The following is a 115,543-nucleotide window of genomic DNA, read 5'->3' on the forward strand; positions in this document are numbered from 1 at the left end:
GAGTCGCCTGGACCTTACTATATCATACGCACCTGTAATGCCAAGGAAAAGTCCTGGAGACCTGCAGACACAATAAGACCACCTATTCTACCTGCCAACGGGAGAGTCAGTACACTTGCTTTGACCCACAATACTCCCCTAGTGAAGATTGGTTGGAAGTCCGATCCTCCTAAGGTGGGGGGAGGGTGGGCTTTGGTCAGTCAGACACAAATTATTAACCCCAAATGACTGGTATCAATACTGTTTGATGTATGTGCGGTTATAGGTATTGGCCCAGAGGCATCTGTCGTATGAAAAAAGTGGGCACTTTTCATAGAGGGCCCAAGGACTCTTGATATACCATGCAGAGGCTTAGACTGGGAGTGGGAATACCCACTCAATGACAAATACATGTGTGAGGAAAACGGTTTATGTGCCAATACACCTGAGTTTTTATGCCCCAGCTGAAGCTGTGTTTCATGGGCTACTTGGGAAAAAGAAGGCACAACAGTGCTCCTTAAGAAGGGGACCACTATATCAGGTTGTCAATCAAAAGCCTGTAATCCTGTTAATTTTACCATCATTAACCCAGGAGACTAAAAATGGCAAAGGGGCACCCGAACTGGCATCTGGATTCATGGGCAAGGGAGAAACCCAGGGACTGTGCTATATTTCAAGAGAGTCATTACCACCCATCCAACCATGTCCCATCAAGGTTTCTACTCCTTCTATAAAGGAATAAGAAGTAGCCCCCTCCCATTTCAGTCACAGCAAGGAAATTGTTTCTAGCCCTAGCAGAGACTATAGCCCAGATTCTGAAGATCTCTTCTTGCTATGTATGCGGGGGAACCAACATGGGAGGTCAATGGCCATGGAAGGCTAGAGAATTATATCCTTGCAAACCATATAAGGGAACAGAATACCCCAGTCCTACTACCAGGGCTTAGCTCCTCAAAACCTCAATTATTGGGAAAAACTGCCTTGCCCAATGGGGAAGAAAGTTCACCATTTATGTTGGAAGCTTAACATGCCTAGGCCAAAGATTTTATAACTCAACTGCCTGGGAAACCCAATGGTGGGGCTCCCCAGATCTCCTTGAGCCAGATCCCCACCCCTTGTCTAACTTCTCTGATCTCTAAAGGCTTGGGACAATTTCAATGCAGCCATCAAGTGGTGGGCCCCAGGTGGACTATACTGGATATGTGGAAGGATAGCCCATACAGTACGTCCCTCAGGTCAGGGTCATGTGTGCTGAGAACTATTCGTCTATCTTTCTTCCTGTTCCCACTTGCCAGAGGGGAACAATTGGGAGTCCAAGTGTATGGGGACAGGGAGACTCAATGGAAATGACATGCCCTACAAACTGGCGATTGGAAAGATGATGAATGGCCTCCCGAGCATATAATCCAATATTATGTCCCTGCCACCTGGGCAGAGGATTGCTCCTGGGGCTACTGCACTCCCATTTACACGCTAAACCACATAATCAGACTGCAAGCAGTTGCAGAAATTATAACCGATGAAACTGCCAGAGCTCTTAACTTACTAGCCAAGCATCAGACCAAAATGCACAATGCTATCTATCAAAATTGCTGGGCCTTAGATTGCTTGCTTGCTTCTGAGGGAGGAGTTTGTGGAAAATTTAATCTGAGCAACTGCTGCCTACAGATAGATGATGAAGGAAAAGTCTTAGAGGAGATCACAGATGGAATGAGAACGGTTGCTCATGTCCTAGTCCAGACCTGGAAAGGTTGGAACCCCGGGGAGGTATTTGGAGGATGGTTTTCAACACTCAGGGGATTCAAAACCATCACAGGTATTATGCTCTTGATTTGGGGGCCTTGCTTAATCTTACCTTGCCTAGCTCCCCTGGTTATATGGTCTGTCTCCAGCCTTATTGAGGTAATTGTCAAAAAGAAAACTGCCACGCATGTGATGATGTTATGGAAATATAAACCTCTAAACTAAGACGATGCTCTTTGACCCAAGATAGGGGATCTGAGCATCAAAGGGGGGAATGTGATAGAGCCCCTCCCTAAGGAATGTGGTGAAAACCTCAAGACAAGGGAAAGTAACCTGGCTATGTGTGCATGCATGGCATTCCTCATGACTCTGTAACATAGACTGCCCATTCAGACTGATTGGGAGACAAAGGAGTAAAAATTGTATGAAAGACAACACCCCACTGCACTCGGGGCTCAGCCTTTTGGGGTCTTAGCCCGATGAGCCTGTGCTGGCACAAATAAAGCTGCTTCCTGGAAAGAAAAGTCTCAGTGTCCCGACTCCGTGTGTGACTGGCCTCTACAATCTTAGGGCTTGTGAGTTTGAACCCCATGTCAGGCTCTGTGCTGACAGGTCAGAGTCTGGAGCCTGCTTCGGATTCTGTGTCTCCCTCTCTCTGCCCCTCCCCTACTCGTGCTCTGTCTCTCAAAAATACATAAACATTAAAAAAAAAAAAAGAAAAAGACTATCATCATACTTTAAATCTATATTTAGGTTATGACAAGAATGGAAATATGGTCAAAATATTAAATATTCTACAAGAGGGGCGCCTGGGTGGCGCAGTCGGTTAAGCGTCCGACTTCAGCCAGGTCGTGATCTCGCGGTCCGTGAGTTCGAGCCCCGTGTCGGGCTCTGGGCTGATGGCTCAGAGCCTGGAGCCTGTTTCCGATTCTGTGTCTCCCTCTCTCTCTGCCCCTCCCCCGTTCATGCTGTGTCTCTCTCTGTCCCAAAAAAAATAAATAAAACGTTGAAAAAAAAAATTTAAATATTCTACAAGAAATTATAGGCCAAAAATATGGTCACATCTGGAGATACTAGGATAATGTGTGACCTCAATATCAAGGCAGCCTCTCTTATTGTGTTATAGAGTCCATAATCACTGCTTTTAAAAGAATTGATTTACAAAGCAAATAAAAAAATGTCATGTATTTATAATTTTCTTCTGGGAACTCCGATTATGAAAGCTTGTCATTCATGATGTGGAACTAAAGTCATCTCTCCAATTTTGTACACTTTCAACAAACTATTTTTCACTTTTGAGGTCCAATTATTTCAGACAGGAGTAGGTATTAGCTTTCAGAAAACAAACACTAAAGCATGGGTGTTGATAGGGAAAAAAAATCACATAAAGAACTAGAAAAGTTCAGAATTTAAAGTGCAGGAGGAAGATATTAAAGCATGATTTGTTTTCAGTTATGTAGTAGCTACTGCCCCCCTGAGGTTAAAAAGTGTTAGTGACTCCAAGCAATATTCCCCTCGATTGAAATTTATTATTAGCACTTTCTTTTTTTCTTTAATTTTTTAAAGTTTTTACTTATTTTTGAGAGACAGAGATAGAGCATAAGCAGAGGACGGACAGAGACAGAGGGAGACACAGAATCTGAATTTGGCTCCAGGCTTTAAGCTGTCAGCACAGAGCCAAACACAGGGCTTGAACCCACAAACCATGAGATCCTGACCTGAGCCAAAGTCGGACACTTAACCAACTAAGCCACACAGGCTCCCCTATCCTTAGCATTTTCTAACATGTTTCTCTGAAATGCTTCCCTTTGCTGTTTTTATTATGTTATTATTTATTTTCTTCCTTTAGTGATTCTCTCCTTTGTTCACTGAAGGCTTAATAATATAAAAAATCTGAGTCAATTAAAGTGTTCCCTGAATTCAAGAACTAGTTCAGCAATTCCACAAATAATAGAAAGTGAAAATAATACAGAGAAACGTAATGACACATTCCTCAACAGAAAAAAAGAACACAGAATCATTTTTGTCTCTTGACAAGTTTTGTCTCACATCCTTCTAAAAATTTAATAGTAAAGAATTTGCTAGAAATAAAAGTTTATTAATTTTATGAAATCACAGGATTCAGAAATAAATGACAATTATACTCTATTGTATGAGTCCTCTAACACATAAAAAATCTTCCACTGATAGGCAAATATTAAATATGCCTTCCTCCCTACAGATATCTGACTGGTAGGTTACTTCTATAACTTTCTAGAATCATCAGCAACTGATATTTTTAGCACAAAGCACTGCTGTATAAATCATTTTTATCTCTAATCTCTGAGGGTTTATGTAACCTACATACTATTACATATAATATAGTGATTGAATGGTAATATCTCTGAGTTACTTTTTAGCTACAACTTCCAAGAAACATTTATGCTACATATGGTGTCATTGAGTTGTGAAAAGAAGTGTCCATTTTTAACCCAGACTCCAAGCAGGGAGGGACTTCCTGTGGTTATAGCCCACAAGGAATCCCCACCCGGTAGAGTAGACCCAGCAGGCAGAAAAGACCATAACCACACAACATTGTGCAGAGACCTGCTGCCTCGTGTCACCTTCCTCATTAACAAGAAAAGCAGGCAGATGGCTTTGTCCAGCATTTTAAAGGCAAGCATAACCTTTCATTAGAATTGGCTGATGAATGGGAACCTGGGTGGCTCAGTCAGTTAAGCATCCGACTTCAGCTCAGGTCATGAGTTCTGCATCGGGCTCTCTGCTGACAGCTCAGAGCCTGGAGCCTGCTTCAGATTCTGTGTTTCCCTCTCTCTCTGCCCCTCCCACACTTACACGCTGTTCCTCTCTCTCAAAAATAAATAAACATTTTAAAAAATGTAAAAAAGAATTGGTTGATGAAGGTTCAGCTGTTAAGGTTTACTTTGAGCAATTTATAAGCAAATCCTGTAACTAGGAATAACAGTAAGAACTGTATATCACGAAATAGAGTGTGGAGGAAGAGTCAAGAGGGTGGGACTCAGGAGAAAAATCTGGGCAAAGAATGTATCAGAAAACAGACCCATTCCCAAGACATACTGATTAAGAACTATCTGTGAGAGAGGCATCTGGGTGGCTTAGTTGGTTAAGTGTCCGACTTCTGCTCAGGTCATGATCTCACAGTTCATGGGTTTGAGCCCCACAGCAGGCTCTGTGCTGACAGCTTGGAGCCTGGAGCCTGCTCCAGATTCTGTGTCTCCCCTTCTTTCTGCCCCTCCCCCGCTCACGTTCGTGCGTTTTCTCTCCCTCAAAAATAAATAAACATTTAAAAAATAATAATAATAAAAAAAAGAAGTATCTGTGAGAGAAGAACCAGAGGCTGACAGTGGGATTCTCTTTATGCATACCATTCATACTCTTCTTGTGGGTGCGTAACAAAGGGCTTGGACGAAGATGTCCAGATAACATAGATAGCAGATCCCAGAGTGAGCTGTAAGATAGGCCATCAAGCAGAAATATAAATGGGGTGATGCACGCTTCCCACCTAGCACAGGACCTAGCCATTGTTAAATGGGACTATGTCTATGACTTAGAGTGATCTTTAAGTCTATTTGGTGGGAGTAACCTAAAAGTGATCAGCCAGCTACAGTCTCCATTAGGTGGCTCAGGGGTGGGAAACTACACATGCTGAACAAGTTTAAAGGGACAGGCAGACACAAATTACAGTAGCTTTCATAATTATGGCTCATGATCCTACTCATTCAATATACTAGTTACAAAGATGTGGAGTGAATCATATATAACTCCTGTTACTCATTGACATTAAGGCTTTTGTTGTCTTCAGAAAGCTGTAAATTAGTAATCCTGCTGGATAGTGTTAGAAAGACCCCTAAACCAGATGGGCAGATAAAACACTACGACTCCTGGGACTATATCCAAATGTGCCACACTCTCAGTTCCTCTGATTAGTTTCATGAATACCAAATCCCTATTCTTTGCAATATCAGGTCAAAAGGTAAATTTATCATGGCCACTGTGATCTTCGTTTCACCAATAAGTTTAATTCTTCTCACATAATGGGGATTTGTTGTAAGGGCACATTTGGGAATCAGGATGAAAGGATTCCAGAAATAGCAATTCTGCAAGTTTCAAGGCAATCTAGGAACCATTCCCCAGCTGGACTTCATGGATCTTAACCTTAATGTTCCACACATTTTGTTTCTTTTCTATCATTTTTCCTCTCATTACAGAATGGCTACTGTTCTCTGGATTTTTCTATTCAACTTTTAGGAGTTCCTTTAGAAAATTTGATCCCATCCCTTTGTTTAGGAATGAGACTGAGGTTGGCTGCTTAACTCAGCAGAGGGCTGTAAGAGGGAGGACATCTCGGGTGTAGCAGGCATGGTGACTGACATGTCTCATACACTATGTAAAAGATTTGGTTTTCTTCCTCTGTAGTGGTAACCTTAGGTTTTAAGTTATAAGTGGGTTTTAACTATGACAGAAACTGAGCCATATATAACATATATCATAGCTACATCATTATTAAACACATTTTGTGATTATATTCTTAATAAATAAAAGTCTTCTCTGGACAAATTTAAATGTATCTCTGACAATCACAGCTTCATAATCTATTTAATCAAAAGAAATCCCCACATCATTCCACAGAAATATGATTTTATGGAAGGTCTTGCAGAAAGGTGTAGAGTTTTTTCAATACAGTTAGTCTCCTTCATTAGATACAGTCAGATTCTTAAGTTTTACAGACAACAAATGCTATTAACTTAAAACTGTAGGGGCGCCTGGGTGGCTCAGTCGGTTGAACGTCTGACTTCGGCTCAGGTCATGATCTCGCAGTTTGTGAGTTCGAGCCCTGCGTTGGGCTCTGTGCTGACAGCCCAGAGCCTAGAACCTGCTTCAGATTCTGTGTCTCCCTCTCTCTCTCTGCCCCTCCCCTGCTCATGCTCTGTCTCTCTCTGTCTCAAAAATGAATAAAAAACATTAAAAAAAAATTTTTTTTAAATAAATAAATAAATAAAACTGTAAGGTGCAAGTGGAGAAGCAGATGTAGCTGTCACCGGTATAGGCTGAGTTCGCACAGTGCTATGAGTGGGTGCTGATTGTTCCTGCCAGAGAACCTGCAATAACAAAACATTAGTTCCCTGAAACCATGCTGGACTTTGGACTCCAAATGGAAACTAATCATTAGAGTCATTTACAACAAGCCATGTCAAATGTGTGTATGACGTTCAATAAGTAAATCGAAAAGGTTCACTGTAAATAGATGAGAAGATGAGAAGACAAGAACATACACAAAACTGTAGTCTGTTGGTCTAAAGTCTGCTCAGACTATCAAATTTATTTTTCTAACTTTGGCAAGATCCATGTCTACCCTCATTCATAATAAACATACCTAATTAAGAACACTTCATAACATGTCTTAGCAATCTATCTCATGGTCCTAAAAAATGGAACATATCATCCTTAAAATGATTAAAGGCAATTGTTAATTAAGCCATTTCACAGATTATTACTTAGGATCTTATTTTCTCAAAACCCCTGTTAAAATACAGAACCTAATTCTGGGTATTATCAAAACCCGGGATTCAATGAAAACATTCTCTTTGGTCACATGATATTGTACTACCATTAATATTTCAGTAACTTGATAGCTTTTCTAATAGAAATACTTCCTTGCTGAAAAAGATATATTTGATAAATCAGTTGGCTTAATGTTCTCATTAAAAATAGAATTTTAGAATTAAACGTTGCAAGAGACCATACATGATGGCATAATCCATGCTCAACAGAGGAAGACTGCCTGACTGTGCTCCCTACATACCTTGTTAGCACTTAGTAAATAATTAATAAAAGAACTTCATCTAATGTCATAGCTTCAGCTATCAAACTCTATGCTTATGGTTCCAAAACCTGAGTCTCCTGATTCCAGAAAGCACATTTCCAACTGACTGTTGGACTTCTTTGTATGGAAGTCCCAAAACATGCTGAAAATGTTGCTTTTAGCAGAACTTGCTATTTAAATTGTGGTCCAGAAAGCAACACTGGTATCACCTGGGAACTTGTTACAAGTGCCAAACCTCAGACTCAGTTTCAGACCTACTTCAAAATCTGCATTTTGATTATCTGTAGGTGATTCCTATGCATGTTCAAGTTTGGGAAGTACTGCTGTAGGATACATCTCTGTTGAATTTTACTTCTTCACAAATGTTTTCAAACATGCAAAGTATTTGACCTATCAGCATCTCACAAGGATTTTATGAAGATTAATGTTTAAGCCTTTGCAGATTAAGTTATTTTTAAATTGCCTTGAAGACAGGAACTATCTGCTCTAATGCACTAAATAAAGTGAAATGTAATCCTTCATTTCTAGAGGTTCTTTTATCAGTATACTTATCACAGTTCAAAATGACATCCTTACTGTAACTCAAAAGCAATCTCCAAATTTGTTATTCTTAAAAAAATCTCTAACCTCTATAAAAATTGTTGATTCTATGGATCTCCCTACTTTGTCAAAACAAACAGTGCAGTTCCCAGAATAGGTTAAACATATACAGAAGGATCATTCTGGGACTGCTCTGCCCTGTTAAGGCAGCTGAGCATTATCTGGACCCAGGGCAGGAAACAGCATTTTCCCCAGGAGAGCAAGCCACATTTCCTATGGAAAATAGATTCACACCACTTGGCTCTACAATGCACGTTTCTTTACATAAATACTCTGGTTATTGCAGCTGGAAAACACACAGTGCTCTGTTAGAAAGTGGGTGCACGATGTCCTGCTTGGAAGCGGTTTTTCTAAATTGGCAAACACCTCCTGCATTATAGGCCACCCTGCTCTCTTTTAATGACAATATCAGAGAATGCCTGCCGGATGGCTTTGTAGGTCAATGATCACAGTTCCTCAGAATGTGTTGTATAAAACAGATTTAAATATTCTCCATCAAATTCTGGTCAAGGTTTATTTTGGTATGTGACATGTTATTCGTTCCCAATTCACTAACACTATATTTAAACGTGTTAAGTCATTTGCAGGATTCAACAATTTACAGCTATCATGTTTTGTCACTGAAAGTACTTTACAGAGGTCAGATGACCAACAATCTGGGGCTTTGACAGGGAATTCTTGAATTGGATAAAGAGGTAGGACTTGACTTCAGTGGAGCTTTGAACTCCAAAATTCCACAATTTCTCAAGTTTGAAACTACTTCTACATTCCTGGGTAGTTAGTAAATGTATGATTATAACATCTAATCTTCCCTGAAATTCATGAGAGGAAAAATTTTAGATGGCTTGATCATTAAACAACTAAACAATTATGCTTCTTGGGGTGCCTGGGTGGCTCAGTCACTTAAGCATGTGACTCTTGATTTCTGCTCAGGTCATGATCTCACGGTTCATGGGTTCAAGACCTGCATCGGGCTCTGTGCTGACAACATGGAGCCTGCTTGCAATTCTGTCTCCCTCTTTGCCCTTCACCCCACTCTCTCTCAAAATAAATAAATAAACATGAAAAAAATGTTTTAATAAAATAAACCATTACCTCAGTGGAACAATTTAGAAATTTTTCTTGGTGTAAAGTTTTAGATGACATTAATCAAAACTCAAAATAGTTGCAGTCTAAACCAGGCTTAAACAATTTACAGTAAAATGCTAAGTTTTAGGGGTGCCTGGGTGGCTCAGTTGGATTAAGTGCCTGACTTCTACTTAGGTCATGATCTCATGGTTCATGAGTTTGAGCCCCACATCGGGCTCTCTGTTGTCAGCACAGAGCCTGCTTTGAATCCTGTCCCCTCTCTCTCTCTCTCTGCCCCTCCCCTGCTTGTTCTCTCTCTCTCTCTCTCTCTCTCTCTCTGTCTCTCCCTTGAAAATAAATAAAAATTAAAAAAACAAACACTAAGCTTTAGATCAGCACAAAGAAACTGTAGAGAAGACAATTAAATATGCAGTAACAAAATATAAGAAAATAAACATTTATACTGAAGAATCAAATTTCAAAGAACACCATGAAAGTAACAGATGTTTGTCCTACATGGTCAAAAGAAGTAAGCAATATTCAAATGCCTTGATCTATAACTAACTGGACATTTCTTCGAAACCAAAGGATCAAATGTCAATATGCACCATCACTCAGCCACTTGCTCTCATTTTTGTGAAAGAAGAAAAACTTCAGAGGGTTTTACCAAATGTAATAGGAATTTATCTTCAATTTTCTAGTTTATATACTATAGTGGAAATTGTTCTACCAAGAAGCTTTTTGAAAGTCGCTAGCATCAATCCCGAAGAAAGTTTTAAGAATTTAGGAATCTATGAAATTTGTGAAAATATCAAATTTACTTAGAAAGTTTTGCTATTTATATCTGTTGCTTCAAATGAAAAAAAAAAACTTGAAATTAATAAAAAGTGTTCTTCAAATAGTACATGATTTTGCTCATTACAGTGAAAAACCATTAAATGTTTTTCAATTTTAATAAAATACACTAAAAAGTATTAATCCAGTATTTTTTCCTTTGTCTTTTACCATGCTTTCCCTTTGCTACCTTCATTTTTCTTGCCTTTTTTTTTTTTTTTTACCACATTGCTTTAACTTTTTTAAATGTTTATTTATTCTTGACAGAGAGAGAGCACAAGCAGGGGAGGGGCAGAGAGAGGGAGACAGAGAATCTGAAGCAGGCTCCAGGCCCTGAGCTGTCCGCACAGAGCCTGACATGGAGCTCGAACCCACAAACTGTTAGATCATGACCTGAGCCGAAACCAAGAGTTGGACACTTAATCAACTGACTGAGCGACCCAGGTACCCCATGATCAGATTGCTTTTATTGCTTTTTTTCTTCCACTGGTTTGGAAGCTACATGATCTGGTTTGAAAGTTTCATTGGTTTGATCTGTGTTATCCTTAACTTTTAAAAATACATAGCTAATTTTATGTTGATTAAGCCTAAAATTGACATCTCCATCCATCTTCCAAATGCTTGAGACATTTTAATATTTTTGGGTTTGTTTTTTTTTTTTTAATATTTCCTTAGGAGGGAAAAAACCCCCAACTTCCCAGTATCACATCCTCAACCCAAATTATTGGACTTTATGTCGGTATAATCCATAGATGGGAAAGGAAAAAAAATCTGAATTTCTTTAGTAATGTAACTTCATTATTCCATATCTAGTATTGTATACTGATTATTATATTCATCAGATAATAATACATTAAATCTAGATCAGCTTTTGTTTTTCTATTAAAGAAAGGAAGGATGAAGTGTTTTAATTTCACTACATAAACTATTAAAAAGCAAGCAAAAGAAACCATCTGAATTACTTGATAAAATGCTCAAGATGAATACAAATCAAGCATGTGGGAGTATAAACAGTATGCATGCATGTATATCGGAAACATGGAAAATGAAAATAAAATGGAAAGATGCGCATTAGAAAGCAAATAATCCTAATTTGTTGGTGTTTGAAAAATAACTGAAAAATTATTTTCATTTAAAATAAGTGCATTTAAAAAGTGCAATAAGCCACAGCACTTAATTTGTAACAGTTAATGAAAAATGCATTCGCTTTTGTCACTATATAATTCCCAAACACTACACCTAAGACTAATGCTTAGGTAGAACTAGAGACCTCTCTCCAATACTGCACATCTTTTCATCTGCGCCCTTGTGCTATTTTTCTAAAGGAGATCTAGGAACAAATTGATATGTAGTATGCAATGTTACTGGATCAAAGTATTTGGATTTTATTATTAGGGCAAAGGGAATGACATCATCAGATTTGTATTTCAGTGAATTGAAGAGAGGGGTGGAGGAGACTGGGGAAAGTAGACTGGTTAGGGGGCTGCTGCCCCAACCACATAAGATACGATGAAGGTAGAACAGCAGTCAAACGGAGCGTAGCAAATAGATTAGGGGGATTATTAGAGAGGCTGAACTGGTGAATATAGTTACTAACGATGTGGAGAGTAAGAATGGAAAATGATTCATTGGTTTCTGGCCTGGACAAGCACATTCTCAGATGCAGTCTGTGGAGGTAGGGAATATAAGACGCAAGTTTATCAATCCAGTGGGGAACTGGATAGAGAAAATGTCAGCTCACTTTTGGAATCAGCCAACAAATGAATAAATTTATGTTGTTACAACAAAATAAAACTACACAGATGAGGTCTAAAGTTGTTTTTTAATTTTTTTTAATGTTTATTTATTACTGGGAGACAGACACAGATCGTGATCAGGGGAGGGGTAGAGAGAGGGGGAGACACAGAATCTGAAGCAGGCTCCAGGCTCTCAGCTGTCAGCACAGAGCCCGACGCGGGGCTCGAACTCACAAACTGCGAGATCATGACCTGAGCCAAAGTCGGTCACCTAACCAACTGAGCCACCCAGGTGCCCCTAAAGTTGTTCTTAGAGGTAAGGCCACTAGGGGGCAGTAGGCTCAACAGTGAATACAAAATAGTTCTGGACCTACTGGAGCTTCTCAGTGCTGCTGCTGAGTTCACAAATGCTCTTTATTCACTCTAAATTTCGTTAAAAGGGTTAAACATTTCGTTCTTCAACAATCAAATTAAATAGCTAATAATTTAGTAATATCTAAATTAGACACAAACAGATCCCAGGTTATTTCTTTTAAATGTCAAGTTAAAAGGGCATGATACATTTGCTCCTCCTTATCCCTTCAATACAAAGGTGCTTCAGCTTGTGTAATTGAGTTAGAAGTAAAGGGTAAGTACTGACTTCTATCATTCGAGAGTAACAATGCATTCTTAAAGAGCTTAAGTTAAGGGGCCACACAAATAAACATGTATCATCATCACAGGGGCTTTCAAAAGTGTGTTTAACTCCAAAACACAATTTCCTTATAGCCAAAACAACTACTTTGGGGAGGATGAAAATACTCTAAAACTGATGGTGGTTGGGATACTTGAGTGGTTCTGTTGGTTAAGCATCTGTCTTAGGCTCAGGTCATGATCTCACAGCTTGTGAGTTTGACTCCCACATCAGGCTCTCTGCTGTCACTGCAGAGTCTGCTTCACACCCCCGTCTCCCTCTTTCTCTGCCCCTCCCCTGTTTGTGCTCTTCCTCTCTTCCCCAAAAATACATAAAAACATTTAAAATAACTGTGGTCGATGATTACACAACTCTGAATATTCTAAGAACCTCTGAGCTGTACACTTTAAATGGGTGAATTGTGTGGGTGTGTGAATTATACCCCATTAAAGCTGTTATTCTTAAAAAATGAATACTTTTTAATCTACTCATAGCAGATTTTATAATTGCTCTAATTTTACATCAGGCTTCTCAGGCTTTATTAGACTTTGAAATAAGCGGGAAAACACAGAAAAAGTATATTTTATTGGTATTTAGGCCTAGCACAGTTCAATTCAAATAAAATGGAACAGAGCAATTTATTTAATTGAATACAACATATAAACATTTTTTTTTAAGTTTCTGTTTTATCATACGATTGTGTTCATGCAAGTACAATCATCAAACTGTCCTTCCAAGCATTTATCATAGCACCACCTTTTATTTGCAGTACTTGATATAAATTTCATTGTCAAACATATCTGGCTTTAGCAATGTAAACATTTGCTACAAGTAAACTTTAAAAGGTAAAAGTGAATTATACTAATGAATAAATCAAAATAAAACTGAGCATCACCACATGATATAATTCAACAAAATATTATATAATACTGTTTGAGTAAGAACTTAATACATTTCACAATGTGGAAGCAGAAATAAGAAATAATATGTAAACTCCCAAAATAGTGTTAAAATACTGAAGGATATAATGTAAAATTTACCTCAGAAAAACAAGGGGAAACAACATAACCATGCAGTAAAAACCAAATTTGCTTTAGTAGTGATGACAGTTATTTTACTGCAAAGCCTTCCTAAAACGCATTCTGACAAAATTATTTTCTATCTCCCTTTTTAAAAAACTTATCACGTCTCATTACATAGGTTGGGTACTTTATGGGAATTTCACATTTGTCAGTTGTGGGATTGTTACCCCAAAAAACTTTCCATCTCTAAACTATTTTTCCAAATGACCAAAAACATTAAATTATCTTCATGAAAATTACCATATATAAAGTCAAATAATTCCTAAACAAATCATCATAAAAATAAATCTGCCTTAACAGAATAAGTACAGAAAAAGGTGTATACATAAGTGCTTGAAAATCACAGATATATTTCAATGAATAGGCAAAAATGTTCACATTTATCATTACTGTCAATGATTTTGCTTACTTGGTTAAAATCAAGAAACAAGTTTTCAAAAAGTCAGCAAGGACATTCAGTGCCACTTTGTATTTTTCTGCAATATACAAATGAGTTATGTCTCTGTAGTGCAAGGCCAACTCTATTTCAACTCTTTAACATAATTAAGTTATAAAGACCTCAGATTTCTAAAACCAGCCATAATACTGTGGCAAGCAAACTAAATTTGTTCTTATTGCTCTTATATTCCAGCTTATTCTGAAATGTGAACATTTTTCCACATGTCTCAAACCATACTAATACAAAGAGTCTAGAGAGATACCTGTATTGGTTTCCACAGATAAACTGAAAAAGGAAATTGAAGTATTATTTCATCTTAAGTGTCCTTAATATGTTTAGCACTTCAAGCAGCACTTGACACAGCAAGTTTCTTCAAGTGATCCATAAACACTTGTAAACTAACATCATCTGTGAGAATAGGTGCTCCAGACTCCTGGAAGAAAAGAAAGATATTTGCTATGATTAAAACATAGCAGTTTTAACATAGAGTGTGCTGACAGCACAGAGCCTGCTTTGGATCCCGTCTCCCTCTCTCTCTCTCTACCCCTCCCCGGCTTGTGCACATGTGTGCTCATACTCTCTCTACTCTCTCTCTTTCTCTCTCTCTCTCAAAAATAAAGGAATAAACATTTTTTAAAATGTAAATAAGTAAATAAATAAATAAATCACAAGAAAATCACTCTAAGCAGAATAATGCCTATGCTCCAGTTGTATAATACAGAATCTGACTGGCCTTACTTAGTCCCAGGTTCCTGAGAGGGAAATTCCTTGGAATTTCCTAACATAGTGTCTTTGAAAACATAGTGTCTTTGTTATTCATAAGCCCTCAGATCACACTTGAGTGATTTATGATTTGAGATGAGATAACTCAGGATGAGGGCCAATCACCAGAAAGATCAATATGATTAGAGGGTGGGGTGGGGGGATTTAAGACAGCCTGACCTCTAGGGAAGGGAAGTGAGGTGAAGGGAGGGAAAAGAGGAAGGGAGCTGGAGATTCAATCAATCCTGGCTGGTAGTAAAGAAACAAACAAGTAACTCTGGATACCAAAGCTCAGTGGAGCTTCCTGTTTAACAAATTTATCAATGCTAGGAGGGTGACACATCCTGATTCTACAGAGAAAGAGCACAAAAGCTCTATCTAGAACCCTTCCAGACCTCACTCTGTGGGTATCTTCGCTAATCCTTATTTGTAATCTTTAAAATAAAACTGTGATCATAAGTAACAGTGCTCTCCTGAGTTCTGTGAGTTGTTCTAGGTAATTATCAAACCTGAAGGGGGGGCTTGTGGGGAAGCCACCCCCTACAACCACACACACATACACGTGCACGCGCGCGCACACACACACACGCACGCACACACAGATCTGTAGCTAGTTGGTCAGAAGTACAGGGAACCTGGGATCCCACCTGCAGCTGGCATCTGAAGTTGGGGGCAGTCTTGTTCTGAACCATGTCCTTTCACTTGCAGAATCTGCATTACCAGTAAGTGGTCAGCATCAGATTTGCACCGCAGAATCAGAATAGCTCCAGACCCAACTTAATCTTTATAGTACTAAAGTAAGTGCTCATTTGTCTTGACTGTATTGCCGCTTTTATCACTACTAAGGAATAAATCTCTCTTGGTGAGATTATTGCTGCCTACTAAAATACACTTGAGAGGCACCTGGGTGGCTTAGTCGGTTGAGCTTCTGACTCTTGATTTTGGGCTTCTGATTCTTGATTTTGGCCAAGGTCATGGGATAGAGCCCTGCACTGGACTCCACACTCAGCATGGAGCCTTTTTAAGATTCTCTCTCCCTCTCTCTCTCTCTCCCCCCCCTCCCTCTCCCTCTCTCTCTCCCCTCCCTCTCTTCTCTCCTTCCCCCTCTCTCCCTCTCTCCTGCTTGTGCTCCCTCGGTTTCTCTCTAAAATAAAAATAAAAAAATAAAATTGCACATATTTCGGGGCACCAGGGTGGCTCAGCTGGTTGAGTATCCACTCTTGCTTTCAGCTCAGGTCATAATTCCAGGGTCATGGGATAGAGCCCCATGTCAGGCTCTGTGCTGAACATGGAGCCTACTTGAGGTTCTCTTGTTCTCCCTCTCCCTCTGCCCCTCGCCCCTGCTCACAAGCTCTCTCTCAAATAAAAAAAAAGAAAAATAAGGAAAATAATGTTGCACATATTTGGGGGCACCTGGGTGGCTCAGTCAGTTGAGCATCTGACTCTTGATTTTGGCTCAGGTCATGATCCCAGAATCCCGGGATCAAGCCCCACGTTGGGCTCTGCACTGAGCATGGAGTCTGCTTGAAATTCTCTCTCCCTTTCTCTCTGGCCCTCTCTCCCCCACTTTAAAAAAAAAAAAACTACACATATTTTAACAGAAATGCCAGTTGGAAGGAAGAATATTTACAGTATTTTTATTTATTTTTAAATTTTTGTTTTTTTGAGAGAGAGGGAAAGAGAGAACAAGTGCGGGAGGGGCAGACAGAGAAGGGGACAGAGAATCTGAAGCAGGCTCTGTGCTGACAGCAGAGCCCAATGCAAGGCTCAAACTCATGAACTGTGAGATCATGACCAGATCCAAAGTCAGACACTTAACTGACTGAGCCACCCAGGCATCCACACAGCATTTTTAAAATAAACTATTCCTGTAACTTTTCATTCAAGTCACTTTAATTGATCTCTGTGGGTTCTAAGTAACAAGAGTTAGGGAAAATTCCTATCCTTTATTTTAATAAAAACTGTGTTGACAGAATGACCCTGGTAATCCAATCCACTAATAATGAAAAAGGTTTTCTAGGGGTGCTTGGGTGGCTCAGTCAGTTGAGAATCTATCTGACTCTTGATTTCGGCCCAAGTCATGATCTCACAGTTCCTGGGATTGAACCCTAGGATTCTTGCTTGGGATTCTCGCTTTCTGCCCCTCCCCCACTTACTCTTTCTTTCTCTGTCTCTCTCAAAATAAATAAATAAAAACTTTTTTAAAAAAGGTTTTCTAGATTTTATATCTGGATTTTAAAATTTTTCACCTAATACTCAAGTTCTCATTTATAAGTAAATATAAAAAATCTAAAACAAAGTAGTTAGGTAATTTTCAGAGATCAGCAAGTGAGGATCAACTGTAAGATGGAAATTTATAGCTCTTGTAAATTCTAGTCTGGCATAGCCACAGACCTGCCATAACTTCTGCTGAATAAAGAAAAGTCCATTTTATTATGTATTTTCATGAGCTAATTATAAGAATTTTAAAAACTTGTTAAGGAAGGGAGACAATAGCACTGGAATTAACAGCTTGGAGTTTGGAGCCAGACTGCATGGGCTCAATTCCTTGCTCAGCCACTTACTGCCTGTATGACTTTGAGGAAGTTACTTAACCCCTCTGTGTCTTAGTTTCCTCATCTTTAAAATAAGGATAATAACAGGACCTATTTCACATGGTTGTTATAATGATTAAATAAGTTCAACTGTATAAAGAAACGGAATACCTGACACACACAACAGGAATACATGTTTCAACTATTATCATTATTACCTTTTCTGAAAAACCTATTATTTTATAACACTGAAATATCTTTCCTTATTCAACATTCACAGTTAACACAGAGAAGCAAAGGTCTCAAAAATATGACTTAGACTAGTAATAACTGGTAGCTCTTGGATTTTTTCTTTCTGCAACTATTCCTGATTTTTCTTCAATTTACACATTTTCCACCTCAATTCACCCAATCTCAGATCTATTTCTCCTGGTCAAGGCAAAATATATATCAATTTTCTAATTTATATACTGTAGAGATCTTATTTGAAATTATAAATAGTAACGGTCACCTCAAACTTATCAAAAACTTGCAGCTGATTGATCTTAATTTTTCAACTGTGCCTTTTTCCTCCTTAAAATATATCCAGGTTCAGGCAGAAAGATCTAAACTTTATATCATTTAGTATATGAAGCACTACAAGCAATGGGGAAACAGTGTTGCTGTGGTGCCCTCTTCAGGCCATCCATAGATAAAACTCACTGGGGACTCGATTTCTGACAAAAAGAAAACTAAAGTGTAAGAATGTATAATTTTTAGTAAAATGCCTGGCTACCAAGTTAACTTCCTAAATAGCAATCATCAATTTAATTTAATGATTAAAAATTCAGATTCTCCAGTCATAAAGGCCTAGAGTCAAATCCAGACCTGCCATAATTTGCCTATGTGATCCTGGATAAGTTACTTAAGCTATATAAGCCTCAATTTCCTCTTCTGAAAAATACTGTTAATAGTACTCCCTCATAAGAGTGTTTTGATGATTAAATAGGACTGCATAAAAATCTTAGCACAGTAACTAAAACAGCATAGATTCAATTTATTAGTTATGATATCTATGAAAATATTAGCATAATTTACAAAAATCGTAGGTCAAGAAAGACCTTAGGGCTCTCATTTATGCCTCTAATGCCTTTGCTTCCAGGCTATAATAATTAAACTTCAAAGTTTAAAACAGATTTTCTTTCCTATTTAAAATATCTTTAGGGAGAGACTTAATTTTTTTCCCCATTGATAACAAGAAAAACTAATATTTACCAAGTCTTACCGTGCATATCAAGCACGTATTAAACTCTGTAATATACAAGGAAGAAAAGGCAAAGAGAAGACTTTGAAAACTTATAGAGGTTTCAACTACCAGCCCAGAATGATGTTTCTCCATGTTTAACGGCTCAACAAGTTCTTTATAAGTCTACCAACTACATCTCCATGTTGTAATTTTTTTTTAAGTAGGCTCCATGCCCAATGTGGGGCTTGAACTCACGACCCCGAGGTCGAGAGTCGCATGCTCTACCGAGTCAACCAGGTGCCCCCATGTTGTAATTTAAACCCAGAAAAGCAAGAAGCAAGTTATTATTTACATGATCTAAACTACATTAAAAAAAATTTTTTTTTAAATGTTTGTTTATTTTTGAGAGAGGGAGACAGAGCGTGAGCAGGGGAGGGGCAGAGAGAGAGGGAGACACAGAATCCGAAGCAGGCTCCAGACTCTGAGCTGTCAGCACAGAGCCAGACACGGGGCTCAAACCCATGAACTGTGAGATCATGACCTCAGCCGAAGTTGGACGCTTAACTGACTGAGCCACCCAGGTGCCCCTAAACTATATTTTTTAATGTAGAACTTAAGCTACAAAGATATATTTTATTTGGTCTGCATTAATGTGGGCTCACAACATTTTGTTAACTAAATTATGTGAATGGCAACAATCAGCTGGAGTGGAGGAACAGTTACCCCCTTTGGAAAAGGATTTCTGTATCCTTCCCATAAGCCCTCTGACCCCAGGTATTGCCTCTTCACAATGAGAGTTTCAGATTTTCTTATATTCATCCAGCTTCACTCATCTGTTAGTCACCTGGCCCCTCAGAGCATTTGATAGGGGACCCGACAAATACTATTTTAAAGTATCCTTCAACCTCCCCTTCTCCATATTGACGATTAATCACCATTTCCATGAACTTTATTAACTGGTGCTACTTTCCTGTTTTCTTGCAACTTTTTTCCCTAAACAAGTTTCTCTTTAGTTGTGAGATCCAGAACTAAAACCAGTATTCAGATAACTAAAGTATAATGGAAAGGTTGACTTATGGTACATTCTGTATTCCAAAATTCCACGTCATAGTTGGCTTTTTGTTCTACAGCAAGTGGAATGGGGTAGAGGGTGATACTGATGATGTATATGTATATCCATTATATGGGCATACATTTTTTACTCTCATGTGCTATATACTCTTTCTACATCTTCCCAGAGTGAGCTCCTGTCCTCACTATAAAAACCTTACCTTTCAGAACTTTTAGACCATGTATTCAACTTATTTATCTATATCATAAATGCTCCTTAACTCCTGAACACCTCCACAAAGCTCCCATACTCTAATCTCTGTTCTCCTGCCCAGATCTGTAATACTCAATACATGCTACGTTTAAGTACTGTGGAAAGTCAAAAATTAAAAGGACATAGCTATTACTCCCAAGTAACTTATAATCTAACAGGAGGGATAAGACCCATCAGAAATGGATGAGGGGCACCTGGGTGGCTCAGTAGGTTGAGCGTCTGACTTCGGCTCAGGTCATGATCTCGCAGTCCATGAGTCCGAGCCCCGCATCGGGCCCTGTGCCGACAGCTTGGAGCCTGGAGCCTGCTTCTGATTCTGTGTCTCCCTCTCTCTCTGCCCCTCCCCCGCTCATGCTCTGTCTCTCTCACTCTCAAAAATGAATAAATGTTAAAAAAAATTTTTTTTTAATGGATGAAAATAAGGAATGAAGGGGCAGAGATAGTATACAAATCAAGTCATGCAATGACAGAAAAAATTTCAAGGAGTAAGTGAACTTTGAACTCAGCCTTGATGGACGGCTACCAAGTGTACAAGTGGTGATAGGAACAAGTCACACAGATGGTAACATGCTTAGTATATTCAAAGTGGAATAAGACTAAACAGTAGCTAAAAGTGGGAAAACTTATTTGGATTATGCCATAAATGACCCTCAAAAGAAGGTCTTATAAAGAGTTTATATGTAATTCCATAAGGGGTTATTTAAGATTAAAGATTTCTAGGAAGTACTCTGACCAAGAACTGCATTACAGAGACTACTCTGGCCAGTACCAAAATGGAAAGAAAAGGGCTGAAGCACTGACAGTTTATGTGAATAGTAACAGGGCTTGACCTCAGTGAGTGACCGGGAAAGGAGGGAACAGATAAGGGAAATAGATCCAACCATTTGTGAATAGTCAGAGACAGAAGGGAGAAAATAAAATGCAAATGACTACAGTTCCAAGCCTTGGGAAATGAGATATGGTGGGGCCCTCTGTAAAAATGAGAAAGTCAGGCAGAACAAGATGGTATGAAAGACAAGTTCAAGTTGGCACACACAGCTTATGAAATGTCTACAGGAAACTCAAGTGATGTGTAACAGTCTATAGCTCAATGTGAGGCCAAACCAAAGGGAGAGGTTTGTAAGTTAGCCTCAGATGAAAGCTGAAGACACAGGATGTATGCAATTGCGCAGAAGAAGAGTGTATGCAGAGAGAGAAATGAGGGCAAAATATTGAGGCACCTCTATATTCAAACGGAAGGCATCTTCATCCTAATCACTGCTTCATTTATTTTCTACCCAGCCTGAACTTCATAGTCATTTAACATTGCTTTAAATTATTGCACTCCCTTTAATGTGTCCATCTTTCTTATCTGAAGTGCTAAATCACCCCCCAAAGTCTATCATCTTTGATGCAATGCCTGAACTATAAAGCATGGCTAAAGAACATAATGGAAGCAAGCTACAGAAATTAATAGTAAATAAAGTGGCCCCTCACTGCTGTAAAAGCTTCTTATTTACCTGCTGTTGCTTTCTTATATTCCGTATAGCTGTTTGTTTTTTTAACGTTTATTTATTTTTTTTGAGACAGAGAGAGACAGAGCATGAACGGGGGAGGGTCAGAGAGAGAGGGAGACACAGAATCTGAAACTGGCTCCAGGCTCTGAGCTGTCAGCACAGAGCCCGACACGGGGCTCGAACTCACGGACCGCGAAATTATGACCTGAGCCAAAGTCTGATGCTTAACCGACTGAGACACCCAGGCGCCCCTCCTTATAGCTGTTTTAACATCTTTTCTATTTTCTAGTCCTTTACCCCTAGCATTTCTCACTCTTAGCAAATAATTCACCATTACTGAAAAGAAATAGGCAATTACCCAATGTGAGCTTTCTCTCCTCAATGTCCTCTGTCATCACCCTTCATACCATTTGCTTTTGCAGAAATAAATGTCCTGCCTCCTTACCAATGCTGAAACTCCATATCGTGCTTGTGATCACATGATCTGCTTTTGAGGATCTTAAATCTCTATAAGCTGTTATAAGCTGTTATTTTGTCAGCATCTTATACTTGGTCTACAAATAAACTCCGTGCCTTTACCCTAATAACAATCAACCTTCTATCCTATTACTTGAAATCAGGCTAAATTTGCAAAAGAACCATTTACAATTACAACCTCCACTTCTTTAGCACCCACTAATTCCTTACAATCTATCTTCTACTCAACCACTATTTAAAACTGCCTACCAGAGGGGTGCCTGGGTGGCTTGGTCGGTTAAGCGTCCGACTTCGGCTCAGGTCACGATCTCGCGGTCGGTGGGTTCGAGCCCCGTGTCGGGCTCTGTGCTGACAGCTCAGAGCCTGGAGCCTGTTTCAGATTATGTGCCTCCCTCTCTCTGTGACCCTCCCCCATTCATGCTCTGTCTCTCTCTGTCTCAAAAATAAATAAACATTAAAAAAAAAAAATTTTTTTTTAAATAAAATAAAACTGCCTACCAGAGGGGTGCCTGGGTGGCTCAGTCAGTTAAATGTCCGACTTGGGCTGAGGTCATGAACTCACAGTTCATGAGTTTGAGCCCCACGTTTGGTTCTGTGCTGACAGCTCAGAGCCTAGAGCCTGCTTCAGATTCTATGCCTCCCTCTGTCTCTGCCCCTCCCCTGCTCACACTCTGTCTCTCTCTCAAAAATAAATAAACATTAAAAAAATAAATAAAATAAAATAAAATAAAATAAAATAAAATAAAATAAAATAAAATAAAATAAAATAACTGCTTACCAGGGCCACAAATGACCCTTGAAATCCATCTACCCTCACCCTCCTTCAAACATCTGCAGCATCTCAGAATCTGTTAACTCTCTTGCTTCTTTTTTCTATAAAGTCCTCCCTCACCTATTATGCCATCGTATAGTATTCTTTTCATTTTCCTCCCACCTCTGTGATTATTTATAAAATACTCCTACCACTTGTACTTCCTCAAGGTTTTATCTCATCCTTCCTCTGCCTCTCTGCACTTTCCTTGGACAAGTAACACTGATGACTTTAAATATAACTTGTCCATGATCAACTTTCACATCCTTGCCTCATCACCAAACCCAAATTTCTAACAGCCTGCTCAATTTGGCCATCTAGATGTTACCTCAAACTCAACGTGCCTAAAATCAAACGTTTTCTCTCTACCTTCCCACTTACTGGCACATGTTCTCCTAGTTACCCAGGCTCAAAACCCTACATATTTACCTCGTACTCCCTCAATTATTTTTTACATTTATTTATTTTTGATAGAGAGAGACAGAGCACAAGTGGGGGAAGGGAAGGAGAGAAGGAGGAGAGAGAAGGAGAGAGAAGGAGAGAGAAGGAGAGAAGGAGAGAAGGAGAATCTGAAGCAGGCTCCAGGCTCTGAGCTGCCAGCACAGAGCCCGACACAGGACTCGAACTCACAAACTGCGAAATCATGACCTGAGCCGAAGTTGGACACCTAACTGACTGTGCCATCCAGGCACCCCTCCCTCAACTATTTTTTAAAAATTCAAACCTACAGAACAGTTGAGAAAAAAGTACAATGAACACCCACATACTCTACCTAAATTCACTGATTAACATTTTATTTTGCCACATTTGCTTTGTTTCTATATATTCTTCCTCTCTTTTTTTTTTTGTTGAACCATTTCTGTAAGTTGAACACTTCATGTTATTTTACCCCCAAACAGTTTTTTTTTAATGTTTATTTATTTTTAAAGATACACAGAGTATGAGCAGGGGAGAAGCAGAGAGAGAGGGAAACAGAATCTGAAGCAGGCTCCAGGCTCCAAGCTGTCAGCACAGACCCCAACACGGGACTCAAATGCATGAACTGCAAGATCATGACCTGAGCCAAAGTCGGATGCTTAACCTACTGAGCCAGTCAGGTGCCCCACCCCCAAACACTTCAGGATATATCTCCCAAGGTCAAGGACACCCTCCTATATAACCACAACAGCAGAATCACACTCCAGAAATTTAATATTATACCTGTATCTGATATATGGTCCATATTCAAATGGGATACAAATCATCCCATTTATGTTCTTTATAGCTGTTTTCTCTAATCTAGAATCCAATCAGAATTCAGATTTTGCATTTAGCGATCTTGCCTTAGAGTAACTTTTACTTTCCTACAACTTCTAGCAAATCTCACTGGTTCCACTTTTAAAATATCACCAAAATCTATTCCTTTTCACTATCTTGCCTTCAATCCCCCTCATTTGGATTACTTCAAAATATAGTTTCAACCTACAGACTGTTCTCAATTAATCTTAAGATTCAACTATATTTTCTAAGACTCAAATTTGCTCCTCTGCCCAAAAGCCTTTAGTAATGTTTTATTACTTACCAATAGATTCAGCTCCTCAGCACTCAATCTGGCATTCAAAATCGTCTACAATTTAACTGCACAACACATTTCCAGTTTATTGTTCTATTCATCCCTATATGTCCCTGTACCTTACTGTCCTCTACCTGGAATTCCCTTCCTCATACAATTTCTACTTCTTCAAATAGTAACCATTCTATAAGGAAATGTCCCCTCTCCTGAGCTCTTTTCTTATCACACACGGTCTCCTGCTGCCACCATGTGCTCTCTTCCTCTCTTCCTTCTCTAAACCCTCTAAATTTTATATCTTTCTAAAAGAACATATCTTATAATGACTCATGTATTTTAATTACTCAGATATGTATCTTTCCTAATACTAGACTACAAACTCTTTAAAAGCAGGGATGATCAAGGGGCACCTGGGTGGTTCAGTTGGTTAAGTGTCTGACTTGGGCTCAGGTCATGATCTCATGGCTCGTGAGTTCAAGCCCCGTGTCAGGCTCTGTGCTGACAGTCGGAGCCTGGAGCCTGCTTCAGATTCTGCGTCTCCCTCTCTCTCTGCCCCTCCCCGGCTCATGCTCTCTGTCTCTCTCAAAATATAAATAAACATTTAAAAAAATAAAAAAATAAAAAAAGCAGGGATGATAAAAACGATGAATCACTAAATTCTACTCCTGAAACAAATACTACACTGTATGTTAACTAACTAGAATTTAAATAAGAACCTGAAACATTAAAAAAAAAAAAAAAAGGATGATCACTATGTACTCTAAAGTACCAATACAGAATCCTGTACATTGGACACTCAATAAATGTTGATATACTGTATCAAGAGGTAGGACATTTAAAAAAAATTAAAATATATTAACAATGATTTCCAGGCTTCCTGCCACTCTTATTCAACTACAATCCCTGACCTCTCCAACTTACTATGTGTGGCCCTTTTGTAGTTCATGTCCTAGTATTAGCTTAAATCATCACTTCCTATCTTATACACTATATTTTTGTCTCAAGGGTGTAGTACTAAACTTGGGATATGAAGGAATTCTATTTGACATAATTACTTTTTATTTTCTATGGTGCCACCAAATGCTTAATTCGATTTTCTACTCATTTTTTTCATTACTTTTGCAACAGAAATCATTAGCAAATATGTAGGAAAATGTGTAGTTCTCATTAAAATGACAAACTATAAATACATAAAGAAATAATTTCCGAAATCCACTATTTACACTTACCTGTCCCCAGGCATACATATTATTATGAGTCTGGGAAGGGTTGACTTTTGAAAGCAGGAAACGGGCCTTAAAAGCAAAGAAGAAATAACATTCATCAAAAATAGATTTAGTTAATATGAGCCAAACAAATACATTATGTGATCTAAAATTTAATTAAAAGGCAACTTTCTAAAAATGAACTCATTTTGGAAATATGTAGGCCACTACATGTTACAAATAAACATACCCTCTTCTCTCTAAATCATACATTCATAACAACAAATAATAAATTAGTCAAAAATTCAGTATATAAAAATTATGTGTGCAACAAGTAGGACAAGATTAGTGTGAATTTTACTAAACACTTGGTCTGAAACATCATCAGAGGTTTGAAGTTCCAAAAAGTGACCTACACATTCTTTAAACAATGACTCTCAAACTTTTTTAAACTGCAGGCTATTCCATAAGACAAGTTACCTAACATTTTAACCATCTATCCATTAAGTCATATCATTGTAAAAATAATAACCAAAATAAAAGCAGAAAATAGCACTATACATGGTAAGATGGTAAGACATTGATGAGAGAACCAGGCATGAATATAATTTCATATTGGAAGAACACAAGCAGTCCTATCTTTTGAAATTTAGTACCACACACAATCATTTTCTACTCTATGAGTAAGCAGCTTAACACAAGAAAATTGGCTCCAGAGTCAGAACACCTAGATTCAAATCCCAGTTTCTCCATTTACTGTGTTTCCTTGGCGACAAGTAACCTAAGTCTTGGTTTTATTATCTGTAAAATGGAGGTAACAACAGAATTGTTAGGAGGGTCCAATGAGATAAGGTGTGTAAAGTACTATCAGCTTTGCAAATTCTCAATACGTGGTAGCTCCTATTATAAATATAATAAAATCCTAAAAATAACTGCTATCATTTCTGAATAATAGTTACTGATATTTACCACCTACTTTATAATACTGCACTAGGCACTACGGATACAACAATAAATGAAGCAAGATCCCTGCCTTTAAGGAGAAGAGAAACAAACTTATAATAATCTATAACTACTTTATTATAATTCTAATAAAATTACAAGGGAGAAGTAAAAAGTGTTTTCAGAGTGTACAGAGGCACCTGAGGCACCTGGGTGACACAGTCGGTTAAGTGTCCAACTCTTGATTTCTACTCAGGTCGTGATCTCATGGTTTATGAGACTGAGCCCCACATCGGACTCTATGCTGACAGCACAGAGCTTGCTTGGGATTCTGTTTCTCTCTCTCTCTGTCCCTCCCCTGCTTGCTCTCTCTCTCAAAATAAATAAAAACAAAGTTAAAAAACAAAAAAAACAAGTGTATGGGGGTGTCTGGGTGGCTCAGTAGGTTGAGCATCCAACTCTTGATTTTGGCTCAGGTCATGATCCTAGGCTCTTGGGACTGAGCTCCACATCAGGCTCCATGCTGAGCATGAAGCCTGCTTGAGATTCTCTGTCTTTCCCTCTGCCCCTTTCCCCCACTTACTCTCAACCTCAAATTAAATTAAAAAAGGCGGAGGGGAGGAGGCTCTTGAGTGGCTCAGTCAGTTGGGTGTCCAGCTTTGACTCATGTCATGATCTCGCAGTTCATGAGTTTGAGCCCCACGTTGGGCTCTGTGCTGACAGTTCAGAGCCTGTTGCCTGCTTTGGATTCTGTATCTTCCTCTCTCTCTGTCCCTTCCCTGCTTGCACTTTCTCTCTCTCAGAAATAAATAAACATTTAAAAAAAAAAAAGAGCGTATGTTAAGGGGTCTTCAACTTAGCCTTCTGAAAGGCTATATGCACACATATATGTACATGTGTATATGTACATGTATCTTATTTAATCCTAATAATTCTAAAAACCACAAAGCCTTTTGTAATATCAGAATGTTTTCCTATTACATGACATTTTCTAGAAAACTGAAATGATAGAATGAAGAAAACAAAAAAATTGTTACCATAAAGTTCATATTCATAGACTTTTTCATTAAATACACAGATTAAAGAAAATTACACTGAAAAAGGTACACTAAATTATTTTCCATCTTGCTCTTCTTGCTCAGCTAAAGCAGACAAACCACCATAACACCATCCTGGCTCTGTTATTCAATCTGGGCTGGTAGCAGAAGATGGGAGAAACTGCTAGCTTTAGGTAACGAGTCAATAACCACTGCTTTGCACTCAAAGCTAAGGCAAAAAGCAAGCATATTTTCCCTTGTAAACCTCCTCCTATCCATCTCCTCCCTCTTTTACTTGCTTTGGGAAGCAGTCTATTCAAATTAAAGTCAGAAGGCAAATAGCAACAACTCATTACAAAACTAGCAACAAGCAAATTAACTGTACTTACCTGGCTACCTCCATGTTCAGTATCAATGTATCTTGGCATTGGAAATCTGGAGTGAAGAATCTCCTGGGCATCATCCACTGGGGCTTGTAGAAGATGGCGGAAATTTTCATATTCTGGCATGTCTTGGTATCCTGACTTGCGCCACTGTGCAATGGTCTAATTTTAAAACAGTTAAAGGAATTATTACTTTTAATTTCTTACCTATTCAAAATCTTTAAGAGATTTTTACAAAGGAATTAATCTTCAGAAAATAAGAAAACTATAGATCATTATTTCATTTATCTCAGGTTTTAAATTAATACTACGTATTTTTAAGTAAATACATGAAAAATGAGGTTACTTCTCCTTTAAAAGTAAAAAGAAGTAATAAACCAGAAAATTTGCTAACAGAAGACTTCCCAGATACTTCAAAATTAATCACCAACTATTATAAAATCTTTATCAATGGAGTTACATTCTAGCAAGACATGAAAACATAAAAACTTTAATAATAATAGCAATAACACTATAAATATGCCTGGAAAGAGCATCTGAGTCAATTCTTTTATTAAGGTAATGGCTCCAAAAGGCATGGGATTAAATCAACCAAAAATTTAAATTTGGTTTGGTTTCTAACTTAACTGCATCAGTCAATACATACTCTGCATCACTTTATATCTTTGTAGTTAACAGAGGAACAGTCATGTGCATTTCAGACTTCTCCTTTAATTACATTAACAAGCTACTTAAAATTACACACACACACACACACACACACACACACACAAAAGCAAAATATTTCACTCTGTCATGTAATAGGCATTACTCTTAAAAATTAAAGGACATTAGTACTGATATCAATTAAAAACAATAATCAGTAAATCTTTTAAAAGGTCTAGATAATATTACTCAAAAGGATATTTTGAGTAACACCTCTACTCTTACAGTGCAAATCTAAAATCACAACTAAAACAATTGGAAAAGTAAATCTGCACAAGTTACTATAATTCTAGACTAGAAGTTTGAGTGTGGGTCTACGAAAAACGAATCTCTATCTTTCAAGGCATCCAGAAAACAGTACTTTCTTATACAGAGAAAGCATTTAATTATTGCTGAGTAAGTGCAGGAATGAACAGACCTCTGCTAAAGAACTGAATTAAAGTTTACTGACTACTCAAATATTCTTCTCTTTTCAATAACTTACCATTCCAATTAAGAGAAGGTATAAATTTTAATTCACTTATGCTTTAAATGAGTTTTTAGATCATGTGGAATATTTTTAAGAATAAAGTGCTTTATACACATCATACAGAATACTTTTTAAATGATTACGTGAAATAATTAAAGGGAAAGCCTGCCTACTGACAAAGGCAGACTTTTCTCCTCTTGAGGTCTTCAGGTAAAATCAAAAGTATTATACTCCTATGTTTACATCAATGTCCTTACTTTCACAATACTATGCTTTGTGTAAAATCCACTTGTTGAATCGTATGTAGACAAATGGACAAAATAACCACAGGTGGGTAAACTGCAAATGAAGTCTAAAAACCTGTAGTAGGAAAAATCATATTTAAACCTACTTTATAAAAATGGAAATAAAAGTTTATCATAGAGGAAACAGTAGCCATTTAGTGAAGAGGGGAAAGTTTCCATAAATAAAAAGACTTTATTGCACATACATGCATAGCTTTAAATGCTATGGAATCTTACCTCACCATGGTAAATCAAAATCTGGAAGAACGTGTCCATGAGAAGAATGCGATCTGCAAGAATACTGCTGCTATCAAGAAGAACCGGCTAATGGAAGAAAACAATGAGAGAAGAGGAAGATGGAAAAATAAATTATTTAAAGATACAAAATAGATCTTTCCAAGATATTTTTAAAACTTTAAATTTCTACCTTATAAGTTAAGACATCTTGCTTTCATGAATTCTTACAGTATATTTTAATTTTCTGAGAAATCACAACAACTAAGGTAACAATAGAAAACCAGAGTAAAGCCAAGAGAAAATCAGGGATAACTCCTAAGTCTGGTGATGACCCCACTGAGTGACAGACAAAAAGCTTGGGAAAGGGGAAATTTGGAGACAGAAAAATAGTTCTAAATAGAAAATGAAAGGGAGTGGCCAGAATTAATGACATATATTTGGGTATCACATGCATAAAGATGGTAATTAAAGCTATGTGATTATACTGTATCACTCAGAGAAAGGAAGACAGAGAAGAATCCAGAGATAGAGCCCTAGAGCATGCCAACACTTAAGAGATCTGAAAGGAAGAAGTCAGCAAAAGGAGACGGAGAAGGAACAGGCAGTGATTAGGAGGAAAACTAGTAGGTGCTGCAGGTGTCAGAGAAGCCTAGGACAAAAGGTTTCTAAGGACAATCCTCATTAGGTAAATGCTGTTGAGAGTTCTGGCAAGATGTGGGACATTGGTAGCCGCTTGGTAAGAGTTGTTTCAGTGTAATGTTAGGGACAAGAATCTGAATAATCTAGGTTGAGAAGAGAATGTGAGGTGAGATCATACAGTTACTCAGGTAACTTACTGAGTTTAGCTGCAACTGAGACCAAAGAAATGAGGTGGCAATTAGAAAAAATGTGAAGCCAAAGGTGGTTCTGTTTGTTGGTTTTTAACGTGGGTGCTATTTAGGGTTCTATGTTAATGAGAATGATCCAGAGGAACAGCAGGTGATGATGCAGGAAGGAGTAAAACTCCAAAAGCAAAGCCTTAAGTAAATGAAGCTAATGGCGTTCATGGATTAAATGGCAAGGTTAGAATTTAACAGCAGCAGGTAATAGGGATGGTGGGATTCCAAATTTCTTCTAAACAGTAATCTACATTTTACAGGTATCTAAATTTACATATATTACTCTGAAATTAGAAACAAAATCTCGAAAACTTTCTTTCCTGATTCAAAGAACTACAAGACCAAATAAATAACTAGACCATCACATTAACACCTTATATTTTCTAGAAAAGTAGAAACTATGACAAACTGCTAAAAAAAAAATTATAGTAACAAAATAGAATGTTTTATAAACTATTTTTTACAAAACAGTATATAAAGGCATCACGAGAGATCATGAATCAAGAGATATTATAAATACCCTCTTTATACTGACCATTCTTCAATATTATTTTCACATATAGTCATTATATACTTTTAAGTGGTAAAACAGACAACATTAGCTACAAAATAGAAAAAACTGTTTATTTGATAATAGGTTAAAATAAGTGGGACAGTTTGCTAGGAATGGCATAGCTTTATCACGGATAACTTTATCATCACCTAAGCATACATCTTTATAATCAACTGTATCTCATGTTCAAGAGAGGCTACAAGAAAATGACATTTGAAGCAAGAAGCTTTGTTCAGACAGAATGTCCTGTCAGACACTAAACCCTGGAATAAGCTACAGGTTCTAGAATCATTACCTCTGGGCACTGTTAAAGATATGAGAACAATCATAAACCCTACAGAATTTGATCAACCAAATAACTGCATAAATTGATCTTAAAAGTTTCTTCCACCTCAATTTTTCTATTTTTTAAATGATTTCCTAGTGCAATCTAGCATATAATAAGCACTCATAAATATCTGCAAATATATGAATAATGTAACATAACTTCTTAAACTAAATTCTTGTATGTAGTAACTATATTCCAAGAAAAACTTAATTGTTTTCACTTTTTGATGACACATCACAGCAACAACCAATTTTTGTTTTCTGTTTCTCTTACCTCTGGTGGTCCACTAAAAGAATATGCATACAGAATAGGCTGAATCATGATTAGAGACTGAGTCAAATCTTGACGCATAAAATGATGACGATAATATGAACTCTCATCAGGACTATTGTTAAAAACTTGCAAGAAAGGAGATCTTCTTAAATGAAACATAAACTACAAGAAAAAAACATGTGAGATAGGTTTTACTGATTTTATTGCAACAGTTTACTATTACAAAAGCACCTGATTATAACTATTAACACAATAAAACAAGTTATAATAAGAACATTCTAAACTGTACTCCTCAGAATCTTACTATGATCTTTATCAGTTATTTAAAAATATAATTCAACAACAAGACACTCGGTTGAGTGCCCAACTTTTTAAATTTTTTTTTACATTTTATTTTTGATATATATATATATAGAGAGAGAAACAGAGCACAAGCGGGGGAGGGGCAGAGAGAGAGGGAGACACAGAATCCGAAACAGGCTCCAGGCTCTGAGCTGTCAGCACAGAGCCCGACGCGGGGCTCGAACTGACGAACCGCGAGATCATGACCTGAGCAGAAGTAAGACGCTTAACCGACTGAGCCACCCAGGTGCCCCATTGAGTGTCCAACTCTTGATTTTGACTCAGGTCATACTTTCAGGGTCATGGTGTCCTACACGCAGCATGGAGCCTGCTTGGGATTCTCTCTTTCTCTCCCTCTGCCCCTCTCCCCAGCTCACATGTGCACTCTCTCCCCCTCAAAAAATAAGTTAATTAAAAATATGTGTGTAGGTGTATGTGTATGTATATACAAAACAATAAAAAAATTAAAGTAAAAGAGGTGACTCAAAAGGAAAACAAAAATAGGAACAAAAAACTCCTTGCTCTGGTCTAAGTTATACTACATGGTGCATTATCAGCATCCTTTGTTTTTATTCCTCATGTCTTTGGCCACAACTCTGAACTTTGTTATTACTATTCCTTACCACCATCAAAAGACTCCAAGAGTAAAAGTAGATTAACAGATTTTCTACTTTTTGTAGGGCTCCCAAAAGTTGTACTGGGAAGGGTCAGCGATGACAAAAAAAAAAAAGAAAAGAAAAGGACTTACATATATTCACATTTTTAAGTTCTTCCTCATCCCTAAGAAACATTCTCTAGACTTTTTTTCATTACTTCTTTCTCCTTTCACTTTCCTTCTACCCACTCCTCATATTAAAGAGCTCAAAAGGGGAAGAGTTAGGCCTGAATAAGAGTCTCAGATACAATCAACAGAATCAGCTCTCCAAAGAACTCTCATTTGTCTTGGAGTTTCCTCCCAACTTCCTTCAGCCCTCAGGGCCCAAGTGCTTGTGTGTTGCTCCTGCCTGGGACTCAGTCCACGCTTCTCTCCCAGCAAAGGCAGCTCAGTGACATTCTCATTCCTTTTCTGTTTTCAGTGATCAGAACTCACTGAGAGGCTCTCTCATCCCTCACCACTTTAGCCATTCCTTACTAACAGAAATGTGTAATTGGTAAATTTGGGGGTAAATATTTTAGAAATAAAGACCTTCTTTAAATGTAAGCTATGCCACCTTTTGGAAGACCATCAGGCTGTGAAACCCCCCAAAAAAAATTATTTCTGGGCCCTCTGCTATTTCCAATAGAGGGGAAAAGATGGGATGTCCAGATCTCTTGGGAGATGTATCAACTATCAAAAGCCTAAAGAGAAGGTTTGGAGTTAGGAGAGAAGAAAAAGGAAAGTGTATGGCTTTCAGTCAAATACTTATTAGGCTAATGCCTTCATTCTCTTTCCTATTAGTTTCTGCTACTAATGGGCCTAAGGATTCCCAAATCAGAAACGGTTCTGTCTGCTTTAAAACAAATAGACTCTGCCGTTTGCTAGTTCTCCAAACCTGCAACCAGAGGTTTAGGGAAGTCTCCCTGCATAAACAACAAGTTTCTACACCAGAGATCAGTAAAAAATGTTCAAAAAAAATATTAGTAAGAGTAGTTCAGAAAAGAAAGCTGAAGGTTTAAGCAAAGTTTTCATGGGCAAAATTTAAATTTCCACATCTCAATATAATCATTATTCCAGACTGAGCTAAAATGCTCCTTCTTCTATAAAGGTGTATCACAACATTCACTTGGAAGGATTCCTCTAAATTTCCTTTAAGTTTTGCATATCTCTGATAGCATTTCTCTCTTTCTGTTCTGCATTAGGTATATTTCAAATGACACCCTTCAAACTGAAAGATCCTTGAAAGGAGGATCCATGTCAGCCATCTTTATTCTCCTAAAGTTCCCTTCACACAGAACTCAGGTGAATAAATGTTATCTATGCTATTCATCATATAAATAAGCAACCTAGACTTTTTTAAATATCGATCAAAATAAGACAGGTAGATTCAACTACCCAAGTGGAAAAACTTCCCTAAGATACATAAAATCAGCTCTTTCTATTTAGCTGGTATATCAGATTGTTCTGTAAGACTAGCTGACCAGTAAAGTTACTTCCTTTTGGTACTACTGTAATTAGATCCTTTATATTAGATGGAAAGTTGAAAGTTAATCTGCCTGACATCTGATTCTACTCCACACTAGGACTCCAGTGTAAATTTCTACTCACCACAAACAGAAGAATACTTTCAAGGCCATCATAAAAATACTATACATTTAGGGGTGGGTGTAAAAAAAAAAAATACTATATACTTTTCACTGACTACTCAAGCACAATAGTGATTTCTTAGCTATCCCAAACTTACAACATTACCAAAAGAATAACCCAATACAACAGGTCCTATAAGATGAGTAATAAAATACAACAGGAAAAATGAGACCCAATGCTACTGTCAACACTAAGAAAAGAACATGGACCTTTTATCTACTCACCTGAGGGTAAAGGGAGAAAGTTTCTGAAAATCTGAAGGAGCTTGGATCATCTTTGTGATATTCTCCAAATTTCTGACACTAAATAAAATAAAATGTGTTAGCAATATTTTCCCTGGCACACAGCTAAACAACCCTCTTGCCTATATGTTTTCTATTTTTAAAAAGCTATTACTCTTTAGAAGGCAGATAATTGATATAGGATACAATTTGAATATTACTTATAGACTTACCAAGAGAATAATTACAACTAAAGAAATACATTTGAATTTGAGAAGCAAACAACATATTGCTCCAATGAAGTAACCACTCATCTTCAAATGTTTGGATTTTTTTTTTTTTTTTTTTTTTTGAGAGAGAGAGAGGGCACAAGTGAGAGAGAGGGAGAGAGGGAGAGACAGATAAGTGGGGCTCACCAAAAGCAGGGCTCGAGCTCACCTGATGTGGGACTTGAACTCACAAACCATGAAATTATGATCTGAGCCAAAGTCAGATGCTTACTGACTGAGCTACCCCAGCTGCCCTAAGAAATCTTTTTTTTTCTTTTAAGTAAGCTCTATGCCCAACATGGAGCTCGAACTCATAACCCGAGATCAAGAGTCACATGCTCTACCAAATGAGCCAGCCAGGAGCCCATTGTTGTTATACTTGGGTAACCAGTGATATCCACAAGGCTAATTTTCAGAGTAGGGCATGTTTGAGACTTATGTCCAAAATTTTCCTTGCATTATTAACATTTTGTATATCACTAAATATAATCTATTATTCCATTGAACATTTTTCATATCACTAAATATAATCTATTATTTCATTTTTAAAAGCTGACTAGCATTCCACTACATTAAAATATACACCATAACAATCTTATCTAATCCCTCACTATTAGCATATATATTTATCCTGTTATATCTTTAGGATAAATTCTTAGTGGTAGAATTTCTAGGTAAGAAGAAGTTTTTAAGTTTTTGATATATGTCACCAGCTACCTTCTACATATAAGGTTATACAAATGTTTATAAAAGTTGTACAATTCAAACCTACAAGCTATGATGCTGTTTCCCTGAATACTAACCAATTCTTAAGCGTTACTGTGTTTTTCTAATTCTTACCAGTTTGACAAATATTGTTGTCTTTTTCTATTTTCTAACTTTGATTATAAATAAGATTGATAATTTTTTCATATGTTTACTGGTCACTTGCATTCCCTCTTTTGCTAATTCCTTGCTCATGACCTTTGCTCTTTTTGCCCAAATCTTATTGATTTATAAGAGCACATATACACGAATATTTCCACATTCTGCCAAATGTAAAGAATATGTCCTACATACAAATCATACCTAAAAGATGGCATTAAATTCTGCTAATGGTATTTTTACTACACAGATTTTGTTTCATTTTAATACATCTCTTAATATTCTTATTTAATGCTCCTGCTTTTCATTTCATGTTAAAAGTCCTTCTGCCTCCAGGTTAAATGCATATTAACCTATTTCCTGATAAATATAGCCTAAAGTATAAACTATATATACAACCCAAATAAAGTATGTATCGGGTATAAATATATATGTATAGGTTAAAGTTGTATAGGTTATACTACAGATAACAATATAAAACTTGCATAATATATATATATATATATATATATATACACATTTCTAATCTTTGCATTACTTCTTAAAAAAATTTTTTTTTATTTTTTTAATGTTTATTTATTTTTGACAGAGAGAGAGACAGGGCATGAGTAGGGGAGGGGCAGAGAGAGAGAGAGACACAGAATCTGAAACAGGCTCCAGATTCCGAGCTGTCAGCACAGAGCCTGACGCGGGGCTCGAACTCACAGACCGCAAGATCATGACCGGACGCTCAACCGACTGAGCCACCCAGGTGCCCCACTTCTTAAAAATTTTTTGAACATTTATCAAGTGCCCTAGCATTAATTACTGGAATCATGAGGAGCAGTCCTATACAACCTAACCAAAATACAAATATAGATGGGAAAAAAAAAAAAGATTGAAGCATAAAGGAAGTGTATCAAAGATTCATGGTCTGACTTATTCAAGAGTTAATAAAACCAGGCAGATAAAGCAACAGTAATATAATTTTCTTGAGGAAAATAACACTTGCAAGATATCTAGTTCTGTCTTTAATTCAGTAATTATTTATGCATAAAGGCATACAAATAAAAGGACCCTAATGGTCAAAGTCTAACCTCTATAAGAAAATGGTACTGGGGCACCGGGTGGCTCAGTCGGTTAAGTGTCCGACTTCAGCTCAGGTCGTGATCGCACAGTTCGTGGGTTTGAGGCCCATGTCGGGCTCCGTGCTGACAGCTCAGAGCCTGGAGCCTGTTTCGGATTCTATGTCTCCTTCTCTCTCTGCCCCTCCCCCGTTCATGCTCTGTCTCTCTGTCTCAAAAATAAATAAACGTTTAAAAAAAAAATTAAGAAAAAAGAAAAAGAAAATGGTACTGACAAATGTGGTCATCTTTTCTTTTTTTATTTATTTTTTAATGTTTATTTATTTTTGACACAGAGAGAGACAGAGCATGAACGGAGGAGGGGCAAAGAGAGGGAGACACAGAATCCGAAGCAGGCTCTAGGCTCTGAGCTATCAGCACAGAGCCTGACGCGGGGCTCAAACCCACAGACCGTGAGATCACGACCTGAGCTGAAGTCGGACGCTCAACTGACTGGGCCACCCAGGCACCCCAGAAATGTGGTCATCTTTAAAAACAACACATCTAGGGGTGCCTGGGTGGCTCAGTCGGTTAAGCGGCCAACTTCGGCTCAGGGCATGATCTCGTGGTGAGTTCGAGTCCCGCGTCAGGCTCTGTGCTGACAGCTCAGAGCCTGGAGCCTGTTTCAGATTCTGTGTCTCCCTCTCTCTGACCCTCCCCCATTCATGCTCTGTCTCTCTCTGTCTCAAAAATAAATAAACGTTAAAAAAAAAAATTTTTTTTAAAACACATCTAAAGTGCCTTGTCACACTAATGTTAAGAAAAAATTTGGCTGGGGTAGCATTTAGTAGGAAAGTCCCAAGAGTCTTAAACAAGAGACATTTCCTAGGCCAAATCTAATCAGATGAACTGAACAGGGAAAATACAATTATTTTCAAAATAACTAACAAAACACTTGTTAGTGGTAAACCAAAAGTCTAAAATGGAAAAAAAAAAAAAAGTCAAATATCAAGTTTAAGTTGTAAAAGGATGTCACTCAGTAGAAAAGGTCAGGAGTCAAAAATGTAAGGAACAACAACAAAAAAGGTAAGAAACAAATCCATGAAGCTGGGCATAAATAAGATGGACTCAAAAAGAGACTGAGGATGGATGCAACAAATCATATGTTGATACCAGTGTCTTAAGTGATGCCGACAAAGGGAAGCAAAGACTTACAGTAAAAGTGTCAGAAGCAATTGTGGTACAGCACCGATCTGGCCATACATTGCCCCATTATCCACAAAACAGTCTTTTTTAAAAAGATGTTGGCTTTCGGGGCACCTGGGTGGCTTAGTCAATTAAGCATCCAACTTTGGCTCAGGTCATGACCTCACGGTTCACAGGTTCAAGCTCCATGTCAGGCTCTGTGCTGATAGCTTGGAGCCTGAAGCCTGCTTTGGATTCTGTGTCTCCCTCTCTCTCTGCCCCTCCCCCCCACACACTCTGTCTCTCTCAAAAATAAACATTAAAAAAAATTTTTTTTTAAGATGTTTGTTTTGTTTTTTGGGTTTTTTTTAATTTTTTTGAGAGAGAATGCATGCACACAGGCTTGCATGCAGGAAAGAGACAGGACATAGGGAGAGAATCTTAAGCAGGCTCCGTGCCTAGCTCAGAGCCTCAGATGTCACTACCGTGAGAGCAATGACCTGAGCAGAAATTAAGTCAAACACTTAACTGATAGAGCCAACCAGGTGCCCCAAAAGATGTTTATGTTTAACAAAAATTAGAGTCATGAAGAAAAAAAGAAAATTATATTTGCTATGCCAAATTAAGGCAAGAAGTTTAATATAATTTCATAGATTTTTTTTCATTAGCAAAAATTTACAAAAGTATAGTACCTAAAAGGTATTACTAACCCCTTCTCTATTTGTTATAATTGCTACAGCTAAAATTTCAGCAGTGCGAAATCAGTACAAAAGTGTTTAGCTTCCATAACTAAGGTTCATTGGTCATCACCTGAAGCTTCACTTCAACTGTATGCTAATATTCAATCAAAGAAAAATGTAAAGATCACCTTCTCACCACATTTACCACATATGAGGGTCTCTTAGTCACTAGGGGTTCATAAGAGACTGTGATTTTGTCAAAAATTGGTGTTTGAACTCTGCATACCATAAAATGCCAGCCACGATGATGGACAGTTTTCTAAATCCTATTAGCAATTTCTTCTAGCCATCTTACAGTCCTGTGTGGCACTATGCAGTAGGACTATGCTCACTTGGAGAACTCCATTTCCAGTTTTTGATGTAAGACAAGGGAGGCCACCAATAACTGGTGAAAGCTATTTTGCCCAGAAAGCAGGGTGATAGTCTGATAATGCCAGCCTCTCCTTCCCAAATTACCTCTACCAATTTTCTCTTACACACATTTGCCAACTGAATTATAGGAAGAGACAAGCTAGGGGTGCCTAGGTGGCTCAATCATTTAAGCGTCTGACTCTTGATTTCGGCTCTAGTCATGCTCTCACGATTGAGATGAAACCTTGCATAAAACTTCACATGGAGTCTCCTTGGAATTCTCTCTCTCCCTCTCTCTCTGCCCCTCCCCTGCTTACATGCATGCTCTCTCTCTCAAAATAAATATGTTTTTAAAAAATGGAAGATATGGGGCACCTGAGTGCCTCAGTTGGTTGAGAGTCTGACTTTGACTCAGGTCATGATCTCAGGTTCACGAATTCAAGCCCCGCATCAGGCTCTGTTGCCGACAGCTCAGAGCCTGGAGCCTGCTTCGGATTCTGTCTCTTCCCTTCCCCTGCCTGCACTCTGTCTCTCTCTCTTAAAAAATGAATAAATGTTAAAAAAAAATTTTTTTTTAAATGGAAGAGACAAGCTATACTGGTGTGACAGAAGAGTAAAATTTTCAGCATGCCATGACTTATCTATTCTCTATCTCCAAAAGCCCTGCACTGCCATTGTAATGCTATAAAACTGCAGAATGTGCAGACATGAATTATAATTTTAGGTTTTTATAATTTTGTACTTTTTGTTTAACTGTCTCATTTAGTTCTTTACAAGGCCATTTTGTTTTGTATTTTAATAGTATTTCTGTTTTACAAGTATGTCAAACAAGGCAGCAAATTTTGAAGTTCAGGTATAAGATAGAAGAAAAAGATTCTAGACATAAGCCCACAAAGAATTTTAAAGAATTATAATCTTCTGAGTCATTTCACTACACTCATGCAGCAAAGGACACAGAAAAGGTCTATATTTACAATGAAAGCTACTTATCAGTGGGTTTTATGTGGACTGATAACCAAGTTGCACTATTAAATTTTATGTCATATTTGATAACCTACAAATTCAGAAATAGTTCTGGTAAAATGCAAAAGCACTTTCCTACAAATCACAGCCATTTAGCAAATAAAGGTGCTGATTACTTCAAATACCTTCTTCTCAAAACAATAAAGTGTTTATTAAAACAAAGTCACCTTCATTGAAAAGGCTCAGGAAAGGGGGTGCCTAGCTGGCTCAGGAGGTAGAGCATGAGACTCCCAACCTCAGGGTCGTGAGTTAAAGCCCAACATCGGGTATGAAGCCCACTTAAAAATATAACAGCTTCTCTATTCAGTTTGATGAGTCAACTGATTTCACTAATGTCATGTCTAACTGCTAAATGATAGTGAAATTCAAGAAAATGTTTCTGCTGTCCTAAACTAGCAAAAGTCAAAATATATTTAATATTTTATCTTCCTATCTAGAAACAATGGTTCATCTTAGAGGAACTGTGTTGGTATTTGTACTGATGGTGTCCAATTGATGGTTGACTCTATGAGAGGTTTTACCTCTTTTAAAAAGACATGCTGAGGGGCGCCTGGGTGGCGCAGTCGGTTAAGCGTCCGACTTCAGCCAGGTCACGATCTCGCGGTCCGTGAGTTCGAGCCCCGCGTCAGGCTCTGGGCTGATGGCTCAGAGCCTGGAGCCTGTTTCCGATTCTGTGTCTCCCTCTCTCTCTGCCCCTCCCCCGTTCATGCTCTGTCTCTCTCTGTCCCAAAAATAAAATAAACGTTGAAAAAAAAAAAATTAAAAAAAAAAAAAAAAGACATGCTGATGTTGTAACACTGTTTTCTTCACAGAGAGGTGCTAGTATAAAAACACTCTTGAAGTTAAAATGAAAAAAAAAGTTCTGGATGACGCTACTTAACGACAAATTTTATTTTATTTTTTTAATTTTTTTTATTTTTGAGAGAGAGAGACAGACAGAGCACAAGAGGGGGAGGGGGCAGAGCGAGAGGGAGACAGAATCTGAAGCAGACTCTAGGCTCCAAGCTGTCAGCACAGAACCTGATGCGGGACTCGAACTCACGGACCACGAGATCATGACCTGAGCCAAAGTCAGACGCTTAACTGACTGAGCCACCCAGGCACCCCTCTGATCTTATTAAACAAAGACTAATTCACTCAAGAATGTGTTAAAAACTACACAAAAATCTAAACAAAGAGCACAAAAAACTCCTGCTAGAAACAGAAATCTGATAGCTTAGGGGCACCTGGGTGGCTCAGTCAGTTAAGCGTCCAACTTCAGCTCAGGTCATGATCTTGTGGTTTGTGAGTTCGAGCCCTGCGTCAGGCTCTGTGCTGACAGCTCAGAGCCTGGAACCTAATTCAGATTCTGGGTCTCCCTCTCTCTCTGCCCCTCCCCTGCTCATGCTTTGTCTCTCTCTGTCTCTCAATAACAAATGTTAAAAAAAAAAAAAGAAATCTGATAGCTTAGCAGAGAGAGTTCTCAACAGGGTGTCTGACTAAAAAGATAGGCCAGAGTTTGCTGAGTAAAAACGGGGTATTAAGAACAGAACTTAATTGGGGTGCCTAGGTGGCTCAGGCAGTTAAACATCTGACTGTTGATCTCAGCTCAGGTCATGATCTCATGGTTCATGGGATCAAGGCTCACATTAGGCTTTGTGCTGACAGCACAGAGCCTGCTTGGGATTCTCTCACCCTCTCTCTCTGCGCTTCCCCTGCTTGCTCTCTATCCCTCTCTGTCTCAAAAAAAAAAAACAATACAACTTAATTGGGGCACCTGGATGGTTCAGTCAGTTGCACGTCCACCTTCAGTCATAATCTCATGGTCTGTGAGCTCAAGCCCTATGTTGGGCTCGCTGCTGTCAGCACAGAGCCTGCTACAGATCCTGTGTACCCCTCTGTCTGCCCCTCCCCTGCTTATGCTTTCTCTCTCAAAATTAAATATTTTTTTTTTTAAACTTTAAAAAAAACCAGAACTTAATTAAGCATTCTAGGTCATACTGTAAATAATGGGTTCCTGCCGTGTCAAAAACCCAAATATACCATCATTATCAATAACTTTACTAACACATACTTTAGTAACATAGATCCAGATAATCAAAACTTACCCATATTTTTGTATGTTAAAGTGTATAATTTTTATATCCCAATTAACTTCTCTTAAATAAACACAGAAAACTAAAACCATAGCAATGAAGAAAAAATATGCAAATAAGCACTAAAAAACAGTCACAATAATTTAGGATCAAATTTGGAACAAATGTGATACCAGCACCCCCCCACCAAAAAAAAAAAAAAAAAAGAAAAAGAATAGGTTACATAATTGTCACTCTTTCATTTTAAAGAAAAAGGTATTTTAGCTCAGTTGGAGACATAAAGGTACTTACTATTCATTCAAGCTGCCTTTCTCAGCAAGTTGAATAGGTATCTCTCATACAGTCTTGCAGTTAAAGTGTTAAGTATGTTGAAAGAGATTATCAGCAACAAACACTTATGACAAACAAAAACATACAGATTGAATGAAGCACCATGTTTCCATCTTACCAGTCGAATGAGCTGTCTGTCTAGCCATCTAAGTACATCTGGTCCTTCCTCTGTTTCCGCCCTGTAGATTGCCAGCCGGGCCATAAGAATGGCAGCTGCCTCCTGGTCAAAAGATGCAGCAATGTTTTGGATTTGAGTTTGAGCATCCGCCCAGCTAAAGCCAAGAAGAAAGCATAGAAATGCACTGCATTATTATATTCACAATATCATAGTTGACTATGACACAGATTTAAATTAAAATGATGCAGAAAATTACTCCAATATTTCAAAATTCCAACATCATCTGGAAAATTAACATTTTAAAAATCACTAACAGCAGTTTCAGTATAGCATTATTTTTCAGAAAAATATATCCAAACCTAATAAAGTCCTCTAAAGTAATTATTTTATTTATGTTTTTATTTTATTTTTGAGAGAGAGAAACAGAGTGTGAGTGGAGGAGAGGTAGAAGGAGAGGGAGACAGAATCTGAAGTAGGCTCCAGGCTCTGAGCTGTCAGTGCAGAGCCCGACATGGGGCTCGAACTCACAGACTGCGAGATCATGACCTGAGCCGAAGGGATGCCCAATTGACGCAGTCACCCAGGCACCCCAAGTCCTCTAAAGTAATTATAAAGACAAATCTCCAAACACACTCCTTAAGACATTAAGATTTTTACAACTAAGAAAATAGCACAGGTATGTGTGTGAATGTGCACATGTGCACATAGATACTCAAGTCTCTATATCAGACTTTAAATTGTATTTCTTCAAGGGCATCTGGGTGGCTCAATAAGTTAAGCCTCCGACTTTGGCTCGGGTCATGATCTCCTGGTTTGTGGGTTTAAGGCCTGCATTGGGCTCTGCACTGGCAGTACAGAGACCATTTGGGATTCTCTCTCTTTCTCCCTCTCTCTCTGCCCCTCTCCCACTTGCTTTCTCTATCTTATTTTAAAAAAAAAAGAGAGAGAGGGGGAGACTGAGTGGCTCAGTTGACTGAGCGCCCAACTTCGGCTCAGGTCATGATCTCACGGTTTGTGAGTTCGAGCCCCGCATCGAGCTCTGTGCTGACAGCTCGGAGCCTGAAGCCTGCTTCAGATTCTATCTCCTTCTCTCTCTGCCCCTCCCCACTTGTGCTCTGTCTCTGAAAAATAAATAAATGTAAAAAAATTTAAAAATAAAAAAATAAAATAAAATAAATTTTTAAAAAGGAAAAAAAAGAAAATTTATTTCTTCAATTTTTTAAAGGCAGAAACATGGAAATATAACAAAAATAAGTAACTCATTTACTAAACTATAAACTAAAAATTATCAAAAGTTATTTTCTCATTGGTATTTAATTCAATTAATGGAAAAAATGATACAATTATAGTTTCTATGTATTCTTTTCCTTCCATGCTAAATGTTAGTAAAAATTTTAGTCTAAGGGATTAATTTGCCATTACACAAAAAATAGCAGTAATCTATTAAATTCACATATTCTATAAATACAATCCAGTCAAACTAATCCTGGGGAGACCCAGCAACAGTTTTTGTCTAATGTTTCACAGAGTTCTGTAATACTTCAGCTGATTCTAATTCCAAAGTACCTCACTTTAAGCAAGTCTAGAAAAATTTAAAGATTTTTGAAAAGCTAGACCACTTTTGCATGACTCAAAGATGCAAGAAGTCATCCCCCCAAGATTTAGGCAGTAACATATTCAAAATTCTTCCTTCTTTCTCTATTTTTAATTTTTTTCAAGTAGACAAATAATTTTTTAATATTTTCCAGGTGACTGGTAACTGTTAAGTATGAGAAATAGCAAGAGGCAAAAAAGAATGAGAATCAGTAAAAGAATATGAACCAGCAATTTTGAAATTATTTTTAAAGTAATTTAAACTTGGTGGTTATACTAATGGTTTACATTATTTTTTAAATTTCAATTTAAAAAACTTTAATTTTAATTTAAAAAATTAATTTAAAAAATTTTTAATTTAAAAAATTAAATTTTAATTTAAAAAATTTTTTAAATTTTAAATTTTAATTTAAAAAATTAAAAAATTTTAATTTAAAGAACTAAAACCAAAATTATCTAAATCAGCATTTTCCCAACTAAGATGACCATGATATTCTCTTGCTGCAATCTGAAACATAAAGGTGACATTTTAACTACATTGACACGTAAGCGCATGCAAATTCACGAATTAAATCTTATTTAGCTATAAATTAAAAATTATGCTCTTAAAATAAAGTTTAAAGACTTTGTTCACATTGTAAAAATCTATCTTATTTCCAATATCCCCTCCTCACTGTAATTCTTACAAGTAGTTTTAAACCAAACTTTCCAGGTCAAAGTTGTTTTCTATATGAAAAATAGGGTAACTTTTGACTGTATCTCAGGAACCTGAGTTCTTTACTTTCACATGGCTCACTTAAACAAGTACACTCGCCTAGGCCCCTAAAATCATATTACTAATAAATAAAGAAAAAATAAGTGCTGATTATTGAAAATAGGATAAGTTAATTTGAAAAGATGGGTGTTTGGGTGAGACATAATGACATAAATAGCACCAAAACATACATGATATATAGCTCTACAATGGCCTCATAAATTCTGTGCAAACTGAAAATATATAGGGGCACCTGGATGGCTCAGTGGTTAAGTGTACGACTCTTGGTTTCAGCTCAGGTCATGATCTCGCAGTTTCATGGGTTCAGGCCCTACAGCGGGCTCTGTGCTACCAGTGCAGAGCCTGCTTGGGATTCTCTCTCTCCCTCTCTCTGACCTCCCCCACTCATGCTGTCTCTGTCTCTTCTCAAAATTAATAATAAAATAAAAACTTAAAAATATATAAACCCATGAAATTTCTCCAAGAAACTCCCTTTCTCTTAAAAGACTACCTATTCTTGTTTGTTTCACGTTTTTATTTAAATTCCAGTTTGGGGCGCCTGGGTGGCGCAGTCGGTTAAGCGCCCGACTTCAGCCAGGTCACGATCTCGCGGTCCGTGAGTTCGAGCCCCGCGTCAGGCTCTGGGCTGATGGCTCAGAGCCTGGAGCCTGTTTCCGATTCTGTGTCTCCCTCTCTCTCTGCCCCTCCCCCGTTCATGCTCTGTCTCTCTCTCTGTCCCAAAAATAAATAAACGTTGAAAAAAAAAAATTAAAAAAAAAATAAATTCCAGTTAGTTAACATATAGTGTCATATTAGTTTCAGGAGTAGGATTTAGTGATTCATCACTTACATATAACACCCAGTGCTTATCTCAACAAGTGCCTGCCTTAATGCCTATCACCCGCTTAGCCCATCCCCCACCCATCTCCCTTCCACCAACCCTCAGTTTGTTCTCTATAGTTAAGTCTGTTTTATGATTTGTCTTTCTTTTTCCCCCCTCTATGTTCATCTGTTTTGTTCCTTAAATTCACATGAGTGAAATCATATGGTATTTGTCTTTCTCTGATTTATTTCACTTAGCATAATACATTCTAACTCCATCCATGTTGTTGCAAATGGAAAGATTTCATTCTTTTTGATGGCTAATATTCCACTGTATGTATACATACCACATCTGTATCCATTTGTCAGTCAATAGATATTTGGGTTCTTTCCATAATTTGACTATTGTAGATACTGCTGCTATAAACATCGGGGTGCATGTGTCCCTTCGAATCAGTATTTTTGTATCCTCATGGTAAGTACCTCGTAGAGCAATTTCTCAACTGTAGGGTAGTTCTATTTTTAACTTTTTGAGGAACCTCCATACTGTTTTCCACAGGGTCTGACCAGTTTGCATTTCCACAAACAGTGTAAGAGGGTTCCCCTTTCTCCACATCCTCACCAACATCTGTTGTTTCCTATGTTAATTTTAGCCATCTGACAGGTGTAAAGTGATATCTCATTATAGTTTTGATTTGTATTTCCTGATAATGAATGATGTTGAGCATCTTTTCATGTCTCTATTGGCCATCAGCATGTCTTCTTTGGAAAAATGTCTATTCATATCTTTTGCCTTTTTTTTTTTTTTCCAGAAAGAGAGTGAGAGCACGAGTGGAGGAGAGATGCAGGGAAGGAGAAAGAATCTTAAGCAGCCTCTACACTCAGTGTGGATCAGTCGTGGATCCCATGACCCTAGGATCATGACCTGAGCCAAAATCAAGAGTCAGAGATATTCAACCAACTGAGCCACCCAGGAACTCCTCTGCCCACCCCCCCCTACCCCCCCGCTTTTTAAGTTTATTTATTTTGAGAGAGAGAAATGAAAGAGATAAAGTGTGAGCAGGAGGAGGGGCACAAAGGACAGAGAGAATCCCTATCAGGCCCCATGCTGCCAGCACACAGCCTGACACAGGGCTTGAACCCAAGAACCATGAGATCATGACCTGAGCGGAAACCAGGAGTTGGACACTCAACCGATGGAGCCACCCAGGCTCCTGCCTGGGTCCCCTGCCCATTTCTTCACTGGGTTGTTATCTAACTTTTTAAAACTTTTCATTTTAAAAATATTTTACACATAAAAGCTATGAGTAGAATAAATTCCTATATATCCATCATCTAGATTTATCAATTGATAGCATTTTAACATATTTGCCCCATCATTCTCTCTTCCTTTATACATAAACATACTTTTTCATTTGCCAAACTTTTTGAGATTAAGTTAGAGACATTATGACCCTGTCCCGTGAACACTTCAGTATATATCTCTTAAGAACAAGAGTATCTTATAGTCTTATATAGCCTTAATTATCAATTCATGAAATTACACATGGATTTAATATTATCATCCTATACATAAACCATATTCAAATGTCTCCAATTGTCTCAATGGCATCCTCTATAGCAAATATTTTCCTGACACAGGATTTTATCCAGAATCACATATTGGCTTTAGTTGTAACATCTCTTTAGTCTCCTTTAATCTGGACTGGTTACTAATGCTCTTCTTGCCTTCCAAGACATTTTTGACAATTCTAAGCCAGTAACTTTGTAAAATATCCCTCAACTTGGTATGTCCAGTTGTTTCCTTAAGTAAATGTTCTGAATGTCCAATTTAAGTTGCACGTGTGTGTGCATGTGGGTGTGTGTGTCTGTGTGTGTGTGTTGAGGGGCATAAATAAATTGACATGTTTGCCAAGAATCAAACTTCCAAGTTCCTGATATGAAGTATTAACAAATCTAAGTGAATGCTTAGTCAGCTGGGATATTTAGCTCAAATGAATAATATATTCCCCTGACACTGATGCAGGATTTTAAGTCAAAGCAAGGTAACAGAGGAGGACAATAAATAAATCTACGTATAATCCTGTGATAAGTAACAGACCATACAACCAATACTCAGTTCAAACATAAAGCTAATGTCCATCACTCACCAAAACAATCTCATGATTTTCAGGAATGAAGCTAGAGTATAAATACAGTTCAATAAAATGAGAGCTTCAGATGTCTCTGTGTTCATTTTCTAGCCCATGCTTAAATCAGGTAAGTTTATACTGATCAACACTTTCCCTACCCAGACAATCAAGTTCAAGACAAACAGAAATAGACCAAAAACTGGTTTGCTTCTAGACGCACCTCATCTAAGAATCCTTTCCTGACTAATTTTATTCCAAAATGATCTTCCCTTTGTTTTACATGTCACAAATATATACAGACGGGTTATCAAAGGAGCTGAGAAATAATTTATTTGTAAGAAAACAGAGGGGCTATAAGTTCAGTTCAACCTGTTCTCTGTGCAAATGCTGTGCAAGAACACGTCACCAAATATATGTCTTATTCAGAGAATACATCATATAGGTAGGAACAAGAAAAGGCATCTGTCATGCCTAATCACTTCCTTTTGGAAACTGTTAACTACATTAATAAATGTAGGACATGGCTTTGTTACACAAAATACTACCCTATAATATTAACTGTTAAGAGACTTCACCTTTTGTGGTCTCAACCAGTGCTACTCAAAGTGTGGTATACAAACCTAGTATCAGTTCACCATGTGGTAAGAACAGAAACTGAGACTATATGTTTACTAATATTTAAGCAATTTAACAAAATAATTTTTTGTCTAATAAGTCTAATAATAAAAATAGGGACCTGCATTGTGAATTTTTTAAATTTCATTTTCTAGTAATGCATTTTTAGTGTATTTACAAGTATCAGTCTCCAAAAAATTGGAAGGAAAAAAACACTGTCCCCTCACTACAGATAGGTTGAGGACTGGACTCTTCCATATCATACAGCAGACCAAGTATGTTCAAGTCCTTTGCATTCCACACCCTGCCCCAAAATTACCTATGCCACAAAGGAGACACTGAATGAAGATTTGGTAAATGAATTAAATGACATTATAATAAGAGTTGAAAAAACATACAATGATAATAGTAGCTAAGAACTTTATCATCAACTGAAAAGTAATGCTATTAATTATTGTTATATGAGGTATGTATATACACATTATTATTGCCTATAATAGGATAATGTTTATTAGCATTTCTCCTCCTCTCAAGAGAAATATGGTAAATAAAGGAAATTTTTTTTTTTTTTAATTTTTTTCAACGTTTATTTATTTTGGGGACAGAGAGAGACAGAGCATGAACAGGGGAGGGGCAGAGAGAGAGGGAGACACAGAATCGGAAACAGGCTCCAGGCTCTGAGCCATCAGCCCAGAGACTGACGCAGAGCTCGAACTCACGGACCGCGAGATCGTGACCTGGCTGAAGTCGGACGCTTAACCGACTGCGCCACCCAGGCGCCCCTAAAGGAAATTTTTTTTTAATGTTTATTTATTTCGGAGAGAGAGACAGAGACAGAGAGAGACAGAGTGTAGCAGGCGAGGGGTAGAGAAAGAGGGAGACACAGAATCCAAAGCAGGCTCCAGACACCAAGCTGTCAGCACGGAGCCGACGCAGGGCTCTAACCCACGAACTGTGAGATCATGACCTGAGCCAAAGTCAGATGCTTAACCACCCAGGTGCCCCAATAAAGGAATTATTTTGAAGAATATGTCTTAGGAGTAGTTTTTTAAATTGCTTTACAGATCCTAACAATGAATATTCTGGCAAATAAGCTAAATTAAAAAGAAATAAAATGCCATTAGTCATAAATATTCATTTTATAATTATGGATGTCACTCAAAACAGAAACCCAGTTTGGAAGCATGACCCAGGATAGTTTTGATACGTAAATTAAATCTCTAAAAAATACAACTTACTTCCTAGCAATGGTGGTCACTCTGATGCGTCTCTGTCCACTTGAATGCTGATACTGAGTCACAAACTGGATGGCACCACGTCCTCCTTGAGGAATTGGAGCATTATGCTATGTAAAAATAAGAGTAAAAACTAAGCAAAATCTATTACAGTCTTATTATATAGTTACCCTAGCATTAATGAAATTCATTCTAAAATCGACCAGAGGGATGCCTGTTTCCAGTGAATACCAAACAGCTATGATTTGCCACATAAGAGAAATGGACCTGGGAAAGGGGGAAAATGATGAAGGATAGAGACATGACTCCAGCTATGATATCAATTGCAAGTAATATGTAATTCAGAGGGACATGAAACAAAATGAAGGGAGAAGTATAAAGAAATGATGAGATGCAGAAAGGCATAAGTAAGGCAATTTTGCCTAATAGTAATTGGATAAAGAGAAATTGAAGCAAGTTCTCCTCCCCTCGCTACGAAAAATGAAAACACAACTTTTAGGAAAATAATCACCTGATGAAGAGGTGACCAACAGAAAACTATTAATGAGAAAAGCCCAAAAGTAGTATATAATAATGGTCCTCAGAAAGAAATAGCAAGTGGTCAATAAGAGAAACTTTCTTCATGATCTTTGACAATTAGCATTCTTGCTTTTTTGATTTTTTTTTTTTTTTTGGTAAGAACAACTCTTTTTCACATATTTTGACGCTTAAAGAAAAAAAATGCCTGTACATGTCTTAAGAAGGCTATTAATACTTTGTGGTTCATTTTATGCCTAAAAACTATTAATATGTAAGTCAGTAATTTGTACATTATATCATTCTTTAATATGATAACTTCTTCCTGCAGCAGAAAAAAAAAATCTTTTCAAGTACTGGAATCTTTACCTTCCAATCCTTTTTTATGAATTTTGACATATTAAACTTTCTTGTAGAGATTTCATGTATCATTATATACCTTGTGACAACCAGGAGGAGCTAGATGCCTAATTACAAAAATGCATAGCTAGGACAGAATTTAAGATTTATTTAGTCTTCAATTTTATATTAAAACAACAACAACAATAACAAGAAAACTGAGACTAAAAGTTGGGTTGTCCAATGATGGGAATTTGCAGGTTTCCCTAACATCTCTTTCTATTGTAGTTTATCCTCTCACCAAAGAGTTTAGTCTTGAAAAACAGAAAATGACAAACAAAAATTCCAAAACAGAATAAGCTGTAGGTCATAATTACTATTAGAAAAAATATGATGGGGCGCCTGGGTGGCGCAGTCGGTTAAGCGTCCGACTTCAGCCAGGTCACGATCTCGCAGTCAGTGAGTTCGAGCCCCGCGTCAGGCTCTGGGCTGATGGCTCAGAGCCTGGAGCCTGTTTCCGATTCTGTGTCTCCCTCTCTCTCTGCCCCTCCCCCGTTCATGCTCTATCTTTCTCTGTCTCAAAAATAAATAAATGTTGAAAAAAATTTTTAAAAAAAGAAAAAATATGAAATACTTATGGCCTAAATTGAGTACTTCAAGATAAAAAGTCATACCTGATTGACAACCTCAAAATATATGGCTAAGGTTGTAGTGGGACTGAGTCCACATATCTTCCATTGACAAGTGCCACCTGTTCCTATCTCCTGTAAAAAAAAAAACATAGTATGTTTGAAAGCTAGAGAACACAACTTTTTAAGATTTTATTTTTAAGTGATCTCTATACCCAAGGTGGGGCTCAAACTCACAACCACAAGATCAAGATTCGCATGCTCCACCGACTGAGCCAGCCAGGTGCTCCCAATTTATTACTATAATATATATTAAGGTAAAAGGGGGAGAAAAAACTCCAGTAAGAAAAACTAAATTTCAGGTGTCTAACTAATTTAATGAATGTTAAAAGTCTAAGATTTTTAAAGTCATATAAACTTATCATGAAATAAAATCAAGTAATTTTTACACAATAAAATTATAAAACAATTGAAATTCTTTCTAAATATTGATACAAGTTCTTAATATTGTAGACTTTAACAGTATAAACTATTTAATGAAATAATTACAACTATCTTTCTATCCAACTGTTTCATTGGTATAAGGAGATATTGACTTAACACATAACATATGCATATATAGAATACAGGTTCTCTAGATCAGAATTCCATAAATCAAACACTCAGATTCCCAAAAAAAACTTCTTAGATAAGAATTTTTACCATGCAAACTGCTTAAAATTAATTTTTTTTTTAATTTTTTTTTTCACTGTTTATTTATTTTTGGGACAGAGAGAGACAGAGCATGAATGGGGGGGGGGGGCAGAGAGAGAGGGAGACACAGAATCGGAAACAGGCTCCAGGCTCTGAGCTATCAGCCCAGAGCCCGACGCGGGGCTCGAACTCACGGACCGCGAGATCGTGACCTGGCTGAAGTCGGACGCTTAACCGACTGCGCCACCCAGGCGCCCCTTAAAATTAATTTTTAAACTCTGACATTTTACAGATGATTACTCACCTTATTTGCTCCATCATCCTCTCTACAGGTACATAATTCTACCATTTTAAAGTGTACTATACATCCACTAGATGGGTAACAAAAAAGAAAGGAATTGAAACTAAAATCTGGCTAATTTGGTTACTTTGTTGGAAATCCTACTAACAAAAAAAATTTCAGATTTGACTTTCAGAAGTCTCCAAATTTCCAAATCACAGTTGTTGGGTTTTTTTAGGCACACTGGGGGAAGGAATAACTTAGGCATAAAAAAACAAAAGACTGGTGACAGCACGAAGGTTTTAATTTAGCGGTAGATGGTAAAAAGGGTATGCATAAAGAGCAACCACAAACAGATGTATACTAATGGAAACGGAACCATATTCTACTGAAAAACTTAGCCCACACAATAATTTTGAAAGGATTACTATAGGCTGTCATTCCAAGTCTATTGTTGGTCTGTCCTTCGAATTAACTAGATTTTCTTTTTAGAGTAAATTAAAGGTGACTTACATTTTCAGACACACAAGGTCCTTTAGAATTGAGAGACACACAGGGTCCAATAGCTCCTGAAATCTTTATTTCCCTTGAGGTCTGCAAAATAAGCATACAGTGAACACTTTAGTGTCCTCAAAGTTCAAATATACATTCAACTATAAGTACATAAGAATAAAGACATCTGGGGCGGCTGGGATCAAGCCCCATGTCAGGATCCACGCTAAGTATGGAGCCTACTTAAGATTCTCAGTATCTCCCTCCCTCTCTCTCTCTCTCTCTCTCTTTCTCTCTCCCTCCCTCCCTCTGCCCCTCTCCCCATGCTCACACTCTCTCTGGCTCTTTAAAAAAAAAAAAAAAAAAAAAAGAATAAAGACACCCTTCCACATTTATAACCCAGAGGTTAATGAAAACAAACTAATGTTAAAAATAATAGGGGCGCCTGGGTGGCTCAGTCGGTTGAGCGTCCGACTTCGGCTCAGGTCGTGATCTCGCAGTCTGTGAGTTCGAGCTCCACGTCAGGCTCTGTGCTGACAGCTCAGAGCCTGGAGCCTGTTTCAGATTCTGTGTCTCCCTCTCTCTGACCCTCCCCCGTTCATGCTCTGTCTCTCTCTGTCTCAAAAATAAAGGTTAAAAACAAAAATTAAAAAAATAATAATAATAATAAATCAGGGGTGCCTTGGTGGCTCAGTTGGTCGAGTGCATGACTCTTGATTTTGGCTCAGGTCATGATCTCATGGTTCGTGGGATCAAGCCCCACATCAGGCTCTGCACTGACGGTGCAGAGCCTGCTTAGGTTTCTCTCTCTCTCTCTCTCTCTCTGCCCCTCCTCTGCTCATGTGCATGTACATACACTCGCTCTCTCTCTCTCTCTATCAAAATAAATAAATACACTTAAAAAAATAACAATAATGAGATCAGTGGACACTTCTAGGTTTATAACTTCCAAATTTACAATCTAGCCCTGACCTAACTTCAATACTCTATTTCCAGCTGCCCATAGGAGGTCTCCATTTGGTAATCTCACTCTCAATTCAAAATAATACTGTACCCAAAATTCATACATCCTAATTCTAAACTTTAAACACTATCTTCTGTTTTTCCTCCTGTAGAAAATTTGTCACCAAGATTGGTTTCTTTCCAATCTCTGACACCAAAATTTAAGCCATTGTTAGTTTCCATCTAAGAAAATTAGAAAACCTAATTCACTTTTCCTACTCGAGATTCTTCTTCCTGACAAACTGAATACCATTGTCAGACAAATTTTACCTGAAACACTATTCTTTATTAACTTACAATGGCTTCTTCTGGCTACACGTGCATCACCAAAATACAACTGACCACATAATTAAAACTATTTCCCTTACACTGCAATACAAAGCATCCACTCTCACTGGGAAGTTTCCCCAAATATACCACGCTGATTCTCACTTCTTTACCTTTCCTCACATGGGATCCTAACTAAAATGTGTTTTCCTCAACGAACTTAAATTCTGCCATCTTTCAAAACCACTGTAACTCACTATAAAACCATTTATCACCAAGAATAAATTGTGTCCTGCATACATTCATTTTTCTTCCCTAAACCTTTATAGGACTTTTATAATCTACTGTTATTTCATTCTATCACAAATGTTAATTTTATCTATCAAAACTAAGTTTCTTTTTTTTTTAATTTTTTTTTTAACGTTTATTTATTTTTGAGATAGAGAGACAGAGCATGAACAGGGGAGGGGCAGAGAGAGAGGGAGACACAGAATCTGAAACAAGCTCCAGGCTCTGAGCGGTCAGCACAGAGCCCGACGTGGAGCTCGAACTCACGGACCACGAGATCATGACCTGAGCCGAAGTCGGATGCTTAACCGACCAAGCCACCCAGGTGCCCCAGTTTCTTTTTTTTAAAGTAGGCTTCCCACCCAATGTGGAGCTTGAACTCACAACCCTGAGATCAAGAGTTACATGCTCCACTGACAGCTAGCCAGGTTCCACAAGACTTAAGTTTCTTCTTAAGAAGCACTGTGACTTATATATCCCTTGAGATCCTCATAATTTCCCTGCCTAATGCTATACACATAGCAAGCATTCAATAAAATAAAAAGATTACGAAGAAATATTTAATGGAAGTTCAAAGTCAATGATTTTGTAATACACTTTTATGACACTAAACTTTTGGGTTTTTTAAATCAAAATTTGAAGTGAACAGTATCAGGGAACCTGGGTGGCTCAGTTGGTTGAGCACCTGACTCTTGACTTAGGGTCAGGTCATGATTCCACGGTTGTGGGATCGAGCCCTGCATCAGGCTCTGTGCTGGGCATGGAACCGGCTTAGGAGTCTCTGTCTCTGCCCCTCCCCTGCCCACATGTACACACATGCGCACGCACTCTCTTTCTCTAAAAAAAAAAAAAAAAAAAGAAGTAAATAATATCAACAACCTACTAATCAAAAAACAATTACTGATTATCCAAATGGAATAGATTTCTCTTCAGTTACTGATTCCCAAAATAAAAAAAAACTAGCACTCACAGAAGCAAATACAGCACTAAAAAAGAAAAAACACACTTAAAAAGTTAAATCCTATATAAAGAAAAAGCAATTAAAGGAAATTTTACCTATATAGTATCTCCTTTTCCAATAATTATTTGTAAATGCTCAAGTAAAATTTCATGTACGTTTAATGATGATACATTTTTCTGGTAAACAAAATCTCTACTTTTAAAGTCTATATTGAATTTGATTAATGATATTTAAATATTATGGTCAAGACTACAAATTTCTTTTGATAACATACCACACATGTCAAGTTTTGATGCTTACCTTTATTTCTAATGTACCACCAAAGCCCATTTTAAACTGTCCATGCATATCTTTGGTAAAAACTCTTTGAAAAGTCTGCTTGAATAAGGAAGTGTTGAAAGAGTCACCCATTACCATGTATCCTCTGCACAGAAAGAACAAAAAATAATATATGTGACACAAGTACTGGGCCTATGTGTTAAAACCAGAAAAGTAAATTACCTCTCAATACTACCAACAAATTTTAAAGATACTTTCTAAATGTACTCTACTACCATTAATTTTACAAACTCAAATATATGAGAATATCTTCACCCTATAAATAATCTCAATCCTGAGAGCATCTGAGTGCCCCTAACACTTACATTTGTTCTCAGTAATTTATTAACATTATTTTTTATAAATAGATAACACATCCACATGCTACAAAAATTCAAAAGATACAAAATGGTACACAGTAGCAAATGTGTCTCTTCCATCCCAGCCACCCAGTTCTCCAGCACACATTCTCATTCTTGAAAACAAATATATACCTGTATATGTATATATATGCATATACTGTCTGTGTGTATCAATCACATCAGACATAACAGGATCATGAAACTTAGCAAAGAAGAATAGGAGGGTGCTGTGGAACGATTTTCACTTTAAGCACTATGTACATGTACTGTACAAATTTTTTCAGTAAGCATGTACCTGTTTCTCATTTTTTTAAGTTTTAAAAAACATTAACTATCAAACAAAAACAGTTCTGAGGTACCATTTTTTCTCTAATAGATCAGCTAAAAGCACAGTCTGATGACATATTCTGTTGGTGAGGCTGTAGAAACAGTTACCCTCATACACTGCTAGTGGGAATGCAAAATGATGCAACCTCAACACAGGGGAATTTGCCAATATCTAACAAAATTACACTTGTGGTTTCTCTTTAATCTAGCCAACCCACTATTAGGAATCTATCCCAAAAATATTCTGGCAACAAAAACAAAAAGCAAATATATGCACAAGGGTATTCAGTATTACTAGTTATAAAAGATTGGAAACAATCCGGAGGACCATCTATTAGAGACTAGTTGGGTAAAATATGGTACATCCACACAATGAGGTAATATACTGCTGTAGACTACTATCTAGAATATAAGTGAAAATGCAAAGTGGATAAGGATATGTAGAATTTTCTCCTGTTCTACAAAAAGGGGATAGATACACCCATAAACTCATATGCATACAAACATTTACATACATCTGCTCATATTTTTAAAATATTTTAAGTAGCTTTCAAACAATACAATAAAAATTAAAATAGGCAAAAGAATAAAACTGATATGGCATAATTAATTAATGGTAATTTTATTTTTGATACTGGATTTATGTTATCTCTGATGTTATTATATATTATATATCTTTTTAAATGTTGTTTTCTCTATATTTGTCACTGGTGTACAAAAATATAGTTGAATTTTGTACAACGACCTTGATCTAGAAGTCTTGACAACTTAACATATTAATTCCAACAGTTAGTAAATAGGTTCTTTTAGATTTTCTACTTTTATAAATATCATCTATGATGATCTATGTTATCACTATACCTGGTGATATGCATCCTACATTAAAGACAACTTACACCACCCTACTTATCTTTTCCTTTTCACAACAAACCTCCATGAAATAACTCTCTATAACCTCACTACTCAGTGTGGCTCTTGGTCCAGCAACATTATTATCAGCAAGGATCTTGTTTGAAAAGGAGAATTTCAAGTCCCATCCTATGCACAGCCAATCCAGAATCTGTACTTTAACAAGATAACCAGATGATCTGCACATATGAAAGTTTGAGAACTTGTAATCTCTACCAGCTGTTTCCAATCCTCTCTTTCTGTTCTTTTTTTTTTTTTTATGTTTATTTATTATTGAGAGACAGAGAGAGACAGAGCATGAACATGGGAGGGGCAGAGAGAGGGGGAGACCCAGAATCTGAAGCAGGCTCCAGGCTCTGAGCTGTCAGCACAGAGCCAGACGCAGGGCTTGAACTCACAAACCACGAGATCAGGACCTGAGCCAAAGTCGGACGCCTAACTGAGCCACCCAGGCACCCCTCTGTTCTTTTTCTAGTTCACTCTAAGTCAATTTGCACTGCTCTTAGATTGCTAAATCTTACAATCTCATCCATTTTTACTGCTATTAAAAAAAACACCAGTGGGGTGCTTGGGTGGATCAGCTGGGTAAGCATCCAACTCTTGATTTCCACTCAGGTCACGGTCTCACGATTCATGGGATCAAGCCCCATGTTTGACTCTGCGCTGACAGAGCAGAGCCGGCTAGAGATTCTCTCCCTCTCTCTCTGCCCCTCCCCTGCTCATACTCTATCTCTCTCAAAATAAATAAACATTAAAAAAAAAAAAAAACATACACACCATATTCTGACAACTCCCACATTTATGTCTCCAGCCCAGATCTATCTTCTGTATTCTATGTTATAATATCAAACTGCCTACTCAACATCTCATGGATATCAACTGGCATCTTAAACCAAACATGTTCAGAACTAAACTCCTAATCTTCTCCCCAAATACTCTTCTTTTCACAGTCTTACTCATTTCAATAAAAGGCAATTCAATCCTTCCAGTAAATTCCTTTGATTTTCAGTTTTCCCCAAACCCTGATCCAATCTATCAGCAAATCTTCTACTTCTAAATATATCCAAAACCCAACCACTTCTCAGCCACCACTTGGTATTCCTGCATTCCTATTCACCACTGAAGGTAAATGGAGTCAGATGATCCTTTTTACAGCATTACAGATCATATCACTCCTCTACTGATCTTACTCAAAGTGAAATCCAGGGGCGCCTGGGTGGCTCAGTCAGTTAAGCATCCGACTTTGGCTCAGGTCATGATCTCACAGTTCGTGGGTTAGAGCCCCGCGTCAGGCTCTGTGCTGACAGCTTGGAGCCTGGAGCCTGCTTTGGATTCTGTGTCTCCCTCTCTCTCTCTGCCCCTTCCCCGCTTGTGGTCTGTCTCTGTCTCTCTCAAAAATAAATAAACAGAAAAAAAAATTTAAAAAACAAAAGTGAAATCCAAAGCCCTTACCATAGTCAAAAGACAATGACAATCTGTCCCTCTCACTCACCCCACTCCACTACTGTGGCCTCTTTGCTATATTTCAAACGCCCTATGCATGTTCTCAACTTTGCCCTTGCTATTCTGTTTGAACACTCTTCCTTCATCTATGCATTTGGCTCACTACCTCATTTCCTTAGGTCTTTGCTAAAACCTCATCTTCAATGAGGCCTTCCCTTCTCACCCCGTTAGAACTGCAAACCTCATTTCCTGCATTATTATTCTCCTTAACATTTGTTACCTACTGACATCCTATCTACTTTACTTGTCTCATCTCCTCTCACTAGAACTGTGCATCCAAACATGCGGCTATTTAAATTTACATGTAAATGGGGCACCTGTGTGGTTTAGTCAGTTAAGCATCCCACTTTGGCTCAGGTCATGATCTCGTGGTTCATGAATTCAAACCTTGCATCGGGCTCTGTGCTGACAGCTGAGCCTGGAGCCTGCTTTGGATTCTGTGTCCATCCTCTCTCTCCATCCCTCCCCTGCTCACACTCTATCTCTGTCTCTCGAAAATAAATAAACGTTAAAAAAAATTTTTTTAATTAGAAAATACAAAAACTTACATGTAAATCAATTAAAATTAAAATTTTAAATTCAGGGTCTCAGTCACACTCACCAGATTTCAGTGGGACAACACAGAGAACATGTTCAATAGAAAATTACACTGAACACTCCTACACTGGAAGATAAGCTCCATGAGGGTAAATTTTTAGGTTTCGTTCATTGTGTATATCCAATACCCTGAACAGTTTGATGATACATAGTAAGTGCTCATTAATATTTATTAGATGAATAAAATTAAATAAATAAACCTGAGAAATGAATTGACATATATAATTTTTTTTAATGTCTTTGTATTTTTTACAGAGAAAGAGTGTAAGCAGGGCAGAGAGAGAGGGAGACAGAGGACCCAAAGCAGCGTCTGCATTGTCAGCACAGAGCCCAATGTGGAACTCAAACTCATGAACCATGAGATCATTACCTGAGCCGAAGTCGGATGCTTAACCGACTGAGCCACCCAGGAGCCCCCCTAATTGAGTTTTTTAAAGCCTATTTAAATTATCCCCGAAGTAATGCTTGCCAGTGCAAGAGGAAGGAACACTTCCCAACTCATTTTATGAATCTGGTATTATCCTGATGCCAATACCAAAGACATCACAAGAAGAAAAATAAAACAACTATAGATCAAGATCCCTTAAGAAGATAGACGTAAAATCCTCAAAAAATATTAACAAATCAAATCCAGCAATATATAAGAAGTATTATTCACAAATGAGATTCATCCCAGGAATACAAGGTTGGTTTAACACATAAAAATCACTGTAATACAACATATTAATAGAAAAAAGGACAAAAACCATGTAATCGTCTCAATAGATGTAGAAAAAGCATTTAACCAAACCTAACACCCTTTTAGGACAAAAACCTCAACTAAGGATAGAAAATCCTTCAACCTGATCAAGGCATCTACAAAAACCCACAGCTAGGGAGCCTGTGTGGCTCAGTCGGTTAAGTGTCCGACTTCAGCTTAGGTCAATGATCTCACAATTCGTGAGTTCGGGCCCCGTGTCAAGCTGCTGACAGCTCAGAGTCTGGAGCCTGCTTCGGATTCTGTGTCTCCCTTTCTCTCTGCCTCTCCCTGACACACACTGTCTTTCTCGCTCGCTCTCACTCTCAAAAATAAACATTAAAAAAAAAATTAAAAAAAAAAAACAAAACTCACGGCGAACATCATACTTAATGGTGAAAGATGAAATGGTTTTTCCCTAAGATCCAGAGAAGGTAAATCTATAGACAGAAAGCAGATTAGGGGTCTAGGCTGAGAGAGAAGGAGAAGGAAACTGCAAAGGGCATTGACTGCTAATGGGTACAGTTACTTCTTGGGGTAATGTAAATGTTCTAAAACTAAATTTGGTGATGGTTCCTCAACCTGTGAACAGATCAAAAAAACCCACATTCAATTGTATGCTTTAAATGGGTAAATTTTATGGTGTGTGAATTATAGCTCAAAAAGCTCTACAATAATAAAACAATGACTGCAGGACATCAAGATGAACTTTTCAAACAGAACTTGTGCATTTATAACTGAAATTTAGAAAAAAATGTAAAGTGAGCTTTACTGAAAGCAGTATCAAAAACTGTTAAGAGTTGTCCTGGAGTGGTAGAATGACGGCTGTTTTTTCTAAACTGTCATTATTGGTCTATATTTTGTAAACTAATTATTAGCCTATAATCCTAAAAACTACAAAAATTTAAATACATACCCAGTAAGGTTGGGACAGCATTTCATCTCCAGGAGACCTGTCTGATCTAACGCACAGGCATAGATATCAATAACATGACCAGTCGTAGCAGCTCGATTAGCCAATGCTTCAAAATGCTACAAAAGATTTTTTAAATCAAATCAAATCAATGTATAAACTCAACCATCCTATACATCATTTTTCCCATAAAGAGATCAAAATGGCCTAAAAAAATACTAAAACTATAACCCATAATAATTTAAGTGTGATATGTTCTAATTTTCTATAATAGAAAACTCCTCATAAAGTGATACAATAACTTCTAGAAGTCTGACACTTTCACATTTTTAAGGCATTCTAATAAACTCCTAAATTAAGCTAAACTTGGAGAAAAGGTATAACAAATATCTTGCTCTTCATACATAAACATAGTAGAAGAGGAACACAGAACTCTTTTTCTTGGCTGAGTCCACACCCAGATAACAAAAACACCAAAATACAGAAAAACACTAACAAAAGCTGTAAGATAAACAAATACAAAACACTTTTTGAAGCTCTAAGAAAACTTCCAACCTCAAAAGGGAAATCTGGTGGCAGGAAAAAAATCCAGTAATAGTGACAAAAATTATGTTATTATTTACACTTTTAAAAATATTATGACTACCAAAAAGAAGTGTTAATATAGTACAACTAAACTAAAATTGTAAACTCCAGAGAATTTTTTTTTTAAAAAGGAACACTAACAGCAGAACCAATTCAAGGGAGTCAATAGTCAAAAGTGAAAATGTACTAGCACAAACTCAAATAAAATTAAAGTTACATGAACAGAAAACAACTCATAAGTCAATGATGGACTATTCACCCTATGAACAAAATACATATCTAGAGGAAGCCTCTTACAAATGAAAAACTGGAAAATTCAAGAAATTTTTCCTGAAGCAGGAAAGATATTCTTTAACATGAATATCAAAAAAGGCACACAGGGTTTCTCTCAGGAGTAATCTTTAAAGAGACACTTACTGTGAAAAAAAAAAAAATACAACCACAAAAAAAAAAAAAAAAAAAAGAGCTACCTACTGGTGCTACTATTAAGTCTTTAAATATTTACAACCAGAAAAATTGTAACTTAAACTATCAAAAAAAAAAAAGAGACTATTTCTCCAATTCTGAACAGTAGTTACAGCATCAGACTTCACAATATCAGATTTCTTATTATGAAGTATGTGTATTCTTCCTCTTCCATCAAATGAAATTTTTCTATTAAAACAAAAAACTTAACCAAATTACCTTTGTTCCCTTTTTAACATATTTGGCATTGTCTTTTTCAATGTCATGCCATGATCTTATAGGTGTCTTCAATTCATCTCCAACCACCATTCCAGGCCCCTGAGTGGCTGGACCGCCAATGAACATCATGATACGAGCACCAGTGTTGGGAAAAGTACACTATCAGAAAAAAGTAACTTGTCAAAAGAGTTTAAAGGAAGATACAAGGATATATATTTCTAAAAGTGAATTCTGATATATTCTTTCTAGAAAACAAGAAAGCATAAATTATCCAAGAATAATCAAATGTTTAAAATGAAATTTAAACACATGGTATTTGTTTGAATACCTTTCTTTTGAAATCTTATCTTAAATGATAGTGCCTTCCTAGCTTTAAAATAATTCATATGGGGTGCCTGGGTGGCTCAATTGGTTAAGCATCTGACTTCGACTCAGGTCATGATGTACAGTTCATGGGTTTGAACCCTATGTCAGGCTCTGTACTGACAGCTCAGAGCCTGGAGCCTGCTTCGGGTTCTGTGTCTCCCTTCCTCTGCCCCTCCCATGCTCATGCTCTGTCTCTCAAAAATGAATGTTAAAAAAAATTTTGTTTTAAATAATCTATAAGCCTGATCCCTATAAATAAGGATGCTGCTCCTGCTTAACCAGTCCTAGACTGGGAGGAGTAGAGAAGGAGTAAGAAAAGGGACATCTTCCTGTTTTGCTGCTGTAGTTCTATTTTTCTTTTTTATGTTTAAAACATATGCATGGCTTATCTTTCTAGTTTAAGATGATGGACTGAGTATTCCAATCTACCCTTCCTTCTTCCAAAGTGAAATGAGAAAAATGGTAGAATTTTTAAAATAAATAACTACATAAATGAAAAATAAGAGTGCTATCAGTAGACTAGAAATTTTGAGGACTCAAAACAGACAGGATTGCAAAAGCTGTATCATTTACATTCTTTTCTGAAGCTATAAAGTAACTTGAAAAACGTGCTCTGTATTTTTGTCCAACAACTACTTAGGGTTATTGCAAAGTATTTCTAATATAATTATATAAATACCATTAACTGTGGAACAAAGTAATTATACACAGAAAGAAGGAGATGTAAACTCCATAATGATATTAATAAATAAATATAGAAACTGAAAGTTTTATGCAGAATGGGATATTTGCTTGGTTTCAAAGACTCTCATTTTCTAATGTTTACTGATTACAAAAGGAGGGGAAATAAGAGTAATTTTACAGTGGAAAAACGTGGCAGACACAATCTTAGTAAGTGATCATGGTGATTATATCACCTTGAATGGGGCAAATGAAAATCATGTGCCACCTGACAGGGTGTAATGAGAACACAGCATTATTTCTATGATAGTCCTGCGGCTATAAGACCTGAATCTAATTGTGAGGACATATCAAAACAAAAGTAATTTGAGAGTCTATAAAATAACTGGCCTGAATCTTCCAAAGCATCAAAGTCATGAAAGTCAAAGAAAAGTTGAGGGACTGTTCCACACTGTAGGAGACTAAATAGACATACCACTAAATACATGTCTCTGAATGTATTTTTAGTAAAATAAATTTTTAATAAGATTCTTTTTAGAAAAAGAAATTATTGAAATAATCTATAAAACTTGAACGAGATCTGAAAGCTAGGTGATAGTAATGTATCAGTGTTAATATTATGATTTTAATAATTATATTGTAGTTATATACAAAAATATCCTGATTCATAGGAAACAACTAAAGTATTCAAGTGGTTAGGAACATCATGTCAGCAACTTAAATAGTTCAGAGGGAAAAATGTTCTTTACAACTTTTCTGTAAATTTGATAGCATCTCATTTTTTAAAAAGCTTTTTTTTAAAAGTCTCTTTTCTAATTATAAAGCTAAGGTATGTGTAGTGTAAAATTTTCAAATTCTACTTAAAAGCAAAATTCCCCTTATTCTACCACTGTTAACATTTGGATGAACAAACACCCTTCCAGATGCATCTCTATACACAAAAAAATATACCACAGATCAAATTTTAAGTATTTGCTGTCTTAATGACCTAATTTTTTCACTCAACATTGCCTTGTAGATATCACTGATACACAAACATACACATTTACATTCCAAAACAAAGCTCTTGTCACTACCTCAAGTAGTCCTACAGCTATGGAAAGTGCCACCCCAGAGGAACGCAAAGGTCTCTTCCCCTGTGGTACAGGCCAAGGGTCTCGCTGCAGTTCTCCCAGAAGATCTGTGAGATTCATGTCTATTTTCTGTACTGGCTGCAAGAATCTGCAAAACAAAATTAAATCAAAAGTCATTTATAAATGTTTATGGGTAAGACTGTAAGAAACAAACTGTTTCCTTTTTTAGAAATAGAAAAAAGTAATTTGAATACATGGTAGACCCATGGTTCTCTAACTTTTGTGTGCATAAGAATTGGTGGGAGGACTCATTTTAACAGATTCCAGGGTCTTGTTTCTGCAGGTCTGAGGTAGGCCCCAAGAATGTGCATCTCAAACAAGTTCCCAGGTGATGCTATCTACTGGTCCACAACCAAAGTTTTAGTACAACCACTGTAAGTGAAACACTCACACCAAGTATTATATCATTTACCAGTTAGTCAGCCTTTCATTTACCAGTTTCATTTACCAGTTAGTCAGCCTTAGGGCTACTGAAATAATTATGAGAAGATATGTCAACTCAATTTTAGTAATACTACTTCTGATTAGTAAGTTTGGGGAAGGGGAAACTACCTCTAAGGCTAAATGAAAAGTTTTTTAGGCCCTACTTTTGTTTGGCTGCCTTCAACTAGTTTATGAACTTAAAAACAGGAGATCAGGAATATACCAAAACTAAAAAAGTCCTTAACATTGTAATAATAAGAAACCAACCATTTTAGTGGCATGATTCTGCCTCAACTTTTTAGAAGATGTACTAATGCTGTGTATTTATATTCCTAAAAATATAACAATATAGTATTACTGAACGTCTATGTTCCAGTTAAGGGTACAGGATGCTTAAAAGAGCTGCACAAATTGTAAAATTCTCTTTGCCATATTTAATAATTACCTATTGGAAGGAGGTGGCTGTTGTACCTGAGGACCACGTGTAGCTTGAGTAACGGGTACTTTAGAGAGTCCCAGCATTTCCTGTAAAGAGATTATTTTTGTGATATCCATTTAAGTACTCCTACAAAGATGTATCAACTACTTACCATATGCAAAATGCTGTGCTAGGTATTAGGAACACAAAAATAAAGAACATAAAGTCTCTTTCCTTAGAATGCAAAAGGTCTAGTTAGGGAGACCCTCAGGTAAACAATAACAATGCAAGGAAATAACAAGCATAAGAGAACAAAGTATAAGGTGCTATATGAGCAAACAGGGATACTAGCTCAGAAATAGTTTATTTCTAATTAAGAGTCAAAAAGTTACTATGTAACATCAATGTCTGTACTTCTTTTAAGTTTTATCTTATTTATTTAGAGCGAGAGAGCACACATGAGTGCCAACAGGGGAGGGGCAGAGAGAGAGGGAGAAAGAATCCCAAGCAGCCTCCATGCTGTCAGCAAAGAGCCCGACACGGGGCTCATCTCATGGGGCTCAGTCGCATGAATGTAAGATCATGACCTGAACTAAAATCAAGAGCCGGAGGCTTAACGGACTAAGCCACCCAGGCGCCCCACATGAATGTCTATATTTCTTAACTTGTATTCATCCATCCCTTTGAGCAACTATATTTCAAGTACCTGCTATGTGCCAGGCATCTAATGGTAAAAAATATATATATAGCCCCTGACCTTATGAAATTAAGATCTGGTGAAACAGACAGCAGTTAATAAAATCATTAGCTTAAAAAGTATAAAATTACAATTGTATTAAATGTTATAAAGGAGAGGTACATGGAATCGTATAAAAGGGGTTATAAGATAGGGGCGCCTGGGTGGCGCAGTCGGTTAAGCGTCCGACTTCACCCAGGTCACGATCTCGCGGTCCGTGAGTTCGAGCCCCGCGTCGGGCTCTGGGCTGATGGCTCAGAGCCTGGAGCCTGTTTCCGATTCTGTGCCTCCCTCTCTCTCTGCCCCTTCCCCGTTCATGCTCTGTCTCTCTCTGTCCCAAAAATAAATAAACGTTGAAAAAAAAATAAAAGGGGTTATAAGATATACATATGTATGTCTATACTTAATTTTCTGACTTAATTCCTAACCAGTTTTGTTTTGATTTTTAAGTGTACAAAATTCCTCTCTAGACACATGAAAATAATGTTATTTTACTGAAGTTTTCTTTTTTTTAATACTTTTTTTTTTTCAATGTTTATTTATTTTTGGGACAGAGAGAGACAGAGCATGAACGGGGGAGGGGCAGAGAGAGAGGGAGACACAGAATCGGAAGCAGGCTCCAGGCTCTGAGCCATCAGCCCAGAGCCCGACGCAGGGCTCGAACTCACGGACCGCGAGACCGTGACCTGGCTGAAGTCGGACGCTCAACCGACTGCGCCCCTACTGACAGGCGCCCCTACTGAAGTTTTCTTGAATCTTGGTCATGAAGTAACAGAGTAAAAGTATACAACAGAAAATCAGAAAGTCTAAAGATTTGCAAAGAAAAAATTATTGAACTAATCCTATATTTCCTACATTCCTAACAGGAAGAGCAACTTTTTCCTAAGAACTTACTACGTGCTAGACTCTGTGCTAAACTCTTCACATATACTATTTCTTCACAGAATAATAATGAAGAATATTTTTTAATCCCTGCTTTATAAATGAAAACTGACACTCAGAAAGGTTTTTAACCTGCTAAAGGTTACACAACTAGTAAGTTGCACAGCAAGATATTAAGCCAGGGTTTGCCACAAAGCCCTGTAAGAGTTAACACTATACTGACTGTTCTTATATTATTTCCCTTAGCATGAATAGTAACCTGGTAAAGTAAGAATTATTTACCCTTTTCCACAGAGGATAAGAAAACAAGCAGAGATCAACCCAATATTACACAACTAGAAGAGTTTCAGGTTTGAATTCAGGACTATTTGGGGAGCAAAGACCGGGCTCTTTTCAACAAAATGGATAGAGAAGGAAAACAAAAACATTTCATCACAGCACAGCCCAACAATAGTTAATGCTCAGCTATGGGGACCATGGGAACTTTCTGAAGATGATGGAACTGCACTAGGGTTGAAACTAATGGCTGTAGAGTTGTGTTTTTCAGCTTGAATCTCACCTGTGATTTAGTTTTGTTTAATGTCCTTTCATGACTTGATTTCTCTCATATGCCAATGTATTTGTAGGTTTCCTAGATTTTATTTTTAGGGAGTGGGGTGATAATATCTTCCCATTTTTTGATTAAGCTGGTTCAGCTATGGTGCTATTCAGTAAGTATCTTCAGTGTCAGGTTCCATAGCTGAATGCCATTGTTATTATAATAATTACTTGTAATCACATTGTAAGCTTGAATTTGGGCTTATACCTGCATCTTTAGTATTTTGTACATTCAGTTATTTAGACTTTGGGAGACCTCCTAATCAACTTTGTAGGTTAAATAGACTTCATCAACTACAGTCTATTTTGAGTTTATAGTTTAATTCAGAATTGTATTAAATTGACATTTTGCATTTGACTTCATTTTACATTAGTTTGAAGTAAATTTTTTCATTTTTGGATTCTGGAATTTTGAACATTTACTGTAATTGTTAATATAACTGCCGTGAAATATTTGAATAAAGATGGCAAAAAAAATAATAATAAAATAAAAACATTTCAATGGAGGAAAAAATTTAGTCTGTAGGCATTTATTGCCTGCAACAAAAAAGCAGGTATCTTATGTGTTTCATATGCAATAACATAACTCAAGTAAAATGTACTCTACAATCAGAAGTAACACTACAGAACTTTAAATAAGTTTGGAGCTTCAAAATAACAATAGCAAACAGTTACAGGCACAATCCATTCAATTTTCATGACCACTGTATAAGGTAGACACTACTATTAACTCTTCCACAGATGAAAAAAACTAAGGCACAGAAAGATTAAACTTGCCCACTTTCTGTCCTGTCTCATGGAAACTGATGAGCCTCCTCTCCAAGGTACTCTGCTTCCTCTCTTCCTGAAGGCATCCGTATCATGTCTTCTGAAAGCTCAGCTCACTCTTGCTTTCAATTCACCCTCTTTAGTCTCTCTTCCCCTTCTATGTATAAACACATTCAAGTTCCCTTCCTAACCTAAACCTGTTAACTCGGTTCTGTCAAATTCCCACACTATTGTCTTCCTTACCTTCAACAAACCTCTGGAAAGAGTGCAAACTCTAATTTTCTTCACCTCCTCAAACCTTATTCGTGATCTTATTCACTGTTCATCATCCTCTCCATCCAAACTTGCAAATTCCTCCACTACTTTCTATCTCAGTTAACTGCAGCACTACTACCCCAGTCTGCTAAGCTTCAAATTAGAATCATTTAATATTGTTCTCAAAATCTTCTTTTCCTTTTCATTTGGGATACCTGGATGCTCCAAAGTCTGACTTCCTAGCTGTCTACTTTATGCAAGATTTACCTACCATCTTCCAGGGTAACTGTTCTTATCAAGATTGTATCAGAATCATTTATAAAGTTTTTCAAATACCTTACATGAACAATCCTACCCTCTCAACAGCCTCCCAAAACAAGCACACGTTCACTTACTTTCTCATGGTCTAGCAAAATCTCTGGGCAAAAAAAATATATATATATTATTGAAAAATATCCCTAGATGATCCTAGTAAGTCACACATAACCTCTCTGCCTTGGAAGATAAAGCTTCAATTTACTCCAAAAATAAAAATGTTGTCCTAGTGTATGAAAAAATATGTACTCTTGGTTCATACATACATACAACTCTCAAGACTTAAAATACCTCCCCCTGCCAAACATAGTAAGAGTGTTCAGGTCCTAAATGAGATGTCAAAAAACAAAAGCTAATATTCTGTGGTTGCTTTCCCTTAGTCTTCAGCATGACTCTCCCATTAGCCCTTCAAATCTCTAGCAAAACACCTTCAGTCTCACCATTAAAAGTGAGGGGTCTTTGGGGCACTTGGGTGGCTCTGTTGGTTAAGCGTCTGACTTCGGCTCAGGTCACGATCTCACCGCTCATGAGTTCGAGCCCCACGATGGGCTTTGTGCTGCCAGCTAAGAGCCTGGAGCCTGCTTTGGATTCTGTGTCTCCCTCTCTCTCTGCCCCTCCCCTGCTCACATGTGTGCACAAACTGTCTCTCTCAAAAATAAATAAACTTAAAAAAAAAACTGAAAAAAGAAAATGTGAGGGGTCTTCCATCTGTATAACAACAATTCAAGGGCAAATGAAAGAAAACTGATGTCAACATTAAATAATGCCTTTGTCGGGGTGCCTGGGTGGCGCAGTCGGTTAAGCGTCCGACTTCAGCCAGGTCACGATCTCGCGGTCCGTGAGTTCAAGCCCCGTGTCAGGCTCTGGGCTGATGGCTCAGAGCCTGGAGCCTGTTTCCAATTCTGTGTCTCCCTCTCTCTCTGCCCCTCCCCCGTTCATGCTCTGTCTCTCTCTGTCCCAAAAACAAATAAACATTGAAAAAAAAAATTTAAATAAAGCCTTTGTCATAATACAATTATATTAGTCAATCACAGTAAAAATATTTTCTAGAAACTTAAATCCAGAGGCATTTATAGACATTTATGGAGTGATGCCCACAGATAAGGCTGAAACTACCATTCTTGTTGTTTACCTGCAGTTGTTTGGCAGACAAATCTTTTGTTCCTCTGAACACGTAGCTTTTTGAAATGCCCTCACATCCAAGTTCATGAACCTGTACCATTCTCCCAAAAGTAATAAGTCCAACCAAAGCTGTAGGTGGTAAAAGACTCAATGACATCTGCATAGATTCTTTCAGGGCTTGTAAATCTTCATCTTCCATGCAAGTATCAACCACATAGAGGAATATCAAAGGCATCTGAGGACCACGCTTTTAAAAAATGTTGTAATAATTAGGAAATAATGTATTAACAGTCAGCACAATATACAAGGATAATTAGTAGAGGACTAAATAATTTACAATACATTCATACAATGAAATCTTAATAAAATCATTTCAGAAATGAGAGAAGTTATCTATGCATGGAGAGATATATGAGACATATCAAAGGAAAAATTAAGTTTAAAAACATTATTTATAATTACATAAAGGAGACTTTCATCTCTGATCTGTTTAACTGCATAAGGCTTCATTTCTTATAACAAGTATTTATTTCTCCTAAAATAAGGAAACAGTAGTTATAAAGCTTAAAAACAAAACAATAAAGATCTCAACCTGAATTAGACTATAAGAGAACTGGGAACCAGCTAGGCTGCACAAGCTACTTCCTGGCACACGTGAACCATGCTCTGCTTTCTCTACTAGAATCACAGAGGATATCGTTACTTTACAACTTAAATATGTAAACAACTACGTAAAGCTGTTCAGAAAGGGAAGAAAAATGATTTTCTTAACAAGGACCAATGCAAAAGTAACTTTAACAGTTAGACTTGGGGATATATCATCAGGTTCTAGCATCATAGTAACTTAACTATTTGTGAACTGACCTTCCAACCACACAGCAACATTGAGAGTGTACTGTTTATTGATCTACTCAGTATAGCAAATCACACCACACCACCCAATATCCTAGCCACCCGTTAAATAACTACAACAGGGAAATTACCTTGTTCAAATTGAATAGGACAGTTCTTATCTCTGAAATGCTCCATCAATTCAATGTGGGAATCAGGAACAATGCCCTTAAGTCATCTCAATTTAACAATTCTATTGGTATAAAGTAAATCGCTGAATATTTAAGACTTTCTTAAGGATTTATGTTCTTACCAGAACTACATATTCAATGCTAGAAAACTGAGGTAAGAGCTCCGCAGGTTGATTTAATTCAGATATACCAGCGTAAGTAGGTGGAAACTACAGAGAGAAAACAATGAACATTTTGAATGAATTATTTGCCAGAATGAAATTTTAAACTGCAAATAATTTTCTGATCACTTAACTACTAAAAACTATTTTTCATCATATGAAAAATTATTTCATATTTTTTTTAAATATGCATTTTTCTACATATTAAGACCAGTACTACAGCATTAACATCTGCATTGGGGGTTTTCTTACCTGATTCCTTTGATAACAAAAGTTGCAAGCCCAGAGTTTTGCTCGGTAATCCACTTGACTGTTTTAAGAAAAGATACAATAGAGCTCATGTTTCAGTTCCATTGTACAATGATCCTTTATTAATTTTAATAAAATTAACTTCTTTCTAAAAGAACTCATATTTTTAACTGTATATACAAATGTTCAGTTAAATGAACATATTATTACCTTTAATATATAGCAAATATCAGTAAAAATAATTTTTTTTCAAATGATTCAGTGATTTCTACACTCAGATCTAGAAAACATTCATTTAATTCAAAAATGTATTTATTCAATGCTTAATATGTACCAGCCATTATCCTAGGTGCTGGTGATAAAGCAGTAAACAAGAGATCAAAGGTCCCTGCTATCATGGAGCTTATTCTGGAACAGAAAGACATACAAAAAGAAAGTAGATGTAAAAATACAAATGATACTTTCAGACAGTGACAATAAGAGACTAAAGATAACAAAGCAGGATGTGAAAGTGTGTTTGGGAAGACTACATTACTTATTTTTTAAAGTTTATTTATTTATTTTGAAAGAGAGAAAAGGGAGGGGCAGAGAGAGAGGGAGAGAGAGAATCCCAAGCAGGCTCTGTACTGTCAGCGCAGAGCCCAATGGGGTGGGGTGGGGATCAAACCTAGGAACCATGAGATCATGACCTGAGCTGAAACCAAGAGTCAGACACTTGACAGACTGAGACACCACGGTCCCCTGGGATGGCTACTTTAAAAGACCTTCTGAAATAAACAATTGAAATTTGATCTAAATGAAAAGGAACAGGTCACAGGAAAATCTAGGGGCAGAGTAATCCAGCAGAATATACAGCTATTATACAAATTCCAAGATAGGCATAAATTTGGTATGTTCAAGGATCAGAAAGAGGGTAAGGTATAAGGTAGATAACAATAAGGGAAATGGATGATATAACACATAGGGTTTTGTAAGTCTTAACTAGCAGTTTGGATTTCTCATTCCAAGTATAATAAGACAAAACTGAAGGATTTTAATAATCTGATATCCATTTGTAACATTCTAGTGTCTGGACAGAGAATAAACTACTGAAAGACAAGAATGGAAACAAGGGGGCCAGTTAGGTGGGTAATGAAATTGTCCAGTAAAAAGACGGTGTATCTTAAAGTAGAGCGTACTAGCAGCAACTGAATACAGGAGACAGAATCAGTAATATTCTGGAGGCAGAATCAATCTGAGTTGCTAACAGATTGGGTGGGGAGACAGAATGGAAAGAGGAATAAAGGAAGATTCTAGATATTCTGGTTTATGCTATAAGAAATTGTAACATTTTTAATTCAAACACCATACCAATCAATTATGACTTTTCTAATGACACGAGATGAGTCTAATGACACACAGCATCTAGATATACTAGTGATTAGATCTAACAGTTCATATAGTGACAATTTTACATTTAGTCTGTAATCAACTCACTACAACTAGAATATCCTTCAATTTTACAGCTCTTTGGATTTGACTATCCTAATTTGAAAAAATAACTATAAATAAAAAAGACATTTTATATAAATATGAACAAGAAACTACATTTTTAAATCATATTGCCACAGGGGCGCCTTGGTGGCTCAGTCAGTTGAGCGCCCGACTTCGGCTCAGGTCATGATCTCGCGGTCGGTGAGTTCGAGCTCCACATCGGGCTCTGTGCTGATAGCTCAGAGCCTGGAGCCTGCTTCAGAATCTGTGCCTCCCTCTCTCTGCCCCTCCCCCACTCATGCTCTGTCTCTCTCTCTCTGTCAAAAATAAACTTTAAAAAACAATAATAATAATAAAAATAAATCATATTGCCACATTAATTGTTTCAATATATTTTAATTACCATAAAGGATTCAAAACTGCACGGCAAGTGGTCCTGCTACACAGAACAGGTTCATACTGAATAGGTGGTAAATCAGGTCTCTCCTTCAGTGGTGTAAACAAGGCTGCTACGGGAACAACCATTCTTGTAGCTTCTAGTCGACTTGATGGCCAAACATTCCAGCTAAATCGGACTCCATCTCGTTCTTCATTTTGTTGGATGAATTCCAAATAGGTTGTCATTGCAGAGCCTGATTCTTATTTCTGTGACAAAATTTAAGATGTTTAAAAATCCTCGTAAGGAAATCTAAAATAAATGTTTTTCCCATGTTCAGCAATATTAATCCACGAGAAATCAAAATGAAATAAAAGTATTCATCTCGGAAAAAATTAGCAAGCAACAATAACCTCACTTATAACAAATAAAAATAAATCACCCTCCAGAACCCAATTCTCATTAAGCCCAGCAAGAGGTATTTTATCCTTATTTATTCATTCTTGAAAAAGCTAGAGCAAAAAATAATAATAATGAAATATGTGTCCTATTTATTTAAGTGTGTATAAGAAACAAAGATAAAAATGGGGGAAAATTTAGATCCTATGTTTTCCATATCAGCCTTGTAAGTTATATTATTCTAATGAACAGATTACCGAAACCATTAAATTCTAAAGTTCATATGGTTTTGTATGTAGAAAATGACAAGTTTCTACTAAACTTGCTAGAAGTGAATGCTTAACAGTGCATAACAAAAAGATTTTTCTAAAACTAGGTACTTCTGTTTTAGACAGGTAATTTTTTCATTGTGCAAATATAGGGTATTTGTGGCACAATAAATAAAATGCTTAATAAGTGGTGTTCCCTATGATTTATATGCCATTTAACTTCTTTTGCAGAAAATTAAGCCAGAATTTTTTTTTAAATGTTTATTTTTGACAGAGAGAGCACATGAGTGGAGGAGGTGCAGAGAGACAAGGGGACAGAGATCTGAATCGGGCTCCATGCTAACAGCAGAGAGCCCAATGTGGGGCTCGAACTCATGAACCATGAGATCATGACCTGAACCGATCAGACACCCAACCAACTTGAGCCACCCAGGTGCCCCTCACCCAGGATATTTTTAATATTCCAATTTAGGAGGGCATTTTGTTTTTATTATTTTGGAAAGTGGGAGAGCATTTTAAACTCTAATTTGAGATATACAATTTCAATATAATCATTTACATTTATTAGCAGGGGGAAGAGGATGCCACTCTGGTTCGGGCCCAGTATCAAGAGACATCTCCATCTTGTTACTCTCTTACTGCCTGTCTAGAATGCCAGCTTTCCTACCTAGGCAACAGTTCTATCCCACTATCTCAAACTTCGGCAGTGATCAGTGATGGAAGGAAATTGTAAAATACACAGTTCTGAGAGGACAGAGAGTTTCAAGTGTTAGGTGGCTGGCCAAAAGATTTGTAGGAGAGATGAAGGACATTAAGAACTGAAGAATTATGAAGGTAGGATGCCAAAAGAGCCAACATGGAGGGTGAAGTTGCAAAGAACAATAGGATGAGGAACTGATTCTAAAATGTAACTGAGAGAAGAAAAGGTATTTGAAAAAAACATACTGAATACAATAATTTTAATTTTAGAACATTTTTCAAAGATTTGATAATAAAAATTCCAAAAAGTGAAGCTCAACAAATATGACCTTAGCAGCTAAGAATTTTCTTTTCTTTGAAAGAAATAAGAATGTTATATATTAAACATACCTCAGTTTAAAAAAAAGAAAAATTAAACACTATTTCCTATCGGAATCTCAGACACAACTAGAGAATTTTACACTAATCAAAAGCAGACAGAGTTTTCAAAGGCTGATAAGGATAAAGAGGAATCCTAAGGTAACTAAATTTGTTTAGAAAAGATTATCTTTAAACTAAATATAGAAGGCAGTTTGGAGAGAGAGACTATGAGTTTTCAAGAAAATGTGGGTGTTGAAAAATAATGATAAAACAAAGATTTGGGATAGTCAGAGGTGTGTTACATGCCAATCTCAGTTTTATTTGTTTATTTTTTAATTTTTCTCACATTCATTTATTTATTTTGAAAGAGACAACATAAGAGTACAAGCAGGGAGGAGGTTAGGGGGCACAGAGAAACACAGAGAGAGAGAGAGAGAGAGAGAGAGAAAATCCTAAGCAGGCTCCAAGTTATCAGTGCGGAGCCCCACATGGGGCTCAATCTCACAAACCGTGATATCATGACCTGAGCTGAAATCAAGAGCCGGGTGCTTAACCAACTCCGCCACCCAGGCGCCCCCCCCCCCCCCGCGCAACCACAGTTTTAAAGGAGAAACAGGGGCACCTGAGTGGCTCAGTCATTTAAACATCCAACTTGGGCATAGGTCATGATCTCATGGTTCCGGGAGTTCGAGCCCTGTGCCAAACTCTGTGCTGACAGCTCAGAGCCTGGAGCCTGCTTCATAGTCTGCAGATTAGCAATAGCTTCTGTGTTACAGATGTGAATATAAATTCCGGGACTATTCAATCCTTCCCATAATTTCTACAGAATGTTAAGCAAATGAAGTTTTCTGTTTATTACCTAATTGCATGTATAATCTATGTCATCTAAAATGCATCACCAAAAAGCATTAAAATACCAGAACAATCAGGGTTTTTTATCTGAACCACAAAAACACAAAAAAATGTTTTGACTATTTTCTCAATTCTCCAAAACTGGTACATAACTAGTAGTTAGCTATGTGGCATACATTTTCTCAATAATGTTGAAGTGAGGGGCGCCTGGATGGCGCAGTCGGTTGAGCGTCCGACTTCAGCCAGGTCACGATCTCGCGGTCCGTGAGTTCGAGCCCCGCATCAGGCTCTGGGCTGATGGCTCAGAGCCTGGAGCCTGCTTCCGATTCTGTGTCTCCCTCTCTCTCTGCCCCTCCCCCATTCATGCTCTGTCTCTCTCTGTCCCCAAAAAAATAAATAAACGTTGAAAAAAAAAAACTAAAAAAAAAAAAAATAATGTTGAAGTGAGCCTGTAACCTGGAAAATAATTGACAGTATTTATTAACAATGAAAAAATTTGAGTTTTCAAGCAAATATCAAAATTTTTGAAAACCTTGGGTCCACTACCATGAGCTTCACAGCTTGCTAATTAATGTAAAGATTTTTCTGAGATCAGTGATGTTATTATCGTGATTTTTCTATTATATAATGAACCATGTCCACATTTAGAAAATATACCTTACTCAGTGAAGCAAAATCTCCCAAATGATCAATTCATGATGTTACAAAATCATGCACAGGTAAAGATCCATGCATGAGTAAAGACCCATTCAAAATGCAGAACAGACCAATGAATTTTAATGCAATAGAGTGCAAAAAGTTCATTTCTAAGATTTCAAATTTCACACTGCTATTAACGCTTGATTTATGAATTAAAACCATCAAGTTGTAGTGCAGTATCTCTCTCTTTTTTTTTTTTAAAGTGGCTCTGCACTGGGTGTGGAGCTTGAACTCCAAACCCCAGCGTGGGGCTCTAACTCATCCTCTTGTAGGGCTGGGATCAAGACCTGAGCTGAGATCAAGAGTTGGACACTTAACCCACTGAGTCACCTAGGTGCCCCTGCAGTGTAGTATTAAAGAAGAATATGCAGAATTATCTGAAAAAGCTATTAAAATACCCCTTTTTCCAACTACATATCTATGTGAAGCCAGATTTCTTTCATACATTTCAAGTATAATAACATATCACAATAGACTGACCGCAAAAATAGATATGAAAATCCACCTGTCTTCTATTAAGGCAGGCGGGTGGTTTTTCTTTTTTGTTTCTTTTAGAACCTCAGTAATGTTTAAGAGTCTAACGTGGTCCTAAGGACCACCATCTTAGGACAATAGGGCTTACTTAATTTGATCAAGGAACCCAGTAGAGAAAGGCTCTATGAGACTTAGCATAAAGACATTTACACACAGTAACCAGATTGTAATTCCACATCCTGACTTTTTATTATGACACACTAAATACCACCTGTGTGATATTTTGTGCACAATTAACTTCCTTTTCCTTTCAATCTCTCTGCTCTAAGATCATATATGCTCACTAAATAACATGTTTTATTTTGTACATTCTCACTTTCCAGTATTATTTTTTAAAAAATCCCACCTGTTTCTTCTGAACTGGTTCAATGACATGGCCATGCACAACACCTCCTTGACTTCCCTCACCTTTCCACAGTAGGTATTGTGCCATTTCAAAATCACTAATTCTAGATTTTCTAGGTAGTGTTTTTTCTAGTGTTAATTTCTAGATAGCTTTCTAGTAGAACACCTGCCAGGCTGGGCCCCATATCCAACAATGGCATATCTGAAATAAATTCTTTTTACAAACTAGCTTTTTATAAAATATCATTATTTGATCAGCACTCTCTCCCCTAAAATTATGTTAAAGCCAAATAAAAATGATTCAGACACTATATTAGGATGGAGATTTAATATAGTCGTATTTTTTTAAGTGGTACAAATACAAAAGACCATTCTAAAGAAATGTGTCATTTCCCAGCACAACTTATTGTGAGTGGGAGTTACTTTGGTTAATTAATTTCTCCTGGTATAACTAAAAGCAAAGAAGCAAAACACTTAATGCCTCTTTAACCTAGCATATCAAATACATGCCCACAGTATTTTTAAAAGCTTCACTTATTCAATAAATAATTGGAAATTTTCAATATTAGAGCACTTTTATAGACTCTAAATGAAAAATATCTTCAATTGCAAGTAAAATTTGAGTTTCTTCCAATCAGATGTATTTAACAATTAAGTGTGCCTCTCTACTTTTCAATTGTAAAAACCTCAATAAAGTGTTTTCAATTGCTTTCCATAGCTGTATGATCTTGGACAAGAGCTTAACCTGTATGATCCTGAATTTGTCATGAAAAAGATAAGGGGCTTAGGCTAGAAACTACAAGGCCCCTTCTAACTCTAAAATTGTATGAGTCAAATAAAAATGATCAGACTTCCAAAACGATGTTAATTAGGCTACTGAAAAGGAGAGAGAAGGGAGACTTAACATTTATATTTAAATCTAAAACTTTTTTTAACCAAGTTAGTTTGTCTAGGTATATACATGGCTTTGCAGGGCGGAGGTCGAAGAAATTCATGTGAATTCAACATACCCCAGAGGTTACACGTAGATTGACCATGCTTTTCCCTTCCCACCAAAACGGGAAGAAAACACTAGCACAACAGAAAAGACTGATCGGATCTGAAAACTGAACTCCACTTGTAATTGAGGCCTAAGGCGTTAGCTTTACCTGGCAATTAATTCTCCTTATCCCCTTTGACTCCCAAGGCCGAACTACCGGTGACGAAGTCACCTGGGTTCAAAGTCTAGGGCACTTCAGATCCAGCAAGGTAAGAACCAAGAAGCCCAAGGGTCCAGAACCGGTGATAGGCTGGAGTAAGGAAGGCAGATCGCCCGGGAGGCGGGAGCGGGCGCTGGGCGAAATGATGAACTACCTTTTTTTCCCCCGACTTCTATCTTTCGCACCTTATCCAAGGGAGCTTGGTGAGGGGACCGGGCCCCCAGGCCCCGGAAAAACGAAGCAGAGCGGTTGGTGACAGGGCGAAGGGGTCAGGATTCAAGGCTGCCCCCCCCCCCCCGAGCCCGCTCGCCACAGCAGGCGCGTCCAACCTGTTCCCGAGTATCATGAAGGCAGAGAGGGCACCATCCCGGAGACCCCGGCCCACCCGCCCGCCGGCCCACAGCCGCACAGCTGCCCCTCCCCCGCTTTCCGCTGAGAGCCCGCGGCCCCTCCAGGGAGCCGGGAGGAGGCGGCCCAGAAGTCAGTCCCTACCACCGTGCCCCCAGACAAGATCCACGCCGGTTGCAACCTCCGCCCAGCAAAATCGGTCCTTTCCGACGAGCTGGAGCAGCCGTGGCACTCGATCAGGGCCGGCGCCGCCCCGCCCCCGGCCTCCGCGCAGAACACGACTGGGCCAACATGGCTGGTGCCGCCTCTGCCACGTCAAGGGCTGGCGGGGCGGGGCGGCCGCGCCGGGGAACTTAAGGGGAGAGTGCGGGACCGGGCAGAACGGAGCGGGTATAGGGCGCGAGGGGAGAGGAGGGAGGTGGAAGGGGCGGGGACGGAGCCGGGGCGGGGCTACTAGGGGAGGGAACTAATGGTGAGAGTGCGGGACCCGGGCGGAGCCGAGTGAGGGTGGGGAAGAAGAAGAGACTGGAGGGAAGGCAGGCTACGGAGCCTGAGGGGCGGGGACAACCAAGACAAACCAGACTGGGAAACGCCAGAGGGCTAGGGACCCCAGCGGAACTGGAGCGCCTTAATCCTTTCCCAGGAACCGCGGCCGACCCCCACTCCCTGAGGGCCGCAGGCCAGAGTGGCACCTTCTGTGGCCACTCAGACGACGTCCAGTAGGAGGACATCCTCACCTGTAGGGCCCTGGTTGATTCCTAGGACTACAAAACCGCATCTCCCCAAAAAAAATACAGTGAGAAGTTCGTTTGTTCACTTAGTGCAACAAATATTTACTGAACATCTACAATGTGCCAGGTACAGTAGCAATGCTAGTGATATTGATGTAGGCAAAACAGGCCAAAATCCGTGGCCTGTACATTGGATTTTTGTATTCCTAGACAGTCTACCGTATCTTGCCTCCTACACTACATCGGCCACCTCTCCTCCCCACTACTGCAATCTCTGGCTGATTCATCTTAATGCGTTTTCTGCTTCTCTTTCCCAAAGGAAGAGCTGAGCAAAATGGGAGAGACAGAAACGGGTTGGAAAGACATTACAGCTTGGGGATCTCAAGCACCCCATCCCTAAGTGAGGTTGCTCATGGAATTAATTCCAGACATGACTACACCTAAAACCTTGCCAGGCTTAGCCCTCGAAGCATTTTAAGGAGTTGGAAAAAAAGATCAAATCCTTGTTCTTCATTATAGTTGAGAAATAAGATGTGCACCAAACATGTATTTTCTGCCTATAAAGTGTATGCTAAGGTTGTTTTGTAAGGTAGAGAGGATGACTTTGTCTGTCAAATTTGAATAAAATTCTGAGGAGGAAATGGGAATCAAACAAAATTTAGGGGTGCCTGGGTGGCTCAGTCTGTTGAGCGTCCGAGTTTGGCTCAGGTCATGCTCTCCTGGTCTGTGAGATGGAGCCCTGCGTAGGGCTCTGTGCTGACCGCTCAGAGCCTGGAGCCCGCTTTGGATTCTGTGTCTCCCTCTGTCTCTGCCCCTCTCCCACTCGTGCTCTGTCTCTCTCTCTCTCTCTGTCAAAAAAAAAAAAAAAAAAAAAAAAAAAAAAAAAAAAACACTAAAAAATTAAAGAAAAAAACCCCCACAAAATTTAGCATAGGCCTGCAAATAAGGTGAGCTCAGGATGCTACCTCAATGAGGATTCTTGACTGAAAACACAGCAAGTAAACAGCTGTGGACTATGGTATAAAAGTGGAATAAGGACATTCACAAAAAGAAACACGATCCAAGAACCAATAGACATAGAAGAGAGGATCCATGGGGATCTTGGAATTCAGTGAGGAATAAACCAAAATATAGTACCTTCGGTAATTTCATTCATTTCATTGTCCCCAGAAATGTGTCTTGCCACCATGCAGCTCAATGAAGACTAAAAAGTCATAATTCCCTTGTTCTTAGCTGAACAAAAGCCTCTGTTCCCTGTTACAATGAAACAGATGTTAGGATGGGTAATGAATTCATTTAGATCTGTCTTTATGTACTTTAAGATGAACTGGTTTGCATTTAACCATCAGATACAGCATCAAGATCTACTGGACCCAACTTTAGTTTTCTGGAATTTTCTTTTTTTTGGAGTTCTATATGTAAGAATCCATACTTAATGACTTTTTAATCTTTCTTAGAGATCTTCCAAAGAACACAGAAAATAATTTTTTTAATTTATTTATTTGAGAGGGGAGTGAAGGGGGAGAGGCAGAGAGAGAGGGAGATAGAGTATCAATCCCAAGTAGGCTCCATGCTGTCAGCACAGAGCCCAACATGGGGCTCAAACCCACGAACCATGAGATCATTACCTGAGCCGAAAGCAAGAGTCAGATGCTTTTTAAAAAAAAAAAAAATAGAATAAAACTTGCAATTGCTTTATGAGTCCATTGGACTCTTGTAAATCTAGGATACATTATGGGATCTTAGTGATCTTATTTTTCCTATATCTTGAAACATTCTGCTAATTCATCATGAAATGATTTACTCATCAATTATTACAACTCTTCTTTTAAAAAGACTAAAATAATAAGAAAACCAGAAAAATGATAGAATTACCCAACGATAACAATAGTGGAGTAAGCTATCATTCTTGCATTTTCTCTTTGCAATGCCTAAAGTACTGCAGCATTTTTCAAGACCTTTGTACATGTTTTTAGTTTTCAATAAATACAGTTGAGAATTCAGAATTTGGAAGATGAATGCCAAGAGACAGAGAACAGCAATCTAGATCCTGATAATGACTGTGAAATCTTAGACTGTTAATCTTTGGATTACCATCTCCTAGATGAATTTCTCAAACTCAAGGATCATCGTGTTAACATTATTTCTAAGGTCAAAAAAATGTTATTTTCATCCAGTTATTCATTCAGAAGGATAACTTGATTACACAATATTTTGCAACAAAAATCTGGACCATCTCATTTTGCTAAGAACACATATTACAGTATTTCTTTCATCTTTTATGATGTTTATGTGGATAAATTTACTTAATATGATTCTTAAGTAGACAAATGCTAATGGCAGCTATGTATATACAAGATGATATCTAAGGAAATAGATAACCTAGAAATTAAAAATTCTTTAGGTTGATTACTTATAAAGCCAAAAATACAAAAGTCTTACAATTAGGGAGCAAAGATGGCTGTCCTTTCTTCAACAAAATTATGAGCCTTTAGAGGTCTCAAAAAATTCTTCAAGTCCTGTGTTTTGATGATACAAATGCATGAAGAACCAGAAGTAACAATTAGCTAGGATGTAGTAGTGATGCATCTGAAATCTGCAATCACTGTTTACAAGATAGGTATGTTCCAGATTCATGTATCACAGGCAATAAGCTGGTAGTTGCATTCAGAGGACATTGCCCATTTTGGATATGTCTTCAAAACCAGGAAAATATGAAGTGGGTGATGGGCATTGAGGAGGGCACTTGTTGGGATGAGCACTGGATGTTGTATGGAAACCAGTTTGACAATAAATTAAAAAATAAAAATTTTAAAAACTTAAAAAAAGGAAAATATGGAATGAAAATTGGTATTTGCTATGCTTAGATACTTATTTAAATTTTCAATAAAGTTGTTTTCCATTATCCCTTTACTCTTTTTATAACAGCTTTACTGAATATCCCTTTACTCTAATTTGTATAAATTCATGGAATGATATAAAGATATAAAAATTAAAAAGAGTCAATTAGACCCAGCTTGTAAATGGTGAAGACTATTTTTCTTGGTATACTGAAAGTTAAGAGGTTTTGGGTTGAGGAAGAAGAGAGAGAAAAAGAGAGAGAGAGGAAAATTTCTTGAGCTCCCAGAAAGGAGAGTCAGACTAGGAATTGGAGAAAGGGGAGACCCTCCTAAAACAACCTTCTCTGGCTTTCTGACTAAACTGTAGACATTCCTGGACCAAGGCATTTGAGATTAATCTGTGAATCTGAAGGATAGTTGTTAAACATTTACCAACATGCAACTGATTGCAATTGTTTGCTCTCATTACATCACTTTGTCAGATCCTGACACAAAATGATTGTTCCTTAAATATTCATGAATAAGCATGATAACCTAAACAATTATAAATTATTATCATCATCACTTTAATGTTTTGAGATTGACTATGAAAATATAGGGGCGCCTGGGTGGCGCAGTCGGTTAAGCGTCCGACTTCAGCCAGGTCACGATCTCGCGGTCCGTGAGTTCGAGCCCCGCGTCGGGCTCTGGGCTGATGGCTCAGAGCCTGGAGCCTGTTTCCGATTCTGTGTCTCCCTCTCTCTCTGCCCCTCCCCCGTTCATGCTCTGTCTCTCTCTGTCCCAAAAATAAATAAACGTTGAAAAAAAAAATTAAAAAAAAAAAGAAAATATAAAATCTGACATAAGCCCCCCAAAAAATTCCTTTTTATTTTCATTATTTAAAAACATTTTTTTTCAGATACCATATGGTTTCACTCTTATGTGGATCCTAAGAAACTTAACAGAAACCCATGGGGGAGGGGAAGGAAAAAAAAAAAAAAAGAGGTTAGAGTGGGAGAGAGCCAAAGCATAAGAGACTCTTAAAAACAGAACAAACTGAAGGTTGATGGGGGGTGGGAGGGAGGGGAGGGTGGGTGGTGGGTATTGAGGAGGGCACCTTTTGGGATGAGCACTGGGTGTTGTATGGAAACCAATTTGACAATTTCATATATTAAAAAAATAAATAAATAAATAAAATAAAAATAAAAATAAAAAATAAAAACATTTTTTTAAATTCCAGTAGTAGTTAACATACAGTGTCATATTAGTTTCAGGTGCACAATATAACGATACAACAATTCTATACATCAGTCAGTGCTCATCACAATAAGTGTACTCAATCCTCATCACCTATATTACCCATCCCCCCACCTACCACCCCTCTGTTAACCATAAATTTATTCTGTATAGTTAAGAGTCTGTCTTTTGGTTTGTTTCTTTTCTTCTTTGTTCATTTGTTTTGTTTCTCAAAATCATATGAGTGAAATATGAGTGAAATCATATAAATGAAATATGAATGAAATGAGTGAAATCATATGGTATTTGTCTTTCTCTGGCTTATTTCACTTACCATTATGTACTCTCTAGATCCATCTATTTTGTTGCAAATGGAAATATTTTATTCTTTTTTATGGCTGAGTCATATACACACACACACACTTATATATACACTTCTTTATTCATTCATCTGTCAATGGACATTTAGGTCATTACAAATAATGCTGCAATAAACAAAAGTCTTTGTTAAAAGCCAATACTCTAAGATCATTACTTCCTCAAACTGGCATTTTTCAAAATGCTAGAGAATATTACAAAGAGACAGGGAGGGGTGGCTGGGTGGCTCAGTCAATTGAGTATCTGACTCTCAATTTCAGCTTAGGTCATGATACCAGGGTCTTGGGATCAAGCCCCACATGCGGCTCTGAGATGAGCATGGAGCCTGCATGGGATTCTCTCTCTCTCTCTTTGCCCCCTCCCCCCTCCCTCACCCCCAAATGCTCCCACATGTGTGCTCTTTCTCTTTCTCTAAAATTAAAAAATAAAAATGAAAATAAATATAGAGAGAGGTTCTATAGTCAAATAAAGTTGGGAAACACCAGTTAAATTATGAAAAACTTGGCCTTTGACTTGTCAGGGATTTTAATATGCTAAAATTTATTGTGAACCTTTAAGAGCAGGATTTAAATCCATTTCCCAAAGATATTTGATCTTAGAACTTTTTTTCCAGGGACTATCTGGGATCAAGTATTCTAAACACCCTATGACTTTGTTTTCAGTCATTAATTACCTTAAATACTAGTTAATGTGTAACAACCAGTATTTTCCTTCCTACTTCTGACCCCACAGATGTTTCTAAACTGAAGAGTCTAGCCAGAACTTCAAAGATAGTCAAGTGAAGTGTATCGTAAATTTCTTGCAATTTTACATGGTTACCACCAGATGGCGCTTTCATCTGTACCTTTCTTTTTGATTTAATCCATTTCCTAGTACAAATGAAGCACTTTGCGTTTTTTTTTAACATGAATTCTCTTCCATTTGTTCAGATGGTGACAATACATGGCACTGGCCAACTCTTTTTGTAGTACTTACTAGAAAAACAATAATCAGATTGTTCTAACTTTGAATTTTCAGCATCAATAGGGTGTCAAGTCCATATATAGGATATTATGGGTCTGGGCTCTAGTATGCACACACAATTACTACAATCACATTAGATATAGTAATACTAAATAAGGCTAATTAATAAATTACACAGGAGAGTTACGGAATTCTAAATTCAAACAGACCTTAATGATCATTTGGTCTAATCCCTGTACATGACAATGAATGTAAAGATAAGAGAGGTTAAATTGCACATCCAAGGTCAAGGTGCTGAGGCTCATTTAAAACCTACAACACCGTTTTCATTTTATGGCTGTCTTTTCACCTTGAAAGGCTGACAAAACTTGCCTTTAAACTTTCCAGCTCTTGTTCAAACAGCAAGTGCTTCTCTTCCACAGAGTGACCTACCAGCATTATACTCCAACATCACTTCATTCTACCACTCTGACCAACTCCAGAATGATTACTAAGAGTTTTATTTAATCAAGCTAAACAAAGGAAATACTTTCATCTACTCTTTTTTTTTTTTTTACATTTATTTATTTTTGAGAAACAGAGTGAGACAAAGCGTGAGTGGGGGAGGGGCAGAGAGAGAAGGAGACACAGAATCTGAAGCAGGCTCCAGGCTCTGAGCAAGCGGTCAGCACAAAGCCTGATGCGGGGCTCGAACCCACGAACTGAGATCATGTCCTGAGCCGAAGTCAGACGCTCAACTAACTGAGCCACCCAGGCGCGCTCTACTCTTTTTTTTTTTTTTTAATATAATTTATTGTCAAATTGGTTTCTATACAACACCTAGTGCTCATCCCAACAAGTCCCCTCCTCAATGTCCATCACCCACTTTCCTCTCTCCCCCACCTGGCATCAACCCTCAGTTTGTTCTCTGTATTCAAGAGTCTCTCGTGGTTTGCCTCCCTCCCTCTCTGTAACTTTTTTTCTCCCTTCCCTTCCCCCATGATCTTCTGTTAAGTTTCTCAAGATCCACATATGAATGAAAACATATGGTATCTGTCTTTCTCTGACTGACTTATTTCACTTAGCACAATACCCTCTAGTTCCACCCACATTGCTGCAAATGGCCAGATTTCATTCTTTCCCATTGCCAAGTAGTATTTCATCGTATATATAAACCACATCTTCTTTATTACTTTTATCTACTCTTAAACCATTTACAGTGACACAAAGAAACAAATAATGGATATCTTTTTAAATACACAGGGTTTTTTATTTTATTTTATTATTTTTTTAATGTCTTATTTATCTTTGAGAGAGAGAACGTGAGCAGAGGAGGAGCAGAGAGAAAGGGAGACGGAGAATCCTAAGCGGGCTCTGCACTGACAGCAGAGAGCCTGATGCAGGGCTTAAACTAACAAACTGTGAGATCATGACCTGAACCGAAGTCAGATGCTCAACCACTGAACCACTCAGGTGCCCCTATTTTCTTTTATTTTTTGTTTTGTTTTGTTTTATTTTATTTTGTTTTTTTGTTTTGTTTTGTTTTATTCTATTTTTTTAAGTAGGCTCCATGCTCAACACAGAGCTCAAACTCACAGCCCTGAGATCAAGAGTCACGTGCTCTACCAACTGAACCAGCCAGGTGCCCCTTCTTTTTACCTAATATTTATATTTTGATTTGTAAAGAACATAAAAATTATTAAAACTCATGTAGCAAAAAAGGGAACTTCTACTTAAAAGGAAGAAGCTGGGTTTGTATTTTTACTTAAAAATATTTTTTTAATGTTTATTTTTGAGAGAGAGAGACACAGAGCGTGAGCAGGGGAGGGGCAGAGAGAGAGAGAGAGAGCGACAGACAGACAGACAGACAGAATCTGAAACAGGCTCCAGGCTCTGAGCTATCAGCACAGAGCCTGATGTGGGGCTTGAACCCATGAACTGTGAGATCATGACCTAAGCCAAAGTTGGATGCTTAACCGACTGAGCCATCCAGGCACCCCTGTATTTTTACTTTAAAAGAGGAGTAAAGTTTTGGTTTTGTTTCAGGTTCTATAATTAAACTAGTCCTTGACTTGATTTTCTGATATCAAGTTAGCTTTGTAGTCTTCTTTGTGGATCTGTACCCCAAAGGTGGAGGACAGCATTCTCAAAGAGAATGAGAGATGGAGACCTAGAGACAGAGAGATAAGGAGACTGTTCATGTCCAGAGGATGTATATTAAGACACACTCCTTATATTTATCTTTTCATTGCCTCTCTCGGTTCTATGCCTCTCTCTGCTCTGGTCATTAAGTCTCTATTTAGCTACTAACTTTTATTGAGCTGTATCTTGTGAAGCATAGGGATTTAGAGCAATGGCTCCTTAAGTCTGACCACGCAGAACAGAATCTCAACTGCATCCACTTCCTAGTTGGGTGACCTAGGCATGTCACATAACTTTTCCTGAGTTTCCAGAGTTTCCATAGTGTCTTCATCTGAAAGCGAAGATAAATACAGTAACCTGCCACTTAGGATAACAACATATTGTAAGGATTAAATGAGATAATCTATATAGAACATTTAGTCCTGAGAAAGAAAAGGAACTTCTTTTTTTTTTTAAATTTTTAAAAAATGTTTATGTATTTTTGAGAGAGACAGAGACAGACCATGAGTGGAGGAGGGGCAGAGAGAGCGGGAGACACAGAATCTGAAGCAGACTCCAGGCTCTGAGTTGTCAGCACCGTGCCCGATGCAGGGCTTGAACCCACAAATGAAGAGATCATGACCTGAGCCAAAGTCTGATGCTTAACCAACGGAGCCACCCAGGTGCCCAGAAAAGCAGCTTCGAAGAGCCTGAAACTGGCCTGGCTTTATCAACTGGGCCTAGGTGTTTTTAGGAGCTGTCTTGGCACCCACAGCAAGACCATATTGTTCTCCTGTTAAATATAAAACAATTCACAGCACACCAGCATCAGACAAGGTCACTTAGTGTCCCTGAAGGATCAAGACAAAAACAAGACAACTCTGTAAACGTGTCTGAACTCAGACAAATCAGGAAGATTGTCCAAACCACAAAATGACCAAATACCTCCCTAACTGGCTATTTTGAGTGACTGCTATTTCTTTACCAATTATAGCATTAGCTTCCCTTTTTCATTCTGCCTTCTATATAAGAAATTATTAAGATACCTAATCACAGAATTTGTCCGGTGCTCAGATGAGCTGGAGAGAGAATTGAGCTGCCAGATGTCAGAGTAGGCAATTAAAACAAAAATGAGCCAAAATGGAAATAACAGTGAAGCCTCTAATTACTTACTATGACTGTATAAGCGAAAGAGTCTGTCCCATTACCCCCTGGAACCAACTCTCCCACTGGTTGAGGGTCAGGTGGATCAGTGCAAACCTGGAGGTTATCTCACTATTGAGGGAGTCCCCAACAAAAGCTTTCTGCAGATTTATGGAACCAGGGCCATTGTCTGGGGTGGGGGGAAGGGGAGAGAGTGACAGGAATGGAAACATACTGCATAGTGACAGAGTGGGTAAGTTTCCTGATAAGGAGACCTCCAAATGGGAACACCTGGCTAGGAATGCAACTATGCACAACAGCAAGGCCAGCCAGGTGGGACTGAGTCTTTGACTGCAACTCCCTTCAGAGACTGCAGTGCACTGGCTGTGCACCAAGCTGGTGCAGGAGCGCAGTTTTGCCCTGTGAAGCCTACCAGGTAAAGCCTTTTTAACTGCTTACGGTGAGGCGCGAAAATTCACCCATAGGTTTTTAAGCAGCAGTCAGACTCAAAACTATCCTCAATTCCTCCACCATCCCCAAATCACCAAGGCCCCAATCCTACGATAAATAAGTTAGTATTAGCATCCTTTTACTGAGACACACCCTAGTCACATAATCATGTGACTACAGGAGTGTTCCGGTAGTCTTTGGTTGGAGGGCATTGATAGCCCCCAGCACACAGCAAGAAGGTGCCCCATGCATAACTATAAACAGCTACATTTCTCACAACCCTGTCCAGGTCCATTCACTCCCTACTTTCTATGCATCAGCCATACTGACCTCCTTCCAATTTTTCCAACATGACCTACTTCTTCTAGTAATAAGGTATTGAAAAAACTCCTCTACCTGCTGAGATTGAATATACAAATGGGCAACGGCCAGACCACATATATATAAAAATAGAGGACTCTGACCTACAATCTGCAGCAACCATCCCAGGAAACCAACCTATTATTCTACGGTAACCCGCCAGGGAAAGCAGCCTAGAAGTCAGACTTGTAGGATGTCATATGGCTATCTCTAGCAAGAATCCAGGAAGCCAAACAAAAACCTCATAATAATTGTCCCAGAACTTGATTAACAGTTGACAGCTTTTCTAATATTTTCCCCTGATTCCAATTTAGGATCAACCAACCAAAGAAAGCCAAGTATGCACCCCAAACCAATTTCATAGGATGTCCCTCTTCTAAGTAGAATAGGGGTTCAGAGCATGCCACCCCCAAATATGCCACTTTGGCACTTAAAGGCACTTTTTAAAAAAGCATATGCAAGAAGGACCTTCTGACCTTCCTTTTCCTTTTTCTTCCTGAAAGCAGGAAATAAAACTCTCATGTGAAAGGTAACCTTCCTATACCAGCAGGACTATCACCAGAGACAGGGGGACTTGAAGCCGAGATAAACATGTACAAACAAACATTGTTAAACTAAACTCTTATCTTCCTACTTTCCCGCAATTAACTGTGCCAGCCCAAACCCCTTTGTCTTGTTACAGTTTTCAAAATGTACTACTCTTTGTGCAACCTATTATATAAGCTTTCAGTCCTGACTCATTTAGGTCTTGATTTTTCTTGTGAAGCGCCCCACGTACATGTAAGAAATACTGAACAAAATTTGAATGCTTTTCTCCTGTTAATCACTCTTATGTCAGTTTAATTATTAGTCCCAGCAACTCTTACACATTTTTAATTTACTTTCCTCTTTCCTGAATGAACTCATTCCTATGTATTTAAATTTTTACGGGCCCCTGGGGGGCTCAGTCGGTTAAACGTCTGACTTCTGATTTCCGCTCAGGTCATAATCTCACAATCTGTGAGGCCGAGCCCTGCATCAGGCTTCGTGCTGACAGTGTGGAGCCTGCTTGGGATTCTCTCTCCCTCTCTCTCTGCCCATGCCCTGCTATCTCCTTCTCTCTCTCTCTCTCTCTCAAAATAAATAAATAAATAATTCAAAAATAAAACAAAAATTTAGAACTATTTCAATTCATTCACGTACTTAATTACTCACCTCTTCTTTGGAAAATAATTATTTCCCAGGACAACCTTTGTTCCATTCTGCTATTCTCCTCCTCCATGCGTGGTTCTGCCACATACTTATACAGTGAGTCCAGCGTTAAGCATTGTTCCAATGGTGGTTAGTTTTCTAGGTAATCACCTGTTCTTTTCTCCAAAAAATGAGTGGAAATTTCTAACAAGTTAGTTTCAAAAAAAAAAAAAAAATTGTGAGAAAATCCAGAAATGAAGTCATTACTTACTGTCTAATTTTTTCTTGATTATTACCAAAACACTTAGGGACAGAAGTCTCCACATTTTCCTCTAAGTTTGTCTCTTACAAAATCAGTAAAAAAAAAAATTGTTGTTGTTTTGAAATGCTAACCACCATAAATGTAGTTACCATCTGTCACCATACAAAGTTACTACAAAATCAGTAACATTTTTAACCAAATAACATTCTAGTTTGCAGCCAAGCAGTGTGTTTCCAGTCTCCCAATTGTTTAGTTACTGTTCAGAAGTACAAATTCTTCAGCACTTAACCTAAGGAGTGTGTCTTGACTTGATCTTCAAATGAGAAAGCTGCGTTCTGGTTTTGAAACTAGTTGCCTTGAGCACCTGGGTGGCTCTGTTAGTCGAGTGTCCGACTCTAGATTTTGGCTCAGGTCACAATCTCATGGTTTGTGAGATCCAGCCCCTGTGTCAGGCTCTGAACTGACAGCACAGAATCTGCTTGGGATTTTCTCTCTCTCTCTCTCTCTCTCTCTCCCCCTCCCATGCACGTGCAAGCACTCTTTCTCTCAACATAAATAAATAAACATTTAAAAAAAGAAGAAATCAATTGCTTGCAAGCTAACAGCAGTCTTTTTAAAAAAAAACCTTAAAAATAAACATAAATCTTAGAAAATAAAAGTCAATTGTATTCACTCAGAGCTTGTTAAGAAAGAATGAAATATAATACTTTCATTGTTTCTTGGAATTTGTTGCCCAGCACAAGTTACTTAATCCATTTCTGACTTGTTTCCTCACCTATAAAAATGGAGATATAACAGTACCTACCTCACAAGATTGGCTCTAAGATTAATCATGGTAACTTTTGAGTATTGGCATTAGCTTTATCCTTTCACTATTTTTATTTAAGCAAAGGGATCTTCCTAGAAAAAAAAAAGAAAGTGATGGCTACTCAAGGACTAACATTCATTTCAGACAAATATAAAGTGATCTTTCAAGTAACCAAGCACAAGAAATTTCTCAGGAAAATTAATTTTTCATTCATTTGGCATTAGATAAATCTGGGTTGGAAATGGCTCTTTCTCTTCGGGAGAAAGTCACAGTTGTAGTATTTAACCCCTCTTTGCATTGATTTCCTCCCCTACAAAACCTGGATAATATCACTTACTTCAAAAGATTGCTGTAAAAATTACATGAGTAAATATAGTTGACGTGTCTACCAGGAGTTTAAGAATCTAGAGCTGAGAAAGAAAGAAAGAAAGAAAGAAAGAAAGAAAGAAAGAAAGAAAGAAAGAAAGAAAGAAAGAAAGAAAGAAAGAAAGAAAAAAGTTTCTTGAAGACAATTAAAAAAAAAAAAAGGGGCGCCTGGGTGGCGCAGTCGGTTGGGCGTCCGACTTCAGCCAGGTCACGATCTCGCGGTCCGTGAGTTCGAGCCCCGCGTGGGGCTCTGGGCTGATGGCTCAGAGCCTGGAGCCTGTTTCCGATTCTGTGTCTCCCTCTCTCTCTCTGCCCCTCCCCCGTTCATGCTCTGTCTCTCTCTGTCTCAAAAATAAATAAACGATGAAAAAAAAAATTAAAAAAAAAAAAAAAAAAAAAAAGAATCTGGGGGCGCCTGGCTGGCTCAGCCGGTTGAGCATCGGACTTCAGGTCACGATCTTGGGGTTCCTGAGATCCAGCCGGGTATCTAGTTCTGTGCTGACAGCTCAGAGCCTGGAGCCTGCTTCGGATTCTGTGTCTCCCTCTCTCTCTCTCTCTCTCAAAATAAATAAACGTTTTAAAAAATTAAAACAAAAAAGAATCTGGAACTCAATAAATGGTAATTACAGTAACATGCTCGTTAACTCAAAAAAGTTCAAGAATCCCTCATTACTGCAGATGCATAAAGGTTAATAATCCTCAGTCTTTACCCTCGCCTTATAAGAGAAAACAAAGGGAAACACGAAGAAATACTTCAGAACCATCTTTGCAAGAAACGAAATTTACAGTCTTCGTTACACTACCGAAACCTTAACCTTTGGACAATCCGCAGGCTTCCTCAAGAACAATTACGCCCCCTAAGCCCTGCCTCCCTCAACTCCGCGCCTAAGGTGCCTACTTCTGCGCCTGCGCCGTGACCTAAATTTGGCGCATGCGCCGGATGGGACTGCTGGATTAAAAACCATGGCGTGGATACCAGCAGAGTCTGCAGTAGAAGAGTTGATGCCCCGGCTGTTGCCAGTGGAGCCCTGCGACTTGACAGAAAGTTTTGATCCCTCCGTACCCCCGAGCACGCCTCAGGAATACTTGAGGCGGGTCCAGTGAGTGATCTGACCCTTGAGGGTGGGCTGGTCGTCCTCTCTGCCCCCTAAATCTGATAAAGCGCTCTGCCCCCGCCTCTGTGGCCGTCCCCAATCTCTCGCGAGGTAGGGTCGAATCAGGATCACTTGATTGTATCTTTATATGGGCGAGTTTTACCTGTGTCAAGTTTGGTGCTCTTAAATTCCTTGCTTTCAGTCCAGTTAATTTCAGAAATATATTGTTTAGTACTTCAATTGCAATTCTGAACTTTGTTTTCTAATTTCGTTAAGAACTGTAGAAATGGATCGCTTGTTTTACTACACATGAACAAAGCACAGCCGTAATCACATTTCTTGGATTTATTACTTGTTTGTAGGATTGAAGCAGCTCAATGCCCAGATGTTGTGGTAGCTCAAATTGACCCAAAGAAGTTGAAAAGGAAGCAAAGTGTGAATGTTTCTGTAAGTTATATTACCCAGCAGGGGATTCTTCCTCCCCGCCCCCGCCAGAATTGAAAGATCAATGCTTGGTATCCCACAGTATCTCTGATGATATATGTAAGATTTGACTACTCCCTGTGACTTTAGACATTAACTTGTACTTTTTCCCTAAAAGGACAGTTGGCATTTACTGCTTCCAAAGAGGTTTTCAGTAACCCTGGCATTCATGAAGACTTACTGATCATATTTTAAGGAGGTGATCCAATCCTAAAGGACTCTTTAAATAGGTTACTTACACTATCCTTTATTTTTAGGGAACCTTTTCCCAGTTGTCTTCATAATTATTCTTGGACTGGTGTTTAATCTTACTTAGTATAGTTTGCATGTTTTGAATTTGACTGGGTTTTGTTTTTTAAGAATAGAAACTCAAGTTTCTTACATTTTTCTAACTACTTGAACACCTTGAACATGTTTTTCATTTATATTATCCAGAATATTTTTTTAAGTGTTTATTTATTTTGAGAGAGAGAGAGAAAGCAGGGGAGGTGCAGAGAGAGAGGAAGACAGAGAATCCCAAGCACGCCTGATATGGGGCTTGAACTCATGAACTGCAAGATCATGACCTGAGCTGAAATCAAGAGTCAGACGCTTAACTGACTGAGCCATCCAGGCACCACATATCCAGCATATTTTTTAATTAAGCAACTAGGTTGTGCCACTCACTGGGAATACAACAGAGAATAAGACAGAAAAATCCCTACCCTAGCAGAGTTTACATTCTCCTGAGGAAGACAGAGAGCAAACAAGCAAAGTAATAATTATATATTGTGACTATTGCTATGAAGAAAATTAAATGTATAATGACCAATAAGTAACAAGATAAAGTAGTCACAGAAGATCTCTTTGGGAACTTACTATTTAACCTAAGGTCAAAGGAAAGCAGCAGTTTGTAAATTGTGATAAGTCCTTTTCCTTTTATGTTCTAAGTAATTTCTTTATCTGATGTTTATAATCAGGAAATTTTAACTTAGATACTGTAATGTTTCATATCATTCCTATTTATAAGTTTTTAGTTGATGGAAGAGAAGGTCTTATATACTTAGCTTTTAAAAAGTGGCCGTACTGTTTTATTTCAAGGCAGTATGTGATTAATTTTGAACTGTTGTGCTGTCTTAGGAAGCTGAAGTAGCCCTTGTAAAGTCAAGTGTCTTAAATTATTTGAGAACATTCTACCCATACCAAAATCCTTTATTTGTGATGTATCTATTTGTTTCCAAAGTTTTGTTATTTTTTTAATGTTTTTTTTTTTTTAATGTTTATTTATTTTGAGAGAGAGACAGAGGGAGAGCAGGGGAAGGGCAGAGAGAGAGAGGGAGACAAAAAACCAGAATCAGGCTCCAGGCTCTGAGCTATCGGCACAGAGCTTGATATGGGGCTCGAACCCACAAACCATAAGATCACGACCTAAGCTAAAGTCAGACACTTAACCAACTGAGCCACCCAGGTGCCCCAAACAGTTTTGTTATTATAGAAAGATAGGACTAGATTATATCTTCAGGACTCATATAATATTTCTTAGTTTAGAAACTTCAACTATGAACCATTCCGGATTGCTCTTATTGAAGTGACTATGCAAGGATCATTTCCTAATGTTTAATGTGTGTTTGTTTGGGAGAGAGAGAGAGAGAGAGAGCGAGCGCGTGCGCTCAAGTCGGGGAGGGGCAGAAAGAAAGGGAGACACACAATCCAAACCAGGCTCCAGGCTCAAACTCAGGAACCATGAGATCATAGCCTGAACCACCCAGGCTCCCCGTTTACTAATGTTTAAATTTGAACATAAATAGTAAAGTGAAAGGCCTATGTTTTGCATGTGCAAAAAGTATAGTATTTTTCTTATATGGTCTTCATCATCTACTTTATTACTCTTCATCTTGATTCTGCTTTTACTTTACAGAGGCATGAGATTCTACTTATACCACTGACATTTACTGTAATATTTATGAATTGATCTCTAGCTTTCAGGATGCCAGCCTGCTCCTGAAGGATATTCTCCCACACTTCAGTGGCAACAACAACAAGTGGCACAGTTTTCATCTGTTCGACAGGTAAGTGTACTTTATTTAAACCAAATTAAACCTCTCTCCCCTCCCTCCCTTCCTCCATCAAGATTTATTTCTGTTCTTAGACCATAGTTGTAAAAATAAGATTCATTATTCTGAAGGATGAAGTTAAAATATTTATGAATCAATTACCAAATAATAATTATTAGAGATAATACAGTTTGAAACATGTTTTCCAAATTTCAGGATTGTTAGAATGTTGCACAGCTGATTTCTTTTCAGTTATCCATTCACTGGAGATCACTTGTCTAACTTTTCTTCCTTCAGAGTGTGATCAGACATAGAAGTCACTGGAAATCACAACAGTTGGACAGTAATGTGACCATGGTATGTAAGTTTCTTTAAGTTGTACAATGTGTACCTATTTGAGATGGTTCCTATTTATTGCCAGTCTTTAAAGATTCACCTACTTAACCTATATTATTTTTGTTCCTTTTCACTGACCATTAATAGAAACAATTCCATTATATTGGTGGTCTTAAAAATATAGAATCAGTAATGCAAGTTGTTATTTTATGACAGTTTTAATCCATAGCATCTTGAGAGGCTTTGGATAGGTATTGTTAGGCCTCTACAAATTTTAAGAGTTCTTCTAGACATTGCTTTTTTAGAAAATAAATATATTTTTTAAAGAAAGAAAATAAATATATTTTCAGTATTTACAAAAAGATTCAATGAGGTAATGGTGCCATACCACAGACATTTTGCTAAAGCCCGTCATGCATACTAGAAAGTAGTATTTTCTGTGCTTTATCAACTTAGATATAATTTTAAACTCTTCGGGAAATATGTTCTCTCTGGACTACTGAATAAAAAGGGGAGTTGGGGAGGAGATGGATACATCGTTCCAGGACAATACTTTTAATGTTTTAGGGAGTCTCATGTTCTTCCTGAGAATCAAACGCAAGTTATTTATCTTCAAAGGAGAAAATTGTGTGCCCCAGCACACAGTTTTGCTCACAGTTTCAGGTAGCTGGTAGATTCCAGGTTTTAGAAGCTTCCTATAGGCAGTGCTTCCTAATGTCTTTTACATGGTGACACATTGGGATAAACGGAGGAGGCTGCTTGCATAGCCTTGGACCACCAGCTGAAAGCTGAGAGATTCACTATATAGACTCTACTTTCTTCTCCATACCAATTGAAAGCTCTGCTCTAGGAAAAGTGTGAAATGAACTAATGTTACTTGCCCACAGTCATTTAACTCATAAAAGGGATAGCTGAAATTCAAATTGAAGTTTGTTTGGTTATAAAGCCTTTTGCTGTGTTGTGAGGCCTCCTGGTAAAAAGGGGGTAGGGGAGGAAGGGTAGATGAGTAGATTTTTTTTTTTCTTGCTCAGCATCAGGACTTTAGGGTACATGCTTACTAATTTAAAAAGAAGCTGCATCAGTAACATTATGACAACGTAATTTTGTCAAAAATGTAAATGACCTAACATAATTGATTGAATAAATTCTGGTCCATCAAAACTGGAATATTAATAGCAATAACATGTTCATCATGGCAAAAGTAATCGTTACGTAAATAATGAAATGAAAAATGTCTAAAGCATTCTGACATTTAAAGCAACTATATAAATATAAACATTTATTGATCTATTCAATCATTTATTATAAAGTACCTGCTGTAGTTAATAATCCGGGAATTATTCAGTGTTACCTGAAGCAGAAATAGTCTCTGACCTAATGGAGTAATGGAAAGGGCAAATACATTGTTTTAGTACAATAGACCTTTTCGGGGTCTCATATCTGTCCTGAGAATCTAATGAAAGCTATTTATCCTCAGGGGGAAAAACTGTACCTATGCAAAGTAATGTGCAAGTTGATATGTACAAATAAAAATTGTTTCTTAATGTGGTTACATTGAGCTGAATGCCTCTCCCCACTGGTCCTACATTTGATGGTGTAATATAAACCTATTCTTTCTTTGACTGAACTGCCCTTCCAGGTATGCGAAGTACGTCATCCTGTCTCTTTCCCTGGTATAAACATCCTTTGTTCTTATAAACATTCTTAGTGTGTTTTTTTTCCATACCAGTTTCCATCTTTATCACCCTTTTCTGAGCCTACTCTTGTTAGTGTCCATTAAAGTGTGATCCAAACTGGACATGTCCCACGTAATGTGTGACACTTGGGCACTGTATTAGTTTGCTAGAGCTGCCATAACAAAATACTACAGATTGGGTGTTTTAACAAACAGTAATTTATTTTCTTACAGCTCTATAGACTGTGAAGTCTCAGATCAAGGTGTTAGTAGGTTTGACTCCTCTTGAGGCCTCTTTGGCTTGCAGATGGCTATCTTCTCGCTGTGTCCTCACATGGTCTTTCCTATGTGCACAAGCATCTCTAGTGCCTCTTGGCATGTCTGAATTTCCTCTTATAAGGACAGTAGTCAGATTGGATGAAAGCCCACCCTAAAAACCTGATTTTAATATAATCCATTATAAAGGTCCTGTCTCCAGATACAGTCACAGTCTAAGATACTGGAAGTTAGGGCTTCAACATACGAATTTTGGTGAGACAAAATTCAGCCCATAACAGGTACCATATCTTTGTGTTGAAGTTGTGGGAATACAGAGGACCTCACTTCTTTTTTTACTATTCAGTAAAAGAAAAATACATAGAAATAAGTAAATTCCTTTTTTTTTTTTTTTTTTTTTCTTTTTCTTTTAGCCAAAATCTGAAGATGAAGAAGGCTGGAAAAAATTTTGTCTGGGTGAAAGGTTATGTGCTGAAGGGGCTGTGGGACCAGCTACAAGTGAAGGTCCTGGAATCGATTATGTACAAGTAGGTGATATGTGGATAAACAAAAGTGTTCTAATTTTGGTGTGTCATTTAACATAAAGACTTCACAAACTACAGCCTAGGCCGAATCTAGTCTGCAGCCCGTTTTTGTGCAGCCAATGAGCTATGACTGTTTTTTATAATACTAAGCGACTGAGACCATGTGTGGCCTGCAAAGCCTAAAATACTTACTGTTTGCCTCTTTACAGAAAATGTTTGCCAACCTATGACTTAGTTAAGTGGCTCTTTAACTTAAAAATGTGCAGCCCAGGGGCGCCTGGGTGGCGCAGTCGGTTAAGCGTCCGACTTCAGCCAGGTCACGATCTCGCGGTCCGTGAGTTCGAGCCCCGCGTCGGGCTCTGGGCTGACGGCTCAGAGCCTGGAGCCTGTTTCCGATTCTGTGTCTCCCTCTCTCTCTGCCCCTCCCCCGTTCATGCTCTGTCTCTCTCTGTCCCAAAAATAAATAAACATTGAAAAAAAAAAAAAAAAAAAAAATTTAAAAAAAAAAAAAAAAAAAAAAAAATGTGCAGCCCAGTTTTTGAAACAGTGTACTGTGACCTTTCTTAGGTGGGCTTCTTATCTCTTAGGTTTTAGCTATGTGATAATTTTGTGAGTTAGATAAAATTCAGGATTTTTGTTTTTTCTTTTTAATGTTTATTTTTGAGAGAGAACCACACACACGTGCACATGCGTGCAAGCAACGGAGGGGCAAAGAGAGGAGACAGAGGATCTAAAGTGGGCTCTGTGCTTTCAGTGCAAGGCCCAATGCGGGGCTGAAACTCAGAACTGTGAGATCACGACCTGAGTGGAAGTCGGATGCTTGAGCTGCTCAGGTGCCCCCAGGGCTTTTTTTTAGCCTGGGTTATGAGTTTTGAGTCGTCAGGGAAACAAAGGAAAACATGACACAGATGCTTAAAAATGCTTAGTAGATTTCAGGGGCACCTGAGAGGCTTGACTGGTTAAGCATCCAACTCTTGACTCTTGGTTGTGGCTCAGGTCATGATCTCACGGTTCCTGAGTTTGAGTCCTGCGTCAGGCTGTGCCCTGACAGTGGGAAGACTGCTTGGGATTCTCTCTCTCCCCCTTTCTCTCTATTCTTCCACCACTTGCATGCGTGCACTCTTTTTTTCTCTCTCAAAATAAATAAATAAACCTAAAAAAAATACTTAGTAGATTTCATATTCTGGAGATGAAGTGTTAACAACACTTCACAAAACAACAAAAACTAATTGGTCCAAAAAATGTAAAATCTCCAAAAATCATGAAAAGATCAAGAACCCAATTAAAACAGAAAAGGCAAAGGATATAAGTAGCTCACAGAAAGAAAAATATGAATTTCTGTTACATGAGAAGATGCCTGCATTCACTTGTAATAGAAATATAAGTCCACTGAGCTGCTATTTTCCAGCTAACGTTGACAAAGGAAATTTGATATTCTGTGTCAACAAGGGTTGGGAAAATAGGCAGTCTTACACATGGTGGTAGGGGTATAAGTAAATTCAGATCTATAAGCTAGCTATCTTGACACTGTTTCTTACACAATCTGTTGTTCTTCTGGGTAATATCCATAATGTATGTTAGATTTCAAAATGTATTTTAATTTGACAATTAAAACTTATTAAAATTTATTGTATTTATTTTACTTATATATACAAGTAAAATACATCATGTGAAAGAACCATTTAAGGACGCAGAGTTAATGCATATCCTCTTAACTTTCTCAGAAATCAGTGCTGTTTTCATAATGAGGGATCCCAGCATTAAACTTCAGCGTACTTTTTTAACTGAATCAGATTAGGTTTGAAAAAAAATCACTCTAAGTCAAGTACCTTTAATTCCTAAAATGTTAGCTTTAGCTGAAGATTTTGAAAAAGTGTATACAACATGTTATTGTCATAGTATCAATTTTTTCATATTATCATTTTAAGAAATTTCATACTTTAACATTTTAATTACTGAAATCATTATCTTTAAATTTATGTAGTCAAATTGAAAAACATTTTTCAATACCTCCTTTATAATACCATTTAGTAAATTTCAGTCTCATTTTTCTTTCAGATTGGTTTTCCTCCCTTGCTTAGTATTGTTAGCAGAATGAATCAGGTAAAATCCATAATAAGGATGTATTTATTCTTTTATTTCCAATGTGTATGAAAGTATTATGAATACATTTATTGAACACTTACAATATGTAAGATCCTGTCCTAAACTCTTTAACAGTTCTTATTTAATCACCAATATAACCCTTTATGGGGAGTTATTATTAATATCCAACTTTTATGGATTAGGAAACAGAATTGGAGATGGTTTTTCAGCAAAATTTAATGGCAACACTGGGATTCAATCCCAGTTTGACCTAAGTCCAGAGCTCATGCTAAATCATTTTGCTAAACTATTCAATTGTGTACATTTCAGTTATAAGTCAGATTTTGGGATTTGAAGTAAAATGAAGGTGAAATTGCTATGAAATACACAGGGGCGCCTGGGTGGCTCAGTTGATTAAGCCTCTGACTTCGGCTCATGTCATGATCTAGCAGTTAGTGAGTTCAAGCCCAACATTGGGCTCTGTGTTGACAGCTTAGAGCCTGGAGTCTGCCTCGGATTCTGTCTCCTTCTTTCTGCCCCTCCCCTGCTTAAGGTCTGTCTCTCTTTACCTCTCAAAATTAAGCATTAAAAAAAAATTAAAAAGAAAAAGAATAAAATAATTTCTTAGACAAAAGGGGAGAAAAATGGACTTTGGTTCTTCAGTCTTTTAGGATGAGGAATTCTATTACCTACTTAAAGAGCAAGTAAAAATTTTGATTGTTTTGCCTTCACATAGCACTAGGTGCCCTTGGAAGATAAAATTTTTTAAGGGTCATACGCTGTTGTAAATCATATACTGGCTAACAGTTTCACTTACTTGATCATTTGCATTAAATGCTGTAGTAGTCATTCTCAGTGTCCAACTATACTTGACTAAGCAAGAGAATATTTTCAATAGTTTAATAAATTCTGTCTATATAGCTTTAAAACAGATCTTTCTCCACAGTAACTTTTTTTTATATTTTTACTTTGACTTAATGAAAATAACTTGAAGGTATTTATGCAAAGATTTTTTTAAGAGCACATGGAATTTTTCGAGTATTTATAAACTAAATTAGTAGTTACAAACTAAATCCTAGGATTTAAACCAAGATATTGATACTTGAAAGTATATAAGAATATTTGTCTAAAAAGTCTTCTCACTGAGTGAGCCACCTAACCAATTACTAACTACAATCATAATTTTCTCTGGAAGTCTAAAGAATGGGACCATTTTAAATATCAGAGTTGTTTTCTAACTAAACTTAATGAAACCCATGTTGAGCTTGTCTTTGTTTTATTACTAATTCATTTCTTCCACTTCCCCTTTCTCCTTTTTTTAGGCAACAGTAACTAGTGTCTTGGAATATCTGAGTAATTGGTTTGGAGAAAGAGACTTTACTCCAGAATTGGTAGTATTGCTTCTTTTTATTTTAATAATGCAGACAAAATTATACATACTTATTTCATATATGAGATATGACTAACATGTTTATGTATAGGTGTATGTATCATACCTGTGTATAATTATGTGTATGATGTAAACTATGTTTGTTTGCACTGAAATTAGTAATTTATGCTAGCATGCAAATCAACATGCTACTTCTTTTGTTGAAAAAGACTTGCCTTAGAAAAAGTCAACTAAAGAGTTGATTTATATCCTGAGAGAAGCAACATATCTCATGGCAGTGTAGTAACAAACAGTCACAAACTGGCATCCAGTCTGGAGGTCCCATTTTGACTGGCTTAACAAAGTTTGAAATACATTTTCTCAAATGGCTTTGAAATCCAATCCACAAAAGAATAGTAAATGCCAACAATAATACCAAGCACTATGTGCCAGGCATTACTCTAAGAACTTTGAATATAGTGACTCCTTGAGTCCTCCAGTAACCTATGAGCTGTTATTTGCATTTTACAGATAAGGAAACTGGAGCACATAAGGATTCAGTAACTTGCTTAAGATCACACATCTCATAACTGGCAGAACAGAGATTCACACCCCAGCAGTCTGGCTATACTCTTAACCACTACGCTTCAATGGCCCCTCTACTTTATAGTTTTATATTCACAGCTCATTTTTCACCTTCAAAAACGGGGTCAGTTTGATGGGCATTATATAAATGAATTATCTGCATTAATCCCCTAGTAAGAAATTTTATTGTCCTTTGAAGCTAGATTTGATTTTTAGAAACATGTATTTTTTATAGTTAAAGATATTTGTAAAAGAGTGTACCTGAGGCTCCAAAGCTCCCTGTCAAAGCATAAGATATAATCTTTGCCCTCCAGAAGTTTAGAATCTGTCTGGGAGAAACAGATAAACCAACATTATATAGTGTACAAATTTCTAAGCTTGCCATTCAGCCAACTGGCTTAGATAAGGCTCTTACATAATTATGATGGTGATATCCTTTATCACTAGATTTTCATTTTTTGTTTTTGTATTTTATTCTTTTAAGTCTCTGCTATGTTACATGTACTTTTCTTAAGGGGAAAACAATGTTTAAAATCACTGCTTCTAAAAAATAAATCAAAATAAATCACTGTTGGGGCACCTGGGTGGCTCAGTTGGTTAAGCGTCTGACTTTCGCTCAGGTCATGATCTCACGGTTTATGAGTTTGAGCCCCAAATTGGGCTCTGTGCTGACAGCTCAGAGCCTGGAGCCTGCTTCCAATTCTGTGTCTCCCACTCTTTCTGCTCCTCCCCAACTCGGGCTTTGTCCATCTCTCTCAAAAATAAGTAAAAGCATTAAAAAAATGTTTTTTAATTAAAAATAAACAAAAATTAAAAAAATAAATCACTGTTTCTGATTCAGTGCTCAAACATGTCTTTTACATAGTATAATTAACGTATTATTCTGGAATTTTTAGCTCATATTACATATATATGTTTCCGTATGATAATATAATTCACATAATTTCCATTGTCTTAATGCCTTATAGTTTACTTTGATTCTCTCATTATGATCATTTGAGTTCTTCCTTATATTTTACAATCATGACTAAATTATAAACATTTATATTAATTTCATTTTAATTGTCAATTTCTTAGGATATTGCTAGAATATAATTATTGGGTCAAGGTTTTATAAGCATTTGTAACACTCTCCCAGATTGCTTTCCAAAAGGAATGAACTAGTTAAGAATGCCGTCAGCAAAGGATTCATATTTCTTTTTCCTGCAACTCTATTTTTCTGGAACCATATGCAATTGCTATTTCTGTAGTTTAAAAACATTTGATTATCAGTAATTCAGTATGGTTCAATCTAACATTTTATAATTTCTGTTTTCAAATTGAGTGAATTTATAGTAGTATTTCAAATTAAAGACAATTTATATTTCTTTCAGTGTCAGTGAAACAATATTTTTCCCATGCATTAGTATATTAGCTATACCTTCAATAGAAAACTTTGTTCATATTCGTGTTACTTGTTCATTGGCATCTGTGTATTGAACTCTAAATTCTGTATCAATTCTTTCTGTCTGATAGTGACCTTTTAGCAGTATTACATGACCTGTTTTCCCTCTCTTCCTTTAATCTTTATTTTTTTAACTCTGTGCTGTAAGATTTTTTTTGATTTTTTTTTTTTTTTAACTTCTAAAGATTACTCACTGAAGAGGGTGGTAAGTTTGGTTTTTCCTATTAATTAGTGAAAGCATATTACCAAAAAGTAACTGTATTTGCCAGAGGAACCATCGAAGTGTTTCTGAACCAATGACAACTGCTTTACTAACTTGTAACCTAGTTAATCCTTTGAGTCTAACTTTGAATAACTGTCTCTTAAATCAACAGTGTTCAATTTCTGTATCCAAGTAACCATACCATCAGAACACTCCTATTGAGAATATCAGTGTTTAAAGTAAAAACCTAGATCATGAAGTTTGCTTATCATATACTAACAAAAGGAAAATGGAACTCTTTTTGAAAATTTCTGTACTTGGGATTACTTTAATATTTTTTTGAGAAATACAGCCTCATTTTTCATCCAAATATAAAAGTATTAAGGAAAAATTTTTTGCTATTTTGTGGTGGGTTTTATGTTTTAGTATTGCCACAGTGTGCTCACTGTTTGCTGACCTTTGAAAAAAGGAACCTCTCAGTATAAATCTTAGACAATCAGAGGTTTAAGCACCATTTGAATACCTGTATGCCAGCTATATATAGTAAATGTGGTGCTGAACATGTGAGTCAAGTTTAAATGTACAATAGCTTTTTTGATATAGAAGAGAATTCCACTTACTATTTATTTAAAAAAACCTAGATGTGAATCTTTTGTTTAGGAAAAAGTTTTATTGATTTTGGGGTTGCTTGAGGAGCTAATTTACTTTTGTTGCATAAATTGCTATGTAACAGTTGTTCTAATATTCTTTAGGTTTCTCCAAAGTGATGTATTGCTCAGATTAAACTCTGTCATATACACTGCTGGTAGAAATATAATTGGATACATCTTTTATGGAGTAAAATTTAGTGGTTATATCTCAGAAACCTTTATGAACATACATACGCTTTGATACCACCATTTTATTTCTAGGAATTTAGCCCAAGAAATCAATGAGAAATGCTCTAAAACTTATTTTAGGGACATTTATTACACTATTTTTTATATAACAGCAACAAATTAAACCATTAAGTGCTCAATAATAGGAAATTGGCTAAGTAAGTTTTGGTGCATCCAAAATGGAACATTCATTTCACAAATATTTTAATTAAGCTCCTGTTGTGTTCCAACTCTAGACTGAGTCCTGGGTGTATAATATCTATCATTATAACCTCACAGAGTTTGGGGGAAAGAAAGAATAAACCAGCTATGATAGGAAAGTATGATAAGTACTTGGTTAAAGAGTATTTATATAAGTGCTATGTTGAGATTAATAACATTCCCTCGTTAATCCCATTTAACAATGTTGGGAGATATTTATTATGTATTGCAAGTAAAAGAGATGGTAACAAAATGTCATTACCCCACTATTAATGTTACAATAATGATAAAACTTTATCTTTTAAAAGTTGTATGTGTAAATAGGAAAAAGATGAACATTTTTTAAGTTTTAGCAAAAATTTTATCTGAATGGTGGGATTGCAGGTTTATTTGTTTGTGCTTTTTGTATTCTTCAGTTTTTCTGCATTAAATATATATTCCTTTTGTAAATGAAAAGAAAAAAACCTATTTTATTTTATTTATTTTTAGTGGTCTGAAAAAACCATTTTAAAAGAGGATGGGGATAGATTTCATTTGCCATGGTACTTAATAGAAGTATAGAAGTATCAAAACATTATTTCATCTAGAGTATAGTTCCTTTGTATAGACACAGGGGACAGAGTTACAAAATTATAAAATTATTCATGTATCTGTCTATGGACGGAAGAGGAAAAAATGTATCTTAATTTTTGCATGGACTTACACACTTCTTAATGTAGTTTTCTGGTCATGAATTAGGGCTTCATTTATAGTAAGAACCTCTGAAATGAACTCTTTAGGGCTAAGGGCATTTTGAAGTGTCTGATGTTCTGTGTTTATAGTAAGAGGATACAAAAGAGATCAGCTGGCTGTCTAGATGATCCTTTGTTGTCTGTATCCAAACATAATACAGTTAAATGTTACATAAAGTTATCCATAGCAAATAACCAGACACAACATTGGACAATTTTAAGTTAAACTTATAGTGTAGTATTTGCTACTTACTACCTTTTAAAATCCTGTTTAGGGAAGGTGGCTTTATGCTTTATTGGCTTGTCTTGAAAAACCTTTATTACCTGAGGCTCATTCACTGATTCGGCAGCTTGCAAGAAGGTGCTCTGAAGTAAGACTCTTAGTGGTAAGTTACAACTTACTATTTCAAATTGAAAGCACTCTTCAATTTATATGGTGATAAAAAGGATCCCATTGAAATAGGAAAATGTGGAATATTTTATTAGTGGAGGTTAGATTTAGGCACGTAATAAAAATAGGCCTAAAATAACAGGTTAAACAAAATGGAACTGTTTTTTTCTCAGATAAAAGAAGTCTGGGGGTGCCTGGCTGGCTTAGTCTGAAGAGCATGTGACTTGATCTCGGGGTCATCATTCAAGCCCCACATTGAGTGTAGAGATGACTTAAATCAAGTTTAAAAGAAATAAATATTAAGGGGTTCCTGGGTAGCTCAATCAGTTAATTGTCTGCCTCCTAGGCTTGATCTCATGGTCATGAGTTCAAGCCCCAAATTGGGCTCTGTGTGGAGCCTACTTAAAGAAAAAGAAAAATTTAAATAAGGAAAGTCTACAAGTGGATAGATCAGATTTAAGATGGCAGTAACCCAGGCCTTTCAGTTCTGCTTCGTGGCTTCCATCTTCAAGCTCACCTCATGATCCAGGACAGCTGCTGGAGCTTCAGCCACTATATTATTTGCTTTTAGGAAGCTAGAAAGAAGAGAAGGTATCCTCTAATAAAGTTTCCCAGAGGTTCCACAAGCACATCTGGCTATGTAGCTCAGTCAAAATTTAGTCACATGGCCATAAGGAACTGTGAGAAATGTTTACTTTTAGCTGGTGGCAGTGTCCTTAGCTAAAACTGAGCTTCATTTGCTAAATAGTAAGGGGACACAAGCTGGAATGGTCAACTAACAGTCTCTGACAAAATGATTATTTTGAATTTCTCCAGTCAGATGCTTAACTAACTCATGCCTGCAGCATTATAAATAAATTTTATGCTGGATTAAGCCCATTTGTGGTTTTTTCTTTCATCCCTTCTTTCCCTTCCACAAAATGTATACTTGTTCTCCACTGACTATTCCAAAATATTTTCATTAAACATCCATGCTATGGCCCAAACTAACTTATATGGCCTGTACTCCAAGCCAAATGTACTTGCTACTAATACTCAGTAAATATTTCCCATGTTTTGTTCCTAGACTTTATTTCCTCTACAGAAGTGCCTTTTCAGGCTTCTAGTTCTGCATCTAAATACCATTTACTTTTTACAATCTGGCTCATATTCTACTACTTTTTTTTTTTAAGTTTTTATTGATTTATTTTGAGAGAGAGAGAGAGTGCAAGCCGGGGAGGTGCAGAGAGAAAGGGAGAATCCCAAGCAGGCTCTGCACTAATAGTGCAGGGCTAAAACTCATAAACCTTGAGATCATGACCTGAGCCGAAGTCATACGCTTAACCAGCTGAGTTACCCAGGCTGCCTCATATTCCACTACTTTCTATGATACTTTCCCTGATCCTAACAATTAAGAAGAATCTCTGTATCCTCTATTTTCCCAGTATACTTTGTATCTTTTTTATGGGCACTTAGCACATTTTTCCTTTCATTAAAGTTAATACAGATATTTCATCTTCTGTGCTATTAGCAAGTAGTAGGTTTTATTTAGCTTTGTTCCATATAGCACTTGACACATAGAGTTGAGTACACTAACACCAAGGAAGTTTGTCCTGAGTTTGAATTAACATGGGATATGTCTGTCACAACATTACTCAATAGGTTATTGTGACTATATCTTGAAATGTATAAAAATAAATATCAGGGGCGCCTGGCTGGCTCAGTTGGCAGGCCATGTGACCCCTGATTGTGGGGTCGTTAGTTCAAGCCCCTACGTTCGGTGTGGAGATTACTTTAACAAACTAAAATCTTGGGGTGCCTGGATGGTTCAGTCAGTTAAGTGTCTGATTCTTGATTTCTGCTCAGGTCATGATCTCACCATGGTTTGTGGATTGAACCCCCCATGGGGCTCTGCACTGTCAACACAGGGCCTACTTGGGATTCTCTCCCTCTCTCTCCACGTTTTTTCCTGCTCGTGCACACACAAGCTCTCCAAAATAAACTTTAAAAAAGTAATTTTAAAAAAATCTTAAAATGAAGAATGAATGAATAAATAAATAAATTTTATACTCTGTAAGACCACTTTATAAAACATACAGTTCAGCAACTACCTTCATTACAATTGAGAACCCTTACCTGAACTGGTTTCTGGTATGTCTGTTATTTTTTTTACATTTATTTATTTATTTTTGAGAGACTGAGACAGAACACAAGTGGGGGAGGGGCAGAGAGAGGGGGACACAGAATCTGAAGCAGGCTCCAGGCTCTGACCTGTCAGTACAGAGCCCGACATGGGGCTTGAACTCACAAACTGTGAGATCACGACCTGAGCCAAAGTCGGATGCTCAACCAATTGAGCCACCTAGATGCCCCTCTGGTATGTCTTAATTTAGAAGGGGTGCCTGGGTGGCTCAGTGGTTAAGCGTCCGACTTCGGCTCAGGTCATGATTTCACAGTTCATGGGTTCGAGCCCCGCGTCAGGCTCTGTGCTGACAGCTCAGAGCCTGGAGCCTGCTTCAGATTCTATGTCTCCCTCTCTCTCTGTCCCTCCCCGGCTCACACTCTGTTTCTCTCTCTCTCTCTCAAAAATAAACACTAAAAAAAAAAAATTTTTTTTTTTAATTTAGAAGCCAGGATTTCACTCCTCAGTTGTAAGCTCTTTAACACATTTTTATATAATTTTTTTTCACTACTGTCTAGTTAGGATATAGGCTCTTTTTTTTTTTTTTTTTTTTTTTTCTCCTCTACTTGGAACAAGAAAAGATCTCTCTCCCAAGTTATTCTCCTTTGAGCCTTCAACTGTTTCTTTTCCCTGTTGAGGATCTTTCTTCAAAAGATCATGTTAGATGTTCCTCAAGGGTTATTAATTCTATAATTTTCTCCTTTTTCTTTGAGGTTTTCTATTGCCGTGTGATTATTACTATTATCTAATAAATTTTTCATGTTTTACATCTTAAAAGCAAATTTGCTTCAGAAATATTAGGGAGAACTCTACATTTTTCTGTTTTTTTCCCTTTAGGACAGCAAAGATGATGAGCGGGTTCCTGCTTTGAATTTATTAATCTGCCTGGTTAGCAGGTAAGTAACCCTTGGCTCCTTGCTTTATAATAGTGTTATTAATGGAGACTATTGTTTTCATTTTTTTTTTTTTAATTTTCTTTTTTTTTTTTAACATTTATTTTTGAGACAGAGAGAGACAGAGCATGAACGGGGGAGGGTCAGAGAGAGTGAGACACAGAACCTGAAACAGGCTCCAGGCTCTGAGCTGTCAGCACAGAGCCCGATGCGGGGCTCAAACTCACAGACCGCAAGATCATGACCTGAGTCGAAGTCGGACGCTTAACTGACTCAGCCACCCAGGCGCCCCTATTGTTTTCATTTTCAAGCAGAGGAAATTAAGGTGTAAAGAAACAATATTATATGTATCGCAATTCCCTATTTTAAAAAAAATTTTTTTTTAATGTTTATTTATTTTTGAGAGAGAGACGGAGTGTGAGTGGGGAAGGGGCAGAGAGAGGGAGACAGAGAATCCAAAGCAGGCTCCAGGCTCTGAGCTGTCAGCACAGAGCTTGACGTGGGGCTTAAACTCACAAACCATGAGATCATGACCTGAGCTGAAATCAGACGCTCAGCGGACTGAGCCATCCAGGTGCCCCACAATTCCCTATATTTCTAGTTTTTCTCTGTAAGTAATGCTTCAGTGAAGAACCTATTATTTCCTGAGGGCAAACTCCTAGAAGTAAGTTGAAAGGCATGCCATGTAGTTTTATTTATTTATGCATGTACTTTTTTTTAAAGTTTATTTATTTATTTATTTTGAGGTGGGGGGGGCAGAGGGGAGAAAGAGAAACCTAAGCAGGCTCTGCACTGTCAGCATGGAGCCCAATGTGGGTCTTGAACTCAACCCGTGAGATCATGACCTGAGCAGAAATCAAGAGTCAGATGCTTAACTGACTGAGCCACCCAGGCATGTAGTTTTAAAACAGATATTTATTAATAATTTCCCTTCCAGGGGCGCCTGGGTGGCGCAGTCGGTTGAGCGTCCGACTTCAGCCAGGTCACGATCTCGCGGTCCGTGAGTTCGAGCCCCGCGTCGGGCTCTGGGCTGATGGCTCGGAGCCTGGAGCCTGTTTCCGATTCTGTGTCTCCCTCTCTCTCTCTGCCCCTCCCCCGTTCATGCTCTGTCTCTCTCTGTCCCAAAAATAAATAAACGTTGAAAAAAAATAATAATAATAATAATTTCCCTTCCAGAAACTCATACCTTTCTGTATTCCCAGAAAGTGTCAGTGAGACCGCCCATCTCCTATTCAACACTGGGCATTTTCAATTAATATAAATATTTCCATTTTCATAATAAAAAGATGTAAATTATTTTTATTTACTTGTGTTTAATTACCAGTGAAGGTAAAAAATATTTCATTCTACTGCAGTTTTGTCTCATTTGATTATTTTTTATCTTGTTTTATAATTACATAAATACTTACATTATTCCAAAGTTAAAATTTTAATTCAAGATACATTTGAAATATTTTAGAATTCACCTTTATCGTCTTTAGCTTTTCTCCCCCTTAGTTTTCCATTTTATTATAAATTTTTGGTTTATCGTTCATTGTTTCTTTTTAAAAGTATAAGCAAGTATATATAAATATATCTGCATTTGTACACATGCTCACAAATGTAGCATACTAAACATACTGTTCTGTACCTTGCGTTTTTTTTTTTTCACTTATTAAATCCTAGAAACTGCACTATAGCAGTGTAGGTATTTTCTTCATTCCTTCTTTACAGAAGCCTCATAGTCTTCCACTGTGTTGATGTACTGTTATTTATTCAACCAGTGCCCTTATTGATGGATATTTGGGTTATTTGTGGTGTTTTGCTATTACAAATAGTGCTATTAACATTTTTTAAACATACGTTAAATTCTTTTTTTATTAGGTATTTTGACCAGCGTGATTTAGCTGATGAACCATCTTGATGTAGTTGATCTCTCAGGAACGGAAGATACTGGTGATGAAGGCAGCCTGAGTCTGAGGATATACAGTGACAACTCAAGTATCTTCAGCACTATTTGAAGGGTCTTCATCTTAACCTGTGCATCTCAACTTGATATTCAGAAGATAAATTGCATTGCTTTGAATATCCAAAGTATCTTTGGAAAATCCCAGCGAGTTTTTGATGAATAGTTTAAACAGTTTTCTGTAATCACATGCTTTTAAAACAAATTGAGTGCCATTTATTGGTGAAGCATCCTGTACAGAAACTGTATGGTGAAATTGTACAGAGGTGCTGTTTCATTGTGTTTTTACATATATACACATGAACTTTTCTTGTAAAAAAAGTTCTGAGCTTTGGCTCAGGTCGTGACCTCACAGTTTGTGTGATCAAGCCCCACATTGGGCTATGCACTGACATTATAGAGCCTGCTTGGGATTCTCTTTCTTCCTCTATCTGCCACTCCTCTCTATTTCTCTCTCAAAATAAATAAACATTAAAAAAAAAAAAATCTTGTTTGACTCTTGACAAAAGATAATGGATAAATGTCCTTACTATTAGAATTAAGATAATTTTGATTGGGGTGCCTGGGTGGCTCAGTCGGTTAAGTGCCCAACTTCGGCTCAGGTCCTGATCTCACAGTTCGTGGGTTAGAGCCCCTCATCAGGCTCTGTGCTATTAGCACAGAGCCCGGAGTCTACTTCAGATTCTGTGTCTCCCTCTCTCTCTGCCCCTCCCCCGCTCACGCTCTGTCTCACTCTCTTTTTAACTTGTTAACTTTTTAACATTTTCAATAATACTTTTTCTTAACACATCATTTTGTCTGTCAAATCTCTTCATATCACTTATAATTTATGTATTTTTTATCTATTTCTTTGTTGGTTAGGAATATTTTCTACTTTAACAAATTCAAGTAGCAATGGCTTTTCAGTAGGGGATTATTTTTCTCACACAACAAGAAGTCTAGAGGAGCTAGAGGAGATGGCTACTAGCATTGGTTCCATGATTGATCCCACAATACCAATGTCTCTGAGAATCTTTTGGCCTTTCCCTTGTGGTAACAAGATGGCCACTGCAGTTCAAGGCAATGTGTCTGTACTCAGGACCAAAAAAGGGGGAAGGAGTCAGAGCCTTTCACATCTGATTCTTTTGTCATGAAGGCAAAACCTCCAGAAATTCACAGCAGATTTGTGTTCATCTGTTGGCCACAGTGTATACCAGGATCACCTGTAGCTTGGAGAAGGGTGGGGAAGCAAAATTGTAAGCCTTTCCAGTCTTTCCAGTAAGAGGTAGAAAAGGAAAAAGGGGGGGGGGGGGCAGGGGAGTGAAAGGAAGAGGGGATTGGAAATACCTGTGGACCAAGCTACCAGTAGTTTTGCCACTAGTTACAAATTGACTAGAAATTTTATATTTGAATCTTGTTACATCTTAGCTGATTTTTAAATTATAGCCTAATAATCCAAATTGTGTTTTACCATAATTTAAACACTTTCATTGTTGGGTATCTAATCTGTTTTCAGTGTTAATCCCATATAGAAAATGCTGCCATGAATATCTTCATGTATAAAACTTTTTCCTTTCTTTGACCAGAAGTTCCCAAGAGTAAGGTTGCCAGTAATGAGTTTATCAGTTAATACTGCATTTGAAAACTGAACTGAGGTTTTAAAAATTAGGGATTTACTTTTGCTTCTCATAATAATTGTGGTGTAACAAGTTCAGGGTTGGTATAGCAGCTCTACAATATCTTAAATGCCCTGGACTACGTCCAGATTTCTCTTTCATCAATTTTAATAGCTTTCATCTTTTTAGTCATGATATGGTTGCTTTATCTCTTGCCTCATATCTGGATTCCAGAAAGAATAAAATGGCACCCCTCCCTCTTGTCTATATCAGGGGAGCAAAACATTACAAGAAACCCTCAATTTATGTATTATTTGCCAGCAATCTATAAAATTTTCTAATTATAAAGAAAGCTGGAAAGTATAATTTTTTAGCTGATAACACTGTCAGGCCTGCCAAAAATGGGGGTTCTGTTAGAAAAGAGAGTGAATATTGGGTAGGGAGCCAGCACTGTCTACATTAAAGAGTTTAGATTTCCAACCTATACCCCAGTTACCAGTGTATAGCCTCACATTTTTTGCTGATTTGATGCTTAGGGTGAGACTGGAGAAGTATTCCTTCTGCTAGCAGATCTATAACTGATAACCCACGGATTCCCCCTTTTGAAAGAGAAAACAACAGCTTACATGGTTCCTCAGCACAAATGGCTGAAATACTTCATGATCTGCATCACTGGCTTGACTTCCACATAGTAAACGATCTCTTCTCTGTGGCACTGGGCATCTTGATGTATAATAAATCCTCTTTCCAGATGGCACCCTCCATAATGTCTTTCTCCCTAACCAAAGACCTCTGCTAGTTAGCCCTCCTGACTTAGGGATTGTGGGATGATTACTTTAAAACTCAAATAATATAAAGCTAAAAGTAAAAATCTCCATTTATTATACAATTTACTTGTAACTTTCCAGTCTTTTTGATAGTATCATGTATATTTATACATTATATGCGCAGTATCCTGTAACAAACTTCTCTTAATACTAATTAACATGCATTTACATAAATATATGTTGATCTAGTTCCTCCCTTTCACCAGCAGCACAGTATTTCCTTGTATGCCGGTACCATAATTTAATCAAGTGTCATCAATGAACACTTAACTAGGGGCACCTGGGTGGTTCAACTGGTTGAGTGTCCAACTTTGGCTCAGGTCATGATCTCGAGGTTCATGGGTTCTAGCCCTATGTTGGGCTGACTGCTGTCAGCGCAAATTCCACTTCAGATCCTCTTTCCCTCTCTGCCCCCACCCCCGCTTGTACTCTCTCAAAAATAAATAACACATTTTAAAAAAATGAACACTTAACTAGTGAAAATCCTTATACATACAAGTTTGCCTACTCATTTTTCCCAGCTTGAGATATATTTGACATATAATATTGTCTTTTAAGTGTAAGGTGTAGAGTGTGCTGGACTAATATGCATATATATTGCAAAATGATAACAATAGTGAACACACCCACCACTTACTCCAGTTGTGTGTGTGGTGAGAACTCTTAAGATCTACTCTCTTAGCAACTTTTTTTTTTTTTTTTTTTTTTTTAAGTAGGCTTCAAGCTCAGTGCAACGCCCAGCACAGGGCTTGAACTCATGACCCTGGAGATCAAGACCTGAGCTGAGATCAAGAGCCAGATGGTTAACGAAGTGAGCCACCCAGGCATCCCCAGCAATTTTCAAATATACAGTATTGTTAACTATAGTCACCATGTTATACATTACATCCCTAGAACTTATTCATCTTATAACAAGATTATACCCTTTGACCACATTTGCCCTCATTTATATTCTTAGGTTAAATTTCTAGAAACGGAATTGCCACATTAAAGGATATCCGTGTTTTAAATTGATGTACTTTTATTTTTTTTTTAATGTTTATTTATTTTTGCGAGAGAGAGACAGCACAAGAAGGGGAGGGGCAGAGAAAGGGAGACACAGAATCTGAAGCAGGCTCCAGGCTCTGAGCTGTCAGCACAGAGCCCGATGCAGGGCTCAAACACAGGAACTGGGAGATCATGACCTGAGCCAAAGTTGGACACTTAACTGAGCCACCCAGGTGCCCCATTAATGTGCTCTTTTAAAGGGCAGATATGCACTTATGGCAAATATGGTATGCACTATATTTTCCCCTATTTTAACATTTTAATAGTGTTTTCTGCCATGCAAATAGTTTTTAAAATTTTTGTCAACAGTTCTGTCTGCAGTAAAAAAATTAAAACACATTAACATGAAATCTACCTTCTTAAATTTTTATGTTTACAGTATTGTTAACTATATGCACATTGTTAATACAGATCTTAGAACTTTTTCATCTTGCATAAAACAAATCCTGTACTCCTTGAACAACTCCTAATTTCTCTTTCCCCAGCCCTGTCAACATGCTACTTTCTGCCTCTATGAATTTGACTACTTTGGGTACCTCGTAAAAGCGATAACTTTTTTTTTTTTTTTTTTTTTTGGTCATTCTGTGACTGGCTTATTTCACTTTAGCATGTCCTTAAGGTTCATCCATGCTGGCATATGACAGGACTTTCTTCTTTTGGTTAAGGTTGAATAGTATTTCACTGAATGTATATACCATATTTTCTTTATCCATTCATCTGTTAAAGGGCAAGTTGTTTCTACCTCTTGGCTATTGTGAATAACACAAGAGACAGGAGAGTTCAAATCTCTCTTCAAGTTCTTGATTTCAATCTTCTGAATAGTCACAAGCAGGATTGCTGCATCATACAGCAGTTCCAGTTTTAGTTGTTAATGGAAATTCCATAGTATTTTCCATAGGAGTTATATCATTTTACATTCCCACTAACAGGGCACAAGGGTTCTAAATTCTCCACATCCTTGCAAAAAAATTTTTTTTGGATAATGCCATCCTAAAAGGTGTGAGGTGATATTACGGTTTCAATTTGCACTGGTGATTACTGATACTGAGCATCTCTTCATATACGTGTTGGCCATTTGTGTATCTTCTTTGGAGAAATATGTTTAAGTCCTTTGTCCATTTTTTAATTGGGTTATTTTTTTGCTATTGAGCTGTAAGAGTTCCTTATATATTTTAGGTATTAACCCCTATAGATACATGGTTTGCAAATACTTTTCCCATTCGGTAGGCTACCTTTTCACTCTGTTTCCTTTATGTATAGCAGCTTTTAAATTTGATGTTGTGCCATTTGTCTGTTTTTGCTTTTGTTGCTTGTTTTTGGTGTCAAATCCAAGAAAATATTGCCGAGACCAACATTATGAAGCTTTTCCTCTGTTCTACGAGTTTTTTGGTTTCAGGTCCTAAGTATCAGTCTATAATCCACTTTGAGTAAAT

The 115,543-nt window shown here is 37.5% G+C and overlaps 2 protein-coding genes and 1 long non-coding RNA gene across 11 annotated transcripts; 1 reads left to right on the forward strand and 2 right to left on the reverse strand.

The window, feature by feature from the left end:
• Window positions 1-13,044: 13,044 nt before the first annotated feature.
• On the reverse strand, window positions 13,045-80,534 carry SEC23A (SEC23 homolog A, COPII coat complex component). 6 transcript variants are annotated; one of them, XM_045450757.1, is made up of 20 exons: window positions 80,418-80,534; window positions 72,873-73,114; window positions 71,000-71,057; window positions 70,709-70,795; window positions 69,575-69,811; window positions 64,917-64,996; window positions 63,992-64,136; window positions 61,869-62,027; window positions 60,603-60,718; window positions 55,235-55,358; window positions 52,438-52,518; window positions 50,997-51,086; window positions 49,471-49,577; window positions 42,317-42,470; window positions 34,322-34,399; window positions 31,472-31,633; window positions 29,440-29,526; window positions 27,751-27,906; window positions 25,407-25,472; window positions 13,045-14,432 (listed from the first exon to the last, which is right to left on the reverse strand). In XM_045450757.1, exons 2-20 carry the CDS (start codon window positions 73,091-73,093, stop codon window positions 14,343-14,345), a joined length of 2,298 nt encoding a protein of 765 aa, XP_045306713.1. In that variant the 5' UTR covers window positions 73,094-73,114; window positions 80,418-80,534; the 3' UTR covers window positions 13,045-14,342. The 6 variants fall into 6 exon arrangements, with proteins under 6 accessions (XP_045306713.1, XP_045306709.1, XP_045306710.1 ...); XM_045450753.1 differs by lacking the exon at window positions 80,418-80,534 and adding an exon at window positions 78,694-78,976; XM_045450754.1 differs by lacking the exon at window positions 80,418-80,534 and adding an exon at window positions 78,151-78,898.
• A 3,241-nt stretch (window positions 80,535-83,775) lies between these two features.
• Window positions 83,776-92,183, reverse strand: LOC123583593. Its single transcript, XR_006704969.1, has 4 exons — window positions 92,046-92,183; window positions 90,967-91,061; window positions 89,924-90,103; window positions 83,776-83,820 (listed from the first exon to the last, which is right to left on the reverse strand). It is a non-coding gene; the product is annotated as an uncharacterized LOC123583593 (long non-coding RNA).
• A 72-nt stretch (window positions 92,184-92,255) lies between these two features.
• GEMIN2 (gem nuclear organelle associated protein 2) lies at window positions 92,256-110,949 on the forward strand. 4 transcript variants are annotated; one of them, XM_045450760.1, is made up of 10 exons: window positions 92,257-92,435; window positions 92,792-92,876; window positions 94,871-94,960; window positions 95,243-95,302; window positions 97,646-97,759; window positions 99,815-99,859; window positions 101,164-101,232; window positions 105,527-105,637; window positions 108,641-108,699; window positions 110,560-110,949. In XM_045450760.1, exons 1-10 carry the CDS (start codon window positions 92,299-92,301, stop codon window positions 110,597-110,599), a joined length of 810 nt encoding a protein of 269 aa, XP_045306716.1. In that variant the 5' UTR covers window positions 92,257-92,298; the 3' UTR covers window positions 110,600-110,949. The 4 variants fall into 4 exon arrangements, with proteins under 4 accessions (XP_045306719.1, XP_045306716.1, XP_045306718.1 ...); XM_045450762.1 differs by lacking the exon at window positions 105,527-105,637; XM_045450761.1 differs by lacking the exon at window positions 99,815-99,859.
• Window positions 110,950-115,543: the final 4,594 nt, after the last annotated feature.

This window comes from Leopardus geoffroyi, chromosome B3 (genome assembly GCF_018350155.1).
Source record: "Leopardus geoffroyi isolate Oge1 chromosome B3, O.geoffroyi_Oge1_pat1.0, whole genome shotgun sequence".
Taxonomy (NCBI): domain Eukaryota; kingdom Metazoa; phylum Chordata; class Mammalia; order Carnivora; family Felidae; genus Leopardus; species Leopardus geoffroyi.

What these genes read in the sequence shown, in the direction of transcription:
- GEMIN2 (XM_045450760.1), top strand. Translation starts at nt 92,299, where the DNA reads ATGGCGTGGATACCAGCAGAGTCTGCAGTAGAAGAGTTGATGCCCCGG. An exon ending in AGCAAAGTGTGAATGTTTCT is followed by an intron (nt 92,877 to 94,870) that starts GTAAGTTATATT and finishes ATTGATCTCTAG; the next exon opens with CTTTCAGGATGCCAGCCTGC. An exon ending in TTGTTAGCAGAATGAATCAG is followed by an intron (nt 99,860 to 101,163) that starts GTAAAATCCATA and finishes TCCTTTTTTTAG; the next exon opens with GCAACAGTAACTAGTGTCTT.
- SEC23A (XM_045450757.1), bottom strand. Translation starts at nt 73,093, where the DNA reads ATGACAACCTATTTGGAATTCATCCAACAAAATGAAGAACGAGATGGA. An exon ending in GCAGTTTTGAATCCTTTATG is followed by an intron (nt 71,058 to 72,872) that starts GTAATTAAAATA and finishes TTCTTAAAACAG; the next exon opens with TCAAGTGGATTACCGAGCAA. An exon ending in TGCTGTCCCAACCTTACTGG is followed by an intron (nt 55,359 to 60,602) that starts GTATGTATTTAA and finishes CTTTCTGTGCAG; the next exon opens with AGGATACATGGTAATGGGTG.